Source organism: Pyrus communis, chromosome 9 (assembly GCF_963583255.1).
Source record: "Pyrus communis chromosome 9, drPyrComm1.1, whole genome shotgun sequence".
Lineage (NCBI taxonomy): Eukaryota > Viridiplantae > Streptophyta > Magnoliopsida > Rosales > Rosaceae > Pyrus > Pyrus communis.
Genome location: NC_084811.1, coordinates 6,250,681 through 6,388,148, shown reverse-complemented (window position 1 = coordinate 6,388,148; position 137,468 = coordinate 6,250,681). Strand labels below are relative to the sequence as shown.

The 137,468-nt window shown below is 36.8% G+C and overlaps 14 protein-coding genes and 2 pseudogenes across 14 annotated transcripts; 9 read left to right on the top strand and 7 right to left on the bottom strand.

Moving 5' to 3' along the window:
- Window positions 1-5,763: 5,763 nt before the first annotated feature.
- Window positions 5,764-9,550, bottom strand: LOC137745668 (probable envelope ADP,ATP carrier protein, chloroplastic). The gene is made up of 10 exons (XM_068485664.1): window positions 9,067-9,550; window positions 8,640-8,696; window positions 8,279-8,341; window positions 8,109-8,165; window positions 7,934-8,017; window positions 7,599-7,667; window positions 7,406-7,518; window positions 7,139-7,308; window positions 6,385-6,463; window positions 5,764-6,264 (listed from the first exon to the last, which is right to left on the bottom strand). The coding sequence occupies exons 1-10, from the start codon at window positions 9,415-9,417 to the stop codon at window positions 6,165-6,167; spliced, it is 1,143 nt and encodes a 380-aa protein (XP_068341765.1). The 5' UTR covers window positions 9,418-9,550; the 3' UTR covers window positions 5,764-6,164.
- A 3,184-nt stretch (window positions 9,551-12,734) lies between these two features.
- Window positions 12,735-17,141, bottom strand: LOC137744698 (vacuolar cation/proton exchanger 3-like). The gene is made up of 12 exons (XM_068484466.1): window positions 16,752-17,141; window positions 15,946-16,013; window positions 15,664-15,692; window positions 15,132-15,328; window positions 14,610-14,828; window positions 14,187-14,315; window positions 13,984-14,100; window positions 13,792-13,845; window positions 13,579-13,695; window positions 13,390-13,480; window positions 13,226-13,294; window positions 12,735-13,134 (listed from the first exon to the last, which is right to left on the bottom strand). The coding sequence occupies exons 1-11, from the start codon at window positions 17,022-17,024 to the stop codon at window positions 13,233-13,235; spliced, it is 1,356 nt and encodes a 451-aa protein (XP_068340567.1). The 5' UTR covers window positions 17,025-17,141; the 3' UTR covers window positions 12,735-13,134; window positions 13,226-13,232.
- A 12,912-nt stretch (window positions 17,142-30,053) lies between these two features.
- LOC137744821 (LIMR family protein At5g01460) lies at window positions 30,054-34,467 on the bottom strand. The gene is made up of 14 exons (XM_068484626.1): window positions 33,687-34,467; window positions 33,481-33,566; window positions 33,184-33,296; window positions 32,971-33,081; window positions 32,472-32,570; window positions 32,259-32,381; window positions 32,076-32,138; window positions 31,931-31,995; window positions 31,370-31,479; window positions 31,168-31,282; window positions 30,991-31,056; window positions 30,760-30,870; window positions 30,602-30,668; window positions 30,054-30,506 (listed from the first exon to the last, which is right to left on the bottom strand). Exons 1-14 carry the CDS (start codon window positions 34,034-34,036, stop codon window positions 30,459-30,461), a joined length of 1,527 nt encoding a protein of 508 aa, XP_068340727.1. The 5' UTR covers window positions 34,037-34,467; the 3' UTR covers window positions 30,054-30,458.
- Window positions 34,468-45,200: 10,733 nt separating this feature from the next.
- On the top strand, window positions 45,201-46,627 carry LOC137744111 (uncharacterized). The gene is made up of 3 exons (XM_068483979.1): window positions 45,201-45,350; window positions 45,481-45,624; window positions 46,269-46,627. Exons 1-3 carry the CDS (start codon window positions 45,316-45,318, stop codon window positions 46,462-46,464), a joined length of 375 nt encoding a protein of 124 aa, XP_068340080.1. The 5' UTR covers window positions 45,201-45,315; the 3' UTR covers window positions 46,465-46,627.
- Window positions 46,628-55,323: 8,696 nt separating this feature from the next.
- LOC137744110 (E3 ubiquitin-protein ligase APD2-like) lies at window positions 55,324-59,249 on the top strand. Its single transcript, XM_068483978.1, has 10 exons — window positions 55,324-55,747; window positions 55,839-55,949; window positions 56,050-56,171; window positions 56,284-56,377; window positions 56,907-56,981; window positions 57,071-57,153; window positions 57,869-58,015; window positions 58,115-58,187; window positions 58,271-58,610; window positions 58,877-59,249. The coding sequence occupies exons 1-10, from the start codon at window positions 55,393-55,395 to the stop codon at window positions 58,950-58,952; spliced, it is 1,476 nt and encodes a 491-aa protein (XP_068340079.1). The 5' UTR covers window positions 55,324-55,392; the 3' UTR covers window positions 58,953-59,249.
- A 3,864-nt stretch (window positions 59,250-63,113) lies between these two features.
- Window positions 63,114-64,297, top strand: LOC137744109 (probable pyridoxal 5'-phosphate synthase subunit PDX1). Its single transcript, XM_068483977.1, has one exon. The coding sequence runs from the start codon at window positions 63,200-63,202 to the stop codon at window positions 64,127-64,129; it is 930 nt and encodes a 309-aa protein (XP_068340078.1). The 5' UTR covers window positions 63,114-63,199; the 3' UTR covers window positions 64,130-64,297.
- A 3,030-nt stretch (window positions 64,298-67,327) lies between these two features.
- Window positions 67,328-79,246, top strand: LOC137744107 (uncharacterized). The gene is made up of 27 exons (XM_068483975.1): window positions 67,328-67,764; window positions 67,871-68,030; window positions 68,192-68,284; window positions 68,362-68,467; window positions 68,552-68,720; window positions 69,568-69,742; window positions 71,416-71,544; window positions 71,677-72,234; window positions 72,318-72,938; window positions 73,220-73,288; window positions 73,882-73,998; window positions 74,085-74,330; window positions 74,454-74,501; window positions 74,585-74,722; window positions 74,821-74,985; window positions 75,104-75,166; window positions 75,273-75,380; window positions 75,466-75,549; window positions 75,714-75,761; window positions 76,402-76,476; window positions 77,060-77,155; window positions 77,241-77,321; window positions 77,406-77,477; window positions 78,021-78,065; window positions 78,145-78,228; window positions 78,502-78,605; window positions 78,695-79,246. The coding sequence occupies exons 1-27, from the start codon at window positions 67,544-67,546 to the stop codon at window positions 79,095-79,097; spliced, it is 4,278 nt and encodes a 1,425-aa protein (XP_068340076.1). The 5' UTR covers window positions 67,328-67,543; the 3' UTR covers window positions 79,098-79,246.
- Window positions 79,247-79,388: 142 nt separating this feature from the next.
- On the bottom strand, window positions 79,389-81,665 carry LOC137744108 (uncharacterized). Its single transcript, XM_068483976.1, has 5 exons — window positions 81,476-81,665; window positions 80,665-80,793; window positions 80,441-80,561; window positions 80,040-80,345; window positions 79,389-79,935 (listed from the first exon to the last, which is right to left on the bottom strand). Exons 2-4 carry the CDS (start codon window positions 80,701-80,703, stop codon window positions 80,260-80,262), a joined length of 246 nt encoding a protein of 81 aa, XP_068340077.1. The 5' UTR covers window positions 80,704-80,793; window positions 81,476-81,665; the 3' UTR covers window positions 79,389-79,935; window positions 80,040-80,259.
- A 1,214-nt stretch (window positions 81,666-82,879) lies between these two features.
- Window positions 82,880-86,349, top strand: LOC137744805 (uncharacterized). The gene is made up of 3 exons (XM_068484604.1): window positions 82,880-83,185; window positions 83,300-83,730; window positions 85,597-86,349. The coding sequence occupies exons 1-3, from the start codon at window positions 83,021-83,023 to the stop codon at window positions 86,033-86,035; spliced, it is 1,035 nt and encodes a 344-aa protein (XP_068340705.1). The 5' UTR covers window positions 82,880-83,020; the 3' UTR covers window positions 86,036-86,349.
- A 1,060-nt stretch (window positions 86,350-87,409) lies between these two features.
- LOC137744803 (uncharacterized) lies at window positions 87,410-89,186 on the top strand. The gene is made up of 3 exons (XM_068484602.1): window positions 87,410-87,603; window positions 87,996-88,384; window positions 88,525-89,186. The coding sequence occupies exons 1-3, from the start codon at window positions 87,496-87,498 to the stop codon at window positions 88,964-88,966; spliced, it is 939 nt and encodes a 312-aa protein (XP_068340703.1). The 5' UTR covers window positions 87,410-87,495; the 3' UTR covers window positions 88,967-89,186.
- Window positions 89,187-90,389: 1,203 nt separating this feature from the next.
- Window positions 90,390-91,706, top strand: LOC137744804 (uncharacterized). The gene is made up of 3 exons (XM_068484603.1): window positions 90,390-90,588; window positions 90,668-90,921; window positions 91,001-91,706. The coding sequence occupies exons 1-3, from the start codon at window positions 90,487-90,489 to the stop codon at window positions 91,527-91,529; spliced, it is 885 nt and encodes a 294-aa protein (XP_068340704.1). The 5' UTR covers window positions 90,390-90,486; the 3' UTR covers window positions 91,530-91,706.
- Window positions 91,707-92,812: 1,106 nt separating this feature from the next.
- LOC137745193 (PHD finger protein ALFIN-LIKE 1-like) lies at window positions 92,813-95,958 on the top strand. Its single transcript, XM_068485101.1, has 5 exons — window positions 92,813-93,124; window positions 93,256-93,288; window positions 93,702-93,924; window positions 94,434-94,554; window positions 95,410-95,958. The coding sequence occupies exons 1-5, from the start codon at window positions 93,034-93,036 to the stop codon at window positions 95,662-95,664; spliced, it is 723 nt and encodes a 240-aa protein (XP_068341202.1). The 5' UTR covers window positions 92,813-93,033; the 3' UTR covers window positions 95,665-95,958.
- A 991-nt stretch (window positions 95,959-96,949) lies between these two features.
- On the top strand, window positions 96,950-98,687 carry LOC137744846 (myb family transcription factor PHL7-like; annotated as a pseudogene).
- A 2,830-nt stretch (window positions 98,688-101,517) lies between these two features.
- LOC137744072 (jasmonate-induced oxygenase 1-like) lies at window positions 101,518-102,944 on the bottom strand (annotated as a pseudogene).
- A 1,361-nt stretch (window positions 102,945-104,305) lies between these two features.
- LOC137744268 (uncharacterized) lies at window positions 104,306-105,664 on the bottom strand. The gene is made up of 2 exons (XM_068484125.1): window positions 105,563-105,664; window positions 104,306-105,187 (listed from the first exon to the last, which is right to left on the bottom strand). Exons 1-2 carry the CDS (start codon window positions 105,662-105,664, stop codon window positions 104,306-104,308), a joined length of 984 nt encoding a protein of 327 aa, XP_068340226.1.
- Window positions 105,665-112,635: 6,971 nt separating this feature from the next.
- On the bottom strand, window positions 112,636-116,468 carry LOC137746081 (jasmonate-induced oxygenase 1-like). Its single transcript, XM_068486142.1, has 2 exons — window positions 115,702-116,468; window positions 112,636-113,321 (listed from the first exon to the last, which is right to left on the bottom strand). The coding sequence occupies exons 1-2, from the start codon at window positions 116,205-116,207 to the stop codon at window positions 112,739-112,741; spliced, it is 1,089 nt and encodes a 362-aa protein (XP_068342243.1). The 5' UTR covers window positions 116,208-116,468; the 3' UTR covers window positions 112,636-112,738.
- Window positions 116,469-137,468: the final 21,000 nt, after the last annotated feature.

Genomic DNA, 137,468 nt, shown 5'->3' with positions numbered 1-137,468 from the left:
GAACATGGATGATACATTTTTATATAAGTGGTGGAAAATTTTATTTTTTAAGTTATTAATTTTTTAACACACATATTCCACTATTTGCATAATAATATGTGGTGTACTACCTTGTGTTCTGATCAGACTAAAAAATTTCTCCACGACTAGGTCTAACTTTTTATTTCTCATATCAATAAATTTCCGCCGAGTTTTCAAGAAAACAAATTGACAATGCAAGGAAATTTATAATGTGACAACCCGTTCCAAATTTTACGTTTTTATTTTATTTTAAAAGCGTGAATTTACGAAATTGCCCTAGAGGTAAGGACTTTGACTTCCGTTGACCATCGACTTGAGAGATGTGGGACTTATTCTTTAAGCATATCCTCGTAGTACTCTTTGGTACGAACGTATAGGCGAAATCCGTTTGCGAGTCTGGATTATAACGGTACTTATGGACGTTTGAAATTGGTTATTTAAAATTTGAATTCCCACCTTATGGGATTAGTGGACCAATTAAATTAAAGCGACAAGGAACCAATTAGAAAATAAAAGTGAAGCTTGCAGCCAATCAAAACGAAAGAAGAAAAGAAAAGAAAAAAAAAAAAAGGGAAGAGAGCTTCCCGTGCACCGATGCCCGCACCACCGCGAGTCCTTCTTCCAAGGCCGATTCCGGCCAACTCCGGTGGCGTTTTTCGATGCCACCACCACCATCTTGAAGCTCTCATTCCCCTCTACAAAACCCACCCAAGAACCACCTTGATTAACCATGGTATGGGGCGGTTTGAGGCCACGAAAGTTGACAAAAATCAATGGTGCTCCGGCCACCCTTTTCGATTTTCCGGCAAATCGGCAAAGCAATGGCCGATGCCACCACTTGGGCTTTGTAGCCCATCATCCCAGGAGAAAAACCCAACCAACCTTGACCCCGTTGGACCACCGTAGACGACGAATCGACGTCGGGAAGTTTTAGGCACCCGCCGGCTTCGTGGGCAAAATTGACCATCTTCCGTCCACTTTTGGACTTCGTGGCAGGTATGAAAGTTGCTCCACTCACTGAGATCTTCTTTTATGTGAAGTTTGAGAATTTTTGGAAATAGTTGGATTTTCCGGCGAGTCGGGGCGGCCGACCGCCACCCGCGGCGGCGCGTGGCCAGTGAGCCGCCAATGCTATTTTTAGGCTATGTCGAATGTTTTGAATTCAGTTTTGTCGTTTGAATGACGTAGGTTGATAGTTGGAACCTAAATTCGTTACGATACGTTACTTGATAAAAATGTGAATCGATGATCCGACCGTTGGATCGTCACCAAAATTGGATACATTATAATATGTAATATTTAAAGATCATAGGAATTTATGGATCGGGAATCCGACTTACGGATCTTCCTGAATTGGATTTGTAAGTTAGTAAAATAAATGTTCATGGCCACTTGTTTTAGGCAATTGGCGGAGATCTGACCGTTGGATCGTAATGAAATTTTAGTATGTTATTCTAGAAACATATTGTGGATCGTTGGGAGTTGCGGATTAGAAATCTGATATGTGGATCTTCCGGGTCAAGTTATACAGGGTTGTAAACCCTACCGTCGATCTTTGATCGACGGTTGACTTGTGGTCAATGGGTATCAAACTATTTTAGAATGTCGTTGAGGTTGTGTTTTATGTGAATTACGTATTCTTCAGATAAGAGTTCTGAGATGTGATTTGATAATTGGTCACAGGGACCAATCATTCAGGACGCCTCGATGTGTGCGCTAGAGAATCATAGCGTGGACTCCAGGTAAGTGGATCTTTTCCTTTTTATCGTACATATTGTTGAGAGTTCTATCGACACTTTTAAATTGATTAGGTATATTACTTTCATATATAATTATTGTGAATGCTTGAAGTACCTATATGAACTACGAATGGCTTGATCCCTATTTAGGGTACGTAGGCAGTCTAACGAGACGTTAGATGCAGCCATAAAATATTTGAGACAAAAGCCTTGCTTGGGAAATTGAGTAAGGCGAAGGAAATTGGTAAAGGCAAGTTTTAGTTTTATGAATTAGTTAGCTAAATTAGTGTTAATTGGGTCGTCATGGATAATTATCCCTGAAAATAAGTAGTTTGGGAGTATGGCGTTATTGATTGTACATTTCTCGCTGTATTGTTTATAATTGAACATGCTACGACATGGTTGAGTATTAGATTGCATCATGGTATATCAATATGTATATTACTTGCATATAATTATTGGGAATGCTTTCAAGTGCAAAGGTGAACTCAGGACACCCATGTAAGTTCAGGTGAGTTTATGGTACTAGTTGAATCGATTGCGTTATAGCATGACTACAGTTATGTGTTAGGCAACTTCGATACTGTCGTACTGGTTGCCATGAGTTGCATATGTTATATTGAGATGCATTGAGAGCTCATAAACCTGCACCCCGGTGTTAGTGCTCCCGCCCGTGGCCAGGGCACAGTCTTTCACGTGATGTTCACCTCCCGCACCTTACGCTCACCTTGGATCCAAGGTAGGTGCACAGTCCTGTCGTACAGACCACTTTAGGTGGTTCCGACTCGTAGGTGACCCGCAATTATTCGCCCAGTCTTCACGTGATCGTAGCACTTGAGCGTATTTATTTACACCCAGTCCTGTCGTACAGACCACTTTAGGTGGTTTCGACTCGTGTGCAGATATACTTATTGAGCTATATGCTAGCCAGGATTGATGAGATATGGATAACTCGTACAGGTCACTATAGGTGACTCCGACTTATATGCTAGCCAGGATTGATGAGATATGGATAAGTCGTACAAGTCACTATAGGTGACTCCGACTTATATGCTAGCCAGGATTGATGAGATATGGATAAGTCGTACAGGTCACTAGAGGTGACTCCGACTTATATGCTAGCCATGATTGATGAGATATGGATAAGTCGTACAGGTCACTAGAGGTGACTCCGACTTATATGCTAGCCATGATTGATGAGATACGGATAAGTTGTACATGTCATTTTAGATGACTCTGACTGATATATCACTTTGTATTGATTTAGTTCATTTGGCTTACTTATTAATGTATGGTGGAGTTAATGGCAAACCGTGGTTTTGGTCATTTCTGAGTATGGTTTGGATATATGTATATATGTTGTACTGTCTTATGGAAAACGATACGGGTTTTACATTTAGGGGCATTACTTTTAGAGAGGTAATAACTTTGGGAAGCTTGGTTTTATTGCTTACTCACACCTTCTGTTTGGTGCCCTCCAGGTTTTAGCTGTTGAGTTTGTATCGACAAGAATCTGTGGCGAATCTTAGTATTGATGGATATTTTTGAGGGTATGATTCTTACCCATACTACTGTACTTTACTTATGCTCTGACATCGCGTGTGAAATGGGTTCGCTCCCACTCGTAGCGCACTCTGGTACTTAGACACTTTTAGATTCAAATTTATTCACTTTTTGTACACTATCACATTTTATGGCTTCGTCACCTTCCAGGTGTCGGCCAGCACAGCTCGATTCAGGGTCCAAGTGGACTTTCTGGGTTGGGGTGTGTCATATAATATATAAAGCGAGCAGTGCGATGAACAGTGACTTTGGGGTCACGCATGCGACAAAAAAATTGGTGCCACCCACTTTGACAAAAATAATTGGACCAAATTGCCCCTCAGACAAAAAAATTCAAAACCTACCCAAAATAATATATCAAATCATGCAAGGGTGAGTTGGTAATTTGGTCATCATAAAATATAATATAAATATAAATGGGGAGAGTGAAAGCCAGTGCCCCACGCATGCCAACAAAAATTTGGGGTCACGCCATTCGACAAAAAAATTTGGACAAATGATCCCTCAACCAAAAAAATCCAAAAGCAGCCCAATATAATATATCAAATAACGCAGGGGTAATTTGGTAATTTGACCATCATAAAATATAATATAAATATAAGTGGGAAGAGAGAAAAAAAATAAAAAAAGTTTTTCGCATGCGGATAACAATGTGATTAAACAATTTGTCAAAGGTCTTTCACTATGATTAAGTTAATTGTCAAATGATTGTTTTTTTTTTTTAAATAAATGATGCCGTGATTCAAAAAATGTCTTCTGCACGCGCGTGAGTGTGTGCATGAAGGCTAGTGTAATCAATAAAGGATTGGATACTTAATGATTGGTTGGATGAAAATGACAAGGCAACAGAGATTGCATCTAAAGCACAATCGTCTAGAAACGGAAGAAAATCCTACTATGATGTTATCACTTGACGGTGTACTTCTTGTTCCTTCAATATTGTTGGCCCAACCATGAGGCGGGTGTACGAAGACAGAGGTGGTGGTCATGACGCTCTTACGGAACATAATGGGCCTCGAGCCAGGCTCACTGGGTGTTCCCATTTAAAAACCCTTCTTTACATTGTGGTTCATTTTTTTTACAAATATGGCTTCCAACCCTAATAGTTGTATTGTAAAAGAAAACATGCACTAATTTTGTGGTTGAATTATTATTAAGTGTTGGTTAACGTGTACCTTTTCTGTTAGGAACATATTATTTGGTTCAAAAATTTGGTTTAAAATTTTGATTTTCCTGACATTATCCATTTGATTATGATATGAAACAAATAATTTGCTAGAAAATTAAATTTTTTTAGTCAATTATCACCTAATGCGATAATTACCGGACTGGACCTAATTTATCCATTACACACACACACACACATATATATATATATATATATATATATATATATATACACGAGTATAATTCAAAAACAGCTACAAAATTGCTGGTTTGTTTGTTGCCCACACTCCTTTTTTCTTGTATTTCTTGATGAGAAAGAAACTCTGTTGACTTCACCCCCAAGTAATAAGCTTCAGTAGAAAGTAAAACAGTCACTATTTATTTACAACCCTATCACTCAAATCTCAAGTACACACTACTCACATACTCATCATTCAATCTCTCTCTCTCTCGCTCCCCCCTCCATTGTTTCCTTTCTCCTCAATGAGCACGCCGAGCGGCTGGTGCATCACCGGAAAGATGGTTCTGCTGGGTGTGCGGGACACTGCCATGACATTAGCCTGTGCCTTGTATGTCAAGTAAGTACATCACTCTCAGTCTCTCAGTCTCTCTCTCTCTCTCTCTCTCTCCGTCTCTCTCATTGTTTTCTAATGCACACTTGCACAGGGACAAGTTAATCGACAAGACTGGCAAGAATGGAGGGTCTGCCCCGTCTGGTGGTCGGAATATTGGTGCGGCTCCATGATGGCCCGGCCAGTAGGCTCACGGACCGTGACGGCGATTGATCTGTTTTCTTTTGTTTTCTTAAGTTTTCTGGAAGAAAGAGAGAGGCCAGAGTTAATTAACAGGCTAATTAAGCAGTTAAAATATGTAGTGCAAGTTAATCACTAGTACTTAATTAGTTTAACTTTGAATTCACAATGTATTATCAAGTTTCATGGAATCATGTTGATGATACAGATTAAATTTAATAACCGAACTTGTAGTTTCTTCTTTCATTTTTCTAGGGAGGAGTTGCCTAAAACTTCATTATCCCGCTGTGACATTTCAAACTTGTCACGCATCACCAAATGTTTTAACTCCCCGCTTGATGTCGTAAGATATGATTGATTTGGAACACCGCAACATCAAAGCCTTCACTCCTCACTTCATCTCAAGGAAAATCTCTCTTATCAAATAGATACATTTTACTATGGATTTTTTCTCCCAATAATGCTTTGCACGGCCACATTTTACAGCAGTTAAAAGAATTGATGTAGCAAGTGCACATAGATGTGTTGCTAATTCACGTGTTATACCATCACATGTTCGATTCCTACAGGACTGACTCAAGAAAAGAATGTTACTACATGGAAATTATAATCAGAACAGCTTCCATTACCTGGAAGGATTACGTTACAACAAAGAAAGGCCGGGTCGATGAATTACTACAAAATCCAAGGGTTTTCTACCTAGAACTAATAGGAAACCTAGCTAGAACTAATGAATGTTCTACAAAAATATATAGAACCTTCGGGACAAAGCATTGACTGTGCAGCACAGTCCTCACTAATACAAGTCCCGCATAATGCCGGGAAGAAAATTCGGTGAAGGTCAGTCCTAGTACTCGTGTAGTTCTCTGAACCAAAGACAATAAAGTCGCACAAAATGTTGGACTGTTCACCCAACAGCCTTTTAATGGTGTTTACTGCGATTTTCCTCCACAATTCTCTGAAACTCCTTTTCACTGGTCGCAATGAGACGCTTGACCATGTCGTAAGTTGTGAGCCTAATGCTGCAGTTGAAAGAGGGAGATTTCATTAGTTAACCAAAATTGCACTTAGGAATGAGATCTTTCGGCTTATATTTTAACATAATGTGATAGGGAATGAATAGACAGGGATGTTCATGGAACCTGCTGTTCGGTAAAGTTTTCAAAGCATTAGGCAAGAAACCCCTATATAAACCTACAAGTCCATCACGCTCCACAATACCTGCACAAGCAACATCAACTCAGATAAATGACTTTGACTATGAACCCAAAGATATAACTCAGTCACAATCCTAAGTCGAGTCCAGCTCACACACAAATCAAAAGAAACCCTAAATCCTAAACTCAAAGGCTTGACCAACAGCTAATTTTCCAATTCACTACGCATGCAGGAAAAGACGCATTCTACCAAGTAAGGGCCAGAATTATCACCGAATGAAACTTTTTTGTTACTTTTTAAGGTAAACCTATTCTCACAAAGATAAAACTATATCATGCACACACGGTCCACGTTCTTCAGTTCATAGAAACATTTAAATCCTACACTATCACGCAACGAATATTCTCAGAACTAATACTCCAATGCAAAGTATGATCCATGTATTACCAAATTCGTTATCTTTTCCCAACATTGTAAGCATAACTCATGAAGTGATATTGAACATATAAGTATTTTTATACTACATTGAACCAAATCAAGAATATTGGAAAGTTGAATTCCTGGTCCCCAAGAATGTGCCCCATTTAATCATAATATCATAGACGAAGCAAGTAAATATACAATACATAATAGTGAGAAAAACTAAAGACATCTGCAACTGTAACAACATGTCTCATGTTATAATTCTAAAAGACCCCACTACATTCAGACTTGTTACTATCTCATGTCTCATGTTACCTGGAATGGCATCCAAAACCGTCTTGTAAGGTGTGCCCTTCATTTGCATCTGTCTTCTGACAGTATCCAAAGGATAACAAGTGAGTGTGGCAAGGGAAGCTGACACCAAACCTGTTAATAGAGATGCTTCAGCTTTCTTTTGAAAATCCTCCGGTAAAGACTTCTTCACCCTGTCATCCGAAAAACTTTGAGTCTATGACTAACATAGAATACAATCATTTGTATTCTCCTTCGGTGTAATAAAGAAAGAGGTAGGAGTGAACTAACAAGTCAAAAATGCAAAAGTTCACAGCAATATATGGAGCAATTCCAATAAGAGAAGGTCCAAGACCATAGTAGAAGGATGCAACTCCTTCCTCTTTTAGCATGTTTAAGGCAATCTGGAAACAACACTTCAAAATTCATCTTTCATGAACATAAGGGCATCTTATTAAAAATAACACCATCAGGTCAGTCATACCTCAGACATGGTTCGATACCCTGGTTCAACTGCTAAGCGCAACCTCAGGACATCCAATGGGTATGTTACCTACAGATGGAAAATAGTAGATTTGTGAATTGTTCTACATAACAGGTAGAATGAAAATAAGCTAGATAAAAAACAAAAAACCAACAATGTTAACGACTATCCATAGTGTTAAGTAAAATACAAGGTTTTACATCTCCCATAGAGTACTACACTGACAAACAGGTTTACAATTAACAGGAAGAGGCTCATCAACTAGAAATGCATTACTCACAAATGACCACAAACAGGTTTACAATACCACAAATGACCATAAATGCATTACTCACAAAAGTGGATGTCATGCCCGCACAAGCACCCGCCGCAAGTCTTCCCAGAAGTGAGAGCTCACCATCTTTGCCCCTAAAGAGTTTCTTCAAATTCAAATAAAAAAACTTAGGAGCTTTATTTCTGAATACATGGAATGCTGCACAAAGATTTTCTTGAATAGGGTTTCAAAATTACCTTATAAGCCTCATAAGCAAAAAGCTGAACAGCACTATAAGGGATAATCCGTATCACCTAAACAATTAAAGGAATTTTCAAACTTAAATGCAACTCAAACAAACCCCCTTCTATACAGCATGGGAAAGTAATGTTTTGTAACTAAATGGGAAATTTAATCAGCAGAAAACCTGAGGAAGGTTGCCCTTCCAGTACCCCTTAATCCCTTCTTCCTTCCCTATCATTGTTATGGCCTGCAGGGCATGCACCAAGATTAAACATGAAGAGGTGATCATACAGGATAAGGTCAAATGCTTCTAAAAGATATATTAAATAATAAAGAACTATACATTTTGAAAAACCATGAATTATGCTATTGTATGAAAAGATCATAAATCTACGTTAATTATGTAAGCCACAAAACCACAATACGAGAAACTAAGAGCAGGCGATAGAGCTGAAAATGCAAGACTGTAAGACAAATGTATATAATTTATGATTTTTAAAAACCCGGGCAGAGCCAGAGGATGGTCCAGACGAACCATAACATACCTCGACAAAACTGATCGCCTTCTTACCGCTTTGCTGCCCAACTCGCACCCCATGAGTCTGCAAATATGTCAACATCTTTTAGAGTACTGAAAAGTTCCAATTGAATTACTAATTAATTTTGAAAATTCCAGAGTAATGTTGTTCTTAAGTTTACAAGATACATAACCTAATGTTCTTTTTTCTATGCAAATATGTCAACATCTTTTAGAGTACTGAAAGTAATGTTTTGTAACCAATGCCTTCTAAATTCCCCGGAAGCAACAAATTTTGAACATTTTCTTCGTATTTTCACCGAAACCATAACACAAAAGGCAAAGGCAACACAATGTCTTTCATACGAAGCCGTATCCAAAGCATATCGGGCTATAAAATTGTGAGAAATGTGACAAAAATCAAAGATAGATAGAGAGAGAGAGTTAACGAGCACCTGCATAAGAATCTTGATGCGGTCGAGCGGAGCGGTGACGCTCTTAGCGGCGGCTCCAGCGACGGCTCCGGCAGCAAATAGCGCAACGTCCTTGGGCACGCATGCGAGAATAGCCAAAGGATGCTTCAACAGCTGAGCCGAGGTCGGCAAAAACTCGTTCCTTTGTTCTCCCCTTTCCGCCACCGAAACGCATGCGAAATTGCACCGAATTCCACCGCCGCTGCTGAAGCTGAGCTGCGCGGTCGTCCACAGCGGTTCGTGGTGGTCCGCGGCGTCGGTGAGGGCGCAGCGGGAGGCGTTGAGGCTCGGGATGCTCCGCCATGATACAATGGCTCTGGAATCTCCGGCCATGGCGTGGGAATTTTGAAGAAGGGTGGTGGAAGAGTGAAGGGATAAGGCGAGGGAGGCAGTTGCAGAGAGAGAGAGAGAGAGAGGAGACCAGAGTGCACGGGAAGGCGCACTTTGTTCCGACTCTCAAATCTGCAGAGACAGGCGCGTATTATTTGCTAATTTGGTAAGAAATGCGCGTGCTCACCAATCGCCATACGTATGTTCTGAAATGAGGCGACCTTGGGCCCCATGTTGGCAGCCACCGTTACTCATCCTTCTGGGTCTGGAAAGATTATGGAGTTTGGACCCCATGTTTCATTTGCTTAATTTTATAAATAATTGGGCTTTATATACAAGAATGACTTATTTTCTTATCACCTGACATATTTCTCACATAATAATGTATGATTCGATTGAAATGTAAAAGTTGAGACATATTTTAATGTTACCGGAATAAAGTTATTAATTTATTTACATTTTAATAAATGGTCATAAATTCAACTCATATGAATAACGATAATGTATAATATATGTGTAAAGTTGATAGTTAGTAATGATTAGCATATTGTGTGGCTTACGCTTTTTTTTTCTTGTCAAGAGTTATGTGGGGTTTTATGGTGAAAGGGAAAGGAGGTCGGGAGCCTCGAACTTTGGTGAGGGGGCCATAAGGGGTTTGATTTCTATTAGGGTATTGTTGTACACACAGTTATTTTTACTTCTCACACTCCTCTCTTAATTTTCGGTTATCGGATTGAATGAATTAAAAATGATTAATGATAAAAAATTAACAAGGGTTTTAAGTGAGTACAAATATGTGTGTGAATAACATTATTCTTTATACTATAGCATTACACTTATTAGCTTAACTGGTCTTTAAAGTAGAATTTCATTGTGAATTAAGTCACTAGAGACGGTGTACATGACTCGTATACATTCAATGACTTATCTATACATTCGATGACTAATTTTATACATTAGAATATCATCTCGTGAAAAAAAAAAGCTTAATTATTCAATACTCTATATTTTTATGAACTTATCAATTTACTATGTAGCATGAGGATTAGTGGCTTTGTATTAATTCTTTATATAACTAACTTCACTATCGGTAACTTGTCTTTTATTGAAGTTGTTTAATTTAAAATGGTGCACAACAACATTATAGTATTATGGTGGACACAAAGGTATCGTGGCGGACAAAGTAATATTCACGTTAATAGTATAAAAATTAATATAGAAACAAAATTACAAATAGTTAGATTGGATAATTAAAATTTTCCAAGTCACAGCATTAGAGGCATGACTCGATCAATTAAGGTTGAGAGCCAGTGGTGGAGCCAGGATTTTGTAATAATGGAGTCATCATAAATCATAAATAAGCTTTTCACAAGGAAAAGAACTTAATGAATTAACCTACTTATAAGTGTAAATACATGTGTCACTTAATACTACTGTTTAGCGCTATTCATCTTCACTTGTAAGTAAGAGTTCTTAGGTTCGAATCTCGTAAATAATGAGTCCACAACTAATTCATTCTCCCACCATTTAGTATAAATATGTCGTTGTATTAAATAAATTACAGAATATATGTGATCGGGTGCCATGAGTCTTAGAAGAATGTCAAAAGGCTCAAATTGTATATCCTATGTTACAAATCCTCAATTATTAGATCTATTCAATCCATTGAAAAGAAAACTAAAACTCCATAATGGATACTAGGTATGATAATGTAAATTGTGATTATATTCAAGACTTAACTGGTCAAACAAAGACCAGCCCACATGAATTAGGAAGTAAAATTCGTATCTCCAATCCAATTGATGAAGCCAAATTCCAATTGGATGGTATACAAAATATCTAGGACCACTCCACCTACACCACCAAATTTGGTCTTCTTTAAATTGATTCCGAGGTCAAGACAACAAAATACAAAGAGCACTGGGTTATTGGGATCGTGAGCATACATTACTTCCAGTGTAGCTCCGCTACTGTTGGGAGCGTATCATCAATAGAAGGGATGAGCTGATCGATGCACGCCAAAAGCGGACTAGTCTACCCAACCCACCCATGGTCCATCTAACTTACAAGTTTTGTCTCACAAAACAATAGTGAGAGACATTAAAATGAAAGAGTATGAGCGAATAAAAATATAAATAAATAAAAAATGAGAAAAGGAGTTTCTTGAAGGTTGCGAGTCAACTTGTAACCAAAACTTAATCAAAACCGATTGATTATGCTTATTTCTCACCTCACAAATGCGTCACATGAGGTGAAAAATATGTATAAAATGGTACGCACTCGGTTGCACTCAAGTTTCCACGTTTATTTCTAACCCACGACATATCAAACGAGCAAAATGGGTCTACTCTCCGCTGAAAGAAAGAACCCATACCTTGGAATAGAAAAGGGGTTAGGCCGGCCCAACATTTCTGAGGCACGAAGTTCAAAAAATGAGCTGGCCCTGATCATCACCCAATGGTCATCACCCAATGGTCATCATCTCTCGTCAAAACCACTAGGGTTAGACTGGCTAGTAGGGTATTTTAGAGGATTGGACACCACCATGAGATTTTAAGAGCATCTTCAAGGAAAGCTCTAAATTTTATCACACTAAGAAGTCAACAGTCTTAAAAAATTATTTTAGTTATTGTGTTTAATTTTTCATCTCCAACAACATTATTTTAACAAACTTTGATATTTATCAAACTCAATCCGTCCATTTTTTAAAGGATAATGCTAGGAAGGTCAAATTTTTAAACCAAATGATATGGATGTGGGATGTTAATGATTGAATTATTATTTAAGTGTCGATTAACATGTTTATTTCCTATTGGTTACACATCATCTGGTTTGCAAATTTGGTTTCTCTAGCAACGGTCCATCATTGGGTTTTATTTTATTTTTTTAATATTTTGATGAATAATTTCTCTGTAAATTAAAGAGTGATGATTTATTTTGTTATAATAGAGACTCCTTATAGAGCCTCTTACGAATGTGTGTGTGTGTGTGTTTTTTTTTTAAATTTATTTATTTATTTAAATTGGCTCTTTAAAATAAAATTTTGGTTGTTTTACAGCACCTCTTGGAGATACTCTAATAAGCCAACTTCTAACTTTTTTGGAAATCTTTGAATGAACTTCCATTTAGCCTGCTAAAAGCCAGTCATCTTGGCCTCTCATTTCAATCACTTTCAAAATCTAAAGCATGCCTTGTTTTGGTCCATTTTGGCAACATATATACAAGTCAGGTTGTATCTTTGATATTGTTACGTACTTAAAAAAAAATTAAAGTGCTCAAAACAAGTATGGTCTCAGAATAAAAGAGAACTTATAAATTGCAAAACCCACCCCAATTTTGAATTCATTAATTCTTTTATTGGATTACAAAGCAAAGTACTGAACCTCTATGACATATGCCACAACTCTATTCAGAACACGAAATGAAAGACCAGATGACAAAAACAATCTGATCATATCGACATGGAGCTATATACATATGACATACATATATATATATTTTGTAGCCGGTCATCGATCATCAAGCTTCACCAGTACTACCAATTCATACTGTTGCCATATTTAGATCCCCAAGCAAAACGAAAACTGTTTGCTTTCAGATAGGCTCTATAACACAATCCAAAATTGAAGAAATTTAACAAAGCTGCATCCAGCCAAACTTGCTGATCAAGGCTCAATCTTTTGCTGTAATCGGAAAATAATGAACCCAAAACGCTAAAACCTGGTTTAAAGCGAATGAATTCATGTATTAGTTAACTTTATAACTTGCTAGTTGGAATTTAAATATTTGAATTTTACCGTAATGAACTTACGTTTTAATTAAGCTCCAAGAACTGCTCCAGTGGACATTTGAAGCCCCAGGTTCACGATGTTCGATTGATCTAAAAGGAAAAAAAAAAAAAAAAAAACTCATGTTTTAGATACGAAAAATTTTAATTGTTACATTAACAAGCAAATTAGGTTGTTAAGTACTTACGAAGCGGAGATTTGTTTACGAAAAAGCAGGCTGAAATGATAACGTAGCACAGCAGAAGAACCAATCCCTTCAGGTAGTGAGAAGTGCCATCCTATAAAATCAAGGAGAAAGTGAGATAAAAGGTTGCTTGCTAATAAAGGAAAGCTGATTTGGTTAAATTTTAGCAATCTTAGATTCTCAATTAATTACCTGTAATGTGAAGGCCACAGCAAGTATTGATAAAGCCAAAGTGCCAGTCTCAATGACACTGAAATTGAGATCCATGTTTATTCCCATAATCCAAGCAACGATCACGCACAACGGAACCTGAAAGTTCATTTCAATGGCATTAGAAATTATAAACTTCAATCAAATTTGAAAGAAAAAACTAGCATTAAATATTCTTAGTGTATATATACTTACAACGAACATGGCAATTTGAGTAGCAGACCCCAAAGCAACGCCAAGAGTTATATCCTGCGTTTACCCAAAAAAATGTACTTGAGAACTTAGATTTTCAAGTTAATAGTGGCAACAAAAACGTGCTGGGAAGATTAATCGTATGTTTAGAAATGCAATAGGAAACTTAATCATTGTGATTCATTGAAAACTCACCAGCTTGTTCTTGAAAGCAAATATGATTGCTCCTGCATGTTCAGCTGCGTTGCCAACAATTGGTAGCAAAATTATGCTGATGAAGCTGACAGACAAGCCCCAAGAATCTGCAGCTTCCTGTTGAAAAAAGTTGTGATTAATTTTATATTAACAAAGTAAACAACATAAGGTTACTAATCCAATCAAGGTGGTCTGACTTTTACCTCAATAGTTCCCACAACATACTCAGACAACAAGGCAATGACTGCAGTCATTCCAACCAGCCACACAATTCCACTCCATAACCCTATCGCAGGTGTTTCTTCCGAAACAACATCATCATCGTCCGATTCCTGGTCATCAGTAACACCATAAACAAAATGGCTAAGTTAGTAATTAGTACAAATCAATGCTGCCAAAATTGTCCCGAAAATTTTCAGTTTCAATAGTCTTGCATAACAGTGTTCTCTCGCCATACTTATGCTGCAAGACTGAATCTGAACCACACATTGAGAAAAGATTCTGAGATATTTGGTGGTTCAAATTGGCAAAAGAACATTTTCCCACAATTTCTTTAATCGAACCCTAGATTGTGAGATCATGAGAGGTGCAATAAAACTTGTTAACTTAATTAATTAATTATTTACCTCCTGAGCTTCAAATAATTCACGGTGTGTCCACAGCTGGAAGACTATGTATGCAGCGTAAGCTGAGAGCATCACAATGCTGCTGGCTCTGGACAAATGGAGTGTGGGGTCCACTCCCATATCAGTAGAGCTCCCTGCAGCAGCAAACGTGAACAGCATTGGCAGCAAGTGGCACAGCAGAGCCAGGAGCAGCATGAGGGAGTTCACATCAGCTTGCCTCTGTATGAACAACCAAACAAAATATTTAGATAAGCATGAAATGAAACCAAACACTATCCAGGATAAGTTTAAAATTGACAGAGGTATCTATTTGTCCAAGAAAAGTATTATATATTATAGGGCCGTTTGGTGGCTGGGACTCGATCGATAGGATTGGAGGTAGGTCGAAGTTAATTCTATAGAGTGTGGACGGTAATCCAATTTAATACGTCAACTTCCAACATTTATAAATTTCGCTAAACAACGGCCATGACAGTGATGCAATTTAATTGAAATAGTTTAATTCAAGTCAAGCCAGCTTACCCTGTCATATTTTTGTTCTTTCTTGATGTTGGCAATGCCACCACAAAAGAGAGAAGTGCCGAGGACTAAGAGAAGGTTTGAGAGAATGGAACCCAGTAGAGAGTACTTCACCACTGCTACTTTGTGTTGGGCTAGGGCAAATATAGCAATTATGAGCTCTGTAGCATTGCCACATGTCGCATTTAGAAGCCCTCCCACTGCAAACCCGAAAATAAATAAATTAGAATAAATAAATCAATCATTTTCGTCATATGAAAATTTCATACAACTTTTTTTTAGGACTATGATATAATTCCTCTTATCTCCTCCCATTTTTTTTAGTACAACAATATAGAAGGGTGAGTTCGGCTAAGCCACATAATAGACAACCTAATTTGGTATCGAATTCGCCATCCACGAGATTCAAACCTAAGACCTCTCACTTACAAGTGAACATGAATACCAACCGACTATAGTGAGTGGCTTATCTTGCCCTATTGTACTTAATAATTAACAATATGGTAGGGCAACTAAAAATAATGAAGTGAATTACCTGTTGGACCGGTGTAATAAGCAATTTGTCTGCATTTTTGGGAAACAAGAACAAAATGTTAGTGTGCTTTATTGCTGTGTTTATGTCAATGACAAATAAAAATTACACTACTACTAACATAAAATAGTAGGAATGAAAAATAGTAGCAAAGTTAGCACTCTTCATTTAGTTTCTCCCATTGAAAATCATTACAGAATTTTAATATACTTATGTGTGAGTGCGACAATATAAGTTGAGAGTGTCAAAATCGCTACTAATTAAGCAGAAGATCAGTCTACTTACTCTGTCAAGAAGCTGACTCGTTCCGCTAGTGGCATGAGTCCAATTAAGCTCAATGCAAACACCCAAGGCTGTTTCATATAAATTAAGTGGTTAGATAAAAGAAGTCATAACGGTTAATGCCATAGAAAAGAAATCAGAAGATCAGTTACAAATTTACAATCATAGACAGAAGTCAGAACGGTTACGGTCATAGAAAAGAAATCAAAAGAGTTACAACCACATAAAGAAGTCAGAATGGTTACGGTCTAAAACATTTTTTTTTATTTTTTATGATCATAGTATGTAAATGATATGAACTCATAATTAGATTCATACACCAAGTTTAAACTCATTGAATTTATTTACCAAATGATATATATGATATATGATGTATCATATCATTTTATTTTATATTTATACTGGCTTAATCAATATATGCGTAATTATTTGGTTCATTCTTGTAAGGAATCATTTTCTAAACTTAAAATCAAAGTTTATCTACACTAATGGGTGGGGAAAGCGAGTTTAGCCTGACAATGGGCTAGTACTAATGTCATTTTTTGTGAGAATCGAATTTAAGGTCTCTCACTTTTAAATGAAGAGAAATAATATTAGACTATAGTACTAAGTGGCAAGTTAGACGCATTTTAAAACTGTAAGGAACTCTCCAATGAGGAATGAATCCTTCTAGAGAACGAGCCACATACTTCCTATTTGTATGCATGGGAAATTAATTTTAATCAAATTTAAAAAATGACGTATTGAAATTAATTAAATAAAAATGTTGTGTTTCACTGTTTTATTGAAACCCCTAAAGTGGAACTCACTCTTGCAAAGCCAAAACACTGAGCAGCAATGGCAATAGGGATGGCTGGGAACAAAACAGAGAGTTTAGTCCCCAATAAAACCTCTTGCAAATTCCCCAGAAACTGTCTGAGAAGGGCACACGGAACTTTGGAGACAAGTGTGCGGTCGGACTTCTTCCGAAGTGAAGTGGATGACATGTTGTGCGCAGTCCGGCTGGTGCGGCCGGTCTCCTTGGTTAAACCCTTGAGGGTGCCATTTTCTAACAGCCATGGCTGGTCTTGGTTTGAAGCCATGATCGATGGTGATGCACACAAAAATGTAGAAGAAAAACAAGGCAAGGAATGTACGTATACGTAGCAGGCTGGCTGGCTAGGTAGCTAGCTAGATAGTATCTAGTCAGATGAAGTAGAGTTAGGAGTTGTACAGTTAAATAGAGTTGCGATGTTTCTTGTGTGAGGTTAATATCTGCCAAGTATAATTGTAGGCTTCCAGGAAGTTTCGTTTTTTGTTTGAGTGCCAAAAACTGAAAACCGAAAAAATTCGGACTGAACACCAAATCAAACCAAACTTTATTGGTTTGGTTTTGGTTTTGGAGGTTTAGAAACCAAACCAAACCGAATCGAACCGAAATCCCTTTACACTTTATGAATCTATGCACACGATGTTTCTTTTGTAAAACTATGTTGCCAAGTTTGAAACTAAGCCTAGGGCTTTTTCAAGGAGCATACTTGGTTTAGTTAGGGAGGATATTTTATTGGTTATAGAGGAAAGTTTTGGAATGCTTTAGAACTTGGATGAGCTTCTCTATTTGTTTGCTTTTTGAATGGATACGGTGATCATTTTTCTTTGCAATTGAGATTGTTGATAGAATATGATTGGTTTATATGATCTTGTATATGTACAATTACTTGCCTATTTTCCCACTTTCCCCATTTTCTTATTATTAGTCTAGCAATACAAGCCTCTTTTCTAAATTTCATATATCAAAATCAAGTTTTATAAAATAAAATAAAAAACCGAAACCGTACTAAAACTGAACCAAACAAAACCAAACCCAAAAAAATCCAAAAAAAAATTAAAACCGAACCCACCCCCTCAAGTGGTGGTAATGCTCACCACCCCATTTATCATCGATACATGAGTTTTAATTTTGAGATTTTTGTCTATCTACTACATGAATCTCGAAATTCAAACTCGTCTAACGGTGGTAAATATGGTGTTAAGCATACAATACAACATAGTTTATGGTGGTGAGCAAAAAATCATCTCTTTTTGTTTTTTGTAGCTTGCAGACTTTTTATGCTACGTATTTTCTAAAATAAGAGATCAAAACTAATTCGTATATTCGTTCTGCATGCTACACTTCTTAATTTATTTTCTGCGAACTAACACGAAATTGTTGCTTCATTAGAGTAGGTTACCGAAACTAGATTCTCATAGCGTGGCGCTTCGAGTTAGCAAAGCGTTCTAGTAGCGCCGAAGCCCTATGTTCTATAATGCTGAGCCAAGGACGCTCTGCCTTATCTATAAAAGCAGTCCATGAGTTCTATACCAATTAGCTCCTTGGTAATGGCTTAATCTATAGATAGAAAGGCTTATGATGGGAAACTACCACGTTAGGTATTTTTCATAATGTGCACATTTGAGTTAACTTGACACAACTTGATATATATGATTTATTGATTTTAACCAAATTGACACGATTACTATTTATATGTTGAGTTTTAAGCAAGCTAAAACAGCAGAATTAGGGAATCTGGACTAAAGCAAACTGTCCAGATTATACATTTTTATCCGTATCAAAACTTAGATTTAGAAAGATGCTCGCAAATAGACAGTTTAATAACTTTACGGTTATTAATTACAAACATAATAAGCTAGGGCTATAGACATACAATAGATAATTCATAACATATGTTGTTTCGTACATAAGATTGTATTAGAATGAGTAACACTCTAAATTCAAGCACTACAAAAGGCGTAAGTAACGGAATTTCACGTGACGTTCAAAAGTAAAAATGAAATATTTTCCATTTTGAGGAGATTATCATTTTATGGTGAATCGAAATGTATAAGTTATTTTCTTGAGTAATATTCATCTCCTATCTCTAAGATGGTGACAATTTTTTTTTTTCTTCAACATACCTTAAAAGTTTTGAGTAAACTCTAAATGTTGATTAATTTTGTTTTACCAACTGAAAAATTCGTCGAGTAAAGTCCCTCTACCCGACGAGATGCGCTCCGTTTGTCATAATTTCGTCGAGCAAGACTAAATTTCTGAAGTGCTTGCAAATTGTGTTATCTATTCAAATCGAATTCCCGTGTCACCAATTAGTTCTATTTAAAACCTCAATTTTCTTATCTGAAGTAGTACATTCACAGCAATCACCAAGGTAAAAAACTGCGTCTGACTTTTGACTGCCGATTATGTACTTGATGTGCAGTTCTGGAAAGTACAGGTAAAAGCCAGTAGAGACAGAAAACCATTGACGTTTTGTTTTTTAGTAATTAATCACATAATTTCACGTTGATTTTGAACCACGTATATAAAATAAAATTATGAGAAAAAAACAAAAAAGTCCAACGTTTAGCACAGAGAGAATTGTACGCTGTCTATTCTCCATACAGAGACCAAAGAGAAATAATAATGACGATGGTGATGTCATGATCATATACAGTGGCCGATTTAAGATTTTAATTCTGGGAGGTTTTAGTGTTGCAGAGCGGGAAGAGCACAAAAAAGTCATTTTATTCACTGAGATATTCTTTAAACAATTGGCGAACTTGCTGTCAGCCATTCTATAACATACACGTCAACAAATATCGAATATTAAAATAATTTGTTGAGTGATGTTGAATGATGTTTACGCAACGTATTGAGGTATACTTAACATACATTACATCAAATATTTAATAAGTATAAAAAGATCACACCAACATTCGGAACGTCCTTTAAAAACCTTTATATGTATATTTTTCGAATTTCAAGTTATCCATGGACTACCTTGGTCCCAGTGTAATCCGTCCCCTGACCATATATGTGCAAATACAACTGCGTATTAATTATTTTTCATTTTTATATTAACTGGACCAAATGCGTGCCACATGGATCAGATAATAACTGAGAACTCTCAGAAGTAGTTGTACAGAAACCTACGTATACTGCATACGAACCTTCCTGGAAACTCCTCGATGGATCGATGACGGTTATGCTTAGCTTTCCATACTCGAACAAAATCTTGAGTAAGAGCTATCCCTTCATGAAGTTCTTGCTTGCTGTATTGGGATGACAGGCTCACATGGAGTTGCACATGAGCATACGATCGTTTTTTGTTTTTTTGTTCTATTTTGTTTTTGTTTGTATTTTACCGTCGTCATATATTACCAATTAATTTTACGTTGGATTGCTCACATTTTAATGTGTACAGAAGCGTGCATGGTTTTCATTTGTCAAGTCACATATATATAGTGCCGGTATGAGTTTTTTGAGGCAAAAAAACCCTATTTTATATATAGACAAACTTGAACCTGATTCTGCAAGTAAATTCAAACATCAAAAAAAAAAAAAAAAAAAAAAAAAAAAACCACTACTGAAAAATGCCACATTTAATAACTTGCACCCTTTACGTTGAGAGAGGGAATTGAAGATGGGTGGGCATGGAAACAAAAACCGCGCAAAACCACTCCGGCTTATAAGATAATTTGATAACTAAGATGAACGTTTATTAGTTATTCAAAACAAAACCTTATACATACATGAACTAACATAATTTTTTTAATGCCCCTCGTTTTCGGGGACCCTGAGCGGTCGCCCTAGTTGCCTTACGCCAGACCCTGTCTTACATTACGATTACACACGTGAAGGGTTCAGTTTTCTATATCAGAATAAACTGATTAGGAGGAAAGAAAGATTTTCATATCAACTATCAGGCTACTCTCTCGCTTACACGTACTTGGGTACGTTTATAGTGCGACATATGAGTCGGACCCAACTAGTTAGTAACAAGAAGAAGTGACAAAATTAGGGAAGGTAGAAAGAAATTTCGTGAGATATATATACACTATCCAAGGACAAATATCTACGTACGCCTATATATATTTGTGGCTCGAGTAGATTCTCAATTGTGCACAATATTTACTGACGAATTCCGGCGGTCCGAAGTTTGAAACTGCGCTATCAAGGGTTGGATTGTTGAAGGGTTTCTTGCTTGCTCCATGTAATTTGCTTATTTTACTGCATGTTACCATGTGTCCATAAACGTACTTATGTACGTATGCTCGTGACCCTACTCTTAAGCCCAAGCTCTGAATTTCTGGTACCAGTTGATTTCACAACTCTTAATTATAATATTTTCTTTGGAGGTTACTCAATTCATGGAGATTATTAAGCAACCAAATTTACATGTAATTAGTATTTTCTTATTCAGAAGCTGATCTCTACTATTTCTCATAGTCATTTTATTTTTAGTTTTTTAGTTTTAATTTTTGTGGTGAGATTAAGGAAAGTATAAGGGTGAAAGGAGTGGTGAAGGAGTGGTGGAGGGTTGGGAGGGAGAGGAAGAAACAAAGAAGAATAAACTAAAACATGATCTCGAAAGTATAACGATTACAATAGTTTTTTGTTTTTTATTTTCTGTGCATTTTGTCTACCTCTTCGATCATCTTTTCTCCACTCTTTATTTATAGTCTTGTGCTTCCATGATCAAGTAATTTGGTAAAAATTTCGAGGCCAAATTAATATATATATTGTAATAAATGTGGAAAAATCTAGTTTGGTCTTTTCCCTTAAGAATAAGGGTGAGTATGGATTCATTCGGTTCGATTTTTTTTTTTTTTTTAAATCGAAAATCAAACCAAGATTACTATTTGGTTTGGTTATGTTTTTGCAATCTGTAAAGTAGAAACCGAATTCGGTTTCGTTTTTCTTCAAACTTTTTTTCTTTTTCTTTATAACCTAGGAGAGAAAATGAAAAAAAAAAAATCTAGAGAATAAAGCTTTGAAAATATTTGGGCATCTCATCACATATTGGAGCTTTATCACATATTATTTGTCATCGATCACTCCTCACAGTCCAAAAACATGTCTTGCTCTCATTATGCCTTTGCTAGAATATCCAAATAATTCCCAATAGTATATTTGCCCTCCACACGATCCATGTCTGTGGAACCCTAGGACTGAGCTTTCCACGAAGTTTCCTCCATCTTTGTGGGCACGTCCGTACACATCTTTATCACGTCATTCTCTCTATAATTGCATGATTTGTTTTGTACAGGAGCTCAGCTGGGACATGCATAAGATTTATATCACACTTCCGGATTAATAACGACGGAAATGTTGTTTTGGAATGTAATGTCATGTACATGGGGTGTAGGAACTGCAATTTCCACGAACTTTCCTCTCTATCTCTATCAGGGCAGAGGTGGCTTTTGGAGTAGCGAAAGGTCTAATCGCATAATGTTATAAACACTTTTGTTTATTCACTGGACAAAAGATACATATGACTGTAAATGTTGTTTCTAAACTTGAATCAAAAGCGTAAAATTACACTTTAACATGTTTCGGAAATTTCATTTCATTAAGTGATTTCAAATGGGAAAGAGATAAATAAAAAAAGAAAAACATAAATTTAACAAATAAGAACAGAAAAGAAAAAATATGAAAAGGGAAAAATTATCTGATCCCTAGTTACTAATGTTTATTGATTGAGACCTTATTAGTTTTCAAATTTTGATTGGAGTCCTAGTATTAATGTGATAATGAATTTACATGTTTATTACATATTTTTTAAAATAAAAATTAGTAATTGATTTAGGGTTTTAATACTTACACCTCTATTAAGCTCCTAATTAATTTTCAATTCAAACATTTCCAAAATAAATAAAAAAATATTAAATTAGAATAAGTTTGTACCCATTACTTTTTTATAAAAGGATTCTCAATTTTTTAATCTTAAATGCACCCATTCATATAATTTTCAATTTTTTTAATCTTAAATGTACCCATTCTAAAATATACCAATTTGTTATATGTAAAATGTACCTTTTTTCAAATATAAAATGTACTTTTTTTTAATATAAAATGTACAAATTTTTTATATAGAAAGTACCCTATTTTTTAATATAAAATCCATTAAAAAAATTTAATCCATTTTTAAACTTATATGGGTACATTCTTTTTTCATTGATTTGAGAATGTATCTATGTCAAGTTTAATCGAAGAAATTTACTAATGTTATTAAATTTAATATCTTTTTACAATAATCTGTACACATTTTGTCGAATAGTTATCAATCTTCTCACATTCATGTTTTTCTAACAATAATCTGTACACATTTTTGGGTGTTTGTACAAAGAGGATTTTTTTTTTTTTTTCGTGTACAACGATAAACAACAAGAAGTTCACATTCAAATCCGAAAATTATGAAAGTCAACCAAATACCTCTCCTTACAGAAGGCGAGAATATCACAAAAGGAGATGTATTCAATTGACAATTTGATGAATTCTAATGGAATTATAAACTCCCATGGAGTCTATGAATTTAATAGATTCATATATGACACGCCCCGATCCTGATGTTCGAAGGACAATGGGATGGCCACGTGATGGCCAACATCCAAGGTGACGCAAGCCATTTTATGAATGCATATACTGAGCCAGGAACATGTGAAACATGCCCATAAATTTCGCGCATAACTACGCAATGTAATATTCAAATACAACCTTAACAAAATAATATAATAAGTTCAATTGCCAACAAAATAATAGTGATAATGCATGACATATTCAGATCATACTACTAATTCAGAATACAAGCGAAAGGTGTAACAGAAAATGCTACAAGAATGTCCAAGCGGAGAGCAGGACACAAAGTCACTGGTATGGGAATGCCTCCTAGCTCGGAATGCCTCGTTCCTAGGTCCTGAGGGGGCGCAAAACAAAACATGAGTGAACCAAGTTGATATATAAGTAATACTAAAACAGTTATTCATCAATGTACTAATCCCCAAAGTTTATGAAAACTTAATAGTATAATAGGTTATAGGTTTTCCGAAAACCCTAGCATGCCATATAGTGTGCTTAGTAGTGGCATTAGAATTGCCCGAAGGCCTCCATTCGCCCGTAGGCCCCTACATCACCCGATCGAAGCCATATATATATCTTTATTCGCCCATAGGCCCCTACATCACCCGACCAAAGTCATGTATAAATATCATTCGCCCGTAGTCCCCTAAAGCACCCGACCAAAGTCATATATAGATATCATTCGCCCGTAGGCACATAGTATGAGTAACCACTGAATAAGCACAATAAAAACATGAACTTAATATTTCCAATATATATGTATATATCTCAATGGAGCTCAATAGCTCAAACATCATGTCTTAAATCATATTCATAGTATATAATCATAAATCTTCCAAAGTACTTAAATCTGATAAAGCATGATATTTCAATAATCATAAATCCAATTTACTCATCAACGTTTTTGAAAACGTAATCATAAAATCATGTTTTTCATGTATGCATTTTTAATAGTAAAATCATGCATTTTGGAAAGGGTCCACTCACAGATATTCTGCAGTCGAAGAGCTGTGCAAACTAGGGAGGATGGGGATGCCACTAACAAACGTACCTAAGCACATAAAGGGAACGAAAAATTTATAAAACTATACTAAAATGATTGAATTTCAGGAAACGGACATTATAAACGGATTCAGGGCATCGAAAAACCTCAGGGGGAACATCGGGTACCCCCACGCGTCGTCACCCGCAGAGTTGGGTCGCTGGAAAGTTGGTCGGAAAAGTCATCGTCACTGCCGTGGACGGCAACAGAGCACAGCACCTCTGGTGGAGGCGCGTGTGCTCCAGACGCAGGCCAACGCGCTGACTGGAATCTGGGTTGGGCTTGGTTTCTGGGCTTGGGTTTGGGATAGTGGACTGGGTCTCTGAGTTGGGCTGGTAGCATGGCCTAAAGGTTTGGGCCGGGTAGCAGTTAGGTTTGGATCCAGGTTTTAGGGTTATCGGGTCGCGTCGATCCGGTTTCAAGCCATGGATCGACCGGTTTCTGGGCAAACCTTCAAACATTCATAACTTCTTCAATCTTTAACCAAATCAAGTGATACAGAAATGAAAGTTGTAGTTCTCAACGAGATGAAGAGAATGGTACCTTACATGATAGCTAACTCGTCGTGGATTGGCCGAAAAACGCCTAGAAAATGGCAGTGTTCACCGAAAAACTGGGGAAAACTCACTCCATGCTATTTTTGCGTTTAACAAGCTTAAACAATTTACAACAAGCCTCGATCTAACCTTAAAACACATCCCAAAGGTTTCTAGGAACTTGCCCATGTCAGAAAAGTCACAAAAGTCGTCGGAGTTCTTCGGGGAATGGTGCACCGTGACTGTCACGGTTGAAGTATCGAGTTTGGCCTGGGGTTTCGAGGTCCAACGTCCAAGCCTTGAGTCTTGGGGTTGTTGTTGTTGTGAGAGTGAACTCAGAGGACAAGAATCCCAAGTAGGTCCCCTTGGTTCGCAATTTAAGAATGCATAAGACGAAACACAAAATATTTGAAAACGTTCGACATTCGAACGTAGAATCTTCGTTATACCTTCGAATTCGAATCCGTTTGTGCCCATGCATTCGTGACGATGAGTACGAAACAAATAAATAAATTAAATTAAGACTACGCGTTTCGACGAAACGGTCAACAAAAGTCAACTCAAGGGTACAATGATAATTTCATAAATCTGATAGTATAAAATACGATAAATCGAGGATGGAGATTCACAATATAGACTCCACATGAATATTAATGAATTATTGTTTTCTAAAAATACTCTAGGCGGCAGCCTAGGCACTAGACGATAGACGTCCGATGCGATTTGGGGCAATTTGTTTACAAAAATCGGTGGGAGTTAGGCAGCCGCCTAGGCATCTCTAGATGGCTCTAGCCAGCGGCTCTAGGTGGATTGAATCTAGTCTTCTTCCATCACTCGCTCTACAACTCTCGCTGTATTGAATTCTCGTCTTCTTCCATCGGTATGAAGCTAATGATTGTTTCGAGGATTAGCCGCTAAAATGGGGTTGTTAAAATGAGGTTCCACCCTCAAGAATATAATTGGAAAATCTTACCTTAATTTTCAAAACCTCACGGTGAGGCGAAGGTGAAAATAAATAGATTGAATGATGATTTATGTACGAATTTGCAAAACTAAATAAAAACCGGGGGTCACCCACGCTTTTTGTGAAAATTTCAAATGTTTTATTTTCGTGATATATTTTCCATGAGTATTAAGGAAAACTTTATAAGGAATTACGAAGTGGTGTTATAGTTTACTGAACAATAAATGTATATTTAGTGTAAAATTTAATCAGAAAACTAAATAAATAGGTGAAAAATATTATTGTGAGGCCCAAGTCATTGTTAAAATGGGGTTACACTCTCAAGCATATCAACAGAATGTCTTACCTTAATTTTCAAAACTTCACGGTGAGGCGAAGGTGAAAATAAATTGATTGAACAATAATTTATGTACGAATTTACAAAACCGACTAAAAACCCATGTTTTTTTTTTTTTTTTTTGTCAAAAATGCAAATTTTTTATTTTTGCGAAATATTTTTTGTGAGCATTACGGAAAACTTTATAAGGCATTTAGAAGCGAATTTGCAATTTATTGATCAATAAATTTCTATTTAGTAGAATATTTAAGCCAAAAACTAAATATTTTTGCGAAATATTTAAAATATACTTGTGAGGCTCCAAACATTGTCAAATGGGTTTCTACCCTCAAGAATCCCAACGGAAAGTCTTACCTTAATTTTCAAAACTTCATGGTGAGGCGAAGGTGTGAATAAATAGATTGAACAATTATTTAAGTACGACTGGGCGAGGATCGGTAGCATGGTACTGCTCATTCCCTATTCCAATTTATTTCTTTATTTTCTGCTTTTTTGCTTTTGCCATTGAGTTTTTCTTCATACGTTACTTTATTTGAGTAACCAATATTAAATTCAAATATCTTGAAATTTAGGTTTTAAATTGTTGATTCCAATGTTTAAATATGAATTATAATAGATTTTTCACGGAAAAATATATTTTGAAGAACATGAGTATGATAATTTGTTGTTATGGTAAGAGAAACATTAGCAAAAATAAATAAAAGACTATAAAAAAAATTAAAAAGGAAAAATCGCTACGAAACTAGCAATTTACGATTTATTGAGTAACAAGTGTATATTTAGTAGAATATTTAAGCCGAAAAGTAAAAACATAAGTGAAAAATATAGAGACGTTAAAATAGTGTATATTTTTAATTTTTTAAATTAGAGATGTTAAAATCATCTGTATGTGGGGCTTAAACAAAAAATAGCAAGATTTTGTTTTGTTAAATACTCTTTCACCCTCTTTTGGTTGACAAAGAGGGTTCTATTAATATGTAGTTTAGATTTAGATAAAAGAAAAATTAACAAAAAAAAAAAAGGTTTAAATATCTTTAAATTTAGGTTTTAAATTGTTGATTACAAGTGTTTAAACATGAATTATAATAGCTTGCGGTAGTGGTGAGAGAAATAAAAGAAAAATTAACAAAAATGTACAAAAATAATTCAAATTCTTGCAGGTGCCAGAAAGTCACGTGTGACTCGCACTCTCAAGAATTTGAATCATGTTTGTACATTTTTATTAATTTTTATGTTATTTCTCTTACCACTTCAACAAACTATCATATTCATGTTCTTCAAAATATATTTTTCTATGGGTAAAGCCCGACTCATTTTCTAAGCATCCGAAAGTTTGCCTCGTTCTGCGTACGCAGTGCCCGCCTTGTCTTGTGTGCTTGGGTTTGCCTCATTCTGTATGTGAGGTGTCTGCATCGTTTTCTATGCCAGAAGCCCACCCTTTTTTGGATCTACAGAGCCCGTGTCGTTTTGGCATGCACGGAGCCCACCTCATTTTTCATGCATAAAGTTTGCCTCAATTTGTGCGACGTATCCCACCTCATTTCTATGTGCGAGCTTGCTTGTCTTGCTTACCAAAATCCCATCCTATTTTGTGTGAGTGGAGTTCGCTTCGTCTTGTGTGCTTGGGTTTGCCTTGTTCTGCATGTGAGGTGTCTGCATCGTTTTACATGCTAGAAGCCCACCCCTTTTTGGATCTACGGAGCCTGCGTCATTTTGGCATGCATAGAGCCTGCCTCGTTTTTTGTGCGCAAAGCTTGCCTTGATTTGTGCAACATATCCCTCCTCATTTCCATGCCCAAGCTCACCTCGTTTTGCTTGCCAAAAGCCCGTCCTATTTTATGTGAGCAGAGTTTGTCTTGTTTTGTGTGCCATGGTTCGCTTCATTTTGCGTGCGTTGAGTCTGCCTAACACCTATGTTTTTTGACAAAAATGCAAATTTTTTTTTTTCACAAAATATTTTTCCTAAGCATTAAGCTAAACATTTTTATGGAATTCGGAAGCAGTTTTACAATTTGTTGAGCAACAAATGTATGTTTAGTAGAATATTTGAGCCAAAAACTAGAAAAATAGGTGAAAACTATAGTAGTGAGGCCAAGAACATTGTCAAATGGGGTTCTACACTCAAGAATCTCTACGGAAAGTCTCACCTTAATTTTCAAAACTTCACAGTGAGGCAAAGGTGAAAATAAATAGATTGAATAGTGATTTATGTTTCCGTGAGCAATGAAGAAAACTTTATAATGCATTTTGAAGCAAGTTAACGATTTATTGAGTTTAGTAAAATATTTAAGCCGAAAAGTAAAAAAAATAAGTGAAAAATATAGAGACGTTAAAATAATGTATTTTTTTATTTTTTTATTTTTTAAACTAGAGATGTTAAAATCATTTGTACGTGGGGCTTAAACAAAAAATAGCAAGATTTTGTTTTGTTAAATTGTCTTTCACCTTCTTTTGGTTGACAAATAGTGTTCTATTAATATGTAGTTTAGACTTAGATAAAAGAAAAATTAACAAAAAAAAAAAAAAAAAAAAGCTTCAAATATCTTTAAATTTAGGAAAAATATATTTTGAAGAACATGAATATGATAGTTTGTGGTAGTTGGTAAGAAAAATAAAATAAAAAAAATTAACCAAAATGTACAAAAATAATTCAAATTCTTGCAAGTGTTAGAAAGTCAAGCATGATTTTGTGGCAGCCAGAAAGTCACCCCTCAAGAATTTGAATCATGTTTGTACATTTTTGTTAATTTTTCTTTTATTTCTCTTACCACTTCAACAACAATCATATTCATGTTCTTCAAAATATATTTTTCTATGTGATGAGCCCGACTCGTTTTCTGAGCACCCAAAAGTTCGCCTCGTTCTACGTGCACAGATCCTGCCTTGTCTTATGTGTCTAGTTCGCCTCGTTCTGCATGTAAGGTGTCTGCATCCTTTTACGTGCCAGAAGCCCGCTTCTTTTGGGTCCACGGAGCTCGCATTGTTTTGGCGTGCACGGAGCCTGCCTTGTTTTTCGTGCACGGAGCTCAACTCGTTTTGCGTGCTAGAAGCCTGCCCATTTTGTGTGAGCGAAGCCTGCCTTGTTTTGCGTGCCATGATTCGCCTTATTATGTGAGTTGAGTTCGCCTTGTTTTGCATGCGTCGAGCCCACCTAACACCTATGTTTTTTGACAAAAATGCAAATTTTTATTTTCACAAAATATTTTTCCTGCGCATTAAGTTGGACTTTTTTAAGGACTTCGAAAGCAGTTTTATAGTTTATTAAGCAATAAATATAAGTAATGAGGCTTGAACATTGTCAAATGGGGTTCTACACTCAAGAATCTCGATGAAAGTCTCACCTTAATTTTCAAAACTTCACAGTGAGATGAATGTGAAAATAAAGCAATTAAACGGTGATTTATATACGAATTTGCAAAACCGACTAAAAACCTTGAGTGTTAACTCACTTTTTTTTTTTGTCAAAAGTGCAAATTTTTTATTTTCTCGAAATATTTTCTGTGAGCATTACGGAAAACTTTACAAGGCATTTGGAAGCAAATTAACGATTTATTGAGCAACAAATGTATATTTTGTAAAATATTTATGTGTAAAACTCTGGCTGGTCTATTTCTTGATATTCAGAACATTTGATGTGTCTAATTGTCCTAATTGTCATACAAATTAAACATTGTACTTTATTTTCTTTATCTGGAAAATAAGTGCCTGAGAACATGTCCGACTTAAAGCCTGAATACTTTTAAAAAATAAATAGATTGAATGATGATTTACGTACGAATTTGCAAAAACGACTAAAAGGCGTGAATGTAAGTCATTTTGACTCATGTTGAGTGTGGTGTCTGAAATTGCTACTCGTAATGTGAACAAATATGAAACTAAAATGGTTACTCATACAATCATCCGTTCCCAACGGTTATGTTACATCAAGGGCGGTTCCAGAGATCCAGTTTCCATGGGTGCAAAGGATTAACACGATTACAAGACCAAACCAATTTGTAACACAAGAAGTCAAATAAAGGAATATTACATACAAAAGGGGGAAAAGCAAACGGGGGTGGCAGCAGCGGAACACTGAACTTGCCACTCCCCCTGCACTAACACAACGCAAACTCAGATGATATTCGCCTAATCCTCCAAAACCTTTCAACAGTAGATCAAACCTAGGCATACGCATCCGAACGTTAAAGCCACTCCGAAAAGAGATTATAGAACCGGGAATTCCAACAGCTACAAGTGAGTGCATGCTGTTCCAGAGAAAACGTAAATTACGAGGAAAGTTGGAACCTGCCGCTAGGTTTTTTTCTTCTCCATCCCTGAAATTTTAAACCGAAAATACTTTACTCTTGGAAGCCCGTGGAAAAGACTAATAAACCGAAGAAAAAAAAGAATATACAGTTAGAAAACGTACAAAAGCAGCATAGTACACAAACGTCAGTCCTGCCAGGACAATAAATGCAATTTGGAACACATTGTACCTGTAATGCAAATACCAAAGTGTATAACCATATCAGTAGAACATACATGCATGTCTAATTAGAATGAATCCTATCAAAGAGAACAACTCACTTGTACAGATATCTAATTCCACGAAGAGATTCCAAGGTGTGACCAAATATTTCTTGTGCTGCGGTTGCTTGAGCATAGTATGCAAACGCCGTGGAGCAGAACTGAATTACACTGAAACAGTGGAAACCAACAATAATTACGATTGTAATTCTAGAAATCTTCAAAAACTTACGGAACCATGAACATGCAGTCTTCATCCAATAGGTAAATGAGGAACACAAAGATACAAACCTGATGGAGCTAAGTAGTATAAGTCCCACATTAAATAAAAATGAATTCATTAGAGTAGCACCCCACCTGAAACGAGTAAATTAAATTTATGAGCAACCAAGCCTTCTGGTGATAAAACAATGGAGGTGTAAACAAACATTATTGAATAAGTAGGGCCAGAAACAGAAACATCATTACTTCATCGGATGAATTGTGATGAAAACTAATTTCAGCCCAAGCATCATCGCCCCAGCAATGACTGCAAGCAGAAGGTAGAAGCAGAAGAATGCAAACGCAACAGTACCTAAAAGACCTGATGAAGAACATAAGCAGATCAAACTCATATTCATTCAGAAAAAACTATAAAACGTAGAGCAAGAAAAATGTATTCTGACAGTACCCCAAACATCATCCAGCTTGATGAAAACTTCGTTCAAGAAAGGAGAAAGAGGAGGGCTAATCAATAGATATATGACGATATGAGCAATCCAAGCTACTGAAACAATCAATCTGAAAAACAAAGGCACAACACAAGGTTTCAGTCTGAATAAATCATCACAGAGTCATTAAAGAAAGTGTGACACACAAGAAAACAAGAGCTATGGTAGTATATGCTATGACAAAAATCATGAATGATACCACGTCATAGCCTTAAAGAGAATAAAGTATTCCTAATTGCCCAAGCTATATAAATGTTACCGCATAATCAAGCTATATGGGTACACATCACTGCCTACAGTGAGCACCAACAAAAATCGTAGTGGAATGCATACATTATACTTATAAGTTACAACAAAATGCTTAAATTTCTCTTCCACAAACATAATCTTTCCTCTTCCTTTTCTGAGACTTTCTGCACTAAAATATCCATCCCATCTCAATCTTCTCAGGAAGCAAGAGCTATTTAAATCATTGAGCATATAGAGTTTACAATAAATAAACGGACAACATCAGCACTCACCCTAAGATTCCCAACACAAGTTTTGCCAAGTACCCAAGAACTGTCATAGCCCAAGTAGTCTCAGCCTGAAATGAGGCAGGAAGATTAGAATAGAAGAGAGCTTATATATGGAACGTACAACAAGTCACATGTGAATGCCCCTTACTTTCTCTCCTTGAGGATACACCTCTTCTAAAAGTTTTACATCTTCTTCTAATTGAAGCAACTCCTGCAAGGTTAAGCAAGCAAAACTTTTGATGAGATGGTTAAGTCGTCAAACAAAACTGAAAAAAAAGACCGCTGATGCCTAACTGTGCAATAAAAATTCACTTGCAAAATTTAATTATACCTTCTCTACTGCCTTTACATTTTTACGCCATTTTCTACCCTTAGAGCCGCCTCTTTCTTCTTGATGAAGCGCATCAGCTGCTTTCTTCAACTCTTTTGCTTTCTTGCCCAGTTCAGTAGCTTCCTAGATTATAACAAGAGAAACTACCCCATAAGCAATCACAATGATCTTCATCATCTTAACCTTTACACTTGATAGAAAATAAAGTGGTACCTTGATATACTGTGACCGAGTAATAACAGCCTTTGGACGCCGAATGAATGAAAATATGAGTCCCAGCGGTAGACAAGCAATGCCAATACCACCGAATATCTGGATGATATAGAACATTGGAAATTAATTATATTTTATACTAAATAAAAGAAGGATAGGAAAATACGATGTCTGTATAATATCTTTGTTGACTATACACACACGCATAAAAATTTAACATATTCCACACAGAGACATACATAATATGCATATACTATATCCATATGTAGTATCTTGCAAAGGAAAAGAGGCAATCAACTCCTGTTTGGGGTGGGTCATGTTGCTCCCCTGGACCATAGCCAACTTATCCAACACATAGTTCTCAAGATTAAAACAAAAGAAGCTGATCTCTTCTCATCATTTACATTCATTTATCTAATAAAGGGTAAAGACTCCCCAGTTATCACATGCATATTCAATAACAACACAAATATGTGAAGATTTCTGGTAATGAACTTACAGTAAAAAGCACGGATCCAACAATGGTAGCAAGAGCAACGACATATTCTGGAAAGGTAGTACGCATTGTCCATGTTTTCTCTGACGTATCACTTGCAAGATATGCAGAGCACTGTAAGGACAAGAGAAGCAGGACAGAAGGAAAACCAATATGAGTAAGGGGACAGAGTTGACTCAATAATAGCCCAATCAAACACATGTGACAAGCTCATACCGCCTTTGCGCCGTTTATGCATTCATTACTGCTAGAAAATTGAAATGAACTGGGAAAGGAAGTTGTGGAAGAAGAGAGGTGCCTAACAGTAAAGTCCACCTTCCCAACTAGCCCTGATAAACAATCAAAGAGTAAACACATGATACACAGAGTGTTCTAACAAAACATGTACAACAAAAATCAAAATGTAACCAAACAAATGCTCAAATTCGTAAAGCACAGTTGTCGAATAAAGAACAATTCTTTCAATGCAAAGATAAAACGTTCAGATGAAAACAACAAGTGAAGGGAACTAACCGTATAAGATTCCGAGCACGAGAGCGCAGACAACGGCGGTCACCGCAACCCACAACAACGCGCTTCCAATCCGTTTTCCAACACTCCTGAACACAAAAACACAAACCCAATTCACAAATCAACAATGTCAAGCTATTCACACACAAACATCTAACCCGCATTAACGAAAAATGATAACTTTGACAAAAAACCCTAGAAGTACCTACTTGTCCTGGTCTCCTTCGTAGTAGAACATAGCGAAGGGGATGATGAAGAACACGAGCACGGCGTCAAGGATATAGATTGCGAGCCACAGATCCTTCATCGGAAGAGTGAGATTGCACGCGCCATTATAAATCGCGTGGCGACACGCCTGGCGGTTGGCCACGTCGGCCGGCAGCATGAGTATTGAAATAGCGGCGACGGAGAGCCCCAAAACGACGACGAATTTGGGGAAGTAGGCCTGGTTCTTGTCGTCGGGGTGCTGGTAATTGACGAGCAGGTAGACATTGAAGACGAAGACGATGATGCAGAGGATAATAGCGACGATGACGAGCGCGAGGTTGAAATCGCCCATCACGGCGGCGTCGTTTCAGCTGCTCTCGATCCGAAACGAATCGAATCGGAGAGATCGAGAAGGGGAATCAGGAATTAGGGTTAGGGATTTGAAATTGCGCGTTCGATTGATCGCAGATCTCTGTCGCTAGTTCGAAAGGAAGCAGAGAGGGGAAAGGGTGAGGGTCGGTTCCGGGGAGGTGGTTTGTTGGGGAAGGAGAGTAGGTTAGGTCCGTTTTGACGTTGGAGTGAGAATTACGGTTCTGTCCTTGAAGAGGTCGTTAGTTACGGTGTGGGAAGGGTGGCGAGGAAGGGCGTTCGGGGGTTTTACTGTAAAATGAGGAGGGGCGTCCGTGGCAAACAACAAACAAACAGGCTGTCGCACTTCGAGGCGAGAGGCCGGTTCGAGACATGTAAATAATCGCTCGAAAGCTCCGCGGCGAGGAAAGCGTGTGACGTCTTCACTTAACGCGAGAGTGTTTAAACAAAAAATGTGGGACCATCTTTATTTTGTTTTAATTTAGGGTTAATTCAGATTTGCTCCCTAAACTCCTTCAACTCCTTCATTTTTTTTCCTTCTACTTTATTTCATCCCGAATTTGATCTCATTGTAAAAGTTGACAGAATAGCATATGACCAAAAAGCATAGCCGTTGAGGGATGTGAATTTATGCGTTCGAGTTTCATAGATCTTTGTCACTGATTCTAACTTTGATAATACAATTTGTAATATCGAACAAAGACTATCGTTACAAAAGTTGATAGAATAGCGTATGACCATATTTTACAGGACATCTTGATAACATCAGCACTTTTTGCTCACCATCCTCAAATAGTAATAATGTTCATCACCTTATTTATCACCGTTAAATGAGTTTGAATTTTGAGATTTACATCTATCTACTACACGAATCTCAAATTCAAACTCATCTAAAGGAGATAAATGATACAACATCGCTTATGATGGTGAGCAAAATACTCTCAAATGTGTGACGTCTTCACTAAACGCAAGAGAGTGTTTAAACAAAAAAGAAGGGACCATCTTTACTTTGTTTTAGTTTAGGGTTAATTTCATATTTGCTCCTTAAATTCTTTCGACGCTTTCATTTTGTCCTTCTAATTTATTTCATCCCAAGACGATTCTAACTTTTGATAATTTGGTTATTAATGTCAAACAACGATTGTCATCTCAAAAGTTGATACAATAGCAATTGACCATATTTTGTAGTACATCTTGAATTCTCGATAACTCACCTACTAGACCAGAACCAACTTTTTTCTTCCCATGTTCGCCCAATTTGAATATAAATAATTTGTATGAGAAAAGATCTCTCCTCTCTTCTTGAAAACACGAACAGAGATAAGAAACTCTAGTGCCTCCCTCAACACCCCCACCCCCCAACCCTTCCGGGCCTCGTCCCCCCACCCCAAACCCCCAAACAACCCACAAAAACCCTTTTTTCTCCTCTTACCTTTTCTTCTTCCATTTTTCTCTTATTTCAATTTTCTTTAGAGCTTTGTTTCGGTTTTCTTTGAGCTTTGGTCTTAATATTTCCTCTGAGCTCGTCTCAAATTTAGGATTCATGCCCCTTCCTCAGCGTTCATCACTCTTTTTCCACCCTCCCTCTCTTCTAGGCGTGCCTTTGCAAACTCAAACCTCCATCTCCCCCCACATTTTCCTTCTACATCACTTCCTCATAATCCATCTCCACCCCATCATGTGCTCTGATCTGCGTGCTCCAAATAAAAAATGGATGCCAAATCCATCTCCCTTGCTCACTTCCCCTCCATAGACCGGCCTTCCGGAATCCCCTCGAGGCCAAGTGTTCTGTGGCTTTGGCCAAAGTAAGAGTAGTTTACATACCCCTTTAGCCTCACCTTTTATCCATGTGTTACTATTGTTGTATATATTTGCAGGAATTGGTGAAAGGGATTTGGATCATGTGACTATTTCTTAGTCATGCGTTTTCAGTGATGAAATCTGGTTGTGTATTTTGTCAAATTAACCATTCAGTCATTTATCTAGTGTTGTTACTTTGGTGGCTACTAGAAAGACGTTCGTGACAGCTCTCTGCGTTTAGAAGATAGAGATTAAGGTTTTAATTTTTGTTTATTTGCTTATTGGGCTGGCTTTTGTGCATTTGAATTCTCCAATTATATTTTAGGTTATTTTACTTTTCTTTGGATTGTCGTGTAACTTTTTTTGTACTTAATGAATGTTACAACAAAAAAAAGATAAGAACAAAAAAAATATACGGTGCCTAGGAGTGTAAGCATTAATGCGAAGAAACATACAAAACCAACCAAACCCAAATTGGTCAATTTGATCTGAAATTATTTTTTATCGCCCCAAAAACTGGCTTAATCTTAAGACATAATTTGAGGACGAAAAAAGTTTGAGATTAAAGTGAAATAATTACTAAAATTCAGGGGACAAATTCATTTAACATTCTTGATAAATTTCCCCTTTTGTGGGGTTGTTGGATTCCCTTTCCAGGTGAAAAATAGTAGGGAGTTTTATCTACAGAGACAAAACTCGAAAGTACATTTTATAGATCTCTATTAATTTTGAATTATTTTAAGGAAAGCTAAAATCTCAAGTCCCAACAAACCTAGCCCAAAAATTAGCAAACCAAAATTTTCAAATTCCAGCCATGCTCTTAATAGACTTTTTCAAAACTACACCATCTATAAAAAATTCAAACGGATTTGTTATTCATAAAAACTAATTCATGAAAGATTAGTTTTAGAAATCATGCACTTCTGCAATATCAACTTCACAATTCATGCATTTCTACAATATTAGTTTCAAATTTTTTTGTACTTCTCCAAGATCAGGTTTTTAATTCTTGCTCTTCTGCAAGATTACTTTCAAAACTCCAGCATTTCTGATCAATTTCAGAATGTATGCATCCAAATCATCAAAATCTCAAAATAAAAAGAAGATATTGTAATAAGAAAACCCAAAAAAAAAAAAAAAAATCTCAATTGTTCCCTTAAAAGAAAAAAATACAAAAAAATCTAGAGAACAATACGAAGAAGAAGAGAGGAGAGAAGTATGAAGAAGAAGTAGGAGAGAGAGAAGGACGAGAAAAAGGAAAGAGAAAGATGGACAAGAAAGAGGAGAGAGAGGGGGAAAGAAATCATGCACTTCTGCAATATCAACTTCACAATTCATGCATTTCTACAATATTAGTTGATCTGATGCAAGTAAAAAGTAGAAGTCATACTTAAATTTGTTGGAAATTATATATTATAGTATACAATATTGTAATATATAATTTTAATAATTGAATGAAAAATAGTGTTAATCATATGTCTTAGAAAGATTATGTTATTTAGGTGTATTCCCTTGTCTAATGATGTATATTTATAGATGAAAAGTTATATCTCTTTAACAATAAGTACTTGGGTTATATATATATATACCCATGAAACCATTATCATTAAGAATAGAAAATTAGAGTTAATTTTCACTCTTGAGAAATAGGGTGTCCCCACTTTGTTTCTCTCATTATTCGTTTGTCAAATTCCGAGTCATGTCTTAAGAGTACGTAATATATGAAGTTTGTCAGAGTTCGAAGATTGAAGTGCTTTGACTTCGAATTATAGATTGTTGAATCCTGGGAGACGAACGCCTACCAAACTATAAGTACAAGAGTAGGGGCGAAATTCTGTCTTTAGGACATTGCATTATACAAGCTTCAATATCTAAGTTTGTTAGTATTTTTAACTTTCTCTCTAGTTGTTTATATTAATCTCATATATAATTGATGTTGTGAATTTCTTTATGATTATTATTATCGGAATTCTTGTGTTATTTCCATATTTTCTATTATGCTCCAACAAATTTGGGCTTAGCTTCTTGCAATATACCATGAATTCCTAGTTGTAGATGCAATGCAATTAGGGCTTATGTGATTGTCCACCGATTTTCATAGAACTTAATGGGTTTTTACTTGTTTAAATTTTCGCCATAGAAGGTTACATGTAAGGATACTTTTGGTGCAACCATATGACATGGCCATTGAATAATTTCAGTTTTTTTTTTTGTATGTTTTCAATTTATTATTTCCATGTGTTTAATTTCATGCTTAATTTAGTTTCCAATTGAACTCAAAATCTCATATCTATTCTCTTCTCATTTAGAATTTGTTTCAATTTAATTAGTAAGATTTCTAGAATTAATTCAATTTATGTGGGACAATATCCGTGCTTATTCGCTATACTATCATTTGATTCGTATACTTGCAAGACTTAATGAGGTTAATTTTGGTTGTATAAATTTCACAACAACGATACATGTTATCCTGCAAGGTTCGTATACTGCATCGTAGAAATGATGCACTGAGCAAATCAAAACTTGAATAAGCTGTGAAACTCATGTGAGTAGTAAGTACACAAACAATGGTTCACAATATAGGGCAAGGCTCTACAATATTAGTATGACTACTGATCTAGGTATAGAAAATATTTTGGTAAATTTGGGTGTGCCAACTCGCAACCTAGCTCGGTTAGGAGAGTAGAATGGAGGTGGTGGTGCTGTTGAATGCGGTGCTGACTTCTGCACTGAAGCAATCACTACCAAGGAAAGAACACGTCTCGACCTTGGGTTCTAGAACCTGAACACAAGATTTGGGTATTCACTTAATCTTGTTAGGTATAGGTCATTTTCTTCTAGTATTCAAGGCTCTTTATTTTGGAGTGTATATGATACTTGAGCTGTGAAAAAAAGGGGATCCTATCAACTTGTTCCGACCTAGGATAATAAGCTCATGAGTTTAGTCTTACTTTACTGTCAAGAAACAAAAGTAAGACTTTCATCTCCAAGTTTAACTCAGACGTAGCTCACTTCTTTTTGGATTTTTCGTTAAAATTCCTAATAATAAAAAGGGAAAAAGCTTATGAAATATCATAAACCTCTCCCCTCCACAATTAGAACCCGGATCGTATTTGGTGTTTTGGAACAATTTTGTTTAATGATAATTGTCTTTAAATTATAATATTTTTTAAAGCAAGGGTTATTTTGGAAATAATGGTGGGTGGGGATAGAGTTTGTGGTTTTTTTTTTTTAATTTTTTATGATGGGTGTAAATATAAAATGGGTGAAGAGATAAGATACTGATGCATAACATCACTCAAAAAATATAAAGATAGAAATTCATCTTCAAACATAGAGCTAAAATTATAAATCTGGTTGTGTATTTTGTCAAATTAACCATTCAGTGATGTGTTTTCAGTGATGAAATCTGGTTGTGTATTTTGTCAAATTAACCATTCAGTCATTTATCTAGTGTTGTTACTTTGGTGGCTACTGGAAAGACGTTCGTGACAGCTCTCTGCATTTGGAAGATAGAGATTAAGGTTTTAATTTTTGTTTATTTGCTTATTGGGCTGGCTTTTGTGCATTTGAATTCTCCAATTATATTTTAGGTTATTTTACTTTTCTTTGGATTGTCGTGTAACTTTTTTGTACTTAATGAATGTTACAACAAAAAAAAGATAAGAACAAAAAAAATATACGGTGCCTAGGAGTGTAAGCATTAATGCGAAGAAACATACAAAACCAACCAAACCCAAATTGGTCAATTTGATCTGAAATTATTTTTTATCGCCCCAAAAACTGGCTTAATCTTAAGACATAATTTGAGGACGAAAAAAGTTTGAGATTAAAGTGAAATAATTACTAAAATTCAGGGGACAAATTCATTTAACATTCTTGATAAATTTCCCCTTTTGTGGGGTTGTTGGATTCCCTTTCCAGGTGAAAAATAGTGGGGAGTTTTATCTACAGAGACAAAACTCGAAAGTACATTTCATAGATCTCTATTAATTTTGAATTATTTTAAGGAAAGCTAAAATCTCAAGCCCCAACAAACCTAGCCCAAAAATTAGCAAACCAAAATTTTCAAATTCCAGCCATGCTCTTAATAGACTTTTTCAAAACTACACCATCTATAAAAAATTCAAACGGATTTGTTATTCATAAAAACTAATTCATGAAAGATTAGGTTTAGAAATCATGCACTTCTGCAAGATCAACTTCACAATTCATGCATTTCTACAATATTAGTTTCAAATTTTTTTGTACTTCTCCAAGATCAGGTTTTTAATTCTTGCTCTTCTGCAAGATTACTTTCAAAACTCCAGCATTTCTGATCAATTTCAGAATGTATGCATCCAAATCATCAAAATCTCAAAATAAAAAGAAGATATTGTAATAAAAAAACCCAAAAAAAAAAAAAATCTCAATTGTTCCCTTAAAAGAAAAAAATACAAAAAAAATCTAGAGAACAATACGAAGAAGAAGAGAGGAGAGAAGTATGAAGAAGAAGTAGGAGAGAGAGAAGGACGAGAAAAAGGAAAGAGAAAGATGGACAAGAAAGAGGAGAGAGAGGGGGAAAGAAATCATGCACTTCTGCAATATCAACTTCACAATTCATGCATTTCTACAATATTAGTTTCAAAATTTTTTGTACTTCTCCAAGATCAGGTTTTTAATTTTTGCTGTTCTGCAAGATTACTTTCAAAACTCCAGCATTTCTGATCAATTTCAGAATGTATGCATCCAAATCATCAAAATCTCAAAATAAAAAGAAGATATTGTAATAAAAAACCAAAAAAAAAAAAAAAATCTCAATTGTTCCCTTAAAAGAAAAAAATACAAAAAAATCTAGAGAACAATACGAAGAAGAAGAGAGGAGAGAAGTATGAAGAAGAAGTAGGAGAGAGAGAAGGACGAGAAAGAGGAAGGAGAAAGATGGACAAGAAAGAGGAGAGAGAGAGGGGGAAAGAGAGATAGGAAGGAGGAGGAGAAAAAATAGAAGAGAAGTACCAAATAAAAAAGAGGAGGGAAGAAAGAAAAAATAATAATTTTTTATTTGTAAAAACTAATTTCTACAATATTAGTTTCAGAAATCATGCACTTCTGCAAGATCAGCTTCACAATTCATGCATTTCTACAAGATCAGTTTCAAAATTTTATGTGCTTCTCCAAGTTCAGTTTTAAAATTCTTGTACTTCTGAAAAATTAATTTCAAAAATTCAACAATTCTGCAAGATTAGTCTCAAAATTTCAGCAATTTCGTAAGATTAGTTTCAAAATTCATGCACTTTTACAAGATTAGTTTCAAAATTCCAGCATTTTTGCAAGATTAGTTTCAAAATCTATGCATCCAAATCATCAAAATCTCAAAATAAAATACTTCCAGAAGATACTAGAATAAAAAACCAACAAAAAAAAAAATCTCAATCGTTCTCTTAAAATAAAAAAAATACTAAAAAATCTAGAGAACAATACGAAGAAGAAGAAGAAGAGGGGAGAGAGAAGTATGAAGTAGTGGAGAGTAATAGAAGAAAAAAGAGGAGAGAGAAAGATGGATGAGAAATAGGGGAGAAAGAGGGAGAAAGAGAGACATGGGAAGAAAGATGAGAAAAAAAGAAAGAGAAGTGCCGAATAAAAAAGAGGAGGGAGAAAGAAAAAAAGACAACAAAATAGAGAGTTACTAAGCTCACCACAGTGTCGTATCTCTTCACCCACCTTATATTTACACCTATCATAACAAAAGAAAAAGAGTGCTACTAAGTTTACTCTCTTTTCTTATCTTCCCACCCCACTTATTTTGTCACCCGCTATTAAAAGTAAAAACAACGAGATATTATCTCTACACCCGCCTTTATTCCTAAAATAATCTTAATATTTTACATTCCTAACAATAAATAAAAGATAAAATAACGATTTTTTTTTTTTTTTTTTTTTTGTTTAATCTGCTCATGATTTGTGGAAAAAAAAATCATGAATTGGGCCTAGTACTCCTTATCAATGGAAATTTTTTCGTGATACCAATGGAAAACTTGAGATCTCATTTTGTATCCCAGCTGGAGAAGGTTGTCGTGGGTTGGATTTGGATGAGAGAAGATGTTGAGTGCACGGTGTATGGAACAGGCGACACGTTCCAGTCGAGTGGCGCGGGTCGCCTCTTCCTGGATCTGCAAAAGATCAGCTTGGAAATAACGGGTTCGTGGGTTCGTACTGAGTGTTTTAGCTGTGAGTTTTATCACATGAAAGAAGTGGACGGCGAGGAGCACCAATACTAAAGCAGTGGTTGTCCCAATGGATATGGAAGAAGAAGAGGAAAAAGAATGGAAGGGGATGTAGGGACGATCTGGGCATGATTCTAATAGTATTCTTCCTCCTTTTTTTTCCTAAACTTTTTTTTTATATATATTCAAATTGAATTTTTTTAGGTCTTACTTTGTCAAAATCCTTTTTTTTTTAGGTCCTTCAAAGTCATTTTGCAAGAGGATAAATTTATAAACAAAATATTTAATTTGGAGTGGGTGAAGAAATAAGATATCGGAGTGGGAGTAGCAAGGCAACACTTACAAAACAAAAAAACAAAAAAAACCACATAAACTCTATCCCCACCGGCCATTATTTTCAAAATAACCCTTGCTTTAAAAAATAATTATAATTTAAAGAACAATTATCATTAAACAAAATTGTTCCAAAACACCAAATACGTACGATAGGGGTTCGAATTGTGGAGGTGGAGGGGTTTATGATATTTAGCAGAGGAGACGAGCATGTCGTAGAACAAGATCGTGGGCAACAACGGCTCTAACATTGTTCAGAATCAGTTGGAATTGTCGACTAGGAAGCTTACCAATCTTTTGCCGAGAAGAATACATTGCTGTTACAGTTCATAAACAAATTTGGCATTTCAATTACAGTTCTAATAATTCCTACTGAGACAGAAATGTTGAGCATCGCAGGTGGGAAAGTTTGGAACTTCTATAAATTAATATAACGAACTGCTTTTTTTGTCACTGTAAGTTTGAAAATAAACGTTTAAATGTTCTTCAAAAGCAAGTAAATAGATCCAAAACATATAAAATGCAGTTAATCCTGCTGTGGACCAAGCTAACTATGTTCTGAGCCTTATGGGATTTACTATAAAATAAAAGGAAAACTAAAGAAAATAGCTTGAAAACTTTGAGTTTTAACGATAAGGACAAGATAAAGGGTAAAGTGAATAGTACCATGATTGCCTTTTTAGTGTAAAAATGTGGTTTTTCGTTAAAGTGAATAGTACCGCGAGTTTTTCGTTAAAACTCCCAATAATAAAAAGGGAAAAAGTTTATGAAATATTATAAACCTCTCCACCTCCACAATTAGAACCAGGATCGTATTTGGTGTTTTGGAACAATTTTGTTTAATGATAATTGTCTTTAGATTATAATATTTTTTAAAGCAAGGGTTATTTTGGAAATAACAGTGGGTGGGGATAGAGTTTATGTGGGTTTATTTTTATGTTTTATGACGGGTGTAAATATAAGGTGGGTGAGAAGATAATAAAACACTGGTGTGTGTATAACATCACTTAAAAAATAAGAAGATAGAAATTCATCTTCAAACATAAAGCTAAATTATAAATGCAAAGACAATTAAAAAAACCGCAACAACAACCGTTACATGAATAAATTTTGTCCCTTTTATGAAATAAATCAAAAACTTTGTCCCTCTCCGAAATATAGTTTTATAATCCAACATTATGAGTTATTTCTCCATTACTAGTATACTAAATCTTATTATATTTATATTGGCAGGATACGAAGAACATGTGATTTTTATATGCTTCTACCATCCCCTTATTATTATAGTTTTCCTTGTTGGATTTAGGTGTCAACCTGAGTTCGAATCTTCGCCAGATTCTGTTTGTGAGGATCTTGAAGATTCATAAATCATATTTGTTCATCATACATCGTGCGATCAGAAATCATTTTAAATATTTTTATTTAAAAATAAATATAAACAGTACTTGACAAAAACTAACTGCACGATATACGATAAACGGACATGATTCACAAATATCTAGGATCCTCACCAAAGGAATCCGCAGAGGATCTTGTTGGTGTCAACCTCTCCATTATATGCATTTCTTTCAATTTTATATTGAAACTCTCTGGATACAGCTTATACGTAATCGGACGGATCTGTCTCTCTCGAAAACTTCATGTTTTGTTGAAAGCGATGAAATGGTAATCCAATTCACAATGCTCTATATTCTTTTGATAAATCTGTTATGCATTTCCAAATGTTGGCATTTTGAACAAGGTCTCAAGTCTTGAATTCCCAAATATGTTTTTCGTATTTCGATAAGGGCAATGATTTCAACGCACCATTTTCTACTTTATACACACTTTTCTTAGTTATAGTCTTCAATTCATCTTTGATTTTGTTCACTACACTGACTAGATGAAAAGAGGAGTGTACATTAAGTGAAAAAATGTTGCTTAAATCATTTCACTTTGATAATTCTATACAATAACGCTTGAGGCCTTTAGAAGTACCGTTTTAGATCGAATAAGAAACAGTTTTATCACAAATAATTCATGACATAACATAAATTTTGACAAAATTATGACGGAATAACCATATTGGTTTGCGACACTCATTTCAAGGACTACATTGATCGATTTTTAATTTCAAGAACCAATCTTAATATGGTGGGTCAATTTCAAAAAACATTTGTGATAAAACTCAATGAAAATAAGATTTTCTTCACACGTCAATATTGTCTAGAGAATAACCAGTATTTTTATATGATTACATAAAATTTCCAACATAGCATGCAGCCTAAATTTTGCATTGAGGACATCATATATGTCGCTTCTTCTTATAATTTGAGACGAGTTCGGCTGTAACGTATGATTAAGGCTTGGTTTGGTACTGAGGTGATTCTGAAAAAAGCTGGTATAAAAAAAAGCTAGGAGCTGTTTTTGTGTTTGGTAAACATTCAGCTTCAGCTTTTTTTCACAGTTTTGGATAAAAAAAAGCCAAAAACAAGAAGCTGCAAAACCCAGCTTTGAAAAATTGGCTTTTTTTCACATTTGTTTTACATAAAAGTTTACCAAACACTATAATACTGTTTTTTTTTTTTCAAAAACACTTTTACAAAAAAGTTTACCAAACACTCTGCTGCTTTATTTCACAGCTGCTTATTATCACAGCACATCAGAAGTAGTTTTTTTTCAAAGCACATCAATATCAAACCAGCCCTAAGTTCATACACCAAAGTCTCTTCCTAAGAATTTTTTCATAAATTGCTTGTTGGGAACTCCCATTTTTTCTTCTCTTCGGATAAAATTTCATAAACTTTGGGCCACAGATTTTGGCACTCAATTATTACAACATGACAATTTCGTACTGTATGGACAATAACATCCTTGTCAAAAACTGTTTTCTTTACAAGATGAATGGTTTTTCTGAAAATTTCCATCTCTCAACAAATTTCGAACAATGGAGACTCAGAGCTCTGGCAAGCAATCTGTCAGGTTTTATTCTCACTGAGCTAATTTGTTATATAGTTATAGTACGAGACGAAGATTATGCAAATGTTTGCATGCCGGAATTATATTTCTAAGGTTTCGCAGGCCCATAATTAGCTGCCTCCAATTTGTGCAGGTCTGTCGCAGCGGGAGGCAACTCCGGATCCCGCATCAGCAAAGCATTTTGCCGGTGCGGCGAAGGATGGAAGTGTGTCATCACTAGGACTGAGGGACCTGATGCCGGCAAGGCCTTCTTCAGCTGTGCTGGAAAACTACACACGTATGTCAATCAGCACAAGGATAAACTTATCGAAGTTGTTTAGAAATGGCAACGTGATATCATTTCAATATACCAACGTTATAGTCCGATTTTTACATTCTCTCTTTCATTTAATTTGAAGATTGTTTAGTCATTTATATGGATCGAAGAAATTTATGGTTATGAGAACAAGTAACATCTATATAATGAACCATCAATTTGTTTAATTTTATAAATAATTAAACAGTCTCCAAATCGAATAATTATATATATATATAATATTTACATAATAGTTCTAGTTATGAAGTTTGTATAACCATGAGTTGATGATCCAGTGGTAAAGGACGGATTGCGAAGCTTCCTTCAAATTAAAAATTGGAGGTCTTAGGTTTGAAACCTGTTGCTAGTGTTGTCCCCTTTTTGCCTCTATGAATCTTCCCTGCCTTCGGAATTGGTGGATAACCATAGCTTACCACCAGTTGTCCTCTTTTTTATTAAAAAAAGATAGAGTTATGAAGTTTGTACTGTGTAATCATGTTACATCGTCACTGAAAGATAAATGATTTTTTATATGTAACAAGAGGCAAGTAATGTCCGTAGATACGTGTATCAATGGTCACGACGATGCATATGGACTGATAATGCCTAATTCGATCTTTTGACAGCTATGAAGACGGGACAGTGACAAAGGAGGCCACGACGGTGAACGAGGAGGTAGAGAAAATTGGTGCAAACGAAGCCTACTGCGAGTGTGGTGAAGGTTGGAAATGTGTCATCTCCAAGGTTGAACCTGAAGATCCTGATGCTGGCAAGAGCTCCTTCGAATGTGCTGGTAGTTGCAGCTGTGTAACCGATGGTTAAAGCCTAAGGGGCGCATCAAGAAATTAAGTGCACATGTAAAGGGTTAAACCCTAAATCACATGCATAAGCATGGTCGATTCTGTATGTGTTTTGTGTGTTTGCTGAAGCGTTGAAATCAATAAACCATGCTGTAATATATTGGATAAAAGCTGTTCATTTTTCATCACCAAATTCACTTGTTGTACAAGAAAATAAAAATAATTGAAGGTGAGAAATACAACAAGGCTTCAAGCCTTTGAACCGTCTATTTTTCATCACCGAATCCGCATCGAACTTCAGCAACCCGAACTTATTTTGTAAGTTTCGATTCATAGATCATCTATGCAAAAACGCAACTCAATCCGAAACCAATTTCTCATCTAATTGTCAAGATAAAATTTCAATGTTTCTGCTGATCCTAAAAACTATCGAGCCTACGTGGCGCGCAGGCCAAGTAATTAGTAAACTAACTACGTCATTCGGTTGTGTGCGGGGCATGCCAACTCGTCAGCCAAGCTCGGCCGGGGAGTAAAATGTGTTGATGTGGCGTTGGGCGCGCTGCTGACTTCTTGATCTTGCGACTGCGGCCGAGGAAGGAACATGTCTCAGCCTTCGGGTTCTAGAGCCTGAAGACAAGGTTGCTAGTTTTGCAAAGTTCAATATCAGATTCGGCTTTCAATGTGCCGAATGTAGTAACTTGGTAACACCTTACTTCGCCGAGAAGGCTGATGAGATGACCTCTCCCAATAAGGACTCGAAAATCCTTGTCGATCGAGACTTGGATAGATAATCAGTCGGCCGAGAAGCAGTGCTGTTTATCCAAACTGAAGGTGCCCCTTGATCGACTGATTCTACGGCTCCAATGCTGTTTATCCAAACTAAAGATGTCGCTGGTTGCCTTTATAGTGCTGTTTATCCAAACTGAAGATATGTCGGCGGGAAAAAGAAAATAAAAATCTCAAGGTTGTTGAGAGATTTCGCGTAGAGCGAGAGTTTGCGCAAAGCAGTTTTGTGTGTTGAATTGGAGGGGTCTTCTCGTTGCCACTGCCTCTGTATTTATAGGGACGTGCTAACTTGATCCTTGAATATTGCATGAGATTTTTGGCGTGGATCAGACTCAACTAAATGCATGGAGTTATCATGCAATTACCCAACCAATTTAAAATTTGTATCATTATCTCATTTTTCTCCTTATTTTGTCCATCATTATCCAAGTATTTGATGATTTGCACGTGCTGGAACGAAGGCACGCAAATAATTAGCATGCAAGTTTATCTCTTAGCCATGCATTTCAAACCGAAGCAACACGGCAATCCACTCATCTTTCCACCAAATTTGACCAGGTGCAATCATGCACTATCAAAAAGTTCAAACTTGATCCCATCTTTTCCATCCTTTCAAAGCCCACGAGTTCCAACCTGATGCAATTTGTCTGACTAGATTCTTGGCATCCTGCTGAAGATATTCAAGGGTGCTCTTTATTCCATCATCACTTTATAATTTTTATACATGCATGCATAATAACCTTTTGCCGTCTAAGTGAACTCCAAATTCATTTGTTTACTAATTATCACCATACTTTAAATGGATAATAATCAATTTTGTAGCATACCACTTGAATCTGTCAGTCAAGCAAACTGATCCCACCCACACATTCACACGCCAAACATCCAAAATCAACTTGAATTGTGCTACCGTGTTTCCTGCTTGGAGATACATATCTCATCTTAATTATCATTAAAAGATAATTATGATAAAAATCATAATATTATCCTTCAATAATAACCAAATGATCTTCACTCTTCGATCCGACGGTTGTGAGCTATGTTTACTCAACGGCCTTGATCGCATGGGCCGATGATGTAATTTTGGGTCCAAATAGTTTCTTAGAACATATTGTTCGTCAATTTCTTTGAACTCAATTAGATACCTTAAATACTTCCGATTTAGTTAATATTTTGAATGATCTATGAGGTGCAACTATATATATGTATAACATACACCAACACTAGTTCAAGCAAGGAATGACATTTTCTCAACGTGTTCGGTGTTTTTTGTTTGGTCTAAAGAATAGCCTGGTGTATTTGTATCAAAGTGTCAACATTGCATACAATCTAAAACTTTTACATTTAGGTTCTCAAAGGCATAATATGTATACCAATCACTTCTTATACTTTGAGACGGATCTTCGAAGAGTGTACCATCCTTTCTTGCATATTGTGACGACCTTCCCTCCTTGTGTGATGGACACCCTCTTCATTTTCTTGCTCTTTTGCTTAACCTGCTCCTTCAGTTCGCCCATCTAATTCGAAAGAAGTACTGAATGAGATCGAAGGGAAAGTATGCAATTTTTTCTTCCAAAGTATGATACTAATCGCAGCAGTTTGAGAACATATATATAGCTTGCTTCTTGCCACCTTAACCATTCTAAATTTAGCTAACCGAGTTTTCTTAAAAATAGTTGACATGGGAAATTAGTTGATGTTCTGGATGGTTGGGTTGGGTTGGGTTGTTTATTGGTTGGGGTGATTCGTGACTGCTTTGCATAAGTGTCATTGATTAAAAAAGCTAATATTATTGTGCAAGGCAAGAGATTTGGAGTTATGCCTTTACATTTCGCCGTGAGTGCGAACTCCGTCAACTCTCTAATCTAACATTTAATCACTAATGATATCGTCTTATCAAAAAAATAAGAATTTTAAAACGCAATTAGTGTTAAGAAATAAATTGCCCTTGCCTTGCCTTTAGTTTTATATAAAGAGTTTCTTTCTCCTTGTGAGAAAAAGATTGAACAAAACAGAGGACTGCGTCACAACAGGAATTATACCTTGGAGATTTTCATTTTTCGAGTTACGAATCCTAATTATGAATAAATTTTTTTGGCATTGTTATTATTAAGATTTTTTTTTTCCCGTTTGAATATCTTTTGTTATGCAGAATGCACTAAATTTTATTTAGATGCCTTAATTGAGTTGATCTGATGCAAGTAAAAAGTAGAAGTCATACTTAAATTTGTTGGAAATTATATATTATAGTATACAATATTGTAATATATAATTTTAATAATTGAATGAAAAATAGTGTTAATCATATGTCTTAGAAATGTTATGTTATTTAGGTGTATTCCCTTGTCAAATGATGTATATTTATAGATGAAAAGTTACATCTCTTTAACAATAAGTACTTGGGTTATATATATATATATATATATATATATATATATATATATAACCATGAAACCATTATCATTAAGAATAGAAAATTAGAGTTAATTTTCACTCTTGAGAAATAGGGTTTCCCCACTTTGTTTCTCTCATTATTCGTTTGTCAAATTCCGAGTCATGTCTTAAGAGTACGGAATATATGAAGTTTGTCAGAGTTCGAAGATTGAAGTGTTTTGACTTCGAATTATAGATTGTTGAATCCTGGGAGACGAACGCCTACCGAACTATAAGTACAAGAGTAGGGACGAAATTCTGTCTTTAGGACATTGCATTATACAAGCTTCAATATCTAAGTTTGTTAGTATTTTTAACTTTCTCTCTAGTTGTTTATATTAATCTCATATATAATTGATGTTGTGAATTTCTTTATGATTATTATTATCGGAATTCTTGTGTTATTTCCATATTTTCTATTATGCTCCAACAAATTTGGGCTTAGCTTCTTGCAATATACCATGAATTCCTAGTTGTAGATGCAATGCAATTAGGGCTTATGTGATTGTCCACCGATTTTCATAGAACTTAATGGATTTTTACTTGTTTAAATTTTCGCCATAGAAGGTTACATGTAAGGATACTTTTGGTGCAACCATATGACATGGCCATTGAATAATTTAAGTCTTTTTTTTTGTATGTTTTCAATTTATTATTTCCATGTGTTTAATTTCATGCTTAATTTAGTTTCCAATTGAACTCAAAATCTCATATCTATTCTCTTCTCAATTAGAATTTGTTTCAATTTAATTAGTAAGATTTCTAGAATTAATTCAATTTATGTGGGACAATATCCGTGCTTATTTGCTATACTATCATCTGATTCGTATACTTGCAAGACTTAATGAGGTTAATTTTGGTTGTATAAATTTCACAACAACGATACATGTTATCCTGCAAGGTTCGTATACTGCATCGTAGAAATGATGCACTGAGCAAATCAAAACTTGAATAAGCTGTGAAACTAATGTGAGTAGTAAGTACACAAACAATGGTTCACAATATAGGGCAAGGCTCTACAATATTAGTATGACTACTGATCTAGGTATAGAAAATATTTTGGTAAATTTGGGTGTGCCAACTTGCAACCTAGTTCGGTTAGGAGAGTAGAATGGAGGTGGTGGTGCTGTCGAATGCGGTGCTGACTTCTGCACTGAAGCAATCACTACCAAGGAAAGAACACGTCTCGACCTTGGGTTCTAAAACCTGAACACAAGATTTGGGTATTCACTTAATCTTGTTAGGTATAGGTCCTTTTCTTCTAGTATTCAAGGCTCTTTATTTTGGAGTGTATATGTGACATCCCACATCGCCCAGGGGAGTGATCCTTAAATGTATATTCCCATCCTTACCTAGAACGAGGCCTTTTGGGAGCTCACTGGCTTTGGGTTCCGTAGGAACTCCGAAGTTAAGCGAGAAGGGGGCTAGAGCAATCCCATGATGGGTGACCCACTGGGAAGTTGCTTGTGAGTTCCCAAAAACAAAACCGTGAGGGAATGGTAAGCCCAAAGCGGACAATATCGTACTATGGTGGTGGAGCGGGCCCGGGAAGTGATCCGTCCCGGGCCGGGATGTGACAGTATATGATACTTGAGCTGTGAAAAAAAGGGGATCCTATCAACTTGTTCCGACCTAGGATAATAAGCTCATGAGCTTAGTCTTACTTTACCGTCAAGAAACAAAAGCAAGACTTTCATCTCCAAGTTTAACTCAGACGTAGCTCACTTCTTTTTGGGTGTGAAATAGTTCAAACCAAAATACCCAACAAGCATTAGAAGATCCCCTTTAAGATCAAACAATTCCATCGAATTGAGTATGATATTGGATGTCTTACTATACCAGGAATATCAATGAACCAGATTATTGAAATTGCTCAGGATACCCTTTTTTAGCTTCTAGAATCTATTTCTTAGTTTAAGATCCCTCTTACTAACTGGAATCAAAGAATTTGTAGATCAATTCCCCTCCAGGACAGAAACTTCTTGTTCAAAGGGCGAATCCATCAAACTTAATCAACCATTAAGGAGTAATCCTAATGTGTGTGGATTTGGTTAGGGAGATGTGGAAATAGTACTTCAAGATCCATTAATCACTGCAAAGTTTAATAATTGGTTTGGTTTTCGTTGTGCCGAACAAGGAGTAATTGGGGAACATCTCACTTTACTTCACCGAAGCTGATGAGATAACCTATTGAGAGTCTGAAATGCAAGAAGAGAGAATTCTTCGTTTGCCGACACTTGAATAGATAACCAACCAATCAGTTGCAATGCTTTTCACTTATCTGAACTAAAGGTGTCATTGGTTAACATGGTGTTATTCACTTGTCGTCACTAAAGATGTGTTAACGGGAGAGTTAGGATAGTTAATATTTTTCTCAAAAAATGTGATAAGGGTTTCACGTAAAATGAGGATTTTCACGTATAGCGCTTTAAGTTGTTTGTTGAGTTGAAGGTGCCTTCCTCTGTTGCAAATCCTCTTGTATTTATTTATTTTTTTAATTTTTTCTAACAAATAATATTATCTATACTAAAAAAATTTAAGTATAACTTCTCAATAGGCTAGCAATGAAATGATATTATAGAATCTAAGCCTTAGACACGTAACCGTCTTTTGATAGTAGGCCAAAACCATCTGCCATCAGGCGATAATACCAAAAAATTCCAAATTGGATAATGATAAACCAAATGGTTGATGTTGTGGCCAAATGATAATGGTCGCCAAATCGTATCACAACAACCATCTTTATCCTCCCAATGGTCAAACCAAAAACTCTCTCTTGATCACCTTTGCAGCACGTGGCCAATAAGAATTCCTCATCATCAATTCATTTAGTCAGCCTCTTTCTTTGGACCAGTACCAATGACCTACAAAATCTCATCAAATCATCAATCCACGATCTATGTCCATTTATTTAACGGCCTCGATTGTACAAACATATATGTAATATTGGGTACAAACAATAGAATAAGGATTCTTGTTGAATTCTCTTTGTGAGAATTTTTGAGATTTTCTAATAACATCCGTTCATCGTATATTATGCGGTCAAAAATTATTTTAAATTATTTTATTTAAATTGAATATAAACAACATCTAACAAAAACTAACCGCTTGACATACGATGAATGTGATTAGAAGATCCCCGATATTCTCATAAAGAGGTTGGCTCCTCCTGGCAAACAAGAGTACGAGAATCGATTGAACTCTAGGCTTTGGTATGATTCAATAATGCAAACGTACAAGATTTCCATGTGCAACACAAAACATTTTGACAAGGATTGTCTGCAGCATTATTGCTCTTCCAACGTTGGCGTTTTAAAACCCATTAAATTATAAATTTTCATATGTGAGAGCAATTAAGATGGATCGAGTACACTTTTACGTATGGCTCAATTCAATAACACAACGATATGTGTATTATTTGCGAAATGATATTGTGTTACTAAACCGATATGCTACTTTAATTAAATATCGGATTCATCTATTTCCTTCTCCTTATATGCATGCTACGAATGGTACATATTCTCAGTAGAACAACAAATGCTTGCTACGAAATTGTATCATTCAAGAGCCATAAATTGAAACGCACCACATCAAATTAACAAGGGATACTGAACAATGAAACTATGGGAGGTTTTCAACCCTAGGACCTGCTACAAACTAAGACTCTAATATCATGTTACACAAATTACTGCGTCTTAAAAGTATAAGTTGTTATGGAATGAGCCAATTGAAAAGGACACGGCATCCATGAATTTGGTGTCTTGTCCTCCGAGCTATATCTTGAGGTTGGTTCGGATTCTATACCACCCTCTTTTCCAAACGCCGATGATCTTCCATCCTTGTTGCTCAAAGAAGGACCGAAGGTCTCGACTCCTTTCCCTCATTTGTTATGTCGCTCTCCCATATACAAAATTGCGAGTTTCAAATCGAATCGATTTAAATGGAAAATCTCTTTGCTCTCCTTAATTTTGATTTCGCATTAATTCGCCGATGGCTATATATGTGTATGGTAGAATTTTCCTTGCTCTATGACTATTTTTAATTAAACTTGTAAATGTCACAATCACCACGAATAAATTTAGTTGTTTGGTTAGGCGGCTTGGAGAATGGAGGCTCTTATTTTTAACTATGTTTGGTGAGACTTTTTTTGAACCACTAATAGAAATACCCCTTTTTTGGCAAAGTATTTTACCGTGTTTCTGGATTGTGATTTCCATATGCGTCTAACCATCCCAAATAATATTCATAAAACTACTTAACGAGTTAGCTTCGACGGTAAAATGCTCACTCTTCTACTTACCAAAAAAGTTTATCCTTAACATTTTTACTCTCCAATTTTCTACATGCAATACTAATAGGAAAAGGATCCTCATCGGATCCTTTTTCCTGAGGATCCTAGGGATCCCATGATTGTGATCGTTTATCATACATCGTGCGGTCAGTTTTCATTAGGTATTATTTATATTTAATTCTAAAATTTAAATTTTGAAATAATTTCTGACCGCACGATGTACGATGAACGATCACGATCACAAGATCCTTAGGAAAAGCATCCGGCGAGGATCCTTTTCCATATTAATACCTAGTCCAGTAAAAAAGATCATGTATACTTGCTCTTTGTATTTTGTTGGTCTTTGCCCTGGAATGATATTTCCAGTTTACAAAAGAAAAAAGAAAAAAATCCATAAAAAAAATCTAGAAAATCTCATAAAATTCATAAACATAATCTCGTAATATTCACACAATTAATTGCAATAATTACCAATGAGGGTTAATTCCCTTGGTAAGGGCGTACTTGTGGTTAAACACCAATCCAAGTTCGATCTCCGTTGCCAGTAATTCTTGTCTGTAAATTCCTACGTGACTATATAACGATGGCAGCTGGCAGTTAGGTGTCATGCATCAATTTTTCTAGCTTAAAGTTATGGGCATGCCCTGAAACTGGTGGTGAGAGAAATCAATCCCCCCTAAACTTTTAATGGAGCACAATGTAACAATTCAATTATTATCCACAAAATTTTTTCATTTTCTTGAATTTTACTCGTAGCCTAAGCAAAATAATGAAAACGCTCTACTTCAATTCTCTACTGCCGTCACTCAGTATTACAGTATGGTAGTATTCCTCTTCGTTTAGAAGTGAGAGGTCTTAGGTTCGAATCTTATGAATGGCAAATTCAATACCAAATTAAGTTGCCCATTGTGTGACTTAGCTAAACTCCCCCTCCCTTGTAGTGTAAAAATATCGGTACACTAAAAAAAAAAATTTCTCTATTGGCGAGATTAGACCAAGGAGAGATTTTTCAATATGACTAGTATACGAGGTAGTACACCACGTGTTACTATACAAACGGTGAGATTTGTGTGTTAAAAAGTTAATAACTTAAAAGATAAAATTTCTCATCACTTACATAAAAACACGTGGTGTACCATTCGTGTTTCCGTCACAATAAAAAATTTCTTCCGGATCAAGTTAGCAAGTAAAGTACCATTGGTCCATTTGGCGCCAGCTGATTGGCTAGCAGGAAGCGCCAGAAAAATAACCGTCACTCTTCTCAGCTACCAGTCCAACGGAGAAGAAGCGACTGCTTGGTGAGCGGATCGGTTACTCACCCGACCATCCTCCCCTCCGTGGACCTTCTTCCTCAGACATCTACAGGTGCGTTACCTTTCCCCCTAAATTAGGGTTAGGGTTTCTGAAATTAATTTCCCCCAAATATCCCCTCTTTTTGCAATGGAAGAACATCCATCGTCTTCCTCCTCCTCCTCATCTTCTTCTTCTTCTGCTGCCGCTTCGACCAGTAGGGACACTTCTGGCGGTGCTGCTGCTTCGACCAGTAGGGACACTTCGGGCGGCGCTGCTGCTGCCGCTACGACTTCGTCTTCGAGCGCTTCGCAGGTGCGGGAGGAGGAGGACGATGACAATCAGTACCAGCAACACACGCATTTCCGGCATCCGGAGCTGGAGCAAAACCACGAAATCGGCACTTCGTACGGCGGAAATGTGCCGGCGTTCGATGAGGTGTCAACGGTGATTACGGATGAATCGTGGTCCTGCATTGTCGTCCTCCTCACCTTCTGGTTCTTCGGTTTGTATCCAATTTTCAGATTATATTTTGAATTTTTTATGGTAATTAATTATTTGATTATCCATAATTTGATTGTAATTGGATGTTTCAGTGTCGATGACTTTGATTTTGGGAGTTTACGGGTCTTCGAGTTTAGAGCTTGGCCCTAATAGCTCAATTCTTCTGCAACCTAACCCATTTTTTGTGCAGTCTATAAAGGTAGGTTTTTAATTTTACCATTTTCCATTTTTTTACTGATATGCCTGCTTTCTTGTGCTGTTTAGTAATCTGGGTTGGTTTTTTGTTTGGTCTTTGTTAGGTAGAAGAGCTGAATATATCAAGTTCTGGGCCTGTACTATATGGTTTCTACAGTACTCCACCTCTTGATACTGCTACCACTTGGTCCGAAACACATACTGTCTCGGTTCCAGCCGATTCTCATACGGCAAGTTTGCATTCTGTTGAATGTTGTTTTTTGTTTTATTGCCAGAAATTTTTGAATTTTTTGAAGCTGTGGTAGTTGTTGATGAGGATGATAATTCATTGTGCTTCTTCAGGAATGGATATATTACCTAAATGCGGGGTCTCAAATGAGTATTTCATACAGCGTGAACTCTCCGAGCTTCTCTATTTTTCTTATTATTGCTCAAGGTATATAACCTACATTTCCTTTTCTTTCCTACTCAAAATTCTCTTCATTTTAAGAAATATCCATGCTAGTTAGTAGTTAGTAGCTACCATTTATAAATACTTTTACAGCAATGAAAGTTTAATATCTTTCTTCATGTTTTGTGAGTAAGCGTGAGTATGTTTTGATAAGATTAGTGTAACGGGCTGCTGAGGAAATTGGATTACCAGTTGTTTAATTTGCTGATTGCTGCTATTGCAGTCATTGACCCTTCACTCAAATTCATAGTATATACACCTAGAATCACTGTTATATAGAGAGCAAGCCACATAAGTGAGCCAAGAGTGCAGAGCAACTTGTTAATTGAAGTCTTAATTGGTCACTTACCAGAGCAAGTCTTCTTGCTACATTTCTCCGATTTCTTTTTCTGTGGTCTGGTGTCTTTGCATTATTTATAAAAATAAAAATCATCTGCAGTTGCTCATGCATTTTTTTTAACTAATGGCAAAGTTTATTCAACCTCCATAGCATTCTGAAGCTAGCGCATTGCAGGTAAAGAAGGCCTTGCTCAGTGGCTCGAAGAACCGACATATCCTAATACTTCTTTATCATGGAACCTCATTCATGGTGAGACAAAGTGTGGAATATGATCTTATTGTCTTCTCAACACAAGTACTATTACTACTATACTAATGTCAGTAATTACTTCCTCTCAGGAAGTGGTATGATTGAGCAGGACCTATCAAAGTCTTCTGCCTACTATGTTTCTGTGGGTAACTTGAACGCAGAGGATGTGGAGGTAATTGTGGAACATGTAGAATAAACTATAACCTTGGAATTTAAATATCTTTCGTACTTTTTCTTTTATTGTATTCTGGTCTGTACTCTTCCGATTAAAAAGATATATTGGGGCATGGTACTTATGAGATTAACTGTTATTCAGAATCAAATAATTAATACAATCTTTGTTACTGCAATCATGGGCTGTTACAGTGATTATTGACATTAACTGCAGCATACTGCTAAAGTAAGCATCAGGTTGAGTGAGAGTAAGAATGCAAAACCTTTTTTTGCGCTAGACAAACATCCTGATGTGTTGGCCTTGAGAGTGTCCCTCATAAGGGTCTCTATTTTCCCCTTTTCCTAATGCTTTTATATCTTACATTAAAGAATATTGTTGTTGAACCACGGCAAGTGGCCCAGTGGAAATGCAGTAGAATTCCAAGTCAGGTTTGCTCCCTGGTTTTGGGTTCGGGGCACGAAGCTGGCAAAAACATGGATGATTCCCTGGTTGAAATTTTTGGGAGGACGTGTGCCATTTGACTATGGCTAGGGGTGGGCCGAAATGCCTTTAGCCTTTCTGGGCCCCACTGGCGATTAGTCCTACCTCATGGAATATGGGATATCTCATGCTTCGTCCAAAAAGAAAAAAAAAAAAAGGAATATTGTTCCTGTTCTGTCGTTAATTTTTACTCATTACACTATTCACTTGGGTTCATCTTTACATTGAACAGGTACAATTAAACATCACAGTGAATGCTTTATTGTACAATACAAATTCGGCTTATTACAAATGTACTTTCACGGATGAATCCTGTACTTTGAAAATTTTGTTTCCGGAGGGAAATGCAGCTGTGTTGACCACTCCTGGTCCAGAGCAGGTAAGACTAATCTAGTGGATTGTCAAATAAATGTTATCCCGGAAACTTGAATTCAGTAGATTGTTACTCTTTCGTCTTACATTTTTTTGGTTTCCTCAGGATACACCTTCTGCAAACCAGTATGTCAAACTATCATATGGACCAAGATGGGTCACATATATTGTTGGTATAGGTAGGCTCATTCTCTTTTTTCTTCGCATAATGAAACCTTTGTCTGTCAATCTCTACCGTATTTAATTTTTTTAGCCTGTGTAGGTGGGATGACTGTGCTCATGTTCTTGGCCTTCAACTTCTTAAACAAATGCCAAGGTACCAATGAAGATGGAATAAGAGTTCGACATGATGAGTTCAGATCTGAGAGAGCCCCATTGCTTTCCTACAAAGATGATGATCAATCAAGTTGGGGCTCATCTTATGATTCTGCCTCAAATGATGAGGGGGATCTTGAAGACTTTCTGGCAGGAGAAGGGAAGTCGTCAAGAGATGGTGAAAGTAATAATACTCGTCGTCTTTGTGCAATCTGCTTTGATGCTCCTAGGGACTGCTTTTTCCTTCCCTGCGGGCATTGTGTGGCTTGTTTTGAGTGTGCAACAAGGTATTTTTCTCTACCGTTTCTGACTTTCTATAGTCGTATCTAACTGCAAAGTTCCTCTGCGCTGTACCCTGCAACAAGTCCACAAACTAGTTATGACAGTTGACAAGGCCATTTGCCTATTAGGCCATCAAAAGTTCTGATTTCTTCAGGGCTCATCCAATGAGCTTCTAGAATACTAGTAAACTGTGTTCCATGCATCATATTTGTCCTGTTTATCTGTTCCAGATCCAATTTAATGATTGATTACATTTTTCAAAATTTCACAGGATAGCAGAGGCAGCTGCTACTTGTCCAATTTGTCGGAGGAACATAAAGAAGGTGAGGAAGATCTTTACAGTTTAGTAATACAAACCTCCTTGTAACACTGGTATGCGCTATTCTTTACTACCCGTCAATATAACTGATCAGAGCTCAGCTGGTTACCTAGGTAGTTTCTAAGTGTGGATTGGCCGTGCCTTGTCGCTTTACAACGGCTTTCCCTTATGTATTATTGTTTCCGGGTATAGAAAGCCTCAATACACCTAAATAGGATAAAGAATTCAAAGGTCTCGATTCTTTTCTTTCCCCACATTGTAGGTTGGGTTAAGGTACTCGATTTTCTGTTGCAATCTTCAATGATATTAATGTTGGTGATGCATATTGTTTGTTCAACTCCCTTTTCAGAATGCTTTGCAAATTCATGCATCATATTTGTGTGATTGAGCTCAATTAGTCACGAGGACTTGTTAATTGAAGAAAGAGAACTGGTTGTAAAACCGGTTTCATGAATCTTACCAATATTTTCTTCTGTTTTTTTTGGTTGGTAATTAATGAATCTCACCAATATTGCTCCTTCCTAGCTAGTAGTCAAAACAATGGAGAATGTGGACAACGTAGGGTCAGTCAGCCCAGTTGATCCGAACAATGTTGCGTCTCTTTGTACCTGAGTTTGATCTCCCATTGTATATATAGGGCTTGGACAGTTGATCAGATTAATGTGCTCGCGTTTTGTATGATCCAACCTTGATCCTCTCTCATAAATTAGAACTAGAGCAGTCTTCTTAAACAAAACCACAAGCAACATGAGCATCTTACTTTCCTTCTCATTATATGTGCCCTAGGGTCGATTGTGAGAAATTTTTTAATGTTCCACGAATAGGGCTCGGTAAATCAAGTGTCATAATTCGTTTGGTTGATTTTTTTATTTTTTATTTTTTAAGTTTCCAACCAATTGTATTATGAGACTTCATATGCCTAACTGTGTTCCAACACACTAAAAAATCTCTCGTGGATTGGGAGGAAAGGTAATCCTCCAAGTCTACCAAACACTAGATTGTCAAATTTGGTAAACCAGTTAGAAGTATCCAAGATAAAATAATGGAATAGGTTTAAGACACTTTGCAGTGATGAAATCGTGCAAGCAAAGGGGCTTAAAGTGGGACAAAGATTTGCTCGTCTTTGTCTCTCTGTCCTGGTGAGACGGTCCAATAAACGTAGTCCTCCAAAAATGCCCCTCCCAAAAATCCCAACAGAAAAAACTCTCCTTCTATGAGAGACCTTCTCTCCTCTGTGAGAGTTTTCTTTCCCCCTTAGGTGAGGGTCTTCATCTTACCTACTTTCTTAGGCGCCGACTCTGGCTTCGGCTGAAGTTGGTTGCCTCTTTTCCTTTGCTTCTTCTGTTTTCTTCTCTTCTCCCCTTCTCTGCTGTGTTCTTCTCTTCTCTTCTCTTTTCTTTTCTTCTACTACTTCCTCCTCCTATTTTGTTTCTCAATTTGTTTCTGTCTCTTACCCCGATGGTATGCCTCGTTTTTGTTCATCCTTGGTTCGATTTTCAGCCATGTTTCTTGTTGAGATTGTGTGTAGAGCTCTGGTGGCTTGGGTATTTCCAACACCACCACTTTCTCGTTGCTATCTGCCTTTTTCGGCAGTGTTGTTTGTGGGTCTTCACGGACTTCATCTTGATAGTTGGCTTCTTTGTCTTTGTTGCTGGCTATCTTTACTCTATGGTTGTGCTTGCGGAGCAGATCGGAATTGGATGGTGCATTTGATGAGGTGTTGCTTGGTTATGGGTGAGGATTGGAGCAAGTCGGAATTCTCTGCGGTGGCGAAAGCAATGGATCTTTCTAGTTGTTGTCTATTGTGTTTTGACTTTTTGGGCGGCTTTGTTTGTTGGGCCCTTTTGTTTTTCTATTTGTGTTTGGCCCTTTTGCTTGTTTACAAGTTAGTTTTGGGTCTGTGGGTTGTTCCTTTGTTTGTGTTGCTTTTTGGTGTTTAATAAAAAGCTTGCTTTCCAAAAAAAAAAAATTCCCAACAGAAAAAGATAACATTTTATACGAGTTTAGGAGGCCAAGTTGAAGACGCCTTTCTTCTTTTCCCTACTTAAACATTTAGTGTGTGTGAGGGTAGAAAATGTGGTGAAAAGAAGTGGTCAAAAGAAATGATCAATCGCATTGTCTAGTGCCATTTTCATCATCTTTTTGGACTTGTTTAAGACAAGTGGGGTTGTATCATGTATGGTAGAATGAGGTTGAGACAGAAAATTGCAATTTTTGTTCTTTCTGTTTTGAATTCTTACATCACATGTACTTACTTGAAACGAAAGAAGTTATAAATAAGAGAAGTAGTAATAAGAGAGATAATGAGTAGAAATGAAATCACCTCCCCAATCGATCTAAAGTGTTGATTTTCAGGTCTTGAAATTATAAGTGAGAGCTACTGTTTGGACCTGATTTTATACTATCGGCTTGTGCAATCAAGATCGTTGATGAACATAGCTCTCAACCGTTGGATGACAAAATAATTAAGAAAATTATTATCGAAGGATATATTATGGTTTAATCATGATTTATCTTTTAATAATATATCAATTTATCTAGACTGAATATGATCAATTTGTTTGGAAATGGGTTTCTCTGCATGGGATAATATTGAAGAAGAATGGCTATATAATAACCAATGGTCAAAAAAAGAATTGCAATTCTCTAGTCGGCACATGCATACACGTGGAGGGCGGGAGATGTGATCAAGTTGAATTTTTTGGTAATGCATGATTGCACTTGGACAGACTTGGTGGGAAGATTAAGAGTTGCTTGACGTGATGCCTCGGTTGAAATGCATGGCTGGGAGATAAACTTGCTTGCTAATTGTTTGCATGCCTTGGTTCCAACACAAGAGGTCATCAAATACTTGGATTAGGATTGCTTTGCACGAAATAAGGAGATAATGATGGAGATTTTAAATTGGTTGAATAATTGCATGATAACTCCATGCATTTAGTTGAGTCTGATCCACGCCAAACATCAAACGCAATACTCAAGGATTAAGTCAGCACGTCCTTATAAATACAGAGGCAGTGGCAACGAGAGAGGCCCCCTCCAATTCAACACATAAACTGCCTTGTGCAAACCCTCGTTCTACGCGAAACCTCTTAACAACCTTGAGATTTTTATTTTCTTTTTCCTCCAACTCATCTTCAGTTTTGATAAACAGCAATGTGAAGGTAACCAGCGACATCTTCAGTTTGGATAAACAACACTGGAACTATAGAATCAGCCGACTAAGGAGCACCTTCAGTTTGGATAAACAGTACTGCTTTGAGGCCAACTGGTTACCTATCTAAGTCTCGGTCAACAAAGATTTTCGAGTCTTTGTTGGTAGAGGTCATCTCATCAGCCTTCTCGACGAAGTGAGGTGTTATCATGTTACTACATTCGGCACATTAAAAGACGAATTTGATATTGAACTTCGCAGAACTAGCAGCCGTGTCTTTAGGCTCTAGAACCCGAATGCCAAGATGTGTTCCTTCCTCGACCGCAGTCACACGATCAAGAAGTCAGCAGCGCGCCCAATGCCACATCAACATAGTTTACTCCCCGGTCGAGCTTGGCACACCCTGCACATAAGCAAATGACGTAATTAGCTTATTAATTGCTCAGCATGCGCGTCACGTAAACTTGATAGTTTTTAGGGTCAACAACTACATATCTTTTTTATTCTGAATATGTTAGTTTAAGCAGGAAAAATCAAGAATCACAATTTTATGAGTTTTTCCTATCTCGAAAAAATGGATTACTGTGGCAAAATTAATAACTGATTTCCTTTTAATAATAAAATGTACGTGTATACAAAATTCTATAGGAAATATAACTATTAATCGAAAAATAAACAAATCCTAAGATTTGAGGCTGCGCGGTGGGTCTTTACATTTTTATCACCAATGACTGGAATCCTACTTCCCACGTGGCAAATCGATTCGGCACATTAAATTACGTGGCCAACACACTAACAAACTCCCAAGTGGGCTTCTCCACGCGACCCAGTCTCCCTTCCTACCCTGTCAACCGTCCGATCAACATACTTCACACCATCAGCATAGGAATCCGAAACAAAAATGAAATCCAACGGTCATCATTATTCACACTCCCCAACCCCACTGTATCAACCCACGCGATTCCACCTCGCGTGGTACCCACCTCCTTTTTCTCAGAACCATCCAAACGCCACCCTATATAAACACCCCCAATCCTTCCCCCTCCCAAAACCCTCGCCAGTCGCCACCCCATTTCCTCGCTCCCTCTCTCTCTAGAACCTTCATTTTTCTCTCTCTAGATATGGCGGGTTCAGGAGTGGTGGCGGTGTATGGAAACGGCGCTATCGCCGAGAGTAAGCAGTCGCCTTTCTCCGTCAAAGTGGGTCTCGCCCAAATGCTCCGCGGCGGTGTGATTATGGACGTCGTCAACGCCGAGCAGGCCCGGGTCGCGGAGGAGGCCGGCGCATGCGCCGTCATGGCCCTGGAGCGTGTTCCCGCCGACATCCGCGCCCAAGGCGGCGTCGCCCGGATGTCCGACCCGCAACTCATCAAAGAAATCAAGCAGGCCGTGACAATCCCCGTCATGGCTAAGGCCCGAATCGGGCACTTCGTCGAGGCCCAAATCCTCGAAGCCATCGGCGTCGATTACGTCGACGAGAGCGAGGTTCTGACCCTCGCCGACGAGGAGCACCACATCAACAAGCACAATTTCCGGGTGCCCTTCGTCTGCGGCTGCCGGAACCTCGGCGAGGCCCTCCGCCGTGTCCGGGAGGGCGCGGCGATGATCCGGACGAAAGGCGAGGCCGGCACGGGAAACATCATCGAGGCGGTGCGGCACGTGCGGTCCGTGATGGGGGACATTAGGGTTTTGCGGAACATGGACGATGACGAGGTGTTCACCTTCGCAAAAAAGATCGCGGCGCCGTACGATCTGGTGATGCAGACGAAGCAGCTTGGGAGGCTTCCGGTGGTGCACTTCGCCGCGGGAGGAGTGGCGACGCCGGCTGACGCGGCGCTGATGATGCAGCTGGGGTGCGACGGGGTGTTCGTCGGATCGGGCGTGTTCAAGAGCGGTGACCCGGCGAAGCGGGCGAGAGCGATTGTGCAGGCGGTGACGCACTACCGGGACCCCGATGTGTTGGCGGAGGTGAGCTGCGGGTTGGGGGAGGCGATGGTGGGGTTGAACTTGAAGGATGCGAAGGTGGAGAGGTTTGCGAATCGGTCTGAGTGAATGGAGTTAAGGGACTGTTTGGATGGTTTTAGTGGGTTTTCTACATATAAAAACTTTAAGATTATGTGGTGGGTTGGGTTGGGTTTGTTTTTTTTGTTGTTGGATGTAGCATTGATTTTGTTTGCTTAATAATGGATTAAATTATGTTTTCTGCTTTTGGCTGATTTATTTTTTCTTTTTCCTGCAGCACTGCATGCATTTTTTATTTAGGAATTGTACGGAAGTACTTTTAAAATGATTAAAAAAATCTTTGACACATTTGCTTTCGTGTTTCACTTGTGATTCTTGGATGATGCATTAGATATTTTCTGGCAGAAAGTATTTTAAGTGTTTTTTTTTTTAAGAATTCATTTGGATGAAATTTTAATAAGGATTAACTTTAAAAATATTTTTATTGAAAACATTTTAAAAGCACTTTTAATAAAACCGTTATTAGCTGTGATTTTCTTCCCCAAGTGGTGAATTGGGCTGGAGTGTTTGACTCCCAATTCTATATGCAGGATAAGGTTCGGGTTTGAGTTTGGATCATCGGCCCCAGTTTGAGTTTTGAGTTTGGGTCAACGGCCCAGTTCGAGTTCTGAGAAGTTTCGACAGCCGTGGTGTTACTAATTAGATGGATAATTTGAAGTTCGAGTCCTGAGAAGTTTCAATAGCCGTGGTGTTTACCAAATAGATGGAAATTTCAAGTTCGAGTTCTGAGAAGTTTTAACAGCCGTGGCCCGTGGTGGTACTAATTAGATGGATAATTTCATGTGTTGGTTTGACTGTCACATTAAAAAATTCCTCAAAAATTCCTCAATAGCCGTGGTGTTACTAATTAGATGGATAATTTGAAGTTCGAGTCCTGAGAAGTTTCAATAGCCGTGGTGTTTACCAAATAGATGGAAATTTCAAGTTCGAGTTCTGAGAAGTTTTAACAGCCGTGGCCCGTGGTGGTACTAATTAGATGGATAATTTCATGTGTTGGTTTGACTGTCACATTAAAAAATTCCTCAAAAATTCCTCAATAGCCGTGGTGTTACTAATTAGATGGATAATTTGAAGTTCGAGTCCTGAGAAGTTTCAATAGCCGTGGTGTTTACCAAATAGATGGAAATTTCAAGTTCGAGTTCTGAGAAGTTTTAACAGCCGTGGCCCGTGGTGGTACTAATTAGATGGATAATTTCATGTGTTGGTTTGACTGTCACATTAAAAAATTCCTCAAAAATTCCTCAATAGCCGTGGTGTTACTAATTAGATGGATAATTTGAAGTTCGAGTCCTGAGAAGTTTCAATAGCCGTGGTGTTTACCAAATAGATGGAAATTTCAAGTTCGAGTTCTGAGAAGTTTTAACAGCCGTGGCCCATGGTGGTACTAATTAGATGGATAATTTCATGTGTTGGTTTGATTGTCACATTAAAAAATTCCTCAAAAATTTAGTCTCGAAAATCAGAATTTTAGTTACGAGAATTCTTCACTAGTTGGTTTTGGACTCCAAGAATTCAATTGGAGAAGGGGAAAAGACAAACGAATGCAAAGTAATAAGTAATTTATAAAATATTGCGTTTGAAATGTTTTTCTTATTATAATTCTATGTTATAGAACAAGAAACAGAAGATAAAGAGAAATTATTTTCCTTCCGTAAACAATGCCGGAGCTAGGAATTTTTTATTAGGTGGGCTAACTTAAAAATTTTAATTTTTATAAATAAAAAAACTTGATACCGTACTTTTCTTTGTATCAATTAGCTTAAAAAAATTCACAAGGTGAGCCAAAAAAATTTGTAATTAAATAAATACGTGTTAAAATTCAAACAAATCTAAACTTGTACATGTACAAGAAGCAATGAAAAAAAGGATGTAAGAAAAAGATATGACATGTAAACTGTATTATATAATTTTATATGGTTAAATCTAAAGAATTTGGATTAATGACTAAATATATGATGGGTTATATTCAAAAATCAATCAAAATTACATGTAAAATTTTATTTTTCACCGGAAGCTACCTGGGCTACAGCCCAGGACAAGCCTTAACCTGGCTCCGCCAGTGCCCGTAAAAGGAAATATGGATGAAAGTATGGAAGATTGTTGTGCAAGGCATGTAAGTGGTACATATAAAAAAGACATACCCTAAAGAACATAAGTTGCGAAAAGGAGAATTCTAACTTAGATACAAAATGCAGCACATAACCTAACCTAATTCACGTTTGCAAGTATAGACATTACATACAATGCTTGACCTTAACAAAAAAATACGTTAGTTTTTGGCTTTATTTTTCTATTGGCTTAATTACATTTTAACTTCTTGAAAGTCAACTTGAGTCTCGCTTAATTCTTGAAATTCAACTTTTTTTTTTAAACTCAACTTGCATCACTGCAATCAAAATGCGTACAAAGCCATTCAAAATCCGTATAAATCTATTAACATGTCTCAAACATATATGTTTTATTTATACCACGAAACAAGTTTTAAATGGGATTTTTTTAATGAACTTTGATGGTAAAAAACAGAGTGAGATATATGTGAAGTTTGAAGGAGTTAAATTAAGGAAGATTTAACGAAAAGCACACGGTACTGTTCACTTTAATGAAAAACCATATTTTTATACTAAAAAATCAATCATGGTATTATTTACTTTACCTTTTATTTTATCCTTATCATTAAAATTCAAAGTTTTCAAATTTTTTGATTAGTTTCTTTCAAATATTTTAAAAGAGAAACTCGACATGCCTAGGACAAGCCTGTGCATTGGTTCATCCAAAGCCGAACCCACTCTAATATCCAACAATTCGAGGGCGACTGAGGGTTGAAAACATGCATGCCGAAAAAAAAAAAACCCACTCCCATGCAATCCCACCCCAAAATTTTTCCCACCCCCTGCTTGCAACAAATAATACCATGCTATTTGTTGAGGAGAAAATATTTTTTCCAACCCGTCCTTTTTTAAAACGTTTTTTCCACCCCGCTTAAAACCATTTTGTCCCCCATTTTATTTTGAAAACAAAAATATGTTTCAACTATGTATTTGTATTTAAGCTTAACCCTCGTTATTGGCGTTGTCGCTTTTTCTTTACATAAAAAAAGGGAAATAGAACTTTTGCCTAACCGGTAGGTTACTTTTGACATATAATTTCTAGTGGAACTGCCGTCTATTGTACAGGGCTACTATATTCATTTGTACTCGTCTACTAATGCCGGTGGGATTAGCTACATCGGATTGACTACTACCCTAGGAATATAGGACCAGTTGGAACGGCTTCTAAACTCGACATACTCCTTTGCCCGTCCGCGGTCACGAGCCGCGAATTTGTACTCTCCGCTTCACAATTCCCACCCTTTTTCCTCTCTCTATGCGCGGACCAGATATTAATCCCACCATCTCACCGTCTCGACTGTGAGAAAAAAATATAATTAGGGTTTTCGTTTCTGCAATGGTGGGGATGATGATGACCGCCAATTCCCACGAAAGGCTTGCGGGTCTCATGGACTCCGCCATCTTCGCCGCCGATATTCCGTCGAAGCTCGACCGCTTGCGCCAATCGAAGCAGGATTTGGTCCGGCAACAGGACCCTGATTTGCTTTCCGAACTCCTCCCTCGCTTTTTCGAGCTTCTGTCCGACCGGTTCAGCCCGGTCCGCAAATTTGCCACCGAGTGCGTTTTTGTCAAACCCTAGTTTGTCCTAGTTTAATTTTTATTCTGTTTGAGTTTATTGTAGCGTAATTAATTGAGAAATTTCCCTTTTGTTTTCGAAATGTAGAATGCTTGGCGAAATTGGATTCATGCACGTAGAATTGTTGCCAGACATTGTACCCTCGTTAATTGATGTTTTGAGTGATGAAACACCGGCAGTTGCTCGACAGGCGATCACTAGCGGGAGTAATTTATTTCGTTGCGTTCTCGAAAAGGTTTCGATTCAGGTAATTCTATTGGTTGAACTTGAACGTTGTGTAATGCTTACCAATGGTGTTTTTGATGCTACTGTGGGAATTCATGTTACATTTTATGGTTAAGTATTGACTATGTAAATCCAAGTTGAGTTTGTAGTAATCGACACCCTTATTACTGGTTAACCTTTCAGGGTCTACATGCTAGTGAATTGGACAGTTCGCTTGAGTCAGCTTGGGCATGTGTGTTAAAGCTGAAGGATGAAATATATTCTATAGCTTTTCGGGTAAGAAATGATTCTTTTAACAATAACATGTGATCAGAATTTAATTGATGTCTAATTCACTGTATCATGCTTACCAGCCGGGAAGTGGGGGAGTAAGGTTGCGAGCACTGAAATTTGTTGAGTCAGTCATTCTTCTTTATACTCCTGATCCTAATGGCTCCCCGGGCCCCCCTGCTCATGAAGGTAATAAAATTTGACTCCATTCTTGAGGTTCAGAACTGAATTGGTTTGTTTTTTTCTGATGAAGAATGCTTGTCCGCTTTGTAGGGGACTTAGTGGAATTTAATGTATCTTGGCTTCGTGGTGGTCATCCTCTGCTCAATGTTGGAGATTTGTCAATTGAGGCTAGTAAAAGTTTGGGTTTATTGCTTGATCAACTTAGGTTCCCAACCGTGAAATCGCTTGGTAACTTAGTGATCGTTGTGCTTATTAACAGGTATCTTGGCTTTCTTAGGTCATATTCAATTTTCTAGCAATTTTGATGTTACATGTTACTCCATAGAGCCCTTGTATGCTAAATTTAAATGCTGATAAGATTTAGATGACTCTCTGTAATTTAAAACTAGTTTTGAAGATTTAATATTTGTAAACCATCTCTGGAGCTCAAAAGAAGGTGTTCTCCATGAAAAAAGTAACAACAACAACAAAGCCTTATCCCACTAAGTGGGGTCCATGAAAAAAGTAAAAGGTGTAAAAATTGTTCTCACTTTACAAACACCACCTCTCAATAATAGGAGGAAGTGCATGTTGTAAGGGAATTTTCTTTTCATTTTCGTTCCTTTTTCATGAGGGTTTGTTAACAAAAAAGTTTAAACATACCCTATGCATGAACCTAGGTCATGGGTGTTGATAAGTGATAACTATGTCTCCTGATATCAAACAGTTACCCCGAGCGATGATGTTTAAATTTATAAAGGATTGTTCTTTGTGTGGCGTGATGACCTATGTGTTGGGTATATGTCAACTTATAAAGGAGTTAAGTGGTTGATTGTTATGTACAAGAGGACTGTATTTTAGGATCCTAGATAGGGTGAAGATAATAGTGACACCAGTAGGGTTATGCAAATTTCAAGGACAAAATATCCTGGAAGGAGAATAGATTGTGATGTCCAATATTCTTTTGTAAAAAATAGTAAATTATAAATATAGTATTTATTTTGAGGCCCAGGTGGGAGCTTCCTTGTATTTTTGTTTTTTGGGTACAATTGTAACCATTTGTGTCTGCTTGCTTACAGTTTACTGCAAGTTTCTTATTTTTTATTGTATATGACATGTCTTGCCAGTCTTTCAGCAATTGCAAAGAAGAGGCCTGCATTCTATGGTCGCATTTTGCCGGTATTACTTGGATTTGATCCTTCAAGCACTGTCATTAATGGGGTACATGTTTCTGGGCCACGTCATGCCTTAAAAAATGCCTTCCTCACCTGCTTAAAATGTACACACCAGGGTGCTGCACCGGTATGTTGTTTGATATCATTCTATACTAAATCCTTAAGACTTTTGTTATGTAAAATGTTCTTGATATACCTGTGGTTGTGGTACCAGTTACTTTTGAATAAGGCAGTGAAAGTTAATGAATGATTGCTCAAAAATGCTTGATAACATGTGGCTCTGAAGATCATTAGGTTCCAGTGTGTAAAGGAATAATTGTTTTGACAAATGATAGGTGCTCTCTCTTTCAGTAAGGATGTTGTTACAATTGAAGAACTTTCTACAAAACATGAAAATGTGCCTGCCATGATATTGTTATTGAATGCGCACTGTCTGACAGTGGATTGTAGATAAACCCCATAGAATTTTCCCTTTGCATGTCCCATTCGGTGGAGCTGCTATCGATCATTGGAAACCAATTGTTCTATTCCATTTCAGAGACTGTTTGGTAACTCGGTACAAAATATCCATAGGAATTCTAGTTTGGAAACCTATCTGGTAATTGGTTTTACATTTGTCTTCTCCATCGTTCTTTGTAGGTATTTGTGGTGGTGGGTTGGTGGTGGTTGATTTGGGTTGGGGGAGTCCATATCCACGAGAGAGAGAGAGAGAGAGAGAGATAGAGAGAGGATCGGGGTGTTCTTGAGTTTCAGCTTAGGTGAAATTCTTGATGGTATTTGGGTGCAAGTACAGAGCTTTCTGAAGATAAGAAATACACTGGAACAACTACCATCGCACGTTGCAGTGCCTCACTCTGCGACAAGTTCTGTTTAACTTGTTTCCTTTGTTCAATCAACCAAAACCAGAGTCTACTGGAACACCCTACTAAAATCGCCCACCAGATCTGGACCTAAATCTCCTCGCCAATCAGTCCAACCTGTCTACAGCTGGAGGCCTGCGCAAGGTTGACCCAGATTTGGAGCCAAGAGGTTTGTTGTCGGTTCAAAGAGAGAATGGGAGAGAAAGGCGGGGATTGAGAGAGGGATGAAGGGAGAAAAAAGCAAGATGCATGCAGGGAAGTGGTGGGGTGAGGCCATCGGCCTCCTTTCTAGCTAGTACTTTTTAATACCAAGCTTCGGCTCAAGATTAGATGATGGGGTTTAGCGAGGCGCAAAGCCTATCTTAATCCATGTTAGTCTCATTATTGCAGTCCTTGACCATACGAAACATAGGACTGTTATTTAAGCCTGTCCCTCTTAAGGAGGTGTAACAAACAGGGCCTTACTCTATAAAACTTTAGCTTTTTAGAAGATTGATATGAACGGTTTGCACGTGTATGTTCAACATTTTATAACAAAAGAGGGAAAAGCTTTCTATCACCATCTTATTTAGTCTAGCAATGGATCAGTGATAGTGAATATCAATTAGTGTTTACCCAAAAGATTTCCAACCTAAAGGAATTGTCAGACAAACTCTTTCAGTAAAGGTTGAAAGAATATAATTAGAACTCCAGTTTTTTTATATACGTGAAGAATTCCACGAAATTCGTTGCCTGTCTTCAGCTTTGAAAACATTGATACCTTTGGAAATACTGATAGCTTTGAAAACATTGATTTCTTTTCAGAAAAAAAAAAAAAAAAGTTTTATTATTCTCATTATCTGTTGAAATACCATACTGTTTGTTTTCTTTAATCTGGTTTCTCTTTTGTGTAATTTGCTTTAGTATAAAGAATCTGAATAATGGAGTTTGCATTCTGCAGTGGCGGGATCGTTTGGTTGGTGCGTTGAGAAAGATGCAAGCTGGAGGGTTGGTAGAGCTAGCCACCCAGCAAGAATGCAAGATTAATGGAAGTGTGGAAGACGGGCTAGATGATTCTCTAGTTACTAAGGTATCCTTCCTATTTTATATTACATTAGATCTGTAGAGATACAAAAAGTGGATGCTCTTGCAAAAGTACACATTGGGCCATTGGCATACATGTATCTTGAAGCGTCTTGAGCACGAGCTTAATGTTTTGCAGGAAGAGAAGCCCACTATTACAATATCTAATGCTGTGCAAAGTAGTTTTGGGAAGAAACGGTTAGGAGCACTTGATAGTAGTGATATTGCAGTGGATCAAGATGTATCAGGAAAGCGTGCCAAATCGACATCTAGTTTCTCTGGGGATTCGGCTAAAGAGGTAGGAAGGAATGTTTCTGCGTCTCAAGATGATGTTTCTTCAAGTGGAACTACCACTTCTAGAGGAGACGGTGATAGTGGACCTGTGCAGCAACTTGTTGCTATGTTTGGCGCATTGGTTGCTCAAGGTGAAAAAGCTGTTGGTTCTTTGGAAATTCTTATCTCAAGTATCTCTGCTGACTTGCTAGCAGAAGTAGTGATGGCTAATATGTGCAACCTTCCACCCAATCTTCTTGGAGATGAAGGAGATGAATCTCTGATGAACATGCATATAGTCGGCGGTGATTCTCGAGTTAAATATCCACCATCATTTATTGCTGATGTTCTTTCACTTACAAGTACTTTCCCTCCTATAGCTGCACTCCTAGATGCTCATCAGTCAGTGTCCAATGATATAGTGGTACAGTTTTCTATTCTCATTTTGGTTTTCACCCCCTTTTTCCCCATATTTTTCTTGAATTGCAATGTTTATGGTAATTGCAGAAATCCGAACAGGAGGAAGAACAGGTACCAGATGTAGTTGATAGCGGTGTTGCATCTACCGGCATGGATTATGTTTTTGGAGATGAACCTGCCATCTTACCTATGGGTTTACCAGCTTCATCTGAAATGGAGCATGGTTGCCCATCACTTCCATCTGATCATGATATGGAATATCTTGAGAGTGAAATACCTGGACTGGATTCTGCTTGTAATAGTGGATCAGAACCCATCATTGCATCCTCATCAACCTTAGAAGATGCAAGCCAAGAGCAAGTTACCAGTGTTAAGGTAGAAAATGCAAGCCAAGAGCAAGTTACCAGTATGGGTCAAAGGACTCCACTTAATATACTTCCATCACTATCAACGGATAAGTCTGAGGAGCTTAGTCCACGAACAGCTGTTGCAGATGTCAGCCTGCTTTCGTCGACAGCAACTTCAGTTGGGTTGTCCTCTCATCTTGTCCTGCCCAAGATGTCGGCACCGGTTGTTATCCTTTCTGATGAAGAGAAGGATCAGTTGCAGCAGTTGGCTTTTACTCGCATCATCGAGGCATATAAGCAAATAGCCGTTGCAGGAGGTTCCCAAATACGATGTTCTCTCCTTATAAGTTTAGGAGTTGAGGTAGTAATTCAAGCTTCTTATATGTGGCTAATTGTAATTTGTGCCGGCTGTAATTGTAGTTCCTTGTTTCAATCCTAGTTATTGTTTTTTCAGATATTTGTTTATTTTATTCTTAAGCCCCTTTTAGTTTTTTCTTTCTTTGTTTTTGGTGCTAGGGGTAGGGGCTGAATCTAGGCATTCTTAGTGGAGGCTAACTGTATGATGTCATTTTCTTTATTTCGATGCAAACTTTCTCAATGCTGTGGTTTCTTACAGAACCAAAATTTGATTTATCTTTGTAGTTCCCTTTGGAGTTAGACCCATGGAAACTGCTGCAGAAGCATATCTTGGCAGATTATACGAATAATGAGGTATGTGAACGGGTTTTGGTGATTTGATATAGTTGTATTTTTTTCTCTATCATGTTAATTTGATATATACAAGAATGCACTTTTGGTTTATTACAATTGAAAACTCAGTTTGAGTCTTTTGGATACAATGGGTGGTGATATGTGAGCATGACATACAATTGCTGTGTAGAAAGCGATGATCTGTTTTATGGAAGTTTGAAATTTTTTGATTGTTTGAAGAGTGGAGTTAATAATTCCCTTTGAATAGATGCATGTTACTCAGGTATGTATTGGAATTTAGATGGCTTCCATTTCAGTTATGTGTTTCGATTGTAGAAATTTTAAGAACTATATACCTGGTAACATTACCAGATGTTAGTGCAAAGTGTCTCACGTTCTTGGAATAGTACCATCTGTAATAAATTACTGTATTTTATGGATACTGGGATGAAATTCATTTCTGTTGCAGATACTCATCCAAATATGTTTTAATAGGTATTAAATTATTAATAGATATTAGTTGTTAAAGAAAAAGGATGGTAGTTGTTTAACTATGTGTTCTTGTGATTCTCTGACATATATAATAACTGACAGTGACTCTGGGATCTCTTCAGGGACACGAGTTGACATTGCGTGTCCTATACAGGTTATTTGGAGAGGCAGAAGAGGAACGCGATTTCTTTTCTTCGACAACCGCTACTTCTGTATATGAAATGTTCCTTTCAACTGCGGTGTGCTTTTATTTCTATATTATTAACCATCTTTTTTCTTTACAAATATCGAAGACCATTTTATAATATCTTTCATTTTATTGCAGGTGGATACACTTAGAGATTCTTTTCCACCATCGGACAAATCATTAAGCAGATTGCTTGGTGAGGTTCCTTATTTACCAGATTCAGTTTTGAAATTCTTGGAGTGCATGTGCTCACCTGGAAACTGCGACAAAACTGAGAAGGAAACACAAGGTGGGGATCGAGTGACTCAAGGTCTTAGCATTGTCTGGAGCCTGATTTTGCTAAGGCCTCCTCTCCGAGATCCATGCTTAAAAATTGCTTTACAGGTTCTTTCTTTTATCCCTACATACGTTACTCCCATTTCTGAAATTCCTCTATACCGTTCGGTGTTAAAGAATTTTTCTTTTTTCTTTATTTCATCTGACTTTGTTCTATTTTTCCTCTGGAAGAGTGCAGTCCATCATCTGGAGGAAGTGCGCATGAAGGCTATACGTCTGGTACTTATTCGCAACTTGCTATTAGCTCAACAAATTAACTGTATGGTTCTAACTTTGTTTGCATGGGTTGCTTTGTCTAACAGGTTGCAAACAAGCTTTATCCTTTGTCATTTATTGCCCAACGGATAGAAGATTTCGCTATTGAAAAGTTGCTTTCTCTAAAAAGTTGTGATGCAACTGAAAAGATAGATGCTGAAGGATCGAAAAATGAATTACAGAAGGTTCTAATCTTTGCATTGTCAATGTGGGGTTTCTATCAAATATATTTTGTATTGTTGATATGAATCAGAGAGTTAACATTTAAGTGGTTTTCCCTCAGGATTCTGATTCAGGAAAACATTCCAATGAACCTCCATCAGTGAGTGTTAACAGTAAAGATATCTCCTCTGATAATCATCAGTCATGCAGTTCTCAAAATGTGTCATCCCTCTCAATTGCTGAGGCCCAGCGGTGTTTGTCATTGTATTTTGCTCTTTGTACAAAGGTGTTACTTTATCTTATAATCAAACGCTGAGTTGCTTTTAATGTCCATTAATTAATTATTAAAATATTCAATATTATTTTTATTGAAGTTAACATGATTGGTAAAACCTCAATGGCAGAAGCATTCCCTTTTTCGCCAAATATTTGTTGTTTACGGAAGCGCATCAAAGGCCGTCAAGCAGGTTTAGTTCTTTTTAATTTTATATTGATGTAGAAATTAGCATAGGGCTTGCTATTCCTTCCCCATGAGGAGGTTTTTCTTCTCATCAGTTATATGGTGCAGTGCAGGCGGTTCAACGCCAAATTCCAATACTTGTACGTACTATGGGATCATCACCAAATCTTCTTGAAATTATTTCTGATCCTCCAACTGGAAGCGAGAACCTCCTGATGCAGGTTTGTAATAACAACTTACAGTTTTGTCAGCACCATCCAATAACAAATAACATCTATAATCCTCTCTTATGTTTAATGGAATCAGGTTTTACATACCCTGACGGATGGAACAGTTCCCTCTCAAGAACTGATTTTTACCGTCAGAAAGCTATATGATTCAAAACTGAAGGTACATTTGTCATTTCTATATGACAGTTGAAATTAAATGACACTGTTAGCTTATATTTGGTTTATTTTTTACAGTTGAAATTAAATGACACTGTTAGCTTATATTTGGTTTATTTTTTTCTTTGGAAAATTAGCTTATATATTGTTGTTTATGAATGATTACAGGATATAGAGATTCTTATTCCAATTTTACCCTTTCTGCCGAAAGATGAGGTTCCATCCCTTTCACTGTCTTTTCATAATAGCACTACTATGTGATGTGTGTGTTTGTGTTTCTTGTCACATGCCTTTCTTGTTATAATATTTCAGAGTGGCTGAGGGTACTACACTGTTCCATCAACTACATTTTGTGCTCTTTTGATATAGCGTAAACCGTTTTTCTTCTTGGGTTAATATTGATAGGAAAGATAAATGGACTGGAAGAGACAAACAAGGTTTCTGTGTATGATAGAAATAATCCTGAAGCTACAAGAAAGCGATTACAAATTTATTCATGAATCTTAACTCTTGTCAATGAATATCAATTAAATTAAAGGAATATACTATAAAATGCTTTGGCGTTGATGCCCATAAAGGTGCCAATAACATGCTTCTCTCCCGTAGAAATTAACTTACTCATCATCTAAGGTTATGTTATTTCTCTCTATCCACAATCCAAATAACTGGCATAATAGTAGATCTTAGTTCTTTAAACACAATTTGCTATCTTGTACTTGGTATATTATGGATGAACCTTTCCAGCTCTTGTTACTTGCATTTGATTCTTTAGACTTCGAATGTTTATACCGATTTTAAGTCAGTTGGCTCTTTATTATTTTGGTGTTAATGATCTAATAAGCTTTCTTTTTTATAGGTTTTGCTTATATTTCCCCAACTTATGAATCTTCAACTGGATAAGTTCCAAGCAGCACTAGCTCGCATACTACAGGTATCTATGTTTCCTTGTTAACTCTTGGCAATTTAAGAATTCTAAGTGTAAGACTGTTCTGTTTCGTATGGGTCATTAGTTATTACAGACAATATGAGAAGATAATGCCATAATCTTTCAATGGTCCTTGTCATTTTCTGATACAATTGTGACCTCAAATCTTTTATACTATTGCTTCCCATGCCCCACTTTGCGATAAATTATTTGTAAGACCCTATTATCAGTATTAATTCCATTCGTGAATGTGCATGCTATCAGATATTTCAATTTCCTTTGTTACAAATTTTATGCATCATTCTTTGACGTGTTCCACAGAACCGAGCGCAATGGCTTTCTAGGATTCATATAGCCGACCCCACTTAGTGTGAAAAGGCTTTGTTGTTGTATTCCTTGACATGTTCATGATGTTTTCTTTCTTTTCATTTATTCGCACATGTTTCTCTACAGACATGAGACTTGCTCACCCAATCTAGAGACATACATTTTTAATCCTTCAGATGTTTTCACATGTAAATTTTGCTATTAATATGCTTGCGAAGTACTTCTATTATTCGTTGCTTCATCTTTAATCAACCTTGCACAGGGATCATCCCAGTCTGGTCCTCCTCTGGCTCCAGCTGAAATCTTGATTGCTATCCACGGAATTGATCCCGACAGAGATGGAATTCCACTAAAGAAGGCATGTCATCTTTTTTTTTTTATTGGTTGGAAATCTCTCTGAGTGGCAATAATGAATGGCTGAATAATATTTTTTTGGTGAGCAGGTCACAGATGCATGCAATGCCTGCTTTGAGCAGAGGCAGATATTCACCCAACAAGTTCTTGCCAAAGTTTTGAATCAGTTGGTTTGTACCATTAGATATTTCCTTATCTTTCTTTTACACCGCTTTCAAGCAGAACTTAAAGATGATCAAGCTTCTTACTTGCAGGTTGAGCAGATTCCTCTTCCTTTACTGTTCATGCGTACGGTATTACAAGCCATAGGTGCCTTTCCTGCACTGGTAAGATCTGAATAAATCGTTATAAACTTAAACTGATGTAGGACAAGAAGGAAAATACATGCATTTAGTACTTTCTTTGGACTATGATTACTGATGTTTGTTTGACATGTGAGATGCATGCTGTAAATTGTTGAGAATTGAGGAAAAATAGGAAAATTCAAGGAACAGCATGGAAGTATTAATAGAAATTACCGGCTTCACACTAGTGCGATTCTTGGTAGGAATCACTCCTTTACACAAGGAGCGCCTAGGCAAGTTGGACCACAACAATCCTAGGGCAAATCGTATGCTGCTGAGAAATTCAATCATATTCATCTCCCCCTCGTTAAATGTAATTGGTCTGACACTGATATGTTGTCATCATAACTTATAGACAGAAAAAGTTATCTATTAATTAAATAAACTACGAGTTCGAGTAGTACAGCTGATTTTGCTTTTAGGGATAAGAAACTGCTTTTTTGGGATAAGAAACTGCATTTTGGGGAATAAGAAACTGTAACATCTGTTACTGACTTGGCAAGTTTTTGTCAATAAATAACATAGGTGGATTTTATAATGGAGATCCTGTCTCGGCTTGTGAGCAAGCAGGTAAGTTTTCAGTTTCTTAATTTTGTTTCTATTCATTTATTATGTATGGCGTGTTTATGTGACTGATGACATGTTGTAGATATGGAAATACCCGAAGTTGTGGGTGGGATTCTTAAAGTGTACGTTCTTGACAAAACCTCAGTCATTTGCCGTGCTGCTTCAGGTGTGTCTTTGCTTTTAACAGTGTTGCTTCTTTATCCTTGCAATCTTTTATCACTACTTTTTGCACTAGAAGCCCGACTTTGTGAGTTCTCTCTGGCGATCTTTTTGAATGGATAATAAACTGCACGCTCATTGGACTATTTTGTTCACTCGAGGGAAGAAAATCTAAAGTTAATATATGATGAAATTGTTTATCTTAAATAATCTATTTGGACTTTGAAACAAGTGTTCTTCACATCTGTATGAGCTGATGGTATATAATTTATTGTCTCAGCTACCTCCAGCACAGCTAGAAAACGCACTGAAGAGAACTGCGGCTCTGAAAGGACCGTTGGTTGCTCATGCTAGTCAACCGGACATCCGATCTTCCCTTCCAAGGTGGATGAAAAGTCGCTTTTGTCTCATTTGACATTAACGATCTCTAGAATGGGGAGGGTCAGCTCTGATGTTTGGATTTTTTTTTTCAGGTCGATATTGGTAGTTTTGGGAATTGTTTCAGATTCTCCGGCACAAACAAGTCAGTCTCAAGCCGTGGCACAAACAAGTCAGTCTCAAGCCACGGCACAAACAAGTCAGTCTCAAGCTGCGGCACAGACAAGTCAGTCTCAAGCTGCGGCACAGACAAGTCAGTCTCAGGCCGCGGCACATACAAGTCAGTCTCAGGCCGAGGCACATACAAGTCAGTCTCAGGCCGAGGCATATACAAGTCAGTCTCAGGCCGAGGCACAGACAAGTCAGTCTAAGCCTGAGGCACAGACAGGTCAGTCTCAGGCCGAGGCACAGTCAAGTCAGTCCCAGGCTGGGGATGCAAGCAACTCGGAAAACGACGCAGTCACAGAGAAACCAAAGGAATCATCTAGTGCTAGTTGAACTTCAGATGAGGGATACCGCAGTAGTTCCGAACTCAGCCATGTAAAACAGATTTACCGCATTCTTAGAATAGTTACAGTAAGAGATGCATACTAGGCAACATTCATTGTGCACCAAAGTACTTTTGCTCATAAATGCTTTTCCTAGAAGTCCAAGCGCCTATTCATAAAGCGGTTCCATGACCTTTAAGCCCTTTTCAAGTTTAAACGTGACTACTAATAGTTAGAAGGCTTCCATGAACTTGAAGCACTTTTTAAGTGAACACTAAAACATATTTTAAAGCAGTCCAAAACCGGCCCTAAGTTTGTTTCGCTGTTGCAGTTTATGTTCCAGTATTATCTTAAAAGCCTCGTTAATACAAAATAATCAAATCAAGAGATTACATGCTAACATTACACTGTCAAACAATGAACCAAACTATTTCATAACGTTCCCAGAAGTTTCCGAACGCATTACACCCTATTTGAAACGTCGTCTAATTACAAACGAATTGGCGTTAATCCTACCATAAGACGGCCTTCGTAATATATTCCGAGGTCAAATTTGTTGGCCTTGGAAGCAGTATAACGAAACGGATTTGGCCGGAACCTGCAGAATTTTAATTTACAAGAGCAGAAAACCTCTCGAGAAACGCTTCCACCAGACTTCTATCTGGTTTGGCCCGAGACAGATTGCAGCTGTCCGTTACGTGACCTAATTACCAACGATATTGTCAACCAGAAACATGAAATCCATGCATTTGAAACCATTCAGCCATGTCGAATCTCTCCTGAAGCGTAGGTCTGACATCTTTTTGCAAGGAGAGCTGCTTGAGAAGCGGAAGCAGCACCTCCAAAAGCTGTATAATCGACATGACGGAATGAAAGGCAAAGAAGGGTGTAATCAGAGCATACTTCGGATAACTGTTCGTCTCTTTGTTTAAACTGTAAATAAATGAATTACCTGATCATCGTATGGCTGTCCAGCAGAAAATGGAACGCATGGAATTCCATTCAACGGTTGCAGCAAAAAACTGAATGGGTTATTGTCAACAATGACAATCCGAGAGAAATCTTTTGACAAGTTCCCGACATTCCCTGTGGTTTACACAAGTTCGAACATCATTTCTTGATCACAGAACTGCACCACATGAAGAGGGGTTCCATCCAAGGAGAAATCGGACTTACGTGCTAACTCTAGAAGGCCGATAAAGGCGAAGCTGAAACAGATTCTCCACATCAATTCTGTCAACAAGTGGTCTAGCATAATCTGTATGGAGTCACCAAAGTAAAATAACAAATCCGAAATAACGAAACAACTAAACAGGACAAAAGGAGATAGTGAAGAAGGGGAAACCAACTAACCTTCAAGACCAGCAGTGAATAGCGCAAGATCAGCAAACGCAGAAACCCGTTTCAAGAACTCTCCCAAACCAGGACGTTCAAACAGTGTCACGTAATTGATCTTCGGTTTACCATCAGACTCCTTCAACCCAAAGAATTATCATATCAAACACAATTTCAGATGGCACACAAATTTCAGCACAAAAGTTGCAGAGAAGAGAGCGAGGGAGTGATCGATCCACTACCTTCTCTGAAGATAGACATTCTATCTCAAACCACTTCATCCCAGCTTCCGTTGCTTGAGCGCGAACAATTGCAGGCACACTACATGTCTCATAAGCACACACTAGAGTCTCATCCAAATCAAGAACTACCTACATTACAGAATCCATTAGCCGTCGCCTGGAAAAACTAGCATATTCATGTCATTTGAACAAAGTGTTGTCAAATTTTTGCGCCAAGCATAAACTTCAACCTTAACAACTCGCAAAATTATGTTTGGATGTGCTTTTAAAATGACTGAAAACGCTTTTGGTGAAAATGTTTTTAGAACCAATTATTAGTAAAGATGCAAGTAAATCCTAGAAAAACACTTAAAAGTGCTTCCTGGAAGAAACATATAACTGGTGCTTCTTGTAGAAAACAATTTTGAGTTCTTTTGAAACTCAAAAATATTTTCTCTAAAAGTGTTTTTAGTCATTTTAAAAGCACACCCTACTATACAATCCTTAAAGTGCTTTTAAAATGACGGAAAACGCTTTTAGTAAAATTGATTTTGGGTTATCCACTTGGATTTTTACTAGTAATTTTAAAATTACTTCCAAAACCTATTTTGCTTTACATAAAAATTTCATTTTTTGCAAATAACCCAGAATTTTTTTTTTTTTTTGATAAAGCAAAGCAAATAATCCAGATTATGATTTCGCATTATTAACTACATCCGAGCATATTTCCGTTGAATTACTCGAGAAAGAAAAAGGCCAAAAAAATCAACTTCCAACTGGAAAAATTAATAACTGATAATAAATCGAGGAGATGGTGATTGAAGAAGCTCACCGTGAGCTTTCCGACCGGTGACTGAATGCGATTCTAGCTTAAAGAGGCAATGATGATGGACCTTTTCCTTTTACCTCGACAAACCATGGCTGCTTCGTATATTTCATTTTTTTTATTAAGTTTTGACCAGTTTTATTAGTTTTTCTTTTCCAATTTTTTGGGAGAGAGTCATTGTGCGTCGGATGAAATGGCGAATATTCTTATCATCTATAACTCACTTACAAATTATCATTATTTAATTAGAATGCAACTTTACGTAAGTAAATCATTATTCGGCCAATGAGTCCTTGAAGAAACCAAGCAACTTTCACTTTAGTGGGTCGTGACTCTGATTTTTTGGATGCTAATAGTTTTTCTTCGTGTAATTTTAAGTGTTTTTTTTTCTTTTCATTTTGTAATCTAAAAGCATTAAAATCTTGTTGGTATGATCTCGCTTTAACAAATCGGTTCTCATGGCACTTTGAATGTTTTATTTTAATACAACTTACTATTCAGATGTTGAAAGCCATTAAACATGCTACTTTGAATGTTCTGTTTTAATACAACTTCTAGTCTTCTACTTTGTAATATGTTTTGAATGGAAATAACCACTTAAAACAACAAATCATTGTGTCTTTTATAACTATTGTCTACGATAGTTACATGTACTTAATACAATTATTATCTCACGATTAGATATAATTAATAAAAAGATATATTTAATATTAATTCTCTTACTATAATTACCATATAACCGTTGAAATAATAATTGTATTAAATACATGTAAGTATTGTAGCTCCGGCTGCTAACATAGAGTTAGCTTATGCTCATTCCCTAGATACCGGTATTGCTTCTTCTCTGGGAAAAGAAGTTTACGACCCGTAGGGCTTCTACCTCCACACAACATTGCTCTGTCAGGCTTTCACCCATTGCGAAAAATTCCCCATCGCTGCATCTCGTAGAAGTCTGGGCTGGGGGTTATAGTCGACGTTGATTCATCATTTTTTACTTTTCTAATTCAAAATTGAATGTGAGACATTCGGCTTTTTTATGGAAGATGTATAAATTCCTATACTAAGACATAAACGAAAAAAAATTCCACCAATAACATCAATTGTCAGCTTTTTTGTCTGAATGTATTCGGAACAACCCGCTTTCTAAACGATTCCTACAGAAAAGAGGGGGATTATAACAACCATATTAAAAAATTTATAAAATGATTTTTATCCAATCAATCAACTCAATTTCATATTACAAAAAAAAAAAAAAAAAAAAAAAAAAAAAGAGTAAGTAGGTGGGCCTTAGTTAATAAATAAAAAAGTCCAACACAATAAGGAGTGCGCACGACGGCCCACATCGGCCCATTTCGTATAAAACGGTTGTTAGTGTATGACTCGTCGCTCACGTCACAGCACCGGTCCCTTTTCGGAACTCCGGCCAGAACAGGAAGCCCCAGGTTTTGCATCAAAACGCAGCGGTTTAAGTAGAAATCCTTCAGACTTTTGTACCAGAGAGAACTGAACACACAGAGGGAGGAGAGAGAGAGAGAGAGAGAGGAGAGAAGCATGGGGGTCGATTACTACAAGGTTCTGCAGGTAGAACGAAGCGCCAAAGACGATGACTTGAAGAAAGCTTATCGGAAGCTCGCCATGAAGTGGCACCCAGATAAAAACCCTAACAACAAGAAGGCCGCTGAGGCCAAATTCAAGCAAATCTCGGAAGCCTACGATGTACGTTAATGTTAATCTCTCTCGATTTCAATTCTATTTTTGAAAATTCCCAAAATTCTCAAGTTTTTTGGCTGAGATTTGTCGCAATTTTTTTGTTCCGATCGAATTGTTTAGGTTTTGAGTGATCCCCAAAAGAGGGCAGTATACGATCAGTACGGAGAGGAGGGGTTGAAAGGAGGGGTGCCGCCGCCCGATTCGTCATGGTCTGGCGTGCAAGGGCAGGATGGCGGTCCGACGACGTTCCGGTTCAACACTCGGAGCCCTGACGATATTTTCTCTGAAATTTTCGGGTTTTCGGGTTTTGGAGGGATGCCGGACATGGGCGGGTCAAGGGCAGGCGGGTCGAGGGCTGGCGGGAACCCGTTTCCGAGGAGTATGTTTGGGGAAGACATATTTGCTCAGTTTAGAGGCGGAGCAGAGCCTTCTGCAGCTGCGCTGAGGAAAGCTGCACCGATAGAGAGGACGTTGCCTTGTACTTTGGAGGATTTGTTTAAGGGCACCACCAAAAAGATGAAGATTTCTAGGGATGTTCCTGATGCTAGTGGGTAAGATTTTTTGTCTCTGTGGGCATTGTTTGATTCTACAAATCATTTTCCTATTTATCTGTCTTAGCAATGCTATTGTCTGTTAGTTGTTAATATGCTTCGTATGACTGTCGTTGCTGTTCATAGTAATGCAACTGCTATCTGTTAGCTATATCTGACTTCTCACATCTTTCAGGCAACATTTTTTGGTTCAGGCATTTAGAACTCTAGGTTATATCTCTGTTAGTTTGTGTTATTCTTAAATGTAAGTATTGCATCGTACTTTCTTTATTATCCTTGCTTGCGAATGTATGATCCTTGCTAGAAAAGTATTGCATCGTATTTTGTTTACTACCCAGAGGCAGGAAAGATGTGGATAAAAGTATTAAGGACTATGTTATGACTAGTGATGTGGGTACTTGTTGGCTTGTGGGTCTTATCTTGATCTGGGGGTTGTCTAAGTCTCTAACTTCTATTGTTGTCTCGTTTCCCCACATGATAGCTCTTCTCATTTGATTAAAAGTATCATTATTTGAGCAGGAAGGTTCTTGTCGACAAATTGCACAAAACATCAGTATGTATCAGTCTTGATATATCACTGGATGTGCATCTTTTTTATTCATCTCATTAACTAAAATTAGTTAATAGTGCTACCTAAATGTGCTAAATCTAGATTATGGTTCTTTCCGGTACTAACCTTATAAGGTCCTTCGTGAAGCCCCGTCTTTCTAGACTTTAGCTGTCATCCTGACCAAGGTGTCTCATGGTATCCAAATATAGGATAACTAGAAAATTTGCGTACATCTACTTAGGAATTTGGCTATGTGTATATACATAGGAGCTTTGTGTAGATGTTTCTTGTTGAGTAATGCTTTACCTGATAGTCAATGCTGATGAAGATATAAACTAAAGATTAACTGACTGACTAAGCTGTAATGCTTACTATTTTTGTTTGAAGTTTTTATGTTCTAATCTCCACTGTATCCTTGATAATCATCTCAGACAACTTTACCTGTCACCTGTAACTCATGTTTGAAAGCCACGACGTCACATTATTTCCTTCTTTGGGATTGCAAAACTTTTGGAAAGCAGTATCGAATAGTCTTGGGCATTTTTTAATTTGGCATAGTCAACCTCATAGCACTTATGAACGTATATTTCCTGATATTTATGTATTTGGTGTCTTTTATTGTCTCACAATCAAGACAGTCAACCAAAAATGATGCAGAGTGCTACATGGGACTTTCTATATTTGAATATCTGGCAGCAGATAGGGAATCCTAGGTGCCCAAATAACTATAAGATAGTGTATGCTCATTCCTGCTTATTAATGATGGATTCCTTTGTCTGCTTATATAGTCAAGTTTTGCACTGTTGCCTATATCGTTTACTACGATAGGCATACTAAAATGTTTAGACCTTAGTGTAACATATCTATGTACCCTCTTTTGCGGGTGCAAATGGCTTAATGTTAAACTTCTTGAGACTTTCTGCTAGTGTGATTGTCTATGGTTTGAGCCTGGGAGGTCCACGCTTACATATGGTTTGTGGGCAGTGGTAAATCGTAAAATTTTAGCATTGGGGTGGCAGAAATGTCTGTTGGTTTAGTGGGAATCGTAGTTTTGCTGATTGGAAGGATGAATATTTGCTTAATCTAATACATGTTGATGTCGGAAAGAAACTCTTTGGGAGGTGCCGTGGCTTTAGCTGCTTAGCATGATGATCTTGTCCTTGGTAATGTTATTGTTTAGGTTCCAGATGTCGAACTGGCACCTTTTGGATCAATTTAATTGACTAGAGGTAAAAGTAATGAAAAACGATATACATTAGCAAGTCTGTGTTGGATCCATATGCTATTTATTCTTGTTTCCTTTTCTTTGTTTACAGGAGAACTACCACGGTGGAGGAAATTCTAACAATTGAGATCAAGCCAGGGTGGAAAAAGGGCACAAAAATCACTTTCCCAGAGAAAGGGAATGAGCAGAGAGGGATCATACCAGCAGACCTTGTATTTATCATTGATGAGAAGCCTCACACCCTTTTCAAGAGGGATGGGAACGATCTTACAATCACTCAGAAGATATCTCTTGCAGAAGCTTTGACAGGTTACACGGCACAGCTGACAACCCTCGATGGGAGAAATTTTACAGTCCCCATCACCAATATCATCAGTCCCACCTATGAAGAAGTGGTTAAAGGGGAGGGGATGCCTATTCCCAAGGAGCCATCCAAAAGGGGAAACTTGAGAATCAAGTTCAACATCAAGTTCCCTACGAAGCTTACCTCGGACCAAAAATCCAACATCAAACGGTTATTAACATCTTAGTGAAGGCCAATGGTAGCTCTCCCGTCCATCCCACTGAACTTGTGAAAGCTTTGTACCCGTTTGCTTTCTTAGCTTTTTTTATCGGGTTTGGAAATTCATGCCTCGTCGAATGAGGGTTTGATGTTTGATCACAACATTTGAGTAGGAGGTTATGTTGATTTCCACATTCCTCTTGTTTTTTGTTCAATCTTTTTCTTTACTATGTAGAAATGCTGGATAGACTTAAATTTTCACACTTGAAATTTGTAATCTATTTGTTGACGGCTTTATGTATTTCCCCATAATTTTCAGTGGATTTTAAAGGTTGTCGGGAACTCTGTTGCGCGCTTGTACTGTGGAATATTGTATACCCTCGCTATGTCAAACCAAATGTTTACATCCAATTTCAATAAAAATCTTGGTCAGGCATACTTTCCATTTAGACTTTTGCTTAAGTTTCCAGGGACACTAGTTAATATGGTCGAACATGTCACGTGGCCAAACTGGTTGATTTAAGACTCTCACCAGTAATGTTATCTCGTCACTATTTTCGATTTTTAGTACGTGATGTAGTTGGATCCCAATTCTTTAGTGACGTGTGACTTACATCTATGCGTTTAAAGAATGCAACAATTTTTGCCCATCCATATTTTTTAACGTGCAAGTGTGCAGAAATCAATTGCCTTAAAAAATGATAACAAAAAGAAAATATCGGCAACTAGGATGAGCAAAATCTTCAAACCAAGCTCTTGCCTCGCTAGGAGCCTTTAAAGAGGAGCGCCTCACAAAAGCCAACACATATGGTATAAAGATATGCATCATCTTGTCTCCGACATTATTCTCCAACGATACCTCCTGGGTGAAATGGATCATCATTATCTTTCTTTTTTCAGTCGTTCCGTTAAAAAAAATGAATTGGTTCGTTTCGTTCTGCTATCCACACAATTCTCTATCTTCATTCGTGATTATGTTGGGTGAAAAAATCTGCAAGCCAATCTCTGGATGTTGTGAATAATGACTAAAAAAAATTTTATTGGGCAATTTCGATAGAAGCTTTCGCCTAAATTCCCAAATTATCCCACAATCCTAATCACTTTTGTTGTGCACTCTCTGTCACGATCCAATATCACCAAAGGCAAAAGGCAAAAGGCAAAAGGCAAAGAGGCAAATTGTTTTTCCAAAATCCTAAATTACTTTTCCTTTCTCATCCAAAAAAAAAAAAGAGTGAACCCTCGAGGAAGTTGTTCTGGTACCTTGTCTCGGAAGTCTTGTGAAAATACCCTTTTGCCCCTCTGATTTTGCAAATTCCATCCGCCACTGTGGCTGCTTTGTTTTCCTACGTCTGATCAATAATTGAGGTCACTATATAAATATGTAACCTCTTGAAGCTTTAGTCATAGCGCAGAGACTTTAGATCAACAGAAAATCCAACGGTTTTGATTGAGCAGAGAGAAACCTGAGAGAGAAAGAGAGAGAGAGCAATGTCCGTCGATTACTACAAGCTTCTTCAAGTTCAACGAAACGCCAAAGACGACGACTTGAGGAAAGCCACCGAGGCCAAGCTCAATCTAATCAACGATGCCTACGAGGTATGTGATCATTCGGATTTTAAATTTCTTTTTCCTAGTAAGCGATATTCTAAACTATTCTAATTTGTTGGCGGTGTAGATGGTCTTTGTTGATGCTGTTTCTTATAAAAACACTTATGTTCATAAATGCTTTCTAATGTAAAGATGGTCTTGTTTGAAACTATTTATGTAGAAATCAGTTTTATTTGTAAGTGCTTTTATTAGAAGTGATTTTAGTAAAGCCCGTGTTAAAACATTTCAAGCACTTGGAAGTGGTGCTTTCTTCATGAATCAAAAGCGCTTTTAGTTGTAGTATGCAGAATGGGCAGGAACCGCTGCAAATTACGATTTTAGTTTATTTTAACTAAAATTGGCAAATTGAAATTTGTTGTTAATTATGGGTAAATGGTCAGGTTTTGAGTGATCCCAGAAAGCGAGCGGTGTACGATCAGCAGGGCGAGGAGGGTTTGAGGAGAGGGGCAGCGCAGCCTTCTCATTCACCCGGGTCTGGCGGCATGAACGGCAGGTGCCCTGACCCATTCACGCAGTTTTTCGGGGCAGGGACCGGCAGGTCTCGGGTTACGGAGTCCGTGAAACCGGAAGATATATTCTCGACGTTTTACGGCGGAGGGACGATAGGAGGAAATGGATTCCAGTCGTTTGCATGGACGGACTCAGGACCTGGAAGTGGGCCGAGGAAAGCCGCGGCGATTGAGACGACATTACCTTGTACTTTAGAGGAACTGTATAAGGGCGCCACCAAGAAGCTGAAGATTTCTAGGGATGTTCTTGGTGCTAGTGGGTAAGTCCCTCCTTCCCTTTTTTCATGAATATATATTTTTGTTTAATTTTGTGATCTGGGAAGTACTTGTTTTGGTTGCATGATCTAATAGAAAGGAACTTTGAAGTACATTTAAATGTTCTTTTTTTTATTTGGTGCAGAAGAAAAAGCATAGTGGAGGAAGTTCTAACAATCGAGATCAAGCCAGGGTGGAAAAAGGGCACAAAAATCACTTTCCAAGAGAAAGGGCACGACACACGGCGAGGTGTGATACCAGCAGACATTGTCTTCATCGTCGATGAGAAGCCTCACGGTGTTTACAAGAGGGACGGGGACGATCTGATTGTCACTCAGAAGATCTCTCTCGCGGAGGCTCTGACGGGTCACACCGCGCAGCTGACAGCCCTAGACGGGAGAAATTTGAGTGTCTCTGTTGATTCCATTATCAGCCAGACCCATGAAGAAGTGGTTAGAGGGGAGGGGATGCCTATCCAGAAGGAACAATCCAAGAAGGGGAACTTGATTGTCAAGTTTAGCGTCAAGTTCCCCAAGCTCACCCCGGAGCAGAAAACCGGCATCAGAATGTTGCTGACATCTTTGTAAACGCCGGTTGTTAACTCGTAGCAGTCCGTATTATCTTTCTAAGTAGTGTAAGCTTTCCTAGGTATACTAAGTAGGTGTTTGTTGCGTTTGCTCGTGTAACAAGGAGATTGCTACTCTATCAGCAATGGCAAAAAATCCTTTCATGTATGTATGTTTTCAGTGTGTCTAATTCCTTCATCAATCTAAATATTTTCGAATGAAAATACACTTTGTGTCGTAATCCAATATCACCAAAGGCAAAAGGCAAATTGTTTTTTGAAAATACTGGTATCATACTTAAAAAAATTTATAATTCTTAAAAACAACTTGGATGAACTTCTCTCAAGAACATTTTTTTTTTTTACAACCCAAAAACTTGTTTGATATCTAACCTGGAAACTATTTTAAATCTTCAAGGATTTAGGCTATATAACCCAAAAACTTGTCTTACAAAACCACTAGGTGGCAGTGACTGAGGGAGGATATTAAGGTCGGGTTGGGATCCGAGAAGCGAACCGGAAAATACTCACCAAGACCCAATATTTTGACGATTTGATTTGGCACTCTCGATTTCACACTTCATACTAAGAAGTCATGTTGTCTTCAGATGGGTTTTGTTCACATATATGATGGTGGGTTGCTAATTTCAAATGTTGCCATTGAAATTGACCAAATTGAGTTTGAAGTAAAGCTTTGGTAATGGCGGAGAGGTGAGGTTGGGGCTTGCGGGTGATTAGAGTGAGGGACGGTGGGTCAGGGATGGTGGGAAGAAAATATCTCAGTCACCGGAAAGATCCATGTCATGGTCACCTGAACATCTGTCAATCGCCGGAAACATATCTCTTATCATCGTCAGTTACTCTCAGTTGGTGTTTGGTGTTTGGTGTCGCTGGCCTCGACGCCAAGGTCCTGCAAATGTCGCGAAGAAGAAAAAAAAAAAATACTAAAGACTTTTGTTGTTCTCAAAATTTAGGCTAGTTTTTGAGTTCAAGTTTTGCAAAACAGGCTTACCAAACAAATTTTTGAATTGTGAATTGAGAAACTGTTTTTGGATTAAAAACCTTGAACTCAAATAGAATACCAAATAATGTCTAAATTACTTTTCCTCTCTTATCCAAAAAAATAGTGAACCCTCGAGGAAGTTGTTTTTCATGTGCCCCGAAACCCCTCAACGAAGAGTTCATGAGCAAAAGCAAAAGCAAAAGCCCTCTACTTTTCTTGAAAAGCAGCTACTCAACCAAACAGTCTTCTGCTACGTAGCTCAAGCCACTGTACTGGTACCTTGCCTCGGAAGGCTTGCGAAAATACCCTTTTGCCCCTCTGCTTTTGCATATTCCATCCACCACTGGGACCCTGCTCTGTTTTCTTTCGTCTGATCAATAATTGAGCTCGCTGTATACCTATGGTCGCACTTGAAGATTTAGTCACAGCGCAGAGAGTTTAGACCAACAGAAAATCCAACGGTTTTGACTGACCAGAGAGAAAACTGAGAGAGAGAGAGAGTCAGAGAGAGAGAGAGAGAGAGAGAGAGAGAGAGAGCAATGTCCGTCGATTACTACAAGCTTCTTCAAGTTCAACGAAACGCCAGAGACGTGAGGAAAGCGGTCGAGGCCAAGCTCAATCTAATCAACGATGCCTACGAGGTATGTGATCATTCGGATTTCAGTTTTCTTTTTCCTAGTAAGCGACATTCTAGATTACACTAATTTGTTGGCGGCGTAGACCGGCATGGCCCGGCTTACGTCTCAGGTTATGGAGTCCGTGAATCCGGAAGTGATATTCTCGACGTTTTTAGTCGGAGGGACGATAGGGGAAAATGGATTCCAGTGGTTTGAATGCACGGACTCAGGACCTGGAAATGGGCCGAGGAAAGCCGCGGCGATTGAGAGGACATCATTGCCTTGTACTTTGGAGGAACTGTATAAGGGCGCCACCAAGAAGCTGAAGATTTATAGGGATGTTCTTTGTGCTAGTGGGTAAGTCCCTTCTTCCTTTTTTCATGAATGTATATTTTTTGTTTAATTTTGTGCTCTGGGAAGTACTTTTTGGGTGCAGAAGAAAAATCACAGTGGAGGAAGTTCTAACAATTGAGATCAAGCCAGGGTGGAAAAAGGGCACGAAAATCACTTTCCCAGAGAAAGGGCACGACACACGGCGAGGTGTGATACCAGCAGACATTGTCTTCATCGTCGATGAGAAGCCTCACGGTGTTTACAAGAGGGACGGGGACGATCTGATTGTCACTCAGAAGATCTCTCTAGCGGAGGCTCTGACGGGTCACACCGCGCTGCTGACAGCCCTGGACGGGAGAAAATTGAGCGTCTCCATTGGTTCCATTATCAGCCAGACCCATGAAGAAGTGGTTATAGGGGAAGGGATGCCTATCCAGAAGGAACAATCCAAGAAGGGGAACTTGATTGTTAAGTTTAGCGTCAAGTTCCCCAAGCTCACCCCGGAGCAGAAAACCGGCATCAGAATGTTGCTTTTTATTTTTATTTTATTATTTTTTTATTTGGAAAACCTCGACGGTACGAGAGAAAAGCATCATAATGTTGCTGACATCTTTGTAAACGCCGGTTGTTGACTCGTAGCAGTTCGTATTATCGTTCTAAGTAATGTAAGCTTTCCTAGATGTTCTACGTAGGTGTCTGGTGTGTTTGCTTGTGTAACAAGTAGATTGCTGCTCTATCAGCAATTGCAAAAAATCCTTTCATGTATGTATGTTTTCAGTGTGTCTAATTTCTTCATCAATCTAAATATTTTCGGATGAAACCTTGTGTGGTTGAACGAGAAATAGATGCAGTTGAACCAACGCCGAAACACGACGCAGATGCAATTGATGCAATTTCCTCTTCTACCTAGAAAACAAACGCGCACGGATGGAGAGAAAATTATGACACTGAAACAATGTACATATCCCAAATCAACAAAAAACCTAGTCAAAAGTGACAATGACAGTCTTAACCGGAGCTCAAACCAATTGCTGGAGTTGCTGCCCTGCCAGTTTTCTTTCCGGTTAGCCCTAACTTGTTCATCATCTCAGCTTGGTTCTCCAGTATTGCACTCATCACGTTCGACATTTCCATCTCCTGCATGTGAAACTGTCTTAACATTTCTATGAGAAGGTTCCTCATATCCTTGTCTACGGACATGCGAAAAGAATGGAGTGTTTCTTGCAGAGAACGTCGAGGAATCTGAAATGCAAAGGAATTTCGCTGCTGTGCATCTTGTTGATGCACATTTTGGAGATGCCAAGTTCCTCCATCCATTGCTGGAAGACCCCCTCACATCTAATCGTTAAAGGAGTATTTCTGATATCGGCAGTCAACAGTGCAAAATGTAAATGTTGATATCCATTCATATTCATAAAACATATAGACGGATAACAAAAAACGTTGATTAGTTTAACAAGTATGGATGATTAAACGATCTTGAAATTGAATAATTTGTCCAAATATGATCTTTAGATGGTGATAAAGCGAATGAATAGTGTCAATTATGATGTTTAGACGGTAAAATTTCGTTAATTGTAAGTGAGGGACAAGTAAAATTTTCATAAAAAAACACAAGCATTATCCTTGTTTATTTTTCCTAATAAAGTCCCCTTTTGATACATGTGACTATAAAGGAACATAACCGACCAAATCGGTCACCACCAAATTGGTTTAGCTTGTTTGTACTACCTAATTTGAGGTCTAAACCGAACCAAACCGGTTGACAACTACACCTACTCACCCATACAAAAAAACCCAAGAAAATTGGGGCCAAATTGCAAATTAGAACTAGTATAGAGGCATCTATGTGAAATTGATACAATATATGTCCTTTCTAAATTACAATTTCATAGTATTTTAGATTCTCCATAGAAGTCGATGGGGGAGTGGAATTATCAAGTATCCGCGACCTAAACACACCCTACTCTCTCTGTCTCTCTCTCTCCCCTCGCACGTTTACATGCATCTCTCTCCTCCTCCGATCTGTCTTCATGCTTTTCCCCTTCCCTCTCTCTAATTCGAACTCTTTCCCTGCACTGAAACCCTAACACTAGATTCCCAATTTCTTCCCCAAAACGCTCCCTTTTAGATCCCATGGAGATGGCCTCGAGTCCGCGAACGGTTGAGGAGATCTTCAAGGATTACAGTGCACGGAGAAACGCCGTTGTCCGCGCTTTAGCTGACGGTACTCCAATTCTCTCTCTCTCTCTCTCTCTCTCTCTCTCTCTCTCTCTCTCTCTTCTCTGTTTCTCTCTCTTAATTTTCTTTCGGGTTTTGGAAATCTCTGACCTTTTCGGTGGTTTTGGTTTCTCGCAGATGTCGATCAATTTTACGGACTCTGTGATCCAGGTAAATGCCTAATTGTAGATCAGACTTCTAATTATATTTTGCTTGCTTTTGTGAAATTTTAATTGTAATTTTACCCTAAAGTCTCTGGCTTTTGTAATTTTGTATGAAAATATGAATGTATTTCTGTAATTAAATGCTTAATGAATTTTGTAAAAATAATTTGTATATGTTTCCTAGAGACTGAGAATTTGGAAGAAGCTAGGAAAGGGATACATTTGTCCGTTATTTTTTATTCTGCTAAATCTTAATTTTTACTGTAATTGTGTGCTAATTAATTGGATTAATTGTTAAAACTGGAACCTTCTGACCTTAGCTTCATTTCAGTTCACTTTAGTAAGCTGAAACCAATTTCTAATTTTTTTGTTGACCCAATTCATGGTTTTCTTTGGTTATAAATCTTCGGTTTGGTTTAGAGAAGGAGAATTTGTGTCTGTATGGGCACCCGAATGAAACCTGGGAGGTGACACTTCCGGCGGAAGAAGTCCCACCGGAGCTTCCTGAGCCAGCACTTGGGATCAACTTTGCAAGAGATGGCATGAACCGCAAGGACTGGCTCTCTCTGGTTGCTGTTCACAGTGATTCTTGGCTGCTCTCTGTCGCGTTCTATTTTGGAGCACGTCTTAACCGCAGCGAGAGGTATGAGATATTTTTTTTGGTGTTGCTGCACGTAGGTATAAATAGCTGCTAGTGTTCGTTGTCTTATGTTGTCGATGCATGATTTAAGATGTCTAGATCCTGATTTAAAATTTCTTTTCATATAATACCTGATGCAGAATAGCTACATGAGTGGAGCAATTGGTTTAAGCGCTAGCTATCTCCACTAAATTTTGAAATCAGATATTATCTGACAGAAATCCTTTGTAGTTTAGTTTAATAGTCACTTTTCCAGTGTCCTGCTTTGACTATATACCAAACTTGAAACGAACCTAAAAAAGTCCATTATGGCCGTTGAAGAATTTTGAGCACTTGACCCCTTTTTTCTGCAACTTGCACCCAGGCTCCAAGTATTAAATGACTGTATGTTTCAGCTTTTAAATGTCTGTCATTGTTTGGGATTGAGGAACTTTATTGCAGCAGGTTCTTATGCATCTTTGCTTGAGTTCTCGATAGTTTTATTCATCAGGATTTGCTCTGTATATTTACAGGAAACGCCTATTTAGCTTGATCAATGATCTTCCTACTGTCTTTGAAGTTGTGACGGAACGGAAGCCCGTCAAAGAAAAGCCCAGCGTGGATAGTGGAAGCAAATCTCGAGGCAGCACAAAGGTCAGATGAATCTTTTCTTGTTTTTTTTTTTTTTTCCTTTCATCCTAGAATTTTAGGCCCTGTTTGGTATCCTATTTGAAAATTTTAATCATTTCTCAAAACATTTGTGAAGAACATTTTTTGAAAAGAATTTTCTTTAAGACTCAAAAACTTGATTGGTTTGCGATTTAAATTTTTTAAATCTTATGACTTAAACTAGACAAATAGATCTAAAAAGAGGGGTCACAGGAGAGGGAGAGAGAGGAGAGAGGATAAAGTAAGAGATGATTGAAGGAAAGAGAAAGAAGAGAGAGGATGGGATGAGATAGAGGGGAAGAAGAGAGAGAATGAAGAGAGTGGATTGGAGGAGAGACGAAAAAGGTATAAAAAAAGGAGAGAAAAAGAAGAAAAGAGAGAGAGAGATTTGGAGTGAGAGGGGAGGAGGGAGAGAAAAGAAATGATTGAGTTTAAGTTTAAAAGCTCACTTTTTATGTTTTTAGAGAATAAACTATATTTTTTAGTTAGTTTTGAGTTCAATTTTTGAAAATAATCCTACCAAACAAGTTTTTAAGGCCTAAAACTTGAAAATTGTTTTTGAGTTTAAAAAGTTAGATTCAAGGAGAGTGTCAAACAGGCCTTTATATTACCTGTTCTTGTGTAAGGTTCTTACTTGTTGAGAATCTTTTGCTTTGATGTACAGTAAATTTCTTTTTCCATCTCAAGAAAAGAAAAGAACAAAAACAGATAAACCACGGATGTCGATGTACTCAAAGATGTCATGTCTTATAATTGCTAGCTTTTCAGTACCGCTGATGTAGGAATTTGGAATATGTGTTTGTTATATAGTAGCCATTAACTTATTCGTCTTCTCTATAGAGATCCGGTGATGGACTAGTGAAAAGCACTCCTAAGCTACCACCTGATGAGAGCTTCGAGGAGGATGATGATGAACATAGCGAAACTCTCTGCGGGAGCTGTGGCGGAAATTATAATGCAGATGAATTTTGGATCGGCTGTGACATCTGTGAGAAATGGTTCCACGGAAAATGTGTTAAGATAACACCTGCTAAGGCCGAGAACATCAAGCAATACAAATGCCCGTCTTGCAGCTTGAAAAGGGGCAGGCAGTAGCGGACACTCAACCCAAACCATCGGACGAGAACAAGGCAGATAGCGTCGTCTCAGTGGCTGACAAAGTAGTATAGGAAATGTCACTACTTAATGTACTGCATTTGTTGTTGTGATGCTTGTTCATAATAGATGCTCTGTTCAAAGGGTTTGGAGCCTTTCTTCTTCCCCACCAAACGTTTGCTTCGGCTTTTATATTATTTATCTTGCAGTTATTAATCATGACAAATTGTATGAATTATATTTGAATCTTTCAACCTTATGAAATTAAGATGAGTGTAAACCAGGTTTGGCAAATCTGAAATGACTCATTTTCAAATGTACATGTGGCATTCTTGGTGCAGGGTGTAAGTTTATATTGAAAGTTGGAAGAAGAGAAAGTCATGAATTGAGAAAGTTAGGAGTTAGATATAATCTTGGAGGTATTTTATGTGTAATAAATATGTATCACGTGTAAAGTGCACTGAGGGAGGGAGGGGTTTAGTTTTACAATAGACTAGTAATAATGTGGTTCAAATTTGTCTTTGACAAGAATCGAATATAAATCTTGTCCTCACAAATGTTAGACCGTAATACTAAGTGGCGTTCCAATAACATTTTTAATTAGTATAGAGTTTCTCCTCGTCCCCTGGCCCTCTTGATTTGATTAATTAGTTGGGGTTGACTTACTCGGATGTCTACATGTTTGTTCACAATTTTACTTTTATTAGTCATGACACAATTTTATTTTTGGTTAATTCTATTGAGATCAACTATTTAGATCAAATTTTATAAATTATATGACGTAGTTGTTGATAATTAGATTATTATTTTAGTGTTAATGAACATGCTTATTTTTCATTAGTGACATCAATCTATGCTATATTAATTTTTATTTAAAACATATATTAAAGAAAATTACAAATATAACAGCTGGGCATCTACAATTTCTAGCAGTCTGCATTTTCCTAGTGAATAAGGTTTGAACTTTGACCAAGATAAATTTAACTTCGTACATAACACTGCAAACAAAGAATTTAAGTCGAAATATTTGACTTAGAAAGTTTTAAGACAAAAAACAATAAAGTTTCAAATGTTGTGGACTCTGCTGCGTTTTCGTAGTTTCATCCGACCGTGAGAGACAGCTTAAGGTATGTATCCAAACGCAGTACTCTCCACTAGTTCACATCGTCGTTTGGTTTTGTCTACAACTGTTGGTGCTTCTTGTACATGTTATTCTTTTTGTTGTAATCGTGTTCCTCCTCTCCGCAAAGCTCTGGAGCAGCTTCTGATCTTTGACGAATTTGAGATGGGTTCAAGCCGATCAGCGAGCTCTGCGGCGAATAAGGAACGCCTGCGATGGATGCAAGAGCTGCATGATAGGTTTGTGGAGGCAGTTACTAAGCTTGGTGGCCCTGATCGTAAGTCTAATTAATCTAGGTTTAGTTCATGCAGTTTATTAACTTAATGTGACATGAATATTGTCCCAGTTACTTGAGAAATACTTCGAGTAATTGAGGATTTAGCTCCTCTGATCTCTCTGTATCATGTGATTCGAGAGTGGTTATGTAACGCGAGAGATAGAGAGAGGGGATGAATTCTCGGTGATACGCTCGAATCCCCCAGTTATTAATATGGTGTGCATGGCTTGTTCTATATAGCCGTTGTGTATTTATTTAGGTTTATAATCGCATTGGTTTTATATGGGCAACACCAAAGGGTATCTTGAAGGCCATGAGCGTCTCTGGACTGACCATCTACCACATCAAAAGCCATTTGCAGGTTCGTTCTCTTTCCCTTTGTCACGCCCCGGTTTTGAGATATGATCAGTTAAGACCAAGGGAAAACAACGGGAAAAAGTAAAACTTTGGACTGCACTGCATATTGTATCTGATTTTCGATAATTTTCCAGGAAAAAGTATCTGATTGTTTTTTTTTTCTTTTTATGATTTTCAGAAGTACAGAATCTCGAAGTTCATTCCAGAGTCGACTAGTAGTAAGTTCAATCTTAATCTTCTATTTATTTCCTTTATAAATTTTGGCACATCTGATGGCATCTAATTACCTACTGCTTACTTATCTTGTGGTACTATTGTTTCATTTTCCACAGAAGGCAAGCTTCAGAAGAAAAACATTTCAGAAATGCTGCCTAATTTCGGCACAACATCGTGAGTAATCATGTTCCCTCTCCCTCGTTTAAGTTAAAAAAAAAATAACAACCATGTTGTATCAGTTAATTGTTGAATTAACTTCACTAATAAAATTTTGAACCTACTGTGTGTTTTGAACAATTTCTAGTGCTGCTCAGCTCAATGAAGCCTTCAAAATTATGCAGATACAAGTAAACAGGAGACTCAGTGATCAACATGAGGTATATAAATAAATTATTTATCCAAATCACAATCTGCAAAATTTCTACCTCCATATAAATTGACAGGCTATATATGTAACGGATGACCGTTTTAACAACGAATATACGTTGATGTGTCATTTATGTGTGTCCATATTCTTGTCACAAACAAAACTTACTGACATGTTATGTCAAAGAGGTTTCTGTCATATGAGTACCGAAAAATACAGTCACGGTCACCAAAAATTACTAACAAGATTCTTTTTGTGGGTTTATTTTTAAGGCGCAAAAGAGCCTGAAACAGAAATTTGAAGCCCAAGGAAGGTTTCTTGAAAGATATTCAGCAGAACGCCATAACACAAACAAGAACCGCCCGATCCTGATCACAAAACCTAAAAAAGCTCACTTGTAGCAGACGTCGCTGCCTTCTCTCTGTGACGACTCAGAATCAAATGCAAAGGACTTTGCATCCGACTCGGAGCCTGACAGAAGTGAAACAGAGTCATCTGCAGCACAATTCCAAGCTCTGAAGAAGAAGCTCAGGCTTCACCATCACCAAAATGACCATAATGTCCAGCTTGCACTTAACTCAGAGTTCTCCTATATCCCTCATGAGGACGACCGTATCAGCTTTCCTTGGAAGTTTGCAGCCTGCTCATCTCCTTTACCTTTAGTAGTGCCCAGCTGCTTTCTATAAATTAAAATTTGATGAGTGCCATATATATGTATGTGTGTGTGTGTGTGTGTGTATTTGTATAAGAAATGGGATATTTTGATTTTGATGCTTCCATTTGCTTTGCTTGGAAGTTTGTGGAAGCAATCAAAATATCCATCATAGTATATACGTAGAGATTAGTAGTTGAAGATATTTCTTAATAGACTTTTTAGTCAAAATGGTCCCTGAGATTTACATAGCACATCACTTTGGTCCTTGAGATTTCAAATCAATAGAAGTGGTTTCTGAGATTGTCCACCATCCATCATTTTGGTTTAAAAATTTCGTTAAGTGTCTCGAAACTCTTGGCCGGAAGTTTGGACAATTTTCAAAGCTTTGTAACTCAATTGTTTCTAAACCAAATTCGACCCATAGTATATCAAAATGAAGATAGGAAAGTGTAGAATAAGATTATATCATTTGTGAGCCCAATGGTTTCCGGAGATGGTCGGAAAATAGCCTCAAAATTGACTGGTCTGAGGAAAAACCGGAAAACTCGCCGGAAACTGGGTAAACTTTAAACATTCATAACTTCTTCAATATTCAACGAAATCAAGTGATTCAAAAATGAAATAATACTTCTAGATGAGACTAAGAGAATGGTACCATTTTTAACTGCTAAATAGCCGTAGGTTGGCCGGAAAATGGCTCGAAAAAGGCTATCTTGGTCTCGAGTTAGCCACTTTCGAGCCATTTTTCGGCCAAAAAAGGGCGAGTTAGCATCAAAGAAGGTACCAATCTCTTCTTCTCGTCGATAAGTATGATTTTTGTTTTTGAATCACTTGATTTCGTTGAGTATTGAAGAAGTTATGAACGTTTAAAGTTTACCCAATTTCCGGTGAGTTTTCCAGTTTTCCCTCAGACCGGTCAACTTTGAGTCTATTTTCCAGCCATCTCCGACAACCATTGGGCTTACAAATGGTATAATCTTATTCTACACTTTCCTATCTTCATTTTGATATATTATGGGTCGAATTTGGTTAAGAAACGATTGAGTTACGAAGCTTTGAAAATTGCCCAAACTTCCGGCCAAAAGCTCTGGGACACTTAACGGAGTTTTTAACGGAAGGACCAAAATGATGAATGGTGGACAATCTCAGGGACCACTTCTATTGATTTGAAATCTTAGGGACCATTTTGACTAAAAAACCTTCCTAATAAGATCTTGGCAACACTTTCTCTATCGCCAAATACATGTATAAATATTTGGGATAAACTTACACTACTACGTAATACATATGGTATTGTACTCTTTTGTTTGGAACTAAAACATGACAACCAAGTCTTGGCACCAAAGGCATGCAGACATCTTCATTGACTGAGTTCAAACACCATGAAACTGTTCAAATACCATGAAACTTAAGCTTATTTCTGGTCCTCATTTTCTTCTTCTTTTTAACAAAACCAAGTCTTCGAGATTTTATCAAAAGAATTGGACCACTATACGAATTACGAAGTCTCCAGACTCGTGATCAGTTTGAGTCGGCAAAGAGAGGACGTACGCTTAACTTAGGTATATTGAAGAGAAGGGGTGATTTGCGTAGGCAGATTTGTACCTTATAGCGATTGCTATGGGATATTTCCACATCATGCACGATTTTAATCAATTTGTTCTTTCATTGGAGAAGCTTTTGGTTGTCATCGTCAAACTAGTATATGGTAGAGTACATGCCGGAGTAGCAATTGTGCATATTTGTTTGGATATTTAGTGGTGAGTTAGGCTGTTGCCGCGCGATTTTTACCCAGATCGGATTTGTGCTAGTTTCATGCCAGAGTAAGCCATTGTGCATCTCTAGTGGGAATCTAATGCTTTAGGGACGTATAACATTAATAAATATGCACATAACATAACATAAGGTGAATTTGCAAATATATCACATTGAAAATTTAATACTTAACTTGTCACATGTAATTAGAGGTGGCAAATCAACCCATTAGATTGTTAGTGAATACTTGTTAAGACCAATTTTGTCACATCCCGGCTCGGGACGGATCACTTCCCGGGCCGACTCCACCATCGTAACACGATATTGTCCGCTTTGAGCTTACCATTCCCTCACGGTGTTGTTTTTGGGAACTCACGAGCAACTTCCCAGTGGGTCACCCATCATGAGATTGCTCTAGCCCCCTTCTCGCTTAACTTCGGAGTTCCTACGGAACCCGAAGCCAGTGAGCTCCCAAAAGGCCTCGTACTAGGTAAGGATGAGAATATACATTTAAGGATCACTCCCCTGGGCGATGTGGGATGTCACAATCCACCCCCCTTAGGGGCCCGACGTCCTCGTCGGCACACACGCGGCCAGGGTTAGGCTCTGATACCAAACTGTCACATCCCGGCCCGGGGCGGATCACTTCTCGAGCCGATTCCACCACCGTAGCACGATATTGTCCGCTTTGGGCTTACCATTCCCTCACGGTTTTGTTTTTGGGAACTCACGAGCAACTTCCCAGTGAATCACCCATCATGGGATTGCTCTAACCCCCTTCTCGCTTAACTTCGGAGTTCCTACGGAACCCGAAGCCAGTGAGCTCCCAAAAGGCCTCGTGCTAGGTAAGGATGAGAATATACATTTAAGGATCACTCCCCTGGGCGATGTGGGATGTCACAAATTTAGTTCAATTTCACCTTATACTTTTGTCATCACTACCAATATTGCCCTTATATTATGGTAATATATAATTAAACTGGTCTTAACAGGTACTTATAAATAACCCAGTAAATTGAGTTACCAGCATAAATAAATAACAAGATTATTCTAGTGCAACAACGCGACCCTATATAATATTCTAATAAAAAGCATGGAGACTAAATCTATTCATATGATTTTAAAGATTCAATTTGTGCCTTTCCATTAGGCCCCTTCGTCCTAATGTAAAGCCGATACTCATCAAATGTCATAGGCGAGTAAAGGGCAGGTCGATCATTTGTGACAAGAGCTTTGACGGGTTCAATAATCAAATCACTCTTTGGGTTGTAAAACAAGGCCAGTGAAACTGTCTTTAACTGAATTCACAATCACTCTATGCTCTACACTTTTGTAAATTGCATTGCTCAACACCTGAGTTTGATCTCCGACGTTCATGATGAAGGCATTAGGAACAGGCGTCACAGTCACCCAATTTTCACCTTTACGAACTTGAAGTCCGGCCACATTTTCATCGGGTAAGAGAACGGTCAGGCCACCTGGGTCAGAGTGTTCTGAGAGACCAAGGGTTAGGTCTGGCTGAGGGCATTTTGAATAGAAACTGACCCGTAAACATGCCCCAATGTTCTCTTCTCCTCCGAAAGCATTGAGAAGTTGGTCTTCCCCAAGGCCAAGGTTTAGAGAAAACACCCTCATCAGAATCCCACATAGTTTAATTGTTGCTTCACTGTATTCTTCAATCAATCTCCTACAAACATGACATCGAAAAATTAGTACTTTGACTTATGACATGCAATAGTGTTTCCTAGTAATTCAAATGGGCTTAATAACGAGATAAATAATAAGTCGTCATGATCAATGATACTATACATCCGAAAAAAATGCTCTAACAAAACAAACGTATACAATGTTCCTTTCATAATAAACTGATAACAAAATTTATGTGTCTAAAAAGCCACCTAAAACAGACGAATTCTATATATTTTGGCATTAGTAAATCATTATATACACAAAGGAAAAGTCATAAAAGCACGTTTTCAACGTTGATAATAAATTCATACCAGAAAAATGAAAAGTGAAAAATACCTGCATGAAGATGGGAGAGCAGGCCACTTCTTGTGGTTTCTGAGCTGGGGAGGCATGTAATGAAGAAAGTAATAATCACTCCAATCCAGAATAGCCCCCTTCTCAACTCCCAGCCGACTTCCGTACCCTTCGTACGTATTCGGCTTGTTGGAGTACTCCTGCTTCACATCCAGCGGCTGCCCGAAGAACTCGAGCCATGTGTCCCTTGCCCGCTTCATCAGCTCGCGGCTCACCCCGTAGTTCACTACCTGAAAAAAAAAACCCACTCCCTGCAGGCGCTCGAGATCGCACGCATTGTCGACTCGCGGAGGCTCCGCTTGTCGCTCAAAAGGTCCTGAAGGTCAATGGCCGGGATGTTGACGTCAGCATCGCGGTGGTCGTTGGTGTTTGGCGGTGATGGTCGTTTGGAAGGTGGCTGTATGTAGAGTTCGGGGATTGCGGTTATGCCGCTTTCTGCTAAGGACTGAACTCTCACGATAGGCTCAGGCCAAGACTGCAAGCAACTCATGATTGTGGTTATGTTTCTAGAAAGATGGGTTTAAATCTGCAATGCAAGAGTGAGCCTGTAAGAGGAGGAGATAGGAGGTTTATATAGGGTAGTGGAAGGAGGGTGAGGGTGGGGGAATTTCTGGTTCTGACAAACTGAGTCCCCAGGTGATCTTTGTTTAGCTGGCATTTCTCATCGGGTGCATAAGGTCGTATACTCGTCCTGTCGTGAGTCCTTGCTTTATATATATGATTCATTGAAGGAATATAAAGTTGAGTACAATCACAAAATGTAACATTGTTCGAGATTCTGCCATTTCTGGAAAATGGTTTCTAATCAAGTCACTTCCTGATGAGGAATATAATTAATGATTGAGTTCTGAAGGTTGAGAATCTTGAGATGAGATAAAAGTACGTAGGATAGGTTTTAGTAAACATAGCTTGTATTTTTGCATGCATGCACATCTCCACTTCCTGGTGGGCTTCTTAACATCGGTTCCCAGTAGGATTTCATTGGACAATACAAGTTGTCATCGGCGGAGCAATGAAGGGACCACAACGGTTCCAGGCCCATCTTAACATTTTTTTAACGCATAAAAGTTTAGTGTTATGCTTATATTTTTAAAGGTTTTGTAGTTTAATTTCTTCTTTGGGTTTGATTTGAGATTCGTGGCTCCCGTAAAGTTCAAGCAATCCGTTGCTTGTGAGTTTTGAGGAGGAAGGAGAGAGGAAGACAGTTAGAAAGACATGGGGTTTAAGTTTAATAATGATAATGATGAGGACAACACCATAGTAGACTCAAATGACAATAGTCAGTTCCTCATCATACAACAAAGTATGTTATGTTAGATTAAGAGAGCTTTTCAGAATGAGACTTTGAAGCCCCTTAGGCCATCTCCAACCAATCCAGCCAGAGGGTCATAGGGCTAAAAATAGCCCGAAATGACACGAAAACCATCTCAAACCGAGGGCTAGGCCAAAGGACTTGTGGGCCCCACCGGACCAAAAATACCAAATCAGACCAACTGGTTGGCCCAAATGAGCCAGCCAGCCATGGGCTGGCCCAAAGTTTGAATTGCAACGGCTACCTGGTGTCAGCTTGACGCCAACTAGCAACAACTAGCTGACGTCATGTTGAAGCCAGGTAGTTGTTCAATTTGAATTTATTTATTTATTTTTTGGGACAAAATTTAAAAAATAAAAAAAAATTCTATTTTTTTTTCTTATAACTACCTAAGCCATTAAACAACATTAAATAACATTAAACTTAAACAACATTAAACAATATTAAACAACATTAAATAACATTAAACTTAAACAACATTAAACAGCACAATCTCCACCCTAGTACTACTTGGGCAAGTTATTCAAACTTAAACAACATTAAAAAGAAAAGCATTTAACAGCGAAAAACTTAAACGCCCACTCCATGCTTCTTTTGGCCCAAAGATGTGGAACAAGATCCTGTTGTAGGTACTTATTTGTGGCATGCAAACGTATCATCCTATGACGCCTCATGTACTTAATTAAAGAGATATTACCAGTTATTAGATCCAAAGGCAAATTAGGCCCATCATATATTTTTGCACTAGCCTTCCTTGACCTATTTGGATCATCTTGGTTGTCATCAAACTCTCCATCAATATAGCCATCTCGCTCATCCTCCATAATCATGTTGTGTAATATGATGCACGACATCATGATGGAGTTCAATTTTTCTTGACTCCACCCTCTTGCCGGTTCCTTAATGATCTTACACCATGCTTGTAGAATATTGAAAGCTCTCTCAACATCTTTCCGGTATGCCTCTTGGTGTAAGGTAAACCACCTTTGGGCGTCATTCACAGGGTTTCCAATTGCTTGGACAAGTGTCACCCACTTCGGGTAGATGCCATCCGCCAAGTAATACCCCATATTGTACTGATGCTCCTTGATGTAGTAGTCAAGTTGAGGTGATTTACCCTCCCTTAGGTTATTGAAGATGGGTGAACGCCTAAGTACTGTAATGTCATTTTGGGATCCTAGGACTCCAAAGAAAGCATGCCATATCCATGTGTCAAATGAGGCAACCGCCTCTAACACAATCGTTGGCTTTCTTGATCTTCCGCTAAAGCATTCTTGCCATCTGGTGGGACAATTCTTCCACTGCCAATGCATGCAATCTAATGACCTTATCATGCTCAGAAAGTCACGGTCTTCAACTTTGTGAAGAAGCCGATCTAGATCTACTTGATTTGGTTCATAGATGTACTCGTCTTTGTAAATCTGAACAACAATGTGACATAATTTAGCAAGATTATCAAGGCATGTAGACTCAAACATACCATATGTATCATTCATTGCATTAGCTAGGGAGACATAGGCCAACATTTGGAGTGCAATAGTAACCTTTTGATGAGGTGAGAAACCAAGGTGGCCTGCTCTGTCCAGTTTCTGTCGAAAGTATGGATTGACATGTTAGATATCATGAAGTAAATGCTCGAAGACATGATGCCTTATCTGGAAGTGACGTTTGAAATCCTCTTCGCTGTACACCGAGTTAGGGTTGAAGTAGTTGTTCATCAGAGTCTCATGCGTCATCTCTCTATTTCATGGTTTGTAAGAGCAACCAGCAAAAGATCCACCCTATTAAGGTTGTACTTCAGTTGACTCACATGCCATGACCCCAGCCATTGCTGCCATATATGTTGTGTTTCGCCATACTTTATCTTCTTCATCGGACTCCTTATCTTCTCGTCTCATCTGCGCTCATTTATCTTCCAATTCAAAATTGGATGAGGACTCCTAGTTGGAATGTGAAGAGGATCCAAAGTTGGAATTCATTGCAAACGTGAATTGAAAGAGATATTGGAGAGGGCAAAGATGAAGGTGTGTGAACTATAACCCAATATCCACCCTATTTATGGACATTGGAAGTTGAAGATAAGAAGTGCCGCCTAGATAAAAATCCTATCTAAAATTCGCACAAACAATTATATCTCGATACATGACACTCGAAAACTTATCCAAAAAATTATTGAAATTACATATCGACAATAAATCTGGAGAGTTACTCATATATTGACACATGACAATCAAATCCTATTTGAAAAATTATTGAGATTACATATCGACAAGAAATCTGGAGAGTTACTCACATATCGACAAGTGGCACTCGAAATCCAATTCGAAAAATTATTGAGAATACATATTGACAAGAAATCTGGAGAGTTACTCACTTTAGCGACATGTGTCACTTGAAATCCTATTTGAAAAATTATTGAGATTACACCTCGAAAAATGATTGAGGTAGTTTAATTTAAGTAACCATATTAATTCAATTAAAATAATAAATTATGTTTGACCTATAGCCCTTTGACCCCCTCAGTTGGAGATAGTTTTTTTATCATAGGGCTATGTTTGGCCCCCTCGGTTGGAGATGGTAAGAAATATGGCCTGACACGATTCATTAGAATATTAATTTCTTGGAGGGTTATAGGGCTAAAGGGAGCCCTCTGACCCTCCGTCGGTTGGAGATGGCCTTAGGCTAAAATCTTGGCTAATTCGAGTAGGACCACCACAAGAGGTTGTCATTTAGCCGTTTTGGTATTAATGGCTAATTAATTACTTAAACAGATTCTCCAAAAGTTTGCAATTAATTAGTTTAGGTAAATGGAGAAAATATGATAGGGCCAAGTGTTGTTTGTTTACAGAGAGGGCGAGATAAGGAAAAGAGATCCTATTCGAATCTCTCCCTCTAAAGTCCAAGGATCAAATGATCCGGATCTTTAAAATTTGATTCAACGGCTAAAAATTATTATAGCTTTTAAAAGTTTTTACTAACTTCTCTGTTTTTAACCGTTGAATTAAATTTCAAAAGCCGTAATTACTTGATTCTTGAGCTTTGAAGGGAGAGATCTGGAGAGGATCTTTTTCCCAAGATAAGAATCGATAAGACGACTACTTTTTATAGGATGAGCTTATCTGTTCGGTACGTTTAAAAATATATTTGAACAAAAAAAATCCCTAATATAGTCTGAAAGTACTAAGAGACGACTGCCCGTTTATATAGATTACAAACATGAACTTGCATATGCGGAAGGATAGACCCCATTTTATTCATCAGGATGCTATATAGCACCAAACCAACATCTACTCATCTACGTCTTTCTTATTACCCAAAGCTTACTAAAAGGATATTTTATCGAACAATAGTTGGTTATTCAAAGATAAGTAGAAACTCTTACTCAAAACTCTTAGTATTTAAATCACGAAACTTTGTGCTTATGATCATAATCGCTCATATTATGAATCATACTATAAAGATCATCTCTGCAAAATATAAACTAAAGCTACATAGATGGTTCGTAATGCTTCTACCAATACCGTTCATTTGTTTTTAAACAGTTTGATGACTAAACGACCTTAGTTTTAATTGATTTTTTGCAGAGGCGATCTTTATAGAGTGATTTATAATATGAACGGTTTTGATTATAAACACGAACTTTTATGAATTGACAACGAACAATTTTGATAAATCTTGAGTAAGAGTTCCTACTCATCTTTGAGTAGCCAAGTATTGTTCTTGTAAGTTCTATTTTATCCCTTAATCTATTGAAAATTTTGGTTTGATTGGGTGAATTATGAAGACATTTTTAGTTCAATTCAAGGTTCTAAAAGACACTAAGTGCTAGTCGGGCGGTGGGTTGGGGCCTAGCGCCTAGGCGGATTTAAGTAAATCTATTGTATTTCGTGTAAATAAATGTCTGTTTATATTTAATATATATAATTTCATCATAAACTAGAAAATATAATGAAATATATATATATATATATATATTATGAAGTATTGGAACATAATGAAAACATGGGTAGCAAACATATAATGTGTGTTTATTTAAGTGTTCAATAAGTCTCTTACAATTTATTGGAAACAATAAAATGCAAAAGGAAAGTTATCTATTTTCTATCTAAGTGAGTTGCCATCTAGGCAGGTGTCTAGACGGGTTTGGGCGGGTGCCTCAGCAGATCTAGGCACCCTTTCTTAATTTTCAAAAGTCTAGGCATTAATCGGGTCAGTGGTCAACTGCCTAGCGCCTAGGTGGGGCCTAGGCGGCCCTAGGTGGACCCACATCACATTGAATTTCAACAATCCGAATCATTTATTTTTTAAATTGCACCTCATAGATCATTCTTGCAAAATATTAGTCAAATCAAAAATATTTAGGACACCTAATTTGGTTTAAATAATTGACGAATACTATGTTTTAAGAAACATTGAATTTCTTCGTGACAATTAAATAGACAAATGATTTCGGATTAAATTGAAATTTTGCAAGAATGATCTATGAATTGACACTTACAAAATAGACAGTTCAGACTAATCCCTATTTTTTGAAACAAATGGGGATCCCTTCCCTTGAACATATATATATATATATATATAATGAATGTAATGGAGTTTGCTATATAAGTCTTGCATTATACATCAAAAAACTGAAATTTCACGTGAATTTTTATGTTCAATATTGTGAATGATGAATATAGGCTGTGGGTCACTTAATGGAACCCCGAATAATATTCCCAAATCTTATCATCTTAAATTAGAAAAAGTGATAGATTATGACGCCTTTAAATTGCCACGATGTACTACGTCGTGGTATTCCTCTTCATTGATAAGTGAGTCTTAAGTTCGATTTTCGTCAAAGGCGAATTTGAACCATACTTCCCTCTTCTCTAATGTAGATAATATCGTTTGTTTTAAAAAAAAAAAATACGCCTTTCAATTACCTATATATTTTGTTTGTTTGCATACAAACTATTAATTAAAGAGTATGAGCATGAAAACCCTAGTGTATCTTGTCTGGCTTATTCTTGCTGGGTGGTCACATGGGGGATGAAATGTATCATGAAATGATACAAAAATAGCGCTTTGTAATTGTGAGTGTTTTCAAGAACTCTTAATGAAAGCCCTAATTTATGGCAGCAAATTTCTACCATGAATTGAATTGATGAAAACCTATGCACACAAAAAAAAGGGGGGTTAAAATGGAGTTAGACTTACATTGATGTGGTGTTAGTTAAGGGGTTTCCGATGCCTAGGTCATAAAGACTATAGAAAGTAATAAGAGTATGGTGAGAGTTCTTGATTACCAGAATAAAGTGGCTTACTCTAGCAATTTATAGATAACTTAGGAGTTAACCCTAATGTCCAAGTTCGTTGAACTGGTAGCAAAATGTTATCTAGTATGCACACCAATGGAGGAATATTCCTCTGAAATTTTTAAAGAGGTTGATAGGCCCATTACATATTAGAGTAATCTGCCTAGACACTGGTGATTGACTTGAATCGTTTTCGATGTATTAGGCCCGTTAGAGTTTAACTAATGGTTTGCGTATTCCGTCATCGACAGGATAGCCATATATGGCAAGTTATACACGTAGCGTTTTCCCATTAGACGGAATATTTTATGTTATCACACAATCGTCCAAGATATTCACTCCATGGTAAGAGGCACTTCTCTCACCTGAAGTATAACGTCCCATTCCTCTCAATGCAAGAAAGCTCCCTTACTTTAGTGGGCTGGCTTGGACTAGGGTGCCTAAAGCCGGCCTGGCCCATTTAAGCCCAATAAATCCCTGTTCAACCTGCAAATATAGAGGAGCTTGAGGAAAGTAAAGGATGCCATGGGATTGAAAACTCGAGAAAGCAATTACTAAACAAGTTGGGGTGCACAGAACCTAATCAATGTAGATGCTGCCTTGCATGTAATATAGGTTATAATAAAAAAATAAAAATTTGAATTTTGGCTGATTTTATAAAAAAATGGATCAATTTGGGTCAAGTTGGACGGTTTTGTAATATTGGTCAATTGACTCAAGTTAGTCCAACATATGTAACGCGGTGGGATTGTTTAGCTACTACGTTCACAGAAGCAATACGGTAAACGAACTGGAACAATTGGAAAATATTCAAGTACCAAAAATAGTCAGCTATATCAGAATAATTATGTTGGAGTTGAGTCGTATAGCTTCTCAGGTACCAGTTGTTGCTTCATTGAATTTGCTTCATTCACGATTCGACTTTGATCGTTATGGACTGGTATTACGATCCAGTCCTAGACAAGCAGACCTAATTTTAACAGCAGGCACAATAACAACGAAAATGACTCCTTCTTTAGTAAGATTAAGAGCGTCTTGTAAACTAATTATTCAATCTGGAGATCCCAACAAGGCTGCCGGAGAAATCATTAAACCCAACGACGTCTCTTGCAGAGAAGAATTCGTATAGATTTTCCTAGAACCCCAGTCCTGCCTACCCGACTGATATAAAAGCAGTTGGGCTTCACAAAACTATTGCTCCTTAAATATACTGTATAATTATAAAATATTATAATACTTTTATACTTCATAATTTTACTAAGCCTTGGAGTTATGAGACTGAAAGTTTGAGTTGAGTTATGAGATTAAGTATTTTGAAGTTATGAGATTGTTTAAGTTTTGTGGTTAACAGTCTGATGATGACTATTTGTATAAAAAAAAATTCTAATACTTATTTGGACATAGCTTTGAAATTTTTATTCCGTAATACTTGCATGTTAAACTGTAAACTGAACCAAACAAAATCGCAGCATTGGTGAACCAATTACGGTGGTTGGACTGGGATTTGGAATTTAGACAAATTGCAGTATACGATTTGGTGCATGGCTTGGACCCAATACCAAAGCAACCCTAAAATCAACTACTCTTCCCTAATCAATCTAATTATTATGGGAATTATTATTATTATTATTATCCTTTCATCTATTAATTTACACATATTCCTCCGGGGCTGATTGGGAACGTCTTTATGACACAACCAATAATTTGATACATTTTCGATTAAGGTCTTTATGACACAACCGATAATTGGATACATTTTCGATTATGCCTTGCTCTAGCCTCTTTAGGCAAAATGTAATGTGTAATCCATATCCTTTTTTATTTTGTTTGTGCTAATTAAGTTCAGCAAACTTAAAAGTTCGAAAATAACTCAGCTCTTATGAGTTACACCAGCCCCAACTCTAGATATATTACGTATAAACGGTTTGGTTCAGTTAACTCACAGTTGTAAAAATTAAAAAGCACATACTAAGTTGATTCTTCTCGTTTAATTCAGTTTTATAAGCTGAATGGAAAATTAAAAAAAAAATCAAACCAACCGAAACGGTTTTGATGTGGTTGGTTTTTCGATTATTTCTCTCCCGATTTTGGACTTCCACAATTCATGTAAATACGTCATTAGGATAGCCTATCTAGTTTGTTCATTGATTTGGAATCCACTCAAACCTAAAGAAGGTAGAAATGAATATAATCATATTCTTTATTTGCCAAAACAAGAAAACCTACTTCCAGAATGTAAAGAGTATGTTGACTAGTCAGTATATAAACGTATAGAGGAAGTACAGTAAAATTGAGCAACATCTTTCCTTCTTACTTAAAAAAAAAAAAAGAAAAAAAGAAAACATCTTTCCTACTTCCAAATGCATGATCCTTAATGGGCACGAGCTAGTGTCCTTTGTTGGCCAACCCTTGCATGCCTGGAATGATGAGTGGATGGTAGATGATAGTGCCTCCAAAAAGTGGGATATTACGTGAGCAAGTCAAAAACCCCTTTTTAAAAATCAAACTTCACAGTTTAACACATAACAAACGTGCATGAAAATGGATAATATTTGCACTCTCTCCTTCAATGACGAGCTAATTCCCATCTTCATTGTAAAAATTATATATTCAGAATCGTTTATTTTTAATTTTTTTTTGTAGATTATTTCTACAAAAGATTGTTCAAATCTGATATATATTTGGTCATCTAAATGTATCAAATAATTTAACGATTCATCATAAATATGTTATTTGCACTGACACCTAAAACCCACGTTTCCTTTCTACAATCAGTGCGTACGGAACTAAAACATGACAACCAAGTCTTGGCACCAAAGGCATGCAGACATCTTCATTGACCGAGTTCAAACAATATGAAACTTACGCTTATTCCTGGTCCTCATTTTCTTCTTTTTTTTAACAAAACCAAATCTTCGAGATTTTAATTTTATCAAAAGAATTGGACCACTATACGAATTACGAAGTCTTAGACTCGTGAACAGTTTGAGTCGGCAAAGAGAGAAGGTACATTTAACTTAGCTGTATTGAAGAGAGAGGGTGATTTGCATTGGCAGATTTGTACCTTATAGTGATTGCAATGGGATATTTCCACATCATGCACGATTTTAATTAATTTGTTCTTTCATTGGAGAAGCTTCGGTTGTCATCGTCAAACTAGTATGCGGTAGAATCAATGCCGGAGTAGCATATGTACATATTTATTTGGATATTTTGTGGTGAGTTGGGCCATTGCCGCACCGACTTTAACCAGGCCCGATTTGTGCTAGATTCATGCCAGAGTAAGCCATTGTGCATCTCTAGTGGGAATCTAATGCTTTAGGGACGTATAACATTAATAAATATGAATATAACACACCATAAGGTGATTTTGCAAATATATAACATTGAAAATTTAGTACTTGACTTGTCACATGTAATTAAAGGTGGCAAATTAACCTATTAAGTTATTAATAGGTACTCATTAAGACCCATTTAGTTTAATTTCACTGTACACAATCATTATCACTATTAATATCACTCTTGTATTATAGTAATATCAAATTAAATGAGTTTTAACAGGTACCCATTAATAACTTAGTAAATTAATTTGCCACCATATATAAAAATTACAAGATTATTCTAGTGCAACAACACCACCATATAATATTCTAATAAAAGACATGGAGACTAATACTATTCATAGGATTTTAATGATTCAACTTGTGCCTTTCCACAAGGCCCCTTCGTCCTAATGTAAAGCCGATACTGATCAAATGTCATAGGCAAGTAAAGGGCAGGTCGATCATTTGTGACAAGAGCTTTGACAGGTTCAATCATCAAATCACTCTTTGGGTTGTAAAACAAGGCCAATGAAACTCTGTCTTTAACTGAATTCACAATCACTCTATGCTCTACACTTTTGTAAATTGCATTGCTCAGCACCTGAGTTTGATCTCCAACGTTCAAGATGAAGGCATTAGGAACAGGCGTCACAGTCACCCAGTTTTCACCTTTACGAACTTGAAGTCCGGCCACATTTTCATCAGGTAAGAGAAGGGTCAGGCCACCTGGGTCAGAGTGTTCGGAGAGACCAAGGGTTAGGTCTGGCTGAGGGCATTTTGGGTAAAAATTGACCCGTAAACATGCCCCAATGTTCTCTTCTCCTCCGAAAGCGTTGAGAAGTTGGTCTTCCCCAAGGCCAAGGTTTAGAGACAATACCCTCATCAGAATCCCACATAGTTTAACTGTTGCTTCACTGTATTCTTCAATCAATCTCCTACAAACATCACACTGAAAAATTAGTATTTTGACATATGACATGCAATAATATTTCCTAGTATCTCTATTAAAAAAAAAAAAAAAAAAAAAAGTACTTCTATTCATTCTTGAAGTCTATAGAAAATTATGATATATTATTCTTATACAACAACAACAATCAACATATATATATATATATTTATATATGTGTAAGATTTTTTGGATTTGTTTACGAATTTATGAAGAATGCAAAGATTAATCGCTCATACACGTGTGATCATCGACCAAAATCAATTGACATCTGTTTTCCTTGTTTTATACGGACCCAGTAATGACTCTTTTAAAGCCAAAGTGCAATGTGCATGTTGTAGCGCAAAACCATGCGCTTATATATATGATTCTAAATCCTATGTTAGGTATGAGCTTCATGGAAAAGGACTACAAGGCCACAAGGTACCATAAATCTGCTTTCTGGAAAGTTTGCCTCATGATTTTTGTCACTTTTTTTGGTACGCCAATTTCAGTGGATCATGGCTAACATATTTTTCTACAAAAAGATTTAGATCACTAGGTGACAAATATCGGCACCAAAAGTTTGGAAATAAGAAATTATGTATCCAATAAAACCAAAATTTGCATTCCTTTTGGTAAGGAACATGACTACATCTAAGATATGTTTAATAAACAACATCAAATATTTTGTCACATCCCGGCGCGGGACGGATTACTTCCCGAGCCCGCTCCACCACCGTAGCACGATATTGTTCGTTTTGGGCTTACCATTCCCTCACGGTTTTGTTTTTGGAAACTCACGAGCAACTTCCCAGTGGGTCACCCATCATGGGATTGCTCTAACCCCCTTCTCGCTTAACTTTGGAGTTCCTACGGAACCCGAAGTCAGTGAGCTCCCAAAAGGCCTCGTGCTAGGTAGAAATGGGAATATACATTTAAGGATCATTCCCCTGGGCGATGTGGGATGTCACAATCCACCCCCCTTAGGGGCCCGATGTCCTTGTCGGCACACCACAACCAGGGTTAGACTCTGATACCATATTGTCACATCCCGACCCGGGACGGATCACTTCCTGGGCCCGCTCCACCACCGTAGCACAATATTGTCCGCTTTGGGCTTACCATTCTCTCACGGTTTTGTTTTTAGGAACTCACGAGCAACTTCCTAGTGAGTCACCCATCATGGGATTGCTCTAGCCCCCTTCTCGCTTAACTTCGGAGTTCCTACGAAACCCGAAACCAGTGAGCTCCCAAAAGGCCTCGTGCTAGGTAGGGATGAGAATATACATTTAAGGATATACATTTAAAGATCACTCCTCTGGGCGATGTGGGATGTCACATATTTGGTAGGATATTGATATCAAACTAAAATCTTTAATAAATCTATAAGATACGTTTAATATTGACTCACAACAAAAATAATATATATTTCGAGGGTAATATTATAAATACCGAAATCCTAAATCTATGTTTTTTAGTGTTAAAATCAAATATATTCTGTTTTTGGTCAAACAGTTAGTCTAATTGTTCTACAAGTACATGTATATCTATTATCTACCATCTGTCTATTCACTTATGAAATTTACTTTTTTGAGAAAAAGATATTTCTGTTCACATATACTAATTAAGATGTTGTGTAATGTTTGACTAAACACGGATCATGATCCTCTCTTGAGCAAAAGATGAGGATTCTATTGATCAAGTCTATCGGGCCGTTAAAATTTTATCCAATGGTTATAAACAGGGCGTCCCTCTAAAAATTATAATAATTGTAGCCGTTAGATAAAATTTCAACGGCCCAATGGGCTTGGTCAAGAGGATCCTCACCCTTTGCTCAGAAAAGAATCCTAATCCACTAAACACAAGGCTTACATGCATTTGATACCATCATCATCTCAATCATAAGATGGTGATTGTATTAAATACATGTATATGTTATAAATAATTTTTTAAAAGAAAGCACAACTTATACGCTGTCAATTCAAATGAGCCTAATAATAAGCCGTCATGATCAATCATACTTTACACAAAAAACAAGGGAACTTTAACGAAAAGCTTCCGGTACTGTTTACTTTAACGAAAAACCACATTTTTACACTAAAAGATCAATCATGGTAATATTCACTTTACCATTTATTTTGTTCTTATCGTTAAAATTCAAAATTTTCAAGCCATTTTCATTAGTTTTCCTAAAAAAAAAAAGCTCTAACAGAACAAGTGTATCCTTTCACAATAAACTGATAACATGATTTACGCCACCTAAAACAGACCAATTCTATATATATTGGCATTAGTAATTATCATTATATAAACAGAGAAAAGGAAAAGTCATAAAACGCACGTTTTCAACGATGAGAATACATTCATATCAGAAAAATGAAAAATACCTGCATGAAGAAGGGAGAGCAGGCCACTTGTGGTGGTTTCTGAGCTGGGGAGGCATGTAATGAAGAAAGTAATAATCACTCCAATCCAGTATAGCCCCCTTCTCAACTCCCAGCCGACTTCCGTACCCTTCGTACGTATTCGGCTTGTTGGAGTACTCCTGCTTCACCTCCAGCGGCTGCCCGAAGAACTCCCGCCATGTGTCCCTCGCCCGCTTCATCAGCTCGTGGCTCACCCCGTGGTTCACCACCTGAAAAAAACCCCACTCCCTGCAGGCGCTCGAGATCGAACGCATAGTTGACTCGCGGAGGCTCCGCTTGTCGCTCAAAAGGTCCTGGAGGTCAATGACCGGGATGTTGAGGTCAGCATCACGGTGGTTGTTGGTGTTTGGCGGCGATGGTCGTTTGGATGGTGGCTTGATGTAGAGTTCGGGGATTGCGATTATGCCGCTTTCTGCTAAGGACTGGACTCTCACGATAGGCTCAGGCCAAGACTGCTGGCAACTCATTGTGGTTATGTTTCTAGTGAGATGGGTTTAAATCTGCAATGCAAGAGTGAGACTGTAAGAGGAGGAGATAGGAGGTTTATATAAAGTAGTGGAAGGAGGGTGAGGGTGGGGGAACTAGGTATAGTTTCGGCGCCGTGAGCAACTTGATTTTCTCATCACCATAATTTTAAAACAAAATAAATGTAATGGTATAATTTGATATACATATCATTGAAAAGTTTAACTCAGGGTCCATATATTATTTTCTTATGTGCTTGAACTTGAAACTATACTTGCCCTTTTGAGAAGTAGCAACTAGCAGGACAGCATGCCTTAAATTAGGCTAGCTACACTACTTGACCACTTGTGGCTGAGCCTTTATCGCTCAACCTGTCTTTATCTTTGTCTGTCTCTCTGACTGAAATATTTGCTAATACATATATTGGTTTGTGCTGAGAGGTCCCCTTCCAAATAAGAAATATTATAACTACACTCTTCTTGTTCTTTACACATATTTGTTTAATTTTTTATGTTGTTTTTGTCGATTCCTTCAATTTAATGGTTACATATAAACGAATGTATAAGAGGAGAGAAGAGAAGTGTAATTATCATTTCCCTCTAGAAATTTTATATTTTTATCTTTCCTTTGTATTTAACTAGTAAGAGCAAGTCGATCTCTACCCAACTTTAATCTCCCAAATCCCCAACAATCCTCTCCATCCAGCCCAATCAGTCGGGCGACACACATGGGGGAAGGGGATTCTGGATCCCTTCCTCCTAATCCATCAAATATAGAGATTTGAGCCATTGAAATTTGATCCAGCGGCTAAAGTTATTATAACTTTAAAGTGAGCCCCTGTTTGTAGCCATTGGATCAAATTTCAATTGTCCGGATCTCCGGACTTCATGGATTAGGAGGAAGGGATCCGGAGAGGATCCCTTTCCACACATAGGCTCAAGATTGTTTGATTGGCCAACTAGGCAATTCTGACTAGATCCAACGCCTGAGTGGTCTGATGTCATGCTGACATTAGCATGACATCATGTTGATGCCAACCACATTAAAAAAAAATTTGGAAAACAAAAATCGAGTTGGGTTCACCAGCCACTATTGTTGCTTCATCTTAAACAAAAACCATAAACCCTAGAAAATCTCTGGCTTTCTCTTCTCCGCTAGCTAATAGAGATGCACTCAGCAATTACTATTACTAAGGTAGTAACCGCTTTTGTCCAATTGCCTGGACAATTATTGCCTTAATGGGGCGAACTTGCTCAAAGTTAAATAATTTAATTGGTATATGCATGCACAAGTTATCAATTAAGTTACCTTAATGGGGCGGACTCGCTCAAAGTTAAATAATTTAATTGGTATATGCATGCACAATTTATCAATTAAGTTGTATATGCAATTTACTGTTTCATGAATAACGAGATAATATTGAATATGAGTTGAGTTGTAAACTTAAACCCTGTAAAATGTCATGTATATTGTGCTTTAATAAGTTGCTTAGGATCCGCTCTAAAATCTAAATCATCGAAATAAATCGCAAAAGTACTTGAGGTTCCAACTGATGTATTAGTAGTATTTTATGTTTTGGTTAATTCAAACCTCATTCATCTCTAACGATACGATATTATCATCTTATCTGCCACATCTTTCTTGGCTAAAATTGAAACTAATTTTTCAGAATTATTGTTATTTACATTTCCTTCTTCTTTCATTTTTTTTTTCCCTTTTCTACTACTTGTTTTCTACTAGCTAATCTTAGCTAACATCAGATGAATATCCTCCGCATATATACCATGATGGACTAATTTGTGGACCAATATTCTGCCCTACATAAAACAAGTAGACAAGTCACAAGACGTAGTTATCCAATTTCCTTTTTCTGTTTCCTTGCTCTCACTATGCTAAGATATATATGTACATATAATTTATTTATGTTTTCCAGTAGCTTTTGTGTAATATATTTTCTTCGTACTTCTGCATGGACTATCTTCCACATGTATATCGTAAGATGCTCATGTACATATTTCGTTCTCTACAAATGAGATGAGAAACTTCATTACTCTCCAAAATTAGAAAATAGAAATAACATTGGGTTTTCCCTCAAAGGAAAAAAGAGATATCTCCTTCTCTTTATTCATTTTTTATTTTTAGTTAAGACCATCTTCAAAACATGAGTCTAAATTTTTATTCGTCCGTAATAAAACATAATAACAGGTGATGTCCATATATACATCAGAATAACGTAAAATAAAGCGGGTGCAATATCATTATTTGGCAAAAAGGGTAGTTGATGGGACATGCTAAGAGCACAGTCATTACAAAAGTCATGAGAATGATTAAACTTGGTGCCTAAACCAGATAACACTGATGAAGACGGGTGACCCAAGCGATTATGCAAGACAGGGGAAAAGACAACTGTAGAGCATGATGTGAGGTTGGATTGGTGGACCGAAAAGACAATGGATACAAGTCACTTATATAGGCGAAATTTTTCATTGTGATAAAAATAAAGATAATAGAGTATATATTTTTATGTAAGTAGTAAAAAAATTTATTTTTTAAATTATTAGCTTTTTAACATACATATTTCACTATTTATATAATAACACGTAATATATCATTCTGTGTAACAATCACATTAAAAAATCTCTCATATACAAAGGCCTTGGAAAAGTAATGCACCAGTATGGAAAATCGCTCAAGTGGGCTGTGGACCAGCCCACTAGCTCCAGAGCCTGTATAGGCTTCACCTTGTATGCTTATGGTCAAATTATTCAATCGTAAGTCATAAATTTGGTAAAAATTAGAAGCAAATATAAAGAAAAATTAAGCAACAGACATCATGTTTTTTCTGTAGAAACGGTATATAGAAAACATTATGAAGCTGAAATTGGGAAGAACCAACAAATAAGAGAATGTTACCAATGTGGGTAATGGACATAGAATTCCTGTTACCTAAAAAAAACAGAGTTATTACCATTATAAGCATGAGGGCTGTGAAGATAGGTGGGTTGGCCCGTCATATGATGCGTTGCGTCACTATTTGGATACCAAGGAATATCAGAGTACTGAACTGGCTTAGGGCCAGCAAATGGGGGAAAAGTGTCATGGCCTTCGTAGCGATGCGAGCACAAAGTAACAATGTGCTGATTTATGGAATATGTGGGACACCATGGAAGGGGAGCAGTGGCTAAAAGACCAACCTCAGAAGAACGAGAATAAAAGCCGAATTGGAGAGACTGATGTGGCATGGGCTCAACCAACTATTTCCATCCAAAGGCTGGAGCCAAGGTTACGGTACAAGAAGAGTAGGAAAATTCAATTGTTACTAATTGTTCCAGCGAGATGGACCACGATTGTCGTTGCAAGAGCTGCGATTTCCATGAAACTCTTCATTACTAGGATCTTTGTCTCAGAAGATAGTGTGAAGGGGAGTTCTCAAACAAGTAAAGGTGTTTGGACTCGTATGTCCAAAAAATACTATGAGTTCTACGAAGGCACCATTCTACCGAATACCCGAAACCATGAGAATTGTTCTTCAAGATGGAAGAAACATCTTCATCCAAGTTTGAATAAATGGCATCAAACACTATTAACGGCCGCAAGTAGACATGAAAGCGGTGCCAATTACTACAACAAAGTAAGTGTTTTCACAATTTATTTTAAATATTTAATTATATTACATTTAATTTCATAAATTAATTTCCTTTAATTTTTGTAATTATATTTTCTAGGTACGCCAAACGGAGGAATTGTATATGGAGGACATCTCGAAATCCTTTAATCATCACGGTTGTTGAGAAATTTGTAAAGGGTGGGTGTTATTTGAAGATCCACCTCAACAAAAAGTAGGTCCTATGCCGTGTTTGGAAATGCATCCTCAACTGCAAATGGGGATGAAGATGGATCTCCTACCATTCAAGAAATAAGGGTAGAAAATCCGTCTCCGGGTGAAGGTTCCATACCTAGGGCTATGGGACGAAATAAGGCCCGAAAATTGAAGGAAAAGGGCAAGGCAAAGGATGGTTACACCTTTCAACAGGAAATGGTGGCCTCTTTGCGATTAATGGCGGAGCAAAATGTCATTGCCGCAGAAGAAATGAACCTAGGCATGAAGAACGGGCCAAACAAATGCAAGAAGAGATGGATGATAGGAATATGCAAAGGAACACTTCGGATTACACTCCAATGAGTAAGCCCTATTTTGATAGAAAAAAGAGGGAAATTATGGCCCAACAAGAGTTGTTTAACCCCGACTATAATCCTACAATGACAGATGATGATGATGATTATAGACTTTATGTAACGCCCCTCCCTGAAATATTAATTTTGGGAAATGATATTGGTGACGGCCCAAAATAAACTTCGCTTTATTTAAGTAATTTTAAATCACGATTCTTTATTTAAAATTCCTTAACTCCTTCTCATTAAACATAAACATTTCTTAATTACCAAGGCATATGCTTAGATTTTCTTTTAAATCTAAAATTTCTTCTATAACTCAACTTCTCAACAGAAATTAATTCTTGATTATCAAATTATGAGTTACTCACAAAGTCTATAACCCATCTCATTTTCCAAGAACATAAGGTATATGTTGTAAATTAATCTCCCAATTACTCTTCTTAGACAAATTCCAATGTATGATTAATCTCGGTCATTTAAGGCTACATCTAACATTATTAGACTGCCTACGTATTTCGTAGTTCACATTCCACTTTCTACTCATTATCGTCGACATTTAAATTATTAACAATCACAAATTCGATCCAAACAACTGATTCACGTTAAATGTATTTTAAATATAGAGTCAGAATATCGAAATTTGCATGAAAAGGGCAATGTCGGCCCCACCGGCTACGCGCCACCGTCGGCCGCCTCGAATCGCCAGAAAATCTCAACTATTTCCAAAAATTACTAAATTTTACAAGCAAGTAGATCTCAGTGAGGGGAACAATTTTTATACATGTGGCCAAGTCCAATTTGGCCTGGAAAAGCCTCAATTCCACAGAAATCCGTCGGAACCCTAGTAATGGTTCCACTTCAATTCAATATTTCCAGTGTTCCGTTGCCCCAAATTATGTTTGGGGTTTGTTCCTAGGACCAAAACAAGTTGATTGATGGTGGTACTCGATGGTGGTACCTGCAAAATTGATCGATCGATACCACACCTCAAACAAACCCGTCGGCAAGCTCTAAGAGAAATCAAGGCCAATTTCACTAAATTTATGGGTGAGAAAGGAAGAAAAGGGATCAGGGGTGTTTCCTCAATATTTCCTTTGATGAAATTTCACCGAAAAAATGGGCTGGAGGGACTGATTTGGTCGCCAGGGTACACGGGTCGAAACAGACCCGATCCCTTTCCTCCTTTTTCTTTCTCTCATTTCCCTCATTTCTTTTCCCTCTAATTTGTTCCGCCCTTCCCCCAATTCCTTCCTTCCTTTTCTCCTTTCTATTCTTTTCTTTCAATCACAGCCATCCATCATTTTTTCTATCATAGCCACACACGTGGCACAACTCATTGCTCCAAATTTTTTGGAGCCTTCTAAATGGAAGTAAAATTACCAAAATATCCCTGACTTTAAACGTTAATAACTTCTTCGTTATAACTCCGTTTCACGAACAGTTTGTGCCTACGCGTTCGTGAGATGGGGCTCTATTTAAAATATAATTTCTGACCTCAAAAGCTCTACAGATTTTAAATAATTAATTTCCAAACTTCAAACTTCATAACTAGTTTAATTTAAAACTAAACTCAAATAAATTAATATAATTTCTCGAAAAATAACATAAAATTTCAATAACACAAATACGTAATTATAATAATTCCTGAAAACAAAACTTTAAAACTTCCCAATTCAATTTTTCCACAACCATAAATCGATTTATTTTCGATTTTCTCCACATATGCATAATTATGAATATATAATTCATATATTTAAATTTTCAAGATATTACATTTTAAATTTAAGTTGTTGTAGTTTTTAAATTAAAATAATAAATTATGTTTGGCCCTATGACCCTTTGGCCCCTCGGTTGGAGATGGCAAGAAATATGGACTGATACTATTTATTAAAATATTAATTTCTTGGAGGGCTATAGGGCTAAAACGAGCCATCTAGCCCTCCTTCGGTTTGAGATGGCCACTAAAATGCTAAGTCATTTGCTACCCACAAACTCCTAAAATTACATTCTTTTCAGAATACTAACTTTGACATCAAAGATTCTTCGGCCAAAGCTTCCCCCATTCATCGTGGCCACGTGAGGCTTTTGGCCTTAATTGAAAGTGATATTATTTTGCAGGTGCATTTTCGTCAAAGCAAGAGATGACAGAAATTTGCATCCACAAAACCATTGGAAAAGAAGGAGGAAAGCAGGATCAAAAGGAAGAATAATCCTTACCTAAGATGATACCATGTAAAGAATTATTTCACTTGATTTCGTTCATAAGCGTATATACAATATATACAGATACATATGAGATGTTTTAGGAAAATACAATGAAATCAAATCAATTATGGAATTTAAACACTCCTAAACTTAAGGAGACAGAGAGAAATCAGCGAACCTAGAATTTTCAACAACAAACAATATCGAAGTTGTCCTCAAAACCTTTTTTTAGCTAGATATGTTAACCTACTTTGGATCATATAATTACTAAAAAAAACCCTCCACATAACAAATCAACACTGTAAGGAAGAAGTTTATAAATAAGGAGAACATTACTCCATATGCTCACTATGTGATCTTGGTCCAATGATATTTTAACACATGTTTCATTGTTTTAGAAAATAAAAGACATGTTAAGTAATTTTTTTTTAAATTTTTTTTTATTTTTAACTTTAAGAAACAAAGAACATGTGACATCTTTTAATTGGGCAAATAAGAAAATGAGTATATAAGGCAGAACCCTGATCATCGTCGGATCCTCTTTATGAGGATCCCAGGTAGGCCTGGAAAACGGGTCGTGTCTGTCATGTTCATGTCGTTTTCGTGTAACACCTGTTATCATAATGGACCGTGTCGTGTCACACCCGTTATCTTAACGGGTCATTAACAGGTCGGGTCACTTTACCCAACAGGTAAAGTGACCCGACCCGTTATGACCCACTATGATCCGTTAAGAAAAATGCTTTTTTTCCTTAAATTTGCACATACCACACATTGCCACATAAATATTACTTCAAAACATTAAAACACATTTGTCGTTTAAGTATTACATCTACACTTGAAAATAAGAGTCTAATCAACAAACATCCATACACTACTAATCTATTACAAAATATTAAATGTGCAAGGATATGCAAAATGAAAGAGTTTTTGTTTTCAAGGTTGTGAAACCTTTCTCAAAAGTTTAAACCTTGTCAATGGAACTCAAAACTTGCATGTTATTCCTTTTACAAAATCCTCAATTTTCATCGATCATCATGAAATAAGATTTTGTGGTAACCACTAGTGTAAATATTTTAAATTGAAGATCGAATTCATCTCTGAATGTTTATTTTTTGCGATTTTTGGCGTATGCGATCTTGAAGCATATACAAACAAGTTTGCCGGTTGGATCATTGAAATTATTTTCGTAGAATGTGTATCCCATCAAAACGATGGATTCACTAACACTTGGAGTTTATTTATACTTTCATTAAGTATAACATAAGATTTTGTGGTATCCACTAGGGTTAATATTTTAAATTGAAGATCGAATTCATTCATTGTATTCATATAGGGTCAAGGACTGTAGCTATAAAAAATCATCAAAATCGGAGTTAAAATAACCGTTAAATCGTGATTTTCGTTTATAACCGTGAAAAAGTTTTCTCCTATTACTTAATCTCTGAATGTTTGTTTTATGCAATTTTTTGCTAATGTGATCTCGAAGCATATACAAACACGTTTGACGGTTGGATCTTCATAGAATGCGTATCCCATCAAAACAATAGATTCACTAACACTTAAGAGTTTATTCATATTTTTATTAAGTATAACATAAGATTTTGTGGTATCCACTTGTGTAAATATTTTAAATTGAAGATCGAGTTCAGTCATTGTATTCATATAGGGTCAAGGAGTGTAGCTGTAAAAAAATCATCAAAATCGGAGTTAAAATAACCGTTAAATCGTGATTTTTCATTGATAACCGTCGAAAGGTTTTGTCATTTTACTTGATCTCTGAATGTTTCTTTTTTGCGATCTTTAGCGTATACGATCTTGAAGCATATACAAATAAGTTTGACGGTTGGATTATTCAAATTAATTTCGTAGAATGCGTATTCCATCAAAATGATAGATTCACTAACACTTAAGAGTTTATTCATACTTTCATTAAGTATAAAATAAGACTTTGTAGTATCCACTAGTGTAAATATTTTAAATTGAAGATCGAGTTTATTCATTGTATTCACATAGGGTCAAGGAGTGTGGCTATAAAAAATCATCAAAATCGGAGTTAAAATAACCGTTAAATCGTGATTTTTTTCAATGATAACCGTCGAAATTTTTTGTCCTGTTACTTGATCTCTGAATGTTTTTTTTTTGCAATTTTTAGTGTATGTGATCTCGAAGTATATACAAACATGTTTGACGGTTGGATCGTTGAAATTAGTTTCGTAGAATGCATATCCTATCAAAATGATAAATTCACTAACACTTAAAAGTTTATTCATATTTTCATTAAGTATAACATAAGATTTTGTGGTATCCACTAGTGTAAATATTTTAAATTGAAGATCAAGTTCCTTCATGATATTCATATAGGGTCAAGGAGTGTAGCTATAAAAAATCATCAAAATCGGAGTTAAAATAACCGTTAAATCGTGATTTTTCGTTTATAACAGTCAAAACATTTTATCTCGTTACTTTATCTCTGAATGTTTGTTTTTTGAAATTTTTGGCATATGCGATCTTGAAGCATATACAAACATGTTTGACGGTTGGATCGTTGAAACTAGTTTCGTAGAATGTGTATCCTATCAAAACAATAGATTCACTAATACTTAGAGTTTATTTATATTTTCATTAAGTATAACATAAGATTTTGTGGTATCCACTAGTGTAAATATTTTAAATTGAAGATCAAGTTCATTCATGATATTCAAACAGGGTCAAGGAGTGTAGCTGTAAAAAATCATGAAAATCGGAGTTAAAATAACCGTTAAATCGCGATTTTTCGTTGATAACCGTCGAAAAGTTTTGTCCGGTTACTTGATCTCTGAATGTTTGTTTTTTGAAATTTTTGGCGTATGCGATCTCAAAGTATATACAAACATGTTTGTTAGTTGGATCGTTGAAACTAGTTTCGTAGAATGCGTGTCCTATCAAAACAATAGATTCATTAACACTTAGAGTTTATTTATACTTTCATTAAATATAACATAAGATTTTATGGTATCCACTAGTGTAAATATTTTAAATTGAAGATCGAATTCATTCATTGTATTCATATAGGGTCAAGGAGTGTAGTTGTAAAAAATCATCAAAATCGGAGTTAAAATAATCGTTAAATCATGATTTTTCGTTGGTAACCGTCGAAAAGTTTTGTCCCGTTACTTGATCTCTGAATGTTTGTTTTTTGAAATTTTTGACGTATGCGATCTCGAAGTATATACAAACATGTTTGACGGTTGGATCGTTGAAACTAGTTTCATAGAATGCGTATCCTATCAAAACAATAGATTCACTAACAGTTAGAGTTTATTTATACTTTCATTAAGTATAACATAATATTTTGTGGTATCCACTAGTGTAAATATTTTAAATTGAAGATCAAATTCATTCATAATATTCATATAGGGTCAAGGAGTGTAACTATAAAAATCATCAAAATCGGAGTTAAAATAACCGTTAAATCGTGATTTTTGTTTATAATCGTGAAAAAGTTTTCTCCCGTTACTTAATCTCTGAATGTTTGTTTTATGCAATTTTTTGCTAATGTGATCTCGAAGCATATACAAACAAGTTTAACGGTTAGAATCGTTGAAATTAGTTTCGGAGAATTTGTATCCCATCAAAACGATAGATTGACTAACACTTAGAGTTTATTTATACTTTCTTTAAGTATAATATAAGATTTTGTGATTTCCATTTGTGTAAATATTTTAAATTGAAGATCAAATTCATTCATTGTATTCATATAGGGTCAAGGAGTGTAGCTGTAAAAAATCATCAAAATTGGAGTTAAAATAACCGTTAAATTGTGATTTTTCGTATATAACCGTCAAAAAGCTTTGTCCTGTTACTTGAACTTTGAATGTTTGTTTTTTGTGATTTTTTGCTGATGTGATCTCGAAGCATGTACAAATAAGTTTGACGGTTAGGATTGTTGAAATTAGTTTCGGATAATTTGTATCCCATCAAAATGATAGGTTGACTAACACTTAGAGTTTATTTATACTTTCATTAAGTATAACATAAGATTTTGTGGTATTCACTTGTGTAAATATTTTAAATTGAAGATCAAATTCATTCATTGTATTCATATAGGGTCAAGGAGTGTAGCTGTAAAAAATCATGAAAATCGGAGTTAAAATAACCGTTAAATTGTGATTTTTCGTTTATAACCGTAAAAAAGCTTTGTCCTGTTACTTGATCTCTGAATGTTTGTTTTTTGTGATTTTTTACTGATGTGATCTTAAAGCATATACAAACACGTTTGACGGTTGAGATCGTTGAAATTAGTTTCGGAGAATTCGTATCCCATAAAAGAATAGATTGACTAACACTTAGAGTTTATTTATACTTTCATCAAGTATAACATAAGATTTTGTGGTATCCACTTGTGTAAATATTTTAAATTGAAGATCAAATTCATTCATTGTATTCATATAGGGTCAATGGGTGTACTTGTAAAAAATCATCAAAATCGAAGTTAAAATAACCGTTAAATCATGATTTTTCGTTTATAACCGTCGAAAAGCTTTGTCCCGTTACTTGATCTTTGAATGTTTGTTTTTTGCGATTTTTTGCTGATGTGATCTCGAAGCATATACAAACAAGTTTGACGGTTGGGATCGTTGAAATTAGTTTCGTATAATTCGTATCCCATCAAGTTCAATGGTGTGTCTATATATATATATTTATTAAGTAGATTTAAATCTATTTATTTTGTACGTATAATTGATTGGTACACGGAGTAGTACATCACGTGAGTCATTATAAAAATAGTGAGATATGTCATATGTGTGATAAAAAATTAATAACTTAAAAAAAAAAAAAAAAAATTTCTCACCACTTCTATTAATTTTCATTTTTCCCTCTCTTTTTTGTTTCATTTTCAACTTTTCTTATAATTTTCACTTTTCCCTCTGGCAGCCTATGGTGTTTACTCATCTTTCCCTAATTCCCTCTCTTTTTTGTTCCCTTTTCAACTTTTCTTATCATTTTCATTTTCCCTCCCTTTTTCTTCAAAAAGGGCGGCACTACAGGGAATGGAATGGAATTATCAATGGATGCATATTAATTAATAATTATTATAGTTTTTTATAAAATTTAATTCAAAATTTAATATATATATATATATATATATAATTATTATAGATAGTTAATATTTTGGGGGTATAATTATTATAGTTAATTTAATATATATGTGACATCCCACATCGCCCAGGGGAGTGATCCTTGTATATTCCCATCCTTACCTAGCACGAGGCCTTTCGGGAGCTCACTGGCTTCGGGTTCCGTAGGAACTCCGAAGTTAAGCGAGAAGGGGGCTAGAGCAATCCAATGATGGGTGACCCACTGGGAAGTTGCTCGTGAGTTCCCAAAAACAAAACCGTGAGGGAATGGTAAGCCCAAAGCGGACAATATCGTGCTACGGTAGTGGAGTCGGGCCCGGGAAGTAGTCCCACCCGGGCCGTGATGTGACAATTTGGTATCAGAGCCTAACCCTGGTCGCATGTGTGCCGACGAGGACGTCGGGCCCCTAAGGGGGGGTGGATTGTGACATCCCACATCGCCCAGGGGAGTGATCCTTGTATATTCCCATCCTTACCTAGCACGAGGCCTTTTAGGAACTCACTGGATTCGGGTTCCGTAGGAACTCCGAAGTTAAGCGAGAAGGGGGCTAGAGCAATCCCATGATGGGTGACCCACTGGGAAGTTGCTTGTGAGTTCCCAAAAACAAAACCGTGAGGGAATGGTAAGCCCAAAGAGGACAATATCGTGCTACGGTAGTGGAGTCGGGCCCGGGAAGTGATCCGCCTCGGGCCGGGATGTGACATATATATATATATTTATTTATTATAGTTTTTAGGGGTATAAAATTGTTAAATTAATATATATAATTATTATAGTATTTTTTTAGGGTTATAAAATTATAAAAATAATATTCTGCTTATCGTATATCGTGTTATCCACGTGTATACCCGAATCAACCCGTTATCTAGCAGGTGCTTATCAGGTTACCCAATAACGACCCGATTCGTTATCATGTCGACCCGAACACCTGTTAATTTCGTGTCGAGTTATCGGGTCGTGTTAGGAATTGCCAGGCCTAATCCTAGGGATTTGTCAATCTTGTCCGTTCATTGTACATCGTGTAATAAAAAATTATTTTAAATATTTTAATTTAAAATTAAACACAAACAGTACTTGACAAAAACTGATTGCACGATATACAATAAACAAACAAGATTCACAGATCTCCAAGATCCTCACCAAAAGAATCCGAAGAGGATCTTATTGGTATAAGGTATTCATTAATGAATACCTAACTATTGTCCTAATAAATTCTTGCCTTGGTCTTAAGTCATGATTTCTCCACCCACTCTCACCATTTACTACAATTATATAGGTTAAGGGTTTTTTTTTTGTTTATAACAATTTCGATTTTGGTTTTTTTATTTTTACTTCGAGTGCTACTATGCCTGCCGTATAGTCTTATTTCTCCACCTAAGTTATATTTTTACCCACCACAAAAAGTTTAAAAAATCAAATACTCTCTTCCCACCCACTTTTATTCCTAAAATATCCCTAACATTTTTAAAATTTAAATAACATAAATATAAAGAATGATTGAATCTTGGATATTTTAGAAAAATGGAACAGTCACGAATGTCATTGCCCAACCTAGCCGAAAGCAACCACAACCAAGCATAACATATGACAGCAACAACTCTTTTTCTCTCTACCGTTGGGAAAGCTACATTCCTTTCTTTTTCTTCTCCTTTCTATGTTCCTCTTTTTTTCTTTCTTTTTCCCCCACCAGATCTGGATTTAAGATTCATATCTGTATTTGTTTTCGAATTCCAACTAAGAACTAAGGGTTGAAAAGTAGGGAGAAAATAATAGATAGAATTTGGGGTGGGTGGGGGTAGACGGAAGATGTAGAAGATGAAAAGGGACAGAATAATTAGAAAGGGGTGAGGGATGAAGAAAGAAAATTGGGAGGTTTGATTCGTTTCTCATTTTAAGTTTTTATTTTATTTTTTTTTGCTATTCCTTTTTTTTCTTTGACTACAAAGAATATACAAGAGGATTAGTTTTTAACAGGGCTTTCGAAGTCCCTTACATAAGGTTAAATTTGGTATTAAAATTTTTATTAAACAGTGGGTGGAGAAATAAGATTATGAGGTGGAAATATCAGCACTCTTTACTTTTTATGTTAGTAATACAAGAGAAATGCATGAGGAAAATGAGGGCCGAAAAAGAGTGGACGAAAGATTTCAAAATTTCACATCACTCTTCTTCCATTTTGTTGAAGATGTAAAGGTAAAAGGGTCCAACATCATCTTTCCCCTATGTATTTGTAACCACAAAAATGATCACAAAAAACCGAAACGATTATTAAATTTGCCTTAATTAAGCTTTCACCTCCATATATCAAGATCTAGATGCCGTACTTATGGTTTTAAATAATTAATCTAATATGTAATTGTATTACTGGCTGTGCACTTGACACCCAATTAAACTTTCGCGTGATGTGCAATTTCGGCTGGAACACAACCATTCTTAGGGATATAAGTGACATCATCAACGTCAATGATTCGATCTTTTTTTATTTATTAAGGAAGCTTCATGCCTCACACCTTATTAATTATGATATTACAAATATAATACAAAGTCCATATTAGTATCTGATAATGTTTGGCCGACATCCCACTGGAGAGCTTAAGATTTTCCATCACGTGGGAAACATTGGCCAAGAAAACATTAAGAAAATGTGACCTAAAGCCTATATATAACCTTGGCCTTCCAGAATCGGATGCTCCCCGAAGGCCATATATTTCCAGGGAGACCTTTCCAATTTTATTTGTTTAAAATTATGTGATAGAGATGTCATATAAGAAATTAGACCATTCAACGTAAATAAAATACTTTTATAATTTATAAAGAATTTTCGTAATGTTTTTATTTTATTGGTAGGAATTATTTCACTAATTAAACGATATTAAAAAGAGTTAACAGTTCAAAACTGCTGTGGGGAGCTAACCTAACTAGTTTTTAACTTTTTGTGTTGCTTTTTTTAAAGGACACGCGCAACTTAACGTGGAATTCTAAATTGTTTTTTTTTCATCAACTTTTAAAGGATACGTGAAGGGTTTAAGGTTTAATATATGTCACGAGCATGGCGATTATTCTAGCACAACGACGTTGTTGGATATGTCAAGTGCGATTTCTTTTCACATTTCACTTATTATTCTAAACATATATGAATAATATCGATTCAAGGAGGTTCCAACAAGTTGTGTCTGTATGTGTATAGGGTTATAATAATTTTTTAAGCAGTTGAATGAATGGAAAAAGCATGAAATGCAGGCACAGTTATTTCTGAATATATTTTGTGCTGATATTCAAAACAGATCATGAGGTTTTAATTTTCTCATTTTGTATTGTAATGTATTGAAATTGCTTCAACTTATGTCTTTGATCAGATTAATTGTTTGATATCTCATTAAATTGATGATATGGTGACCTTTATATAGGATAACGTGTAAGCTACATTTGCACTGTATATACAAAACAACTCTTCAATTCAATAGAGGATTAGATATTCAAAGGATTTTTATAGCAAATTAAAATAAATAAATAAATAAGTGTCAAAAGATAAAGGGCTATGCTATCCACACACCCCTTTTTTATACGCACCTTCTTAATTTATGGTCATCGACTGAATTACAGATGATCAAATGACAAAAATTAACAAGGGATGTGTGAGAAGTAAAAATAGGTGTATGGATAGCACACCCCAAGATGAAAATTGATAGAATTTCAAAATATTAAAATGCAATGTGAGAAAATTAAAATCTTATGGTCCCTTTAAAATCACTTTAAATTTGGAGTGTGTAAAATACAGTTAGACCTATATTTATATATACACACTTCATCATTTTTGTAAAGGGGTGTGCTTCTTTGTTAATTTATGTCATTTGATCTTCTTTAATTCAGTTGATCCGACGACTGCAAATTAAAAGGGTGTGTATGAAGTAAAAATGGGTGTGCGGAAAATGGTGGTTTCTACTATAAGCCACCTGAACAAGAATAGTTGATAATTTCTTTAGATAGACAAAAAAGGTGTAGGTTTGAGTTTTAAATAAGATTATATATATATATATATATATATATGATGAGCAAAGAATAGGTGAGTTGAACTATGCATAAGGTTTGATTTCATCAAACTATAAAAGTAACCTTACTCTCTGCTACGCGCAAAGCGATCACCAAGACCTGAGATTTACCCATCAACTACAAAAGTAGGCTACTTTCTTCCTGCTCAAAGCGATTAGAAAAGGCTAATTAACTTCCCGACATAACGACCCCCTATCCCTCATCTTCGAATTTTTATTTAAATAAAAACAAAAAGATACAAACGGAGGACGAAGTCAAGACCTGCAAAGAACAGAAAAATATAACTTAGCCATCTGGAGAGAAAAAAATCTAGACGTTTTGGGGGTTGCCATCAATTCTTCTTGGTCTCTTCTCTCTCCCACTTGTTTTTCTTATTTTTTATTTTGGTACATAATTATCTTCATAAAAAAACGTTGTAATCGTCAAGATAGTCATCATCTTTTGGTCCCCACACACACAACTAATAAAAGATTTTGACTACAATTGTTATCTCCAAAATGGATTTGGAGCTGCAAAGCGTGAAAGCTGTCAGATTACGTCGAGCTCACGTTAGCCGGTAAGACACTATGAGTTTAACCGGTATGGTGCTATGGCTCTCTTCGGGATGTCAAGAGGTTGTAAAGCGGCAAAACTGTTTGATTTGTTGGATCTACTTTCCTTCATGTTTTAAGCTCATGAATTGGACAACAATTAGGTGATGCAGTTATGTCACGCCCTAGACCCATGGTCTGTTGAAAAAACCCGAATTCGGAACATGACAAAATGGTATCAGAGCATAGGGCTTAGATATCCTTGGGATAGAATTGTGCTACCAATTAGATTGGTTGAAACTAAATGAGTTAGACCGTTTGTTCTGAACCTTTGTCTCAGCCTGAGTTCCTTTGCGTGAGAGATTAGTATCTGGTCTATGGGTAGTATTATAAGTGGATAGAAAGTGTTGTACTTCATTTCACTAGTTCATTACCATTTCTTCCTTCATGTTAGTTAGTTGTGATACAACCAACTAGTTGGAAGAGAAAATTCTGAATTTTTGTATACTACTTGGAGTCACTAGCCCATTTGGAAACTGTACATTTAGATTAAGAAGTTGGAGATTCAACCAAATAAAAAATAGTGGGTGTCTAGATTTGGTTAGATTGGCCGTTAGAAGTGTTTTCCCTAGAATTATTGTTCGAGGCAACTGTGAGTTAAAGCTTTGGGTTGAACTGTTGAACTTTTGAATTCGTGGGGATTGTGTGAGTAAGTTATTTTTAAAAATTATTTCTTCGTACTAAAAGAAAACGATTTTATTCTAAATGCTTTTCGTGTTCACGTTTATATTTCCCTTTATTTATTTTGTTTCTTCGTTTTAATAAGAGAAATTTTATTCTCACCTCGTTTCAATCTTTTTTATTTACTTATTTTTATTTTTAGCTCGCGTTCCAAATTCGAGATTTTCTACCGATTTCAGGTTTAGGGTGTGGCAGGTTAGACTTGTGCGCATCATACAACCTGTAATATGATTTGAGATTTTTTGTTATAACATAATCACCATGTAATACGATATTTATTGAAGTCTACCTTTTGTTTTGTGATTGATCATGTTTTACCGTAAATCATAGACCAAGTTTGTAAGGACTCTTTTTCTGTTGAAATCTTCATGAATATGTATTTATAATGTCTTATTCAATGAACGAAATATCGTGCTTATTCTTCTTTTTAAAAAAAAAAAAAAAGGGTCTTCTATTTGATATTAAACTTATACAAATGCACTTGAGGTCATTATATTTTATTTTTGCTCCCCGAGTATGTAATCAGGTAGCACATCTAGTGGCATCCCTTGTCTTACGTATGGGAGGATTTCATACATGGATTCATTTGAGCCAAAGTGGTTGTTCATAACTTTGGCTTTTAATGTAAATGTTTCTATTCTAGTTTAATAAAATCTTTCTTTCGACCAAAAAAAAAAAAAAAAAAAAAAAAGAGAAGATATCTATTTTGTTGAGAGTATGAATCCTACACTAGAAAACGCTATATCTTTTTATCCATGTGTTAAGCTTGCCTTTGGGCACATACGTGAATAGCTTGCCTAATAGTTTAAATAATTTTGGATCTCTCCCTTCTATTGTTAAGTGGTTTTGGAATACGCGTTTCCATGTCACCTAATATGGCCACTTCGTGTGAAGGTGCACTATTTAACAACAATCTTGGTACATCAGCATGAGAGTGAGAGAAAAGAGGCCACCACAGGTTGATTTCCTTTAAAACTTAAAAAAGGGCAAACGAGAGATGTTAAAGTTCATGTGTTCGACTTATACCTAACTCAAAAAAGTCATAATAGCTTTTAAGTCTAAGTACTTAAAATCGATTGTGAATGAGAAATGCCTTCAAAATGTTATGTTGTTTGATTGTCGTTCTCAGTTATTGATTAAATTTACTTTTAATTTAAAGAGTTAATTGAAGTAATGATTCCCACACTTTAATAAGATAAGAGATTGTCCTTTAACTAAAAGTCTATGAGTATTGGTACCTGAACTTATTACAATTTGTATCAATGGTTCTTTTAGATAACCCATTGAAAGTTCTGTCTCTTTTTGGCTCTTTTAAAGTCTTTATTTTTTATAAACCATTTAATGGTGCTACTCAATATAACCATTTCTCATTGTGACAAATTTATGAATCAATACTCATGATTTTTTAGTCCGTGCTTAATGCTCCAATTGAGCTAAACTTCAAACATGAATGCTTGAATTTTCTCTATTTTAAAATATAAAACTCAAATTAATATTTTACTACGAAGTAGCGTAGATTTCATTAGTATGAACATTAGAAAAAATTATTGCTTAATGACAGCACGCCATACAAATCCAATAGTAAAGCACGTGATTTGCAATTGATTATCATAATCAATCTACGTTGTCAAAAATCAATCACTTTCCATCTTAGCAACTCTTGAATATTATGAATGCGTACAGTACTCTATTCGACATTTACCTTTTCAAACAGCTTGATCCATCTAGTTTCGGCTGACTTTAAAATTTAATTATTTGTTGGTTGAGATAGACATGCTCACAAACAGCTTCATCCATCTAGTCTTGGACATGGAAGATATTTCATACACTCAGATTTTTTGTACAGTATTCGACATTTACCTTTTCAAACAGCTTAATCCATCTAGTTTCAGCTGACTTTAAAATTTAATTATTTGTTGGTTGAGAAAGACATGCTTTCAAACAGCTTAATCCATGTGGTCTTGGACATGGAAGATATTTCATACACTCAGATTTTTCGTGAGACACGTGGTGGCAACTAGCAGGTTCTAGCTGAATCTCATATTGATAGGAACACAAATTTTATATGAGCTTATACGGAGTTAGGTTCACGAGTGATGTTGAGCACCAAGGAAGTTGGCGAACATAAGATGTGGGATGCAAAGAACATGATGTGTTCAGCTGATCCACGTCGTGGATGGACGGTATTTAACTGCTTCAGCCATGTTTCGTGGCAAGATGAGCATAAAGGAAGTTCGAAGAATAAAAAATGTGAGATTTATTCTCAACAAATACAATGGCGGATTCAGGAAATATTATTAGGAGGGTAAGTAAGAATAGTGTGCGCAACACACAATTTTTTTTTTAACAGAAATAGCATATGTATCGTCATTTCATCGAGTGTTGGTAGGCCTGAAGTCATTTGGAAAGTCATACTGCACACTTATTAATGCTTTATTTGTGTGGGTAACTAACATATTCCAAGGCTACTCCCATATGAATGCTTAACAAAGAAATACACTTATCTTGAACACACTAACAATGTTTGATATCATGGCATCCCATTAATATGTTTGTCCAAGAATGATGATACTTTGTTATTCTCTGAGATCACCATTTCATTTACTTTGTATTTTTGGATAGTTTTTTACTTGGTTCTTTTTTCTGCCTACAATTGTAATCATAACTAACATACAAGTCAGAGGTAAATAATATTAGGACTAGATTGTAAAGGGGCAACACCTCTCTAATGCATTTTATCAAGCAGTTGAAGGGCATATATGAAGGGCAACTCCAACCTTTAAAGGGGCAGCACCCAAATCATCCATGAACATTCACCGAAGTTCGGAGAGTCATCACTCAAGTTATCTCTAGACATTCACTGAAGTTCGGGGGGTCAGCTGACCCCCCTGTCCCTCAATGCATCCGCCTCTGAACAAATACCACAATGTAGTGTTACTAATAGTCAACGTAAAAAAAAGGACTGCGTTGTGACCTAAAATTTAGAGAGAGAAACGACAAAGAGGGAAAAAGGGCATGATAAATTATGTGATTGATATTCCTCATGTATAGTGCCTTTATTTATAGTAATAAGTGGGAGAGGATAGCTTGGGCTCCAAGTAATACAAAGTGTGATAGAAAAGATCTCCTAGATTTCGAAAGATCCTATATTTTCTCTATTTAGGATTTATACAATCACCTTGTATTAAATACTTATTACAATCATTTAGTACTACGGTCTAGTGGTATTCCTCTTCACTGGTAGGTAAGAGGTCATAGGTTCAATTCTCGCAAAAAGCGAATTTGAATCACATTATTACTAGCTCATTGTGAGGCTTAGCCCACTCTCCCACCCTACTTAGTTATAGATAATATCGATCGTTAAAAAAAATTACTAATTGCAACATGATGGATAAGATTTCATATTTTAGAGTATCCTCCAAATGAGACGTCAAAAGTGATAAGTAGACATTCAACGGTTAAAAAAAAATGTAACAACACTTTCTCCAACCGATGCTTCATATCTGACTTGGAATAATGCCTAGGCTCTTGCTACCTAATTTGACCTTGATGTCAAATTTAACTTTTGGGTTTTTTAATAGATTGGCTTTCATTCAATATTAACTTTTGGGCTAGCTTTAAGAATATGATTGGCTATCAGTTTTTAATATTTATTAGTTCAATAAATACACCTCAAAAGGAGAGGAATTGAAATTCATATTTAACATATCAGTTGGAACACAAAATTATACAAAATGCCAAATTGCCACATAAGTCATCAAATTTAAATTTTGTATTTAAAAATTTTGAATCTCCTTTGGATATGCTTTTAGGATGTATTATTAAAAACAAATATGTATAACATAATTGAATTATAATATTACGTAACAAGGCGCGTAAGAGAATTTCTTAATTGAAATCGCTTTTGAGTGCTCTTTAAATAAGCATTGTTGTTTCAACCTTAATCATTTATTTTCCATACATCTCAATATTATGTACTATTGACGAATAATTAAAATAAAATAAAAAAAAATAAAAAAAAAATAAAAACCCTTCTATTTTTGATAAATGGTTACAGAGGCAAGGGCAAGTTTTGGTGCCAAAACCTTCTATTTTTGATAGCTGAGGGCTAACTGAACAAAGGGTTTGTGAGGGCCAAATTACCCGTGAGATTGGTTAAAAATTTAATCGACAATTTAGCCACAAAAATTGTAATGGCAAATGATGACATAAAATTATTTTTTTATTAATTTTTTTTTTTTAAGTATAAATCTTTGATACCAATTACCCGAATAATTTATTTACAAAGTAGAAATCCACTCGAACAATTACTATTTACTAGGGCATTAATGGACTTTACCCACTTATCTGAACAATTATTTTCTTAGCGGGATTGATTTGCTTTCAACCACCATCCCTCTTAGAGCAATGATAATATGGTTGATTGGTCAAAATGTCATT

Bases quoted from the DNA above. Each gene is read 5' to 3' on its own strand.
- LOC137744108 (XM_068483976.1), bottom strand. From the start codon at position 80,703: ATGAAGTGGTTTGAGATAGAATGTCTATCTTCAGAGAAG. The intron at 80,562-80,664 runs GTAGTGGATCGA...TTTGGGTTGAAG, and splicing joins AATGTCTATCTTCAGAGAAG to GAGTCTGATGGTAAACCGAA. The intron at 80,346-80,440 runs GTTAGTTGGTTT...GACTCCATACAG, and splicing joins ATTCACTGCTGGTCTTGAAG to ATTATGCTAGACCACTTGTT.
- LOC137744698 (XM_068484466.1), bottom strand. From the start codon at position 17,024: ATGGCTTCAAACCAAGACCAGCCATGGCTGTTAGAAAATGGCACCCTC. The intron at 15,329-15,663 runs GTAATTCACTTC...TCGGGTTTGCAG, and splicing joins TTATTACACCGGTCCAACAG to TGGGAGGGCTTCTAAATGCG. The intron at 13,481-13,578 runs GTAATTAATTGA...TTGATTTTATAG, and splicing joins CTGTGGCCTTCACATTACAG to GATGGCACTTCTCACTACCT.
- LOC137744804 (XM_068484603.1), top strand. From the start codon at position 90,487: ATGTCCGTCGATTACTACAAGCTTCTTCAAGTTCAACGAAACGCCAGA. The intron at 90,589-90,667 runs GTATGTGATCAT...TTGGCGGCGTAG, and splicing joins TAATCAACGATGCCTACGAG to ACCGGCATGGCCCGGCTTAC. The intron at 90,922-91,000 runs GTAAGTCCCTTC...TTTTGGGTGCAG, and splicing joins GATGTTCTTTGTGCTAGTGG to AAGAAAAATCACAGTGGAGG.
- LOC137744111 (XM_068483979.1), top strand. From the start codon at position 45,316: ATGGAGACTCAGAGCTCTGGCAAGCAATCTGTCAG. The intron at 45,351-45,480 runs GTTTTATTCTCA...CAATTTGTGCAG, and splicing joins TCTGGCAAGCAATCTGTCAG to GTCTGTCGCAGCGGGAGGCA. The intron at 45,625-46,268 runs GTATGTCAATCA...ATCTTTTGACAG, and splicing joins TGTGCTGGAAAACTACACAC to CTATGAAGACGGGACAGTGA.
- LOC137745193 (XM_068485101.1), top strand. From the start codon at position 93,034: ATGGAGATGGCCTCGAGTCCGCGAACGGTTGAGGAGATCTTCAAGGAT. The intron at 93,125-93,255 runs GTACTCCAATTC...GGTTTCTCGCAG, and splicing joins TGTCCGCGCTTTAGCTGACG to ATGTCGATCAATTTTACGGA. The intron at 94,555-95,409 runs GTCAGATGAATC...TCTTCTCTATAG, and splicing joins AATCTCGAGGCAGCACAAAG to AGATCCGGTGATGGACTAGT.
- LOC137744109 (XM_068483977.1), top strand. From the start codon at position 63,200: ATGGCGGGTTCAGGAGTGGTGGCGGTGTATGGAAACGGCGCTATCGCC.
- LOC137744803 (XM_068484602.1), top strand. From the start codon at position 87,496: ATGTCCGTCGATTACTACAAGCTTCTTCAAGTTCAACGAAACGCCAAA. The intron at 87,604-87,995 runs GTATGTGATCAT...GTAAATGGTCAG, and splicing joins TAATCAACGATGCCTACGAG to GTTTTGAGTGATCCCAGAAA. The intron at 88,385-88,524 runs GTAAGTCCCTCC...TATTTGGTGCAG, and splicing joins GATGTTCTTGGTGCTAGTGG to AAGAAAAAGCATAGTGGAGG.
- LOC137744268 (XM_068484125.1), bottom strand. From the start codon at position 105,664: ATGAGACGAGAAGATAAGGAGTCCGATGAAGAAGATAAAGTATGGCGA. The intron at 105,188-105,562 runs GTACAACCTTAA...ATTGTTGTTCAG, and splicing joins TGGCATGTGAGTCAACTGAA to ATTTACAAAGACGAGTACAT.
- LOC137744805 (XM_068484604.1), top strand. From the start codon at position 83,021: ATGGGGGTCGATTACTACAAGGTTCTGCAGGTAGAACGAAGCGCCAAA. The intron at 83,186-83,299 runs GTACGTTAATGT...CGAATTGTTTAG, and splicing joins AAATCTCGGAAGCCTACGAT to GTTTTGAGTGATCCCCAAAA. The intron at 83,731-85,596 runs GTAAGATTTTTT...CTTTGTTTACAG, and splicing joins GATGTTCCTGATGCTAGTGG to GAGAACTACCACGGTGGAGG.
- LOC137746081 (XM_068486142.1), bottom strand. From the start codon at position 116,207: ATGAGTTGCCAGCAGTCTTGGCCTGAGCCTATCGTGAGAGTCCAGTCC. The intron at 113,322-115,701 runs GTATTTTTCATT...TGATGTTTGTAG, and splicing joins GCTCTCCCTTCTTCATGCAG to GAGATTGATTGAAGAATACA.
- LOC137744821 (XM_068484626.1), bottom strand. From the start codon at position 34,036: ATGGGCGATTTCAACCTCGCGCTCGTCATCGTCGCTATTATCCTCTGC. The intron at 33,082-33,183 runs GTATGAGCTTGT...TTGTCCTTACAG, and splicing joins GCATAAACGGCGCAAAGGCG to TGCTCTGCATATCTTGCAAG. The intron at 32,139-32,258 runs GTATAATTAAAT...TTAACCTTGCAG, and splicing joins ATGTAAAGGCAGTAGAGAAG to GAGTTGCTTCAATTAGAAGA.
- LOC137744110 (XM_068483978.1), top strand. From the start codon at position 55,393: ATGGAAGAACATCCATCGTCTTCCTCCTCCTCCTCATCTTCTTCTTCT. The intron at 55,950-56,049 runs GTTTTTAATTTT...TTTGTTAGGTAG, and splicing joins TGTGCAGTCTATAAAGGTAG to AAGAGCTGAATATATCAAGT. The intron at 56,172-56,283 runs GCAAGTTTGCAT...GTGCTTCTTCAG, and splicing joins TTCCAGCCGATTCTCATACG to GAATGGATATATTACCTAAA.
- LOC137744107 (XM_068483975.1), top strand. From the start codon at position 67,544: ATGGTGGGGATGATGATGACCGCCAATTCCCACGAAAGGCTTGCGGGT. The intron at 68,285-68,361 runs GTAAGAAATGAT...CATGCTTACCAG, and splicing joins TATATTCTATAGCTTTTCGG to CCGGGAAGTGGGGGAGTAAG. The intron at 75,381-75,465 runs GTTTGTAATAAC...TAATGGAATCAG, and splicing joins GCGAGAACCTCCTGATGCAG to GTTTTACATACCCTGACGGA.
- LOC137745668 (XM_068485664.1), bottom strand. From the start codon at position 9,417: ATGGCCGGAGATTCCAGAGCCATTGTATCATGGCGGAGCATCCCGAGC. The intron at 6,464-7,138 runs GTAACATGAGAC...TTGCTTGTGCAG, and splicing joins GGTTTTGGATGCCATTCCAG to GTATTGTGGAGCGTGATGGA. The intron at 6,265-6,384 runs GTTCCATGAACA...TTTCAACTGCAG, and splicing joins AAAACTTTACCGAACAGCAG to CATTAGGCTCACAACTTACG.